At 41.3% G+C, this 110,971-nt stretch overlaps 1 protein-coding gene and 1 long non-coding RNA gene across 4 annotated transcripts; one reads left to right on the forward strand and one right to left on the reverse strand.

The window, feature by feature from the left end:
• Positions 1–12,467: 12,467 nt before the first annotated feature.
• On the reverse strand, positions 12,468–85,155 carry LOC140739900 (hippocampus abundant transcript 1 protein-like). 3 transcript variants are annotated; one of them, XM_073068558.1, is made up of 12 exons: positions 84,868–85,155; positions 44,188–44,283; positions 40,314–40,376; positions 39,140–39,267; positions 36,897–37,011; positions 33,875–34,093; positions 32,166–32,279; positions 29,758–29,829; positions 29,441–29,553; positions 22,509–22,606; positions 21,249–21,415; positions 12,468–20,174 (listed from the first exon to the last, which is right to left on the reverse strand). In XM_073068558.1, the coding sequence occupies exons 1-12, from the start codon at positions 84,946–84,948 to the stop codon at positions 19,962–19,964; spliced, it is 1,479 nt and encodes a 492-aa protein (XP_072924659.1). In that variant the 5' UTR covers positions 84,949–85,155; the 3' UTR covers positions 12,468–19,961. The 3 variants fall into 3 exon arrangements, with proteins under 3 accessions (XP_072924659.1, XP_072924661.1, XP_072924660.1); XM_073068560.1 differs by lacking the exon at positions 84,868–85,155 and adding an exon at positions 84,392–84,532; XM_073068559.1 differs by lacking the exon at positions 84,868–85,155 and adding an exon at positions 45,222–45,666.
• Positions 85,156–85,397: 242 nt separating this feature from the next.
• On the forward strand, positions 85,398–89,184 carry LOC140739902 (uncharacterized). The gene is made up of 2 exons (XR_012101767.1): positions 85,398–85,507; positions 86,312–89,184. It is a non-coding gene; the product is annotated as an uncharacterized lncRNA (long non-coding RNA).
• The last annotated feature ends 21,787 nt before the right edge of the window (positions 89,185–110,971 follow it).

Consider the following 110,971-nt stretch of genomic DNA (forward strand, 5'->3'; position numbering starts at 1 on the left):
TAACTTCTTCCCTTTCCATCAAAGCTGCCTGGCCTTTGAGTATTCCCAACAGTTCTGATTTGACCTCCTGATTTCCAGTATCTTTGATTTTAATTCGGAGAATCGTCCATGGAGCAGTTCCTCCCCCTGCTGTCAGAAACAGGAACTGCTCAGGAGGTGAACAACAGAGCTGTGCTGGGTTTGCAGAGGCTGATGGAGGCCGTTTCAGTGGCAGGACCGTTGAGAACAAGAAGTTAGTAGGATGCGGCTGGGTGAATATACAAAAGACCCTCAGAGTCAAGGCGGTTTTTTTCACTTCTCGTACAATGTAATGTAGATCTCAATGTGGGGAAACATTCAACAGCTTGCTTTAAGGAGAAAATGAGAAGACAGGGTGGGACAAGAGACCCTGGGCTATCAGATTATAACTCCCTTACACAGAGCCACCACAGACTCAATGGTCTCCTCTTCATTGGAGCTGTACAATAACCTGGATCCCATATATCATATTTTGTATTATTTTGTGTAATATGCTATTTTGCAGGATAGAGGACAGACACAAGACAATACAGGTTACAGCAAGAGCTTGCATACAACAGAAATGGACACATTCTATGTCAAGCTAGGTTTTCAGGTCCTCTCCCCCATTATAATCTCCTTTACACGCTTGTAAACCTCATGGTTAGTGCTTCCAGGGAATGATTTCTCAGTTCTGTCTTGCCCCTTGAGCTGGTAAGGTTCCATCCCTGTTATGTATCAGTGCATGCTTTCACCAGTTGATGGTTGGTCCAGAGTTGACATCCCCATGTTAGGTCATCCCACACATCTTTTGCCTTAATGGAAGTAATTCAGGGGATATTTAGAGACTAGCTTGTCCACTACCTTGTGTTCCAACTCCAAGCTAGTCCAAGTACTTCCTAACATACAATAGCTTCCATTCCAGAACTTCTAGATCTCATCCTTACCCTCAAGTCCTATTGCTGCCTCTTCCTCTCATTGATATTTCTTTCAGCCCCAAGACCCTGCTAGATTAATTACTCCCTCAGTCTGCATGCTTATTCCTCCTTCATTCTATGTCTCAGTCAATCTCAGTGAGTCTTCAGCTGCCTGGACCCCAAGGCACTAGCATTCTCTCCCAGCATCTGTGGTTGAGAATGTCCCACTATTCAGGATATTTACAGCAACAGGTGTGTAAAAAGGGCCCAAAGGATCACTGGGGACCTGAGTCACCCCAACTACAAACTGTTTCAGCTGTTACCATCCGGGAAACTGTACCACAGCATTAAAACCAGGACCAACAGGCTTTAGGACTGGTTTTTCCACCAGGGCAACAGACTAATTAATTCACGCTGACACAATTGCATTTCTAAGCTATATTAACTATTCTGTTTTATATCTTAGTGTACATACTGTTTATTAGAAATTACTATAATTTGCACATTCAGATGGAGATGCAATGATTTTTACTCATGTCTGTGAAGGATGTAAGAAATAAAGTCAATTCAATTCATGAGACAACATATCCTTATTTAGTTATTTAGTAAATAAGAACAGAATCTGCTGGAAGCACTCAGGAAATCGGGAAACATCAATGGGGAAAACAGGGATTAATGAGGTTAATTAAGGATGTATTTTAAAATGTGACAAAAGCAACATGGTAACTCGAAGAGAGAGGAGGATGACGAAAACAGAGTTCTCCTGTCTGTGATAGGACAGAAACCAAAACTGTCGAGTAAAAAATACTCTGAAATAGGCAATTAAATAAACAAAGCATGCTGAAACAACCACACCTGTGTAGGGTGGGGTGGAGAGGGGTCGTTACCTAAATGCATTAAATTAAATATTTCAGTCCTAAAGGCTGTAACATTCTCAGGTAGACAGTGTTTCACAGACTTACATTGGGTTGCAACGTAGCCCTGTTCATTCGAGAATGATTCCAGGAATGAAAGGATTACAGTGTGAGGAACGTCTGGCAGCTTTTGGGCTGTATTCACTGGAGTTCAGGAGAATGAGTGGGATCTCATAGAAACATTCCAAATGTTAAAAGGACTGAACAGATTAGATACGGCAAATTTATTTCCCAAGGTAGGGGATTCTAGGACAAGAGGGCAACACTTCAGGATTGAAGGATGCCCATTTAAAACAGAGATGCGGAGAAATTACTTTAGTCAGTGGGTGGTAAATCTGTGTAATTTGTCGCCACGAATTGCTGTGGAGGCCAAGTCATTGGGTGCATTTAAAGCAGACGTAGATAGGTTCTTGATTAGCCAGGGCATCAAAGGGTATGGGGAGAAAGCAGGAAAGTGGGGATGACTGGAAGAATTGGATCAGCTCATGATTGAATGATGGAGCAGACTTGATGGGCTGAATGGCCTACTCTTGCTCCTATATCTTATGGTCTTATTCTCAGAGCTCTATGCTCCATCACTACTTAAGTAACATTCTTCATTTTTCTTAAAAAAGTGAATTTTGCATTTTCCCTACAGTATATTCCATTTCCCAGATCCCTTTTTAGTCACATTGTGCCTGCTTCACAACTTGCTCCCCTCCCCCACCCCCCTCATTTAATTTTTATGGTCCATCAGGCTCTTCAATCAACTTCACTTGCCCTGTCATTGAAATGTTCCCACTGGGACTCTTCATGTCATGTTCTCGATATTTAATTTTATGACTTTCTTTTTGTATTTGCTCAGCTTTTTGCCTTTTGCACACTAGTTGAACGGCCAAGTTGGTGTGGTCTTTCATTGATTCTGTTGTGGTTATTATTCTATGGATTTATTGAGTATTACCTGCAAGAAAAATAACCAAGGTTCTATAGGGTGACGCATATGTACTTTGATAGTAAAGTTATTCTGAACTTTGAACTAAATTAACAAATTTAGCAATTGTACCATTGGCATCTTTATCAAAGCCATTTGTACATTGTTAAAAGTCAAAGCCCCAGCACAAATCCCTCCGAAATATTACACATTTGAACTTGCTATCCAGTATCCAAGCCTTTATGTGGAAAAAGTGGGGGTTTAGTCATTCACAGGAAGGAAAGAAGGTGAGCAGGCCCTTTGGTCCAACTTGTCAACCACTTCCTGTAGCAGCTTGTTCAATATACACACCACCATCTGACTGGAGAAAGTTGCCCCTGGTCCTTTCAGATCTTCCCCCTTCTCACTTTAAGCTGGAACCCCTACCTTGGGGAAAAGACTAGGCTTTCAACTTATCTCCTCACGTGTTCATACATCTCTAAAGTTACCCTCAACCTCCATTCCTCAGGGTGGGGAGGGTGTAAAGTCCTAGCCTTCCTTGTAACTCAGGCCCTCCAGTCCCAGTAATATTTTTGTTCTCTAGTTTAATAATTTTCTTCCTACAACAAGGGTGAGCAGAACTGTGCGTAGAATCCCAAATGTAGCCTTGCCAGCAAAGTGTTGCTAAAGCAGAGCAAAATCAGGGAACTTTTCTGTTTTTCTTTCCAAAATGATGAAAGGTTTTAACAAAATAGATAGCTTTCCGTGGTACAAGAGTCAATGACCGGAGGGATATAGGTAGAAGTCAAATGGCAAAAGAACCAGAGGGAATATTTCTCATGGAGCATGTTGAGATTAGAGGATAGGAAAGCAGGTTTAATAGGAACTTTGGAGATAGAAAAATGGATAAATAGTCACAGAAAAAATTGCAGGACAGTGGACGGGGAAAAAACAGGAGAAATATTATAGTGACGTGTAAAATTATGAGGGGCATAGATAGGGTAAAATCACAGTCTCATCCACCCTTCCCCATCCCTCACCTCCTTGCATGGGGAATCGCGAACAAGAGGGCATAGATTTAAAGTGAGAAGGAAAAGGTTTACTAGGCACTTGAAGGCAACTTTTTATTACAGAAGCATGGTATCATTATGCAATAAGCTGCCAGACAAAGTTGTTGTTGAGGAGGGTACAACAGCAAGTTTTAAAAGGCAGTTTGACAAGTACATGAATTGGGAAAATTCAGGAGGTTATGGAAAGCACTGACAAATAGGACTCGCTTTGATGGGCCATCTTGGTTGACCTGGACCAGTTGGACCATAGGACTTAATTATGCTTTGACTGATTTAACAACCTACCCAGCAAGCCATCTTAGAAAAAGAATGGACTGAATGGCTTCCTGCTGTACCACTTCCTTCAATGGATTGATGAACTCTGGAGGCGAGGAGAGCCCAATAAAACCAGCTATTATTAGTAAGGCTACTGCATTCACAAAGTAGAGCCGCTTCTTTCACATGAGAAATCAGACAACTTTCAGAAAGAACTTCCATCTACACAGCACCTTCAGGACAAATCAGCCCTTGAGTACTTTTGATGGCAAGTCACTATCACCTTGAAGGAAATACTGCCGTCCATTTGTGTATAGCAAGATTCCAAAACAGCGATAAAATAATGTCACATGTTTTGATGTCATATGTCTGGACTGGTCAAAGAACACTGAGGCTGTCTACAAGAAGGGTCAGAGCCATCTCTACTTCCTGAGGAGATTGAGGTCCCTTAACATCTGCCGGACAATGCTGAGGATTTTCTATGAGTCTGTGGTGGCCAGTGCTATCATATTTGCTGTTGTGTGCTGGGGCAGCAGGCTGAGGGTAGCAGACACCAGCAAAATCAACAAACTCATTCGTAAGGCCAGTGAGGTTGTTGGGGTGGAACTGGACTCTCTGACGGTGGTGTCTGAAAAGCGGATGCTGTCCAAGTTGCATGCCATCTTGGACAATGACTCCCATCCACTCCATAATATACTGGTTAGGCACAGGAGTACATTCAGCCAGAGACTCATTCCACCGAGATGCAACACTGAGCATCATAGGAAGTCATTCCTGCCTGTGGCCATCAAACTTTACAACTCCTCCCTCGGAGTGTCAGACACCCTGAGCCAATAGGCTGGTCCTGGACTTATTTCCACTTGGCATAATTTACTTCTTATTATTTAATTATTTATGGTTTTATATGGCTATATTTCTACACTATTCTTGGTTGGTGCGACTGTAATGAAACCCAATTTCCCTCGGGATCAATAAGGTATGTCTGGCTGTCTGTCTTGATGTTCAGTTTGCATAAGTTTTGATATTGGCCCAAACATGGCCATATGGTCTTATGTCTAAGGCTTTGACCCTATACTGCAGCATCAGCCTCTCTTTACTCAAGTCCTAACCTCACATCTCTTAGGTCCAAGAGTTGTCCACTAGCCTTGCTAATGTTGTTCACCGCTGTACATGATTCTGTCCGAGGTTGAATGGGTAGTCTCATTTTTAAGTAACATAATGCCATATTTTGAAGCACTGTGAGAAAGGCTTGTCTAGATAGCATGCTTTGCATCTTAAGTAAACTGTCTGCACCTTAAGTAGCATTGTCTTCTCTGCTCTATTCCCACAAGGGGAAGGGAGTAGGTATGAGGAAGAAATTCTTTAGGCAGATGGTAGTGAATCATTGCCACAGATGGCCGAGGAAGGCAAGTCGTTGGGTTGTTAGGTTCTGGATTAGTAAGGGCAAAGGTTACAGGGAGAAAGCAGAGAATGGAGTTAAGGGGGGTAATAAATCAGTCAAGATCGAATGGCAGAACAGACTTGATGGGTTAAATGGCCTAATTCTGCTCCAATGTCTTATGGGAAATTAGAGATGACTTAAAGCTTAGACAAAGATAGAGTTTCAGGAGTATCTTAAGCAAAGTAATTTTAGGAAGTAAATTCTAAAACAGACAAAGGCAATCCCTCAAGGGTGGAGTGATTAAAAACACAAGACCATAAGGAATAGGAGTAGAAGCAGGCCATTAGGCCCATCGAGTCTGCTCCACCATTCAATCATGGGCTGATCCAATTCTCTCAATCATCTCCACTCCCGTCTTCTCCCCGTACCCTTTGATGCCCTGGCAAATCAAGAACCTATCTACCTCTGCCTTAAATGCACTCAATGACTTGGTCTCCACAGCTGCTCGTGGCAACAAATTCCACAGATTTACCACCCTCTGGCTAAAGTAATTTCTCCGCATCTCTGTTCTAAATGGATGTCCTTCAATCCTGAAGTTGTGCCCTCTTGTCCTGGACTCCCCTACCATGGGAAATAACTTTGCCATATCTAATCTGTTCAGGCCTTTTAACATTTGGAATGTTTCTATGAGATCCCCCTCATTCTCCTGAACTCCAGTGAATACAGCCCAAGAGCTGCCAGACGTCCCTCATACGGTAACCCATATGGTAACCCTTTCATTTCTGACAACATGGATCATCAGGACAGCAGAAATTTTAGAGCGCAGAGTTGGAGGAAGGGGACAGGGTGCTGTGGTTTATAAGGCTGCAGGAGAACAGGTATAGAGAAAGAACCCAGAGAGGTTTGAAAGCAAGGTCCAGAACAGTTCAAACACCAAGATCAGCAAATTTCAGTAAACTGAAAATAATTAACTTCTTCACGTTCAACCTTTGCCCAAAAAATTCCAGAAGTATACAAATAAACCATGTTGAGCACAATATCCTCTTACGTGCTGAATCAGCGTGCAAACTTCATGCTAGATTTAAACTTTCTTTTAACTCATTTGCAGGTCAGTCGACTATTGTTTATAAACCCTAGTGTTTACTTAGTGTTGACAGAGCTAGGGATCATCTAAAAACTAAACATAATGGAGAATTATTTATAGTTCAAGAATTCAGAGTTCACAATAGTGGAGTTGCCCAACATCCTTTGTCTCTTTAACTCCAAGATTGTCAAAGGCTGCAGCAGATCACGTACAAGGAGTTGATGCATTAATCATGTGTGAGTGGCTCGAACACACATGGCTAACAATTGTGAGATTTATCACCAAAACAATGCTTTCAGAATTTAAGAAATTTACTCCCGTCGATTGTAATAACATGCTTTGATGCTCAGTTGTATCAGCTTCAGGCATTCTTAAACAGCAACAGCGTGGAATCAGGTCTGTGTTATGATCGGAGTTGAAATGGAAGCCCTAATGCAAACTTCCTGTCCTAACAATTAAAGTCACCTGCACTGCTTTGAAGAAATTGTTAGCACTTCTGCAAATTTTCTTTGTTCTCTATAATTCTACCGACACCAACTAATTTAAAATAAGCAGCTTAAAGGGAGACACATTTTTAAGAGATCAGAAGCTTCTTTTTAAATTTGAGGGTACTCCCCCCCCACTACCAAAATAAAGCAAAATGCTGCTGATAGAGGAGAAACTGTTGAAAACACTCACAAGTCATGAAAGATTGCCCACCTGAGACATTGACCCCATTTTTTTCCCTCCTAAGTGCCACCTTCCCTGTTAAGTAGTGAAGTGCAGTTCTTGTTTTAAGGAACAACTGCAGTGCCATGGGTCTACAAACACGTGCCTGCCCAGTTCATAAACTGCCACTATTTTTCAAGAATATGATGACAGCACCCATTACTAAAACTGGGCATTCTTTTCCCCCACCCCCAGTTATTTAGTTCATTTAATTTAAACTTGCTGATTGCTCTAATTGGATTGAAATTCCAATCAGCAGACTATTGGTCTAGACTGTTGAAGTTCTAGCCAAGGAATATAAACATGTTGTTATTATATCCTTATATCCATTTATGGAATTAATGTCAAAAAAGTCAGTGCTTCATTCAACACACTCAAGACTTAACAATATATTCAAGAAATACGGCTCATTTATGTTCACTGAAACTCGGCAGTACGTCCCACAACCCAGAAAATGCTGGAATTCACCCAGGTCGTGCAACTTCAGTTGGAAGGGAAACTTTGACCTTTCGGTTAGATGGCAGAGCATGTGAGTGCAACAGTCCTTCAAAGGTACTTTCTCCTTTGTAAAATTTGTTGGGTTTTTTTTACGATCAGAAGACAATTCTTCTCCAGGAACTTCGAGTACTGCAGGGCTACTCCATCAGTGAGCTGCTCGTTGATTGGAGTAGCTGGACATGTGTTGGCAGCGGAGCTGGCCTTAGTGTCGAAGGGGATGGCAGTGATATTGGAGAAGGAGCCAGCCGAGCTGTCAAAGGAGACGGTCGGGATATTGGAGGACTCCAGGCACAGAGCAGCTGACCCAGCTGCAGACTGTGTTGCTGCTTGCCACTCGGAAGCGTCGAAGTTGGTGCAGTTTAACTGTGGGAGATTGTCTTGGAGATTTCACGTGGTCGCAAGACTCTTTTGGACAATGATAATGCAAGTTGCTGCAGGCTTATTTCCCTTGTCTGGTGGAGGGACAGACAACATGGGAGCTGTGCAGCCTCAGTTGTAGCAAGGACTCGGCCTCAAGCCTCGGGCTTGCCTGCTGCTGCAGACCAGGTGAGCAGTGCCACAAGATGAAGTCTGCATTCAGCTAGGACCAGGCCTCTCCCTTCAGTTCTGCCCCCCCCCCCCCCGCCCCGTGTTCAATTGGTGGAATGACAGGCTGCATTGCGTACATCTGATAAACTGTATCATCAATTTCCAGACATTGTCGCTCAGGGTCTTGGACTACATATTTTTCTTTGCTTGTATTTTGAATGTTATGCACCTTAGCCCCAGAGAAACACTCTCTTGTTCAGCTGTATCTATGTATGATTTGAATGATAATTAAACTTGATTTGAAACTGATGATATTTTGGGTGAAGGTCTGACAAGGCTGGAAAAGGGAAAACAAGTAAGGTTTCAGAGAGAGAGAGTGCAGACTAAAGAGGGAATAGGGTAGAGAATCAAGGTGACTGACAGCTGGTAGCTCAGGGTTGCCTCTGCGCACTGAATGGGTGGTGTTCTGAAAAGCTGTCATCCAATCTATGTATGGTTTGTGGTGTGAGATCTCTAATCTCTTGCTTTGGCGGTGTGTGGTACCCACCTGCTGCAGCAGGTTTCTATTGTACAGGTGCCCAAGAAGAGCATGGGAACCTGCCTCAATGACTATCGCCCAGTAGCCCTTACATCCACAGTGATGAAGTGTTTTGAGAGGTTGGTGATGACACATATCAAACTCCTGCCTGAGATGCAACTTAGATCCATTCCAATTTGCCTATCAGAGCAATAGGTCCACAGCAGATGCCATCTCATTGGCTCTTCATCAACCCTGGAACATCAGGACAGCAAAGAAGCATATGTCAGGGTGCTCTTTGTTGACCATAGCTCAATACTCAATACTGTCATCCCCTCAAAATTATTCAATAAGCTCCAAGCCTTTGGCTTCAATACCTCCTTGCGCAATTGTATCCTCAATTTCCTCACATGCAGATCCCAGTCAGTTCGGATTGGCAACAACATCTCCTCCACAACCTCTATCAGTACGGGTGCACCACAAGGCTGTGTGCTTTGTCTCCTGCTCTACTCAGTTTACACTTGACTGTGTGGCTAAGCACACTCCAATGTCATATTCAAGTTTGCTAACAACCATTTTCATTGGCCTCATGGTGACGAATCAGCATAAAGGAGGGAGATTGAAAATCTGGCTGAGTGGTGTCATAACAACAACTTCTCACCCACTGTCAACAAGACCAATGAGTTGATTATAGACTTCAGGAGAAGGAAACCAGAGGTCCATGAACCAGTCATCAATGGAGGATCAGATGTGGAGAGAGTTAGCAACTTTAAATTCCTCAGTGTCATCATTTTGGAGGACCTGTCATGAGCCCAGCTTGCAAGTGCAATTATGAAGAAAGCATGGCAGCACTTCTACTTTCTTTGGAGTTTGCGAAGATTAGGCATGACATCTAAAATACTGACAAACTTCTATAGAAGTATCGTGGAGAGTACATTAACTGGCTGTACCACAGCTTGTTATGGAAACACCAATGCCCTTGAATGGAAAAATCCTACAAAAAGTAGTGGATATGGCCCAGTCCATCACGGATAAAACCCTCCCAACCACTGAGCACATCTAACATGAAACACCATCGCAGGATAGCAGCTTCCATCATCAGGGACTCCATGTCATCTCTCTTCTTGCTGCTGCCATCAGGAAGTTTCAAGAGCTCCAGAACTCACACCACCAGATTCAGTAACACTTATTACTCCTCAACCACCAGGCTCCTACTTCACTCAATATCACTTGTTCCATCCTTTAAATGTTTCCACAACCAATGGACTGACTTCCAAAGATTCTTCATCTCATGTTCGATATTTATTATTTCTTCTTTTTGTAATCTGCAGTTTATTTTCTTCTGCATTCTGGTTGAACATCCTAGTTGGGCAGTCTTTCATTCATTAATGTTTTCTGTTACGGGTTATTATTCTATAGATGTGAGTATGCCCACAAGAAAATGAATCTCAGGGTTGAATATGGTGACATACATGTACTTTGATAATAAATTTACTTTGCACCACAACTTCCCAAACTCACAACACTATCATCAACAGCAAAGGAAGAAGTTGCTGGGGAACACCACCACCTACTGATTCCTCTCCAAGTTGCACATCATCCAAATTTGGATGGTGCACTGCTGGACCTTTGAGCTCAATGCCTGGCTCATCACCACTTTCTGAATGGAAATTAGAGACAATTAATAAATGCTAGCCTTCCCAGCCACACCCAGATCCTAAAAGTGATTTAAAATCCCCGGCATCTGCAGACAGTCATTTGCCATTAGCAGGTATCCACAGACTGCTGATCTGGGTAACTGATTAATATGCTAATGAACTCCATCAAAGGGAATATTTTAGCAGATGTACTTGGGCTATGCTTTGCATTTACAGAGGCATTTATGATCCCTAGCATGTCTCAAATGTGCTTCTGAAAAAACTTCTGAAATTTCTAATCACAAGAGCTCCTTCAACCAAAATCACTAAACAGCAAATCATTAACCTTCCAGAAAATAACAGATATCAGTTTAACACCTCATCCGAAAGCAATTTAACATTCCCTTATTATAGTGTGGAACTGATAGGCAAAAAAAAGCAGAAAATGTCCAGGTTTGATTCCTTAACTGCTGGCCTGTGGTCTTTTTGAAAGGCTCTTGAATGCCATCCACTTATGTGCACTTTCTCCCCATCTAGTACTTATCAAGTTCTGTTCCCATTGAACCCCAAGTGGAAGTGCGTTCCTGAGCACAACTCACTGCATTAATAACTCTCAATGTTTGCTGCTGTGGCTTTCTTTTACTGGACATTTTGCCAGTGCAAACAGTTCATCCCAATTTACCCATCAAACTCTTGAATGTCTCTACAGAAGTTCTGAACTAAAAAGTTGATAAACATTCAAATCCTTCCAGATTCACTACTTTTTGTTTGCCACCCAATAACACTTGCTGTGAAAAGTATCCAAATCTACAACTCAAAAATATTAATTCTTCAGGATTTGCAAACCACCCTCCAATTTCCCCTGAAAATGGTTTGTTGACTAGTCAACTGTAGATAAGAATCACCTGTATCTGAAGCAAATAAATGCAAGATTAGGTAATAAGGGGCAGATTTTCTTTCCTGAAGAACAAAATAAGATTTTACAACAATCTGTTAGTTCTATAACCATCACATTTAGTATGTTTTTTTAAAAATAAAATGGAATAATAATTTAAATTCCACAGCTGCCATATTGAAATTTGAACTCTCGTTTCAAACTCCCATTATTAATTCACACTGGATCAGTTTTAGTATCCAACCACTGCATTACCATACTGAATCATGTTAGATGGTTATAAAATAACAGAATGGCATAAATTAGCCATCAGGCCCAAATGTTCAATGCTGGAGTTACCGTTCCATGCAATTTTCCTCCTCTTACTAGAGAGATGGGCATTCATATATAAACGCAAAACTTTTGTCCACGTCAACCTGTGGGAGTGAGGGCACATTTTAACTATTCAGTGAAAATACATTTATTCTGAAATCCCAGTGAGATTTATAGCAAATCTCTTACAATTTGCTAATGAAATTATTTAAAAATCCCAATGATTCCACACTGGCTCACAGGGTAGTGTTTTCCTACACACCCTGTAAACTTAACAAGTCCTTTAAAAAAAAATCCCATTTATTATATTATGTAACACCTTGAAATAAATAATTAGAATTGTTACCATCAACAATTCTTCTCCCAGAGAGTTGTGGGGGTCTTGAATGCACTGCCTCGGAAGGTAGTGGAGGCCAATTCACTGGATGCTTTCAAGAAGGAGCTAGATAGGTATCTTATGGATAGGGGAATCAAGGGATATGGGGACAAGGCAGGAACTGGGTATTGATAGTAGTTGATCAGCCATGATCTCAAAATGGCAGTGCAGGCTCGAAGGGCCGAATGGTCTACTTCTGCACCTATTGTCTATAACACTTAAGTATTAGCTAATTTAATTATTATTCAGACCAGCAGATTTTCTGGGCTGTAAGTCACAAGCATGCTGCATAAATGGAGATTTACTATATTCGCGACTTTTCCTTGTGTTTATGGCTCCTTGTCCTGCTCACACCCACCATCCCTCCCAAGTGAAGACAAACGTATTTATACTCCAAATAAGTTAACTTTCTACCTGTTTATTCTTTAACTTATTTTCTAGAGAAACATAGCCAAGGTATAATTAACGAAGAGGCAGAAGCAGTCAAGCTAGATTCATGTACATTTTAATAAATACTTTTTTTTGACAATTCCTATTTACAATTTGTACAGTTTTGGTAGGCACATTTGTAGGAGGTGACAAGCTTTTAACAAAACCTCCAGAGACAAATTAAAATGTTACACCATATAATCATTGCAGATGCAGTACTGAACCCAGTGTCTGAAAAGTTAGAGAGCTGACCTTTTAAGCTGCATTTTAGAACAGGGCTTTTCACTTGGCAAGATATGCTTCATAGAATTTCCGGTACAAAGCTGGAGATGTGCAGTTATGTTAAAATACCAATAACTATGGCTCGTTTGTTGTGTAAAGCTACTGTTGTAACTTCAGGTCACTTCAAAAGCACATTACAACCAATGAAACACTGGAAGTTTAGTCACTGCTGTGATGTCAGAAACATGGTGGCTAATTTGCAATGGCCACAGGATAGCAATGAGATAAATAACTAAATAATCACTCGTCAGCTGAGAGATAAATGCTGGCCTCAATATGGGAAGCAAACCTCACTCCCCTCCATACAATATTCTCCCTCTAGCCATGGAAACACTGAGATCCCTATTTAGTGTCCCAATGAACAGATGATAGCTCTGAACAACATAGCACTTCCTTGACACTGGCACTACATACATCATGCTCAGGATTCTGGGTGGGGTGACTTGAAGCCACCACCTCAGGTACACGGGAGCTTTACCCACTGAGGCATGGCTGACACAAACTGCTCAGCTAAAATGCATTTGGCTCATAGTGCAAAACTTCAGATGCAAATCCATGATGCATTTCCTAAAGCACTGTAAAGCCTGGATAATGTTACCTTTGCACATCTGAATAATGTCAGTGATTCCTGTTTAAAACTGTATTTCATTTGATTCAATGCATCGGCATGAAGACATACCTTTCATTCAATAACTGATAACAAATTTTAGGAGGAATGAGTGTAATAAAAATCACACATTAACAATGACTAATTTTAAACTCTCACCCGAGTAAATCAAGCCAATTCAAAACTAGCCAGGTAAATTGTTTTTACTTCAAATATCTTGATATCATCTTCCCCAATCATGCTCTTTTCAAATGCTTTATTTTTGCTGTACTTTACAGATACAGCCACTCTGTGGACATAAGAGGCCATTCATCCTCGAACGTGGAACATCAAACAATCTGCTGGAGAAACTTAGTGGGTCAAGGTGGGGGGGGGGGGGGGTGTGTGTGTGTGTGTGTGTGTGTGTGTATATCGACGCAGATATGATCAGAAAGGCTGATCATTCCTTAATCACTCCTGAACCCCACCACCACCACCATAGATGCTGCTCAGCCAGCTGAGTCCGTTCCAGTAGATTACTTAACCACTTTGTGCCCCCCGCCCCAGCATTTTAAAGTGGTCACTCTTCTAAATACAATACAGCTTACATACAGAGTTTTAGCTGAGCCAGACTTGTAGTCTCATCCAAACATCTTTCAAATTCCTTGGCCATGGAATATTCAATGTATATAGTGGATAGAATGCTGTATAAGAAAATCCAGACTTTCAATTCAAAGCAGATCTATATGACCTAATGTAAATCACGCTGAAGTCAGAACAATCTAAACACAAACCTTTCTTCTGAAACAAGTTTTTCAACTATCCTGGATTCAGAGGTTTGTAGGGAGTGATTACATGTATTGGGGCCAAGACGAGTACAAATGTAGACATTTTCACCTTTCAGAGCAGGAGTTCACCACCTTTTTTATGCCATGGACCACTACCATTAACCAAGGAGTCTGTGGATCCTAGATTGGGAACTCCTGTTTTAGAGCATAACAAAAATTTATTGGGCTACATCTGAAATTAGGATTCACAGGAAGGAGGCACCCATAAGATGTCCAACTAGTACAGAGTAGTGGCTGGAGGGGGTGCGGAAACAAACAAAACTGATGAGTGCACTTGTCAAACAGAATATGGAGTCAAAAGAGACCGCAGATGCTACAAGTGGAGCAACACACAAGATACTGGAAGAACTCAGCGGCTGAAACAGCATCTATGTAGGGGGAAGGGAGGGAAATGGACAGTAGCTGAGCCCTCCAACATCCCAAGTTAAAGATGAAGAATGTGAAACATTTGAGCAGCCAACACCATTTTCCAAATTCCTGGATGCAGAATCACACAGTGCTGAAGAATATGTAAAAACAGGAGGTGGTGCACAGAAAAAAGATGCGGCATCTTACTGTATTCAATAGATCAGTGAAATCTAACAAGTGCCAATACTACTATGACAAAATAGGCTGGTGCTTCTTCTTCAGTGTTAGTCTACCCAGAAAAATAACCTCTTCAGCACGATTCTCATTCAACATTTCTGTGTGATTGCAAGGTGATTTGCTGCCAGATAAGCAGCACTTTGTTAAGCTAGATCTTACAGAAGCAATGAAGTACGTGACAGGATTAGAGCTGTACTATGATTTTCTCCTTAAAGAAGTAAAAGGATTTTCATTTCTATAGTGCCCATGATAGCCCGGGGGCCTCCCGAAGAGAAGAAATCCTGAAGTGTATCCATAACTGCTCATTAGAAAAGCAGTCATAGTCTGCACAAGAAGTTGTAAAACTGAGCAAAGTGCTCCTGACCAGATAATGTATTTTTTTTTGTTGAGATAGGCACTAGCCCACAATATCAGGGTAATGTCCCAACTCTTCTGTGCAACAATGCCATAGGAACTTTTACATCCTCTCAAGAGGCAAACTGGGTCTTGGTTTAACATTTCACTAAGAAAAGCAGCACCTTTTACGATGCAGATTAATTCAGCCTGGTGCTGATCACTATTTTATTATGCCAAGCTGTGACAATAGCTGAAGATATGACCTCTACTGATGGGTTTGCCTAGGTTTGAAACTTGACAATCACAGTATCTGCATCAACAATTAAGCTTGCTTAAAAACTTCTAAATTAGCAAAGCTTTGAACAGGAAAATATATTTCTAAAATGCATGATTAAATTATTCCATTTAATAACACTGCTTGAACAGTTTCTCCACATGTGCAGATGGGACAGAACTAAACTCTGACAACAAGGATCAGTTAATCCAGTAGATACTCTTGAAAACAAAATTAACGTTTTGCAAAAAGCTTCAAGCAAACATAAACATAGCTTTTCATATACCAGTTATAAAAAGACAACCTCGGGAGAGGTAGATAGGATGGGTGAAAATGGAGATTTAGAAAATTACCTCAGCTGATCACTAAGCACCATTCGCAAATGTCATCCAAAGCCCATTTATGAACTTTGCTCTCCCAGCTGATAAGGGAGGGTAAAATTATTGTTGAGATCACTTAGTATTTTCTTTGAGCACCAGCTTGGGCAGACGCTTACCTGAACATAGCTAAGCAGCAATAATTACATAACTCACTATATCACCTAATTACCTTCCAACTCAATTCATTTTACCAGAGAAAGAATTTGTTACTGTGAAGAGAAGCTTTTGATCATGACAAGTTGTTTTTTCTAGTTTCTAGATCTTTGAAGTAGATTCTGTAGATTATCTACAGCTAGGTGATGTTTTGATAGAATAGACTATTGTACATTCTGAGCTGCTCCAAATCACTGGGTGTCAACATGTTGACAAACTTAGCCTAGTTTAGCTTACAGGTTACAGATAGTACAGGCAAGCACAGAAACAGACTTGGCTGTCATATCTGAAGTGGATCCCCTCACCCCACTTCCATATGAAGTACATTCTGAGAATTCAAATTCTTTATTAACCATTAGACCAGCTTTCACCATGAAATTAAACATTTCTATTGCTAATGCAAGTACAAATCGTAACTTCAGAAGCAATGGCATTTCAAAGCTAGTATTTAGTTGGACCGTACTTAATGTTTCCAAAATCCTGAATCTGAGAACCCAGTGGGAATTTTCACAGTCCCATACATCCACTGATACAGCAAATCATCACATAAAAGTTAGTGAGGGTCAACAAGCTGGATAGCCCAAACCAGAATGACATGTCCTCCATCAGCATCTTAGACAATGGAGTTCAACAGCAGTCATCATGTGGGGTTGAGCACAGGATGATTTTATAACCCTGTGCTCACACACTATTTTATGCATGAACAGATCAACTGCAGCCCTATGTTCTTCAATTCTAATCTCATTGTAGACCAAACACCGGAACCAAAATATGGTGGGCTCCACAGCCATCTTGCTTTGACCAATTAAAAGTTCTATGATGCTTGAAGTGCTTATTACCATCAAGTTCCCACATTTATCTACCAGCTTCCAATGAAGGCAAGTCCAAATACGCTCAGCCACTGCCCAAACTCTCACTGGGCAGCATACGAAGAACGGCTGAAACATTTTAAATATACATCTTTTGGTGCAAAGTACACCAACCCTGAAAAGGCTTCAAAAATAATGCCCGCCTTAGACCAGTTCTAAAATAGCACACATATTAAGGCCAATTTGACTGGCGCACAAGAAAAATCTAAAGATAAATTGTAATATTGTTTGGCATATGTAGATATCTAATATAATTCTATAATGTCACTATAAACTTTTACAGTAAATGTTACACAAACTTGTTGAACTTTAGTGTACTGTTACAAGTACAATTATCCTTTGAGGTCTATAATAACCTCCCAGTGCCCACATTGGAGCATCAAAGCTTATTATCCCATCAGATTTTAATCGTCATATGGGTAATTAAATACTAATCAAAAGTCATAATTTGTCAATTTAAAGTGTTTTTTTGTTGAACATGTCCATTTTCTACAACCTGGTGGCAAGCAAACTATTTGCTTTGGACCCTTGCTGGATATTGCATCATCGTGTTTCTATCTCCTTCAAGAAGCTTTCCCTCAGCACACCCTCCCCCCCCCAAAAAAAAAGTCATTTACAGCTTGTAATAGTCAACAGGGCACAATTTTAAGTTTTTCTTGGTATGTAACAGAGTTATGTAATTAAAAATAATTGAAACCTGTTTCAGTCATTAAAGGTCTGGTGTTTGTGATGAGACACTTAGCTACAGCACATCAGCTCTTTCAAAACCATTAGTAAAGTCTAGAGTACTTGGGGGTGAACAATTGTGTTGCACAAAATATATTATGATTGTTAAGTTTTCACAGGGATTCCCCACAAATATCAACAACTAAATTACTTCTATATACTTGCAATGAGAGAGGGGAGTAGAGGAAAAACACTGACTGACCTTATGGTAAAGATTCAATAGCTTTCGCACCATTTCTTAAGTAGGCCAATTAGCCTTTCATAGAGAAAATCACCATCACTAGCTTACACAAACGTAGCTTCAATGTCCTCTCTCCCACCTCCCCTCTAATTAACTTCAAAATATAAAAGTACAAAACAGAAAATGAATTTTACAATCGCTATAAAAATGGCAAATGAAAACAATGGCACTGTTAATAACAGAACCAGATGCTGGAGATAGCGGAGGCACATGCCAAGAGAGCTCTGTGGGTGAATTTCTTTCTTTCAGCAGCACTTCATATTGCAAATGACCTGCAGTCTGAATCAAAAGTGCACAAAGAAGAGCAGGGTAGTTACAATGTAGCTGTGCAGTGTATTGGAGGGGGAGAAATGGCTATTCTGAAAATGGTGATAGCACACTAGGACATTTCCAGCACAGGAAGCATTGATAATTATTGTATCAGCTCATCCTCGACAAAACATGCATCTTGTTTTCTTTACAATGATTACTCAAATGCACATTTACCCTTGATAATTCTGAACTGCCAGTATTCAGGTTGACCAGAGGGTCTTAATGGCTTACACTTTACAAGCCATGCACACTTTCTCATAGTTCACTCAAACGACAATGTCCATGGTGAGAGTTGAATAATTTGAACACAGGGGCGAGTGGTCATGAACGTAGAGGCAAACATGTTCCTCCCCACCAGCTGTTACATAGCAGAGTAACTAGGAAGAGAACTCAGCCTAAACTCTAATACCAGTGCAATTGAACCTCACAGTATAAAACATTACTTAAGACTTGTATGGTAGTCTACAAGAATCTGTCAAAGGGAGCTCGTAGAAAAATAGGTTGATGTTAGACTGAAACAGATTGGTATACCATGAAACTTTCATTCAACTCAGGGCTATGTATAACTTGGTATAAAAATCCAAATGGTTTTTGAATTCATTAGTTATCACAGTGGATTACAATTGCTCTTAAAGTTAGGGGAATTAACCAAGGTACACATCATCCTCCAAAGGCTGTCTACTGGAACAGCAGTTTCTACTCCTGAACCACTGACAAGCAAAATGACTCACAATTATTGCGAATCAGATCGCGCTAGACAGAGTGAGCAAGTGCAGGAGCTGGAGGCAGAGAGAACAAGCAAGGTGTGAGTTACTCATCCATCCTTTGTCAACTACTTTTAGACCAGAGAGTTTCTACAGTACAATATGGTGAATTGGTGTTTCTGACGTGATTGAGAAAAGTGATTACAGCCAACTCTAACGAATGGTGTTGATTGGCTTGGGAATCAGTTGTTTGTACGGCTTCCTTTTCCTGCCTCCCTCAAAAAAAATAACGAGACTGATCAGAAACTGGAGTTTCTGCACAGTACCAAATGGGGCACTTGACTTGTTCACCAGCTCCCTCTGCCTTCTTCCTCATACCTTCTGGATTTCCACAATGAATGACTGGAAACACTAATTCACCATAAGGGAAAGCTCACCAGGTTGGGAAAAGTTATCAGTGGATGAATCTCAGTACCAACAGGAAACCAAAATGAGTAAGTACCAAGTGTATACAAGTGGAAGACAGCAACAGAGCTGTTCATAGTGCCATCCAAATAAGTGGTACTGATTAGAGACTATGGTTCAAATACCAATGTGCTGCTTTAAAAAGCATTAGATATTTACGTATAGACCAAAAAGCCAGTATTAGCATACACATCTAATACACACCATTCCCACCCAAAACTTCTACGTTTGCCCCGCCACTCCGTTTGGTTACCTTTCACTAATACAGACCTACAGCAGATTGTCAGATATCTGAATTCAGAACTGTCCGAATTTGTACAGTGAGAAGAAATTTTAAATGGATCTTTTTGCTATTTTTGTAAATTTCAGTGGCATTATAACCAAGCTTGTGGCCACCTACAAGATGATATTTCTGGGAAGCCCCAATAATAGCACTATGTGGAAAAAAAAACATTTGTGTATAAGTAGCACAGCAACTTGCCAAGCTATTGTAACAGACTTCTGGTGTCTTGCACAAGGCATTAAAAAAATGAAATCCTGCATTTACGGGATTTGGAGATCATACCTAATGACAAACAACCCAAGATTTTCCAGACTCCAATAAGTTGAACAGGTGGAGGACCAGAAGGCATTATGAGAAAACCAGTTTTTAAACTTTAAATCAATAGATGTAACTCTGAACTGAATAACTCAGAGAAAGTATCAGTATTTCTGAACTGAAAACCTTGGGTCAACAGCCATGTCTGACCTCCACGTCCATCTCGAGCTGCACTAGATAGGCAGCTCTTCACCATTATACACAACTGTCTTGTAATAAGGGTTCCTTTCCATCCGGGCTTGTGCTCTGTGGACTGTGCGTATGACCCTGGGACCCATTATTGTGTTTTTTCCAGCTGCCAGAACGCAGAGGGAGACCGCTATGTTCAGGGATGAACAAGGCAACCAGCAGAGAAAGCAACACCGAGCATGCTCCAAAGAGAAAAGGAGGTCCTGGGATTATGGTGCTCTGAAAAGAACAAGGAGAAAAAAGGGGTCAGTAGAACTATATGTTACCAACTTAACAATATTCTTTATAAACATTTTGTTTCAATATCCTTGTTACGTGTGTTTACTAGGGGATGCACAATTAGAAAGTAAATAATGAACTTTTACATTTAAAACATATAATACTGAGATCCAGCTGTGAAGTACTTGAAACTGCAGTGACTTTAGCATGCAAATATGAACAAGTAGACTTCTGCAAGTTGCTGTCTCACATGGTTACAATACGAATTAGCTGATCTGACTTAAGTGGTGATGACTGAGCAAGATACAGAATGCAAAACACCTTGCGTTCAACTGTTTCATCACAAAGCTCTGCAATTTCAAGTAAATTAAATGGATGCCAAATGGAGTCAAGTATTGCGGCACCAAATTCCATCAGTTTTCTTGCAGTCAGGCCTGTTGGAAGTGACTCAAATCATTTAATAATGACGAAGCAGGAAGATATGCAAGTTTTTAGGGCATCTATACTTCTGTGAATACATTAGATTGAGTGTATTCAAACACTTCAACAATTACTCTCCCCAAAAATAAAATACTGCAGATGCTGGAAACATTGAATAGGTTAGGATGCATTTGCAGGGAAAGAGAAACATTTTCAAGTAGATGATCCTTCTAAACAATCATCAAACCGAAATGCTAACTTTGTTTCTCTTTCCATGGATGCGGCTCAACAGAGGATTTCTAATATTTCATTTTTTTTTCATTACCACCGCTCTTAAATACTTATTTAAAACCACAAGGCCCAGAATATTTAATCAGTTTTCCTTTTCCCTTTATTTTTGCTGCCATTCTGGTATATACCCTTGCATATATGCAATGGGTTGATACACTCTCTGAGGCAAAGCTCTCAAAGGACAGACAGAATATACAAGCTGAGGCCTAAGTAGTGTTCTATAAAGTGTAACTTGGTTTATATACCATACAACTACTTGTAAAGGTAAAAGTCCCATGCAGCCTTCTTTTTAAAGAAAACGTTACAGGCTGACTATAGTGGATATATCTGACAGACATGCATAGACAAGGAAATTTTCCTTACCTCATCAGTGGGATTCTGCATGTTCCCTTTTGGAACTTTACCAGGGTTATCAACATCTTCCATTTCATTTAGTTCCACGTGGAAAAGGTAGAATACAAATCCATACAGTGCTGGACCAAGACCATTACAAAGCCCACGAATTCCAGTAATCATTCCTTGTACAACTCCTGCAGAAACAGGGAAAGATCAACTCAAATATATAACAATTAAAAACTTCATATTAAAGCCATTGTTTTCTAATGAAGGAATGAAAATTTACTTTCTGAAATTGCACCCAGTAACCTTACAATTGTTCTAGCAATTGTCGAAATAATAAATATGTCCCACGTTCCTTTCAATAGATGTTGTCTGACCTGATGAGTTCCTCCAGCAGTTTGTGTGTTATGCTCATGCCCTTGATACATACTACCACAAGAACAATACAGGCTACTTAACTTCTCTAGCACATTTTCTTACGACCTCCAGAGACAAAGCATCAATTACTGGTTGTAGAACAAGTCTAAATTTCTCCTGCCCATTCACTTGTGCACATTTCCCCTAACTGTATAGTTAAAAAATTTAGATCATGCCTTCTCAATCCTGGTATCCCCACCCCACCAGTTCAAATCATTCAATGGTGAGAATAGTTTCCTTCCTTCATTTCCTACAGAAACACTGGAACTTCCCTGTGGATATTTTCCATAAATGGTAGTAACACTGCACTACCATATCCATTGACCATGTTTCTAAGTAAGGTGTTAACAGGTTGATTGGCTATAAAAGGCAACACAGCTAATATTGAACAGTGATTGGAGACAGAAGCTTTGTGTATTTTCATTGACTACTGCATTTCTTTGTTCTACAGTGAATGCCTACAAGAAAATGAATTTCAAGGTACTATATGGTGACATATACATGCACAGATAATACATTTTCTTTGAACTTTGAAGCCAGAGTGACTTCTTCCACCCTTGCTTGCCTACAACTTACTGTCAATGCAATCAGCGTCAATGTACTGCCATCCAACTACACAGCCCAAACATTCACCAGGTTCCTCAAATTTATGGATTCTTTACAGGGACTTACAATAAAAAAAAACAGCAAAAAAAAACTTCTCACATTCACCTGATCGGAATACAGGCAAGCAAGGCACAAAGAATGACATATTTGCTTGCTGGCAATGTTTAATTACATCAAGTTATTCTGATTGCAACTTCAGGAAGTTTTAAAAATAGTTTGGTCTAGACAGGGTGCAGTTTGGAGACAATGGAAAATTCCTACCTTGCTGATCTGGGTCAGCATTCCGAGAAACAAGGGCACTGACTGCCGGGAAGGTGATGCTGGACATCGCAGCCACAGCACCTGCTGCCCACATCATCCTGCAAGAACAACACAGAAGCATTTAGTGTATCAAATGGTAAACACTGGAACAACTAGCCAGTATAATTTAAGTGCCCCACTCCTCAGACAGCAAACATGACCCATAAGACATAGGAGCAGAATCAGGCAATTTGGCTCATCAAGTCTGCTCTACCATTCGATCAGAGCTGATCTATTTTGCCTCTCAACTCCCTTCCCCTGCCTCCTTTGACAGCTTTACTAAGAACCTATCAACCTCTGCTTTAAATATACCCAATGTCTTAGCCTCTACAGCCATCTAATGGCAATGAATTCCACAGATTCACCACTTTCTGGCTAAATAAATTCCTCATCTCTCTTCTAAAGGGATGAACTTGTATTCTGAGTTCGTGCCCTTTCGACCCAGACTCCCCAGAGACAGGAAACATCCTCTCCATATCCACTCTGTCTAGGCCTTTCAATATTTAATATGTTTCAATCAGATTCCTCCTCATACATTATTCCTTTAATTCACAGGTTCATTTTCATGAACCTCCTCTGGACCCTCTCCAATGCCAGCACATTCTTAGAGAAGGGGTCCGAAAATGCTTACAACACTCCAAGTGCAGTTTGACTAATGCCTTGTAAAGACCCAGCATTACTGTTAACATTGCATTTGCCTTCCTTTCCACCAACACAACCTGCAAGTTAACCTTTAGGGACTCCCAAGTCCCTCAGCATTGCCGATTTCTGAATTTGCTCCCCATTTAGAAAAAAGTCTGTGCCTTTACTTCTTCTCCCGAACTGCATGACCATACACTGTATTTCATCTGCCAATTTCTTTGCTCATTCTCTTAACCTTTCTAAGTCCTTCTGCAGACCCATGGAAACAGATACAGAAGCTAGTTCCAGGAGTACAAGAAGTGAATCAGCTTTAGGCACCTGTACTGCAGCATGGCAAGCAGCAACTCAGTGCCATTGCATGTGAAAAAGTCAAGTGGAAAAGCAGCTGCAGGATGACTACTACATTTCCTAATAACCTGTGAACCTGTGCATTTACATCAATATCCTATTGTAAGAAAAATAGGCCAAGTCACGAAACTTAGTTGTACTCAAACAACTGATTTTCACACAGACGATAAAACTACCATGCTTCATTAACCACTACTCGATGTAACATGTTTAAAAACCACTTGAGTGAACACAAGTATTATAAAAAGAACAACTTCATTTATTTAGAGGTTTGTAGGTTTTTAAGGAACATTCTCACTACTGTTATCATCACTCAATACTCTGCATGCAGCAGTGAAATGTACTTAGGCAAGCTAATTGTTCCATTTACACTGTTCAGCTGGCAGTACTTCATCACTTTAATTTTGTACAGCTGGTTTGTACCAGATTAAAGAGCTGTGATTTAAACCCAACAACTCCCAAGGCTTTTTGTTGTCATGGCAAATACTAGCAAGTAGTTTTGCTCTGTTCTTTGACCTCGGGGGAAGAGAGCTAGGAGCAGGTGGTTTTGGCTGCGTGAGAAAATCAGATGTGAAAGGAAAAGGATGGGGAGGCCTGGGATGGAGAAAGCAAATAGTACATTTATTGTACTGCAGGCAATCAGCACACTTACAAGGATACTAAAGCAAACATAAGTTTTATGTACAGATATATAGAAAACAGAAGTTGACTACTCTGCTCTATTCCACCATACAATAGCTGCTCATCTATTTCAATAACCAGTTTGTTCCTTCTTCCCATATCCTTTTATTCCCCTTCATTATTAAGAGATACATCTATTGCTTTCTTCTGATTTAAGATGGCACTACTGAAAGTGGGTGACAGCTTACTGGCAGTTTTCAAAGCAAGAAATATGACTAAGTAGTGTATTAATAATACATTTTATGTGGAAAATTGTGGTAAACGATCACTGTGAACTATGAAGAGGGGAGTGAGGCCGATCTGTGGGTCGAGGCGTGCAGGTTGAGACTGATTCACAGCGAGGATGATGCATGTTTGAGATGAAATTGGAGTCAAAGATGGTGTTGGAGACAGTGAAGCAAAGAAAAATTGGAGAGGGTTGAAATGAGGTTGGATCCATGTAAGTGCCAGGCCGATTTGAAAACATCAAGTACAGGCCAGCCCAGAGCGTCTCATAAGACCATCAGACATAGGAGCAGAATTAGGCCGTATGGCCCATCGAGTCTGCTCTGCCATTCAATCATGGCTGATCCTTTTTTTCCCCATCTTCTCCTCAACCCCAGCCCCCAATCAAGAACCTAACAATCGCTGCCTTAAATACACCCAATGACCTGGCCTCCACAGCTGCACGTGGCAACAAATTCACCACTCTTTGGCTAAAGAAATTTCTCCACATTTGTTTTGAAAAGGTGCCCCTCTGAGGCTATGCCCTCTTGTCCTAGACTCTGCCACCATGGGAACATCCTTTCCACATCTACTCTGTCTAGGCCTTTCAACATTTGAAAGGTTTCAATGAGAATCTCCCCTCATCCTTCTGAATTCCAATGAGTACAGACTCAGAGCCATCAAACATTTCTCGTATGATAATCCTTTCATTCCATTGCAATGGAGTCTGGTCCTAGTGCTAGAGTCGACCCGGCCCTTGGACAATTTAAACGCTGGAATAGATGGACTAAAAAGGCAGGGTGTGGGGACTGGAGGCAAGGATCAGAGCAGGTTCTGCTCCACGACATTTTACTCCACTCTCATCAGGGCTGAGGCTGTGTCGTGCTCCAGCTGCTCTATCTACAACCTCTGCAGTGATTTACCCCACTGTATGATGAAATGACACTGAGGCTATGGACCTACTTTGGGTTTATGGATTCAATTTTGTTCTGAATACTGATGCTTGCTGTACTGTTTGCATGATTTGCTTTTCTCTTTCTGCACATTGGTTGTTGTATTTTTAAATTGGGTTTTTTCGGGTTTCTTGTTTTGTGGCTGCCTTTGAGCAGACAAATCTCAAGGTCGTATAATTTATACATACTTTGATAACAACTGTACTTTGAACTTTGAATGTACTTAATGACTTGGCCTCCACTGTCTTCTGTAATAAAGAATTCTAGAGATTTACTTCCCTCTAAGGTTCCTTCTGATTTTGGTTCTCACTGGTAATAACCTAAGGCCAGGGAGTACTCAAAATCTCTAACCTTTGGAAACATCCTCCTTGTATTTATTGCCTAGTTCTGTTACAACTTTTTAGATTTCTCTATGATCCCCTCATTCTTCTAAATGCCAATAAATACAGGCCCAACTGATGCATTATCCCCATAGCAAGAACATTCTTCCACAATTCAGGTAGCTAAAAATACGGTACAGAACTCAGTAACTATCACAATACTCCAAATCTAGTCTCACTATGTATTGCTGCAGTAAGGCATCCCTACCCTGATACTTATATCTGGAATAAAAAGGACACCGAGTCACTCCACTATGTGCAGCTTGCACGGGTGAAATATGTTAATTCCAAAAGGGCAGAAAGGAAGAAATTAAAGGAATTGTACTAATGTAGAACTAGTGGCAAATATATTTAATGGTTTCTATTAACATATTTAATGGCAGCTTTAAGTACAATTTAGGTATTTGAGAAACTTTTTAACCTAGAGCAGAAAGAACATGAAAATGTTTCCCCACGGCAAACAGAGAAACATTTTAAATGCTAGATAAACTTCCAAAGGAGGCAGGGATTGAAATGGAGAGTGCAAGCATGTGGAAAATAGTGCTAACTTAGATGTTGCAACTTTGTGACATGCAGAGATCGTGATGTTGTGAGCCTTCATGGTTTAGCCCAACAACAGAAAACTGACCAAGTTATCAACTAGACAAAAAAAAGCACCTAGGAATATGGGAAACATTAGATGCCAGTTAGGACTTTGATATACTGACAGTACAGTAAAAGTCTACTCTAATGTATTGCGTAATGGTGATCCGAGTTTTGAAATCACCTCACCGAGTGGTGTGGATGTCAGTGCAGAGAGTGTAACCTGTATTAGATTTAGGAGAACTCATCCAAAAAAGACAGGTGTTTTCCATCCCTAGCAACATTCGACAATGTTTGGTAAGTACCTGTAAAAGTATTCAGCCCCCAAACTTTTTTTCACTTAAGTATTACAACCAGGAATTTAGATCAAATTAACTGAGAATTTTTTCATGAATTACATGCTCCTCCCACCCCACCCTCCACCCCAACAGCAGAGCCCAGAAAACAGGAAAATACACAGCATGAAAAACAAAAAATTCAAAAACTTAAATGTCAGCAGTTCAAAAATATCTATCCCCCTTTGCTTAGTTGAACCATCTCTCGCAGCTATTTCAGCCGGTAGTCTTTAGGATAAGTCTATCAGCTTTGCACAACATGGAGCAAGATTTGAATCAGAATCAGGTTTATTCACCAGCATGTGACATGAAATTTGTTAACTTAGCAGCTGCAGTTCAATGCAATACATAATCTAGCAGAGAGAAAAGAATAAAAAAAATAGAACATAATAATAATAAATAAACAAGTAAATCAATCACATATATTGAATAGATTTTTAAAAAAGGTGGAAAAAAATACTGTATATTAAATAAAAAGTGAGGTAGTGTCCAAAGCTTCAATGTCCACTCAAGCTTTGCCAGGTTAGTAGGGGAGTGGGCCGGAGACAGTAATCTTGCTTGAAATGCTCGATCAGGTTAAGGTCAGTACTCTGATTGGCCCACTCAAGATCATCAATTTTCTTCACTCAATGTCACTCCATGGTTACTCTGACATTGTGCTTTGGGTCATTGTCTTGCTGAAAGACAAACTTCCTCCCTAGTTTAAGCCTTCTGGTTGAGGTTAGTAGGTTTTTATCTAGGATCTCTGTATTTAGTAGCATTCATCTTCCCCTCAATCCTGACCAGATTCCCAGTCCTTGTGCATGATATTACCTCCACCATGTTTTACAGTAGGGATGGTGTTACCTGGCTGATGCGCAATGTTAACTTTACGCCACACATACCGCTTTATGTTGAGGTTCAAGAGTTCAATTTTAGTCTCATCCAACCACAAGAGCTTTTTCCACATCTTTACAGTATCTTCTAAGTGATACTTTGCAAAGTTTTTATGAGCAAGGATATGCTTTTTTTCTGTCAGGGCTTCTTCCTTGCCACTCCTCCATAAATACTCTTTTTGTGCAAGGCCTTAGAGATTGTGGAGCCATGAACTTCATCTCCAGTTGCAGCACACTCAGAGTGACTGTTGGCATCACAGTAGTCTCTTACAATTGCCATTCTCCTCCAGTGACTAGGTTTGGAAGGAAGGCCTGACCTAGGCAGTGTGGCGTGGTTTCATTTTTCTCTTTCATGATGGACTGTACTGAGCCATGAGATATGTTCAGTGCCTTTGAGTTGGTCCTATATCCTCCCCCACATTTGTGTATCTCCATTATCATTTCCCTGACTCTCTTGAATGCTCATTCCTCTTCATTCTGGTTAGGATAAGTTAGAGTAATTACAAAGGGGATGAATACTGTTTCAGCCTCACAATTAGTTTTAATTTTTAGTAAATTGTTACCAGGTTTTGGAATTTTTCTTTTGAATTGACATGAGGTAAAATGTTTTGTAGATAAAAAAAAAATCCTACCTGAATATATGTGAAATTTAGCAAGTGGGACGGTAAAATGTGAAAATGGTTCTGGGAGCCTGAATACTTTTTCAAGGCACTATACACAATACACTTTGAGAAGTTAGTATCACTTTTCCTTTCCTTATTCCTATTTTACCTGCTGGTCTCGTTGATAGCCAAGACCTTAATGAAAGAACACAGCTGAGCTTATTGAATGCTGTTAATGACTTGTAGCGCAAATTAAAAGTGGAAAAAACAAAATTGATTAGCAAGATACTACAAGTTTAGAAGTGTTATAAACCACTTTGTCTGGTAGCAGTTGCTTTAGCTTGTTTTTGCTTTTTTGGGGTTAGCATTGCTCTTCTTCAAGATGATCTTGCTATTTTATACAACAATCAACATATTCAGTGCTACTATTAAGAGCTTTTAAAACACTTATCATTCCATCATTTGATTTCTTAATTTCCCTATTCCACCCCTACCTTGACTCACAGGTTTCTGCACCTTACTTTTCACGTTCTGGAAACTCATGTTTCTGGGAATAACGCCATCTTAAATTGCACCAAATCTCTACCAATCATCACAATGTTTGCTGATCAACTCTGCACACAGAAGCAATGCTTCAGTGTAAATTTCTCATCCCTTACATATCCCCGTGACCTACTTTGAGCTCTGCAACATTCTTAAATCATGGCCAGCTCACTTCTTTAACCATGATCAAGTTTAATTGATCCACTGGAAGATGGACAATTCCTTCAGCCACTGGTGCCACAAGATCAGAAAACCCTTCCCTAAGCCTCTATCATTGAGATGGCAATTAAAACCTAGTTCTTTAGTCAACCTTTGTGGCCGAATATTGATTGAATGGACTCTGGAAACATTTAAGTACTTTAAATCTTTTTTTTTGTAAAACAAGGAAATTACAAATGAAAGAATCATACATTACTCTTCCATGAATAAACACCTGCATCTGATATTACTCCAGTAAATACAACACTTCAGGTTATTTAGTTCATCAGGACTATCAGCTATTGATGAGCCATCCCATTGCTGCTCTTTCCTGAGTTATCATCTCCTCTACAGCATCTCTTTTACTGGATCCAAGAATTTTATATTAAAATACAATATATTATATACAGTACATCTTACATGCCTATCTTCTATGAAGACTGCAGAAACAAAACTGATCGCTTTTTTTAAAAAAACAGCGCAGCTCACACAAACTACTTTGTAATAAAGAGTATATTGATCAATACTTCAGATGACACAGAAAACTTACCAGGGCTGGGACCCAAAGCCATACCATGCCAGCTGGAGAATTTGGAAGCCAAGGCCCAGGAGAATAGTGTTCTTATGCCCTATTGACCTCATAAGGACACCTAGCACCACAGTCTGCAAGTAAAAATACAAGAAAAATGAACATTTGAGCAATAAAAAAAAACATCAGAATGATGGGAAAACAAATCAACTTCAGCACAATTCCTCCATTTCCTTCAGCGTTATCTCATTCAATAATGGATTTAAACACTAAATTAAATGGATCACAGTAAACATAATGCATTTCAAATACAACTTTCACAAGCAGCAAATACGTACTTGAGCTAAAATGGAAAGGATCCCCACAACTGCAATAAAAGCAGCTACAGTTTCTGAGGAAAATCCAATTACCTAGAGAACAAAAAAGCACAATAAATAGAACAAGAAACATAGCTTCCATGTACTTACAGTGTAAAAAATGACCATCAGACTGATGTTTGTATTCTACACAAACCCCTTGCCACCATTCCAGATCCAGAAGAGAAAAGGGGCAAGATTATTTAAGTGTATATCTATATCTCCTTAAATGCCTACACACTGCCCAGATCACCCAGTCCACAGACTACAATTTCTACATTTTAACCAATCTCCTGCAAACAAGACTCCTTCAGTAAAAATTAAACAAAATGCTGAAGAGATAAACAAAGGCTGAAGCAGTGGATATTTTGAAGCCCAACAATGCACATGACACTTACCACTTACTACCTTGTTGTTAAATAGCTCCAACCTGGGGTCCATGGACCCCTTGGTTAATGGCAGGAATCCATGGCATAAAAAGGTTGGGAACTCCTGATATAGACATTGTTTTCTCCTCTGTTCCCAGTAGTCCTGTCTTATACTAAAAATCAGCCTTCCTCCAATTTAGAACCCTCTCTCAAGGGCAACCTTAACTTTTCCCATGGCTACCTTTAAGCTTACTATTGTTTCCAATGGGTTCTTGAACAGATAATTCTATCACTTGTACATGCATGTTCCCTAACATAAGGTCTACTACTGCCCAATGTCTACTTCTTTTAAAACACTATTGATGCATTTCTTAATACAAGATGGACTCTTGACTTCAGTCTACCTCATCATGGCCTTGAACAATGTCTGCACTTGTACTGTAACACTACAGTCTTCATTCTGTTATTGCACCTCCCTTGTGCTGCCTTGATGTATCAATGAGACAAAATAGTCTGTATTGATTGGTGCAAAACAAAGTTTTATCACATCAGTAAATGTGACAATAATAAACAAATTTTAAAATTCCACCCTTTCCAAGCCCTATGCGTTAAAGCCACCAAACTCACTACAGGGAAAGCTATCCTATTACTAAAACCTTTTTGCTTTTGCCCTTCTGAAATTTACTTGCATACCAGCTCTAATTCCATCTGACTACTGGGAAGCCTCAATGCGCTCACCCCTTCCTTATTCCCAAGTTTTACCAAATTGTGACATCATTAGTATTACTGTAATGCTTTATTTCTTTTTAAGTCACTAAAACCCTTCGTGTAAAAGGGAACTTCTGGAAGACCTTCAAAATTTCAGTAGATAACAAATCATTTCATAAAATACATTTACCAAAGACAGTTGCTAAAATGCCAGTCAACGAATGTCTAAAAACCTTGGTGGAATCTTTGATCAATCTGTTTTTGCTGAGGCTGGAAAGCCAGGTAGAATTAAGAAAGCAGGTTGCTATTCTCCATCAGGGACATTAGCGAAACAGATGCAGTCTCATCAAAAAGGTGCTAATCCATCATTCCATCAGTAATCAAAATTGAAAATTCAGCCTATATTTGAAGCTCAAAGTTGGATCTTTATCCTCAAAGCTTTCAACTCAGATGATGCTAATAGCCTCTGTACTAAGCCATGCAATTAAAAAGACCATCAGCAGCTACACTGACTGGAAACTGCTTGCACACCAGTGATAAAAGCAATATAATGTCCAACACAAATTGAAACTGATAGATAATTTTGCAAACAATTATCTAGTATTGATTACAGCCCATTTTGGAAACATTACTTCAAATTCATCACACCCAGTTCACTCATTTGTGTTCTGAAGATCAACCAATTGAAACATTAACTCTGCTTCTATGGTTAATGGTATTTTCTATTTTTATCTCTACATTCCTGTTAATGCATTTTGAAAAAGGTGGTTTTACCATTTCTAGCAATGACTCACAAGTTAACAAATTGGCACCAAATCATATCAAAAGTGTTGTAAAAACATTGATTTATTAAATACATGGCTATATAGTTAATTCCAACAGAGCTCTAACATTGACAGCATTCCAGTTGGTTACTCGAATAATATCAATATTCAATAAATTAAATTGTGAACAAAATCTATTTCAAGAGTCTGGATGAAACACTGTGCATTAAAACAAAAGGTTCATGTGTCATACTGTCCTACAAACCAAGGATGCAACCTTGTTACTCTGTTACTGAGTGGGTGTATCAATTTCAACCACATCATCTGTGAAAAAGACTGCGACTGCATATCAAGTCTACTGTATTACCTTCAGAGGGGAAAACAGATGGGCAACAGTAAGAACAGAAGCTGGTTTGTATAGCATTATCCTGACAAATGGGACATCTAGCTACAGAATTAGTGAGATGAAGCTGGAGTGCACAAATAAAATGTATAATTAGTGCACAAATCCACCGTTACAAAACTTAAGAGCTTTATTGGACTACTTTACCTGTCTGAGATAAAGAAAGAAGCTGGAATACTGGCCTGCTTCAGGCAGGTACGATAGAAATACTGTAATACAGATCAGCAGGACAGTTGAATCCTGACCCACTTTCTTCAGAGACTAGAACAAAATGAGAAGAAATACAACTCAGTGAAAATGACAAACTGAGCCAAAGGATCCTGTTCTACTCCACATGAATTTCAAAATTACTGGGGGTAGGGTTACAAATATCAACAGCACTCAGAAAAAATCAGCACCTTGTACACTTCTTTCCTGTTTCCAATCCCCACTCTCGAAGACACATACTTGTCAAAAATCACTTAAACAAGACTCAGCTGAGTTCAAGTGCTTGAATATCACCCACTTATGTACAACATAGCACTTTCCCTTCTTGGTGTCAAGAGGACAAACAAACACTCAATAGCAAATGAATTAATTGATCTTTTTTGGGTTGGTGATGAAGATGAGAACACCTGAAAGCATTTTAAAGAGGTAACAAATTGGACACGTTCTCATATTCAGTTGCTGAAGACGGCAGACAAAAAAGGGAAGGCAAGAACAAGAGAAAATCTGCAGATGCTGGAAATCTGAGCAACACACACAAAATGTTGGAGGAACTCAGCAGGCCAGGTAGCATCTATGGAAAAAAAAACTGTTAACGTTTTGGGCCGAGATCCTTTGGTAGGACTGGAGAAAAAAAGCTGAGGAGTAGATTTAAAAGGTGGGGGAGGGGTAGAGAAACATTAGGTGATAGGTGAAACCTGGAGGGCAGAGGGATGAAGTAAAGAGCTGGGAAGTTGATTGGTGCTAGAGATAGAAGGCCAGGGAAGAAAGAAGATGGGGGGACGGGGAGGAGAGCCAGAGGGAGGCAATGGATGGGCAAGGAGATAAAGGTGAGAGAGGGAAAAGGGATGGGAAATGGAGAGGGGGGTGGGTGGGAGGCATCACCGCAAATTTGAAAAATCGATGTTCATGCCATCAGGTTGAAGGCTACTCAAACAAAATACAAGCTGTTGCTCCTCCAACCCAAGTGTGAACTAATCACGACAGTGGAAGAGACCATGGACGAACATATTGGAATGGAAATGGGGAGTGGAATTAAAATGGGTGGCCACTGGGAGATCCCACTTGTTATGGTGGATGGAGCACAGATGCTTGGTGAAGTGGTCTCCCAATCTATGTTGAGTCTCAGCAATATACAGGAGGCCACATTGGGAGCACCAAACATAGTAAATGACCCCAACACACTCATAGGTGAAGTGTCGCCTCAGCTGGGAGGACTGTTTAGGGCCCCGTATGGTAGTGAGGGAAGAGGTGTAGAAGCAGGTGTAGCACTTGTTCCACTTGCAAGATCTTTGAAAAGATCAGGGGCATGTAAGGTGTCACAGATGTAGGTAGGAAGACAATAAACTAGCCGGGATAAAGTCGAGGTATGTCGATATGAATTCAATGGTGCAGGAACAAGCTGAAACAATGGGTCTACCTAGACAAGCAGGTTTGTGGATCTTGGGTAGGAGGTAGAAACAGAAGGTACTAGATGTGGGAATTATGAGGTTGATGGCAGTGGTTGGGAGATCTGCAGAGTCAATAGGTTAGTGATGGTGTGGGAGACAATGCAGAGTGTTCCTTAGAGGTGTCCTGTTTGAGGGGCAAGTAAGAGGAGGTGAAAGAATCAATGCAATTGAATGGGTTGGTGAATGAATTCAGATACTTACTGCAAAAGGATCTGCTTGCTCCCATGAAATCGGTGCACCCCAAGAAGCAGGTCTCATCTTCTCTGGTAAAGATTCTGGCACAGCCACAAGAATAAAACAGATGTCCAACAAGGCAATGGCAGTGGCAAGAACTACCACTAAGTTATCTCCATATGCCCTGGATAAATATGCTCCAATAGCTGGGCTGGTCACAAGACTAGCTGCAAATGTTGCAGATACCTTCAATAGAGAGAACAAAAAGTTTTAATCTACTTTAGATATAAAAAAAAAAGTCACAGGAGAAAGACATCCATTGTCACATCTCTGGTCTACTATTCAGTTATCACAACACTTTAAAAATGCTGATTATGCATGTCTTGAATTTTCCCCCCACAAAATGATCCTTCATTTCAGGGGAGAACTTTAATGCTAAAGGTGAAAACACCTTAATCTCTGACTTGACTAGCCAATCTAGGTTTTGAAGGCTTACTCCTGGCTCTAGACAACTCATTAAGGGAGACATCATCCTTGCATTTAGCTTATCAAGCCCCATTGGAATTTTCTTCACTGAACTTTATCTTTCATCCTTCCAATCTCTAGAGAGATACACCAAGTGTGATGGATATTCACTGTCTAGGGCCCAGATCCTTTTTACCAATCTCAACTCTCTAACTCAAAACTCTACCAGCGGTTGAGTTGTTTTTGAATAATTTAACTCCCAACCAATATTCCTTGGTCATCTTGTTGTAAACAAGAACCAGTCTTCAGTTGCTAATGTAAATCGAAAATTATTATTCATCTTAAGTTAAAGGACAGCTTTTCAAATAATCAGTACTGCCTAGAGCATGGACTGCTGGCCCAAGGCACAGGGCTGGCTGCTCAAGAGTTGAAACCCATGTTAAATGGGCATGCATCAAACCAAACAACACTAGTAAGATATTTAGTTCAATGAAGTATCAGACTGGTCTGCCAGCTATCACTTAGCACGTCAAATAGCTGATCTATCAATAGTTGGGAAATTTGTGTACTCAGAAAGTCAAGCCACACAGCATTAATTTTGTGGTCTCTATCACAGAAACTTTTAGATCATTGATGTAAATTTCCCAGCTAAGGTATTTGAAAAACAAATATCATATGTGAAGTCACCAAGCAGCAAAACCAGTATAAATGTTACAGAGCAGAGGGGCTTGTTGGGAATGACAAGAAGATTGATGGAGTGATTAGAATCCATTCCTTCACCTTCAATTCTCTGATGGATGACTCATTCATTTGCAACTCTTGGGTATATCTTTTTAAGCTTACAGGAATCGTGCCTGTGTTTTAGAAATAGTTTGTAATTTTGAAACCTTATACAAGATAGAAATCCCGAGTTTTAAGTGTGTTTTAAGAATTTTATCTGAATTTAAAAATAAATGAACTGTGTTCATAAATTAACTATTTTGTTAGCTGGGAGCATCTCCCCTGTAGTAGGGAGGGGTAGGTGGGGGGTTGACCCACTACTCAAACAGTGGGCATTGGCATCTAAACTCGCTGTGGAGGATAAACTAGGAAGAGATTTAGCTTTTGTAGATTAGTTAGCTATACTATAACCTCTCTTTAGTGAGGGTATGCATATCTCTCCATAATTGGATAGGGCTTAAGTACTTCATTTGTGTTCTGGACTTGGCAGACAACAAACCCATTACCATCACATCAGCTACTTAATATACTCTCCTATGACACCAGCCTCCACCCCAGAAGATCAATCCAATGAATCCCTGTTACACTCCTACAGAAGGTACATCTTGCTTTAGGTAGGAAGACCTATAAAGAATATTGCAGCAGGGTAAGAGCAGTAGGGCCTTACATGCTGGCGGTCTTTACTGTACTCAAATCTTCTTTCAATAAATAGGCCTTAATAATTGCTATATGCACAATAGCGTATTCAGACATTCAGGTCTTCTCAATTGCTCATTTAAAATACTCCACCTTCCTATTTCTTTTCTAAGCATGTCCTCATTTTTCTACCTTGTATTCTACCTGTCATGTCCTTGCCCATTGCAGAGTCTCACTGCACTTTTGTTAATCCTAACAGTTATACAATTTCATATGCAAATTTTACACTAGATGCTCTAGTCTCACTAAATAACATTTACTCCTCATCAATATCAAAACTGAAGACTTCAAATGCTAGAATAAAAGGGAAAATTTTGAAATCACTGACTAAAAAAGAGGAAAGCTGAATTAGATCACCCTATTGACAGATGACCATCTCTACAAATGTGCACAGTTCCAACAAAGGATAAACTTAACTACTCCAAAATAAATAACACTTCCAACTATATAATAGTGAATTAATTTGATGTTGTTTCCATCAGTCTGCAAAATTACTCCACAAAACAGCGAGAAGGCTTGCTGATTAATGGAAGATTGCCATCTAGGGCATTGGGAAGAATTTCCTACTCTCCAAGTAATGCCATGCCAGAGAATTAGGACGGGGATGGAACTAAGTTCTAATGTCTTGAGTATGGCACATACGAGAACCCTATGAAAACTTGGTCGACACAACATTCTATGCTGTGGGCAGTTAGCTAGTTTTGACAGTATCAATGGAGATATAAACTACATTGTAGAGGCCAGTAGCCAGATCATTTGTCTTATCATTGACGAAAGGTCAAGAGAAAGGCTAGGAGAAACCTTTTCACTTAGTTGTTAGGATCTGAAAAGTTGTGTTAACATCTCAAAATATTTTAACTGGATTATGTAAGCAAGTGAAATGGATTAAGAAATAAAATAACCCCTTCCCATAAAAACAAGACAAAGACATAAGGGCTGAATGAGCTACTGCGCTACAAGCTTCAGGATTCTATGAATATAAAACTTTCAAACTCAGAAGAGCAGCAGCAGAAGTGTACTTTTAAAATGTCATGTGTTATCCATTGCCAAAGTATTGTTCAATTTTCAATAATAATGCTTAGTTAAGGATTGTTCATGTTAAGAACCCAGAAAAGGCCATAGAGGGGAGTAAGAAATATTAATTTTAAACAATGGCTTTTTTACTTACAAGTCCATAAGCAGTGCTCCTCTCATGCTCCTGAGTTATATCTGCTACATAAGCAAATATCACTGAAAACGTGACTGCAAATACTCCAGACATAGAAATCACTGCAAAGTACCACCTGCAGAGAATAGTACAAATAAGAACACACAATTCATTGAATACTGGATTCCTAATGTAAATACATACCACTGGAATTGTACTAGTTTGTTCTATACCAAAAAGACAGATGTAGTTAAGGCGTTCAACTGTGACCCACTGACATAGGTAGAGATTGTGATCCCCTTTACCCAAGTTAATTTGACAACAGCAGTCAAAAGCTTCAATTAATTGCAAGAAAAAGTTTGTGAACCCTTTGCAATTACCTGATTTTTTGCATTTATTCCTCATAAAATATGGTCTGATCTTCATCTAAGTCCCAATAATAGAAAAACAAAATCTGCCCAAATTAATAACACCAAAATTGTACATCTTCTTGTCAATACTGGGTACACCATTTAAACAATCATTCTAGGTTCAAAAAAAGTATGTGAACCTCTGGAGTAATGCCTTCTACAAAAGCTACCTGGAGTCAGGTGCTCCAATCAAAGAGATGAGATTGAAGGTGTGGGTTGTAGAGGTACCCTGTCCTATATAAACAAAAAGACACAGTCAGGTTACTGACAGAGCCTGCTCTTCTCAAGAAAGATCTGTTTATGTGCATCATGCCTCCATCAAAACAACTTTCAGAGGACCTCAGAAAAACTTGAGATGCATGAAGCTGGAAGAGGCTACCAAAGCATTTCTAAAGACCTGAGTGTTCATCAGTCCACAGTAAGAGAAACTGTCTATAAGTGGGGAAATTCAGTATCGTTGCTACTCTCCCTAAGAGTGGGCATCCAGCAAAGAGCACACACCAAGAGCACAACATGCAATGCTGATGGAAATGAAAAAGAATCCAAGGGTAATTGCAAAAAGCCTGCAGAAATCTCTGTTCATGTATCCCCTGTAAGAAAAACACTGAACAAGAATGGCGTTCAGGGAAGGATGCCATGGAGGAAACCACTTGTCTCCCAAAAAAAAACACTGATTCACATCTCAAGCTTGCAAAAGACCATCTGGATGTTCCATAACACTTCTGGGATGATGTTCTTGGACAGGTGAGACAAAAGTTGAACTTATTGGCAAATGCAAAAAGGTTTTTGGACGAGAAGGGCCACTGTACACCAACACCAAAATCTCATCCCACCCATGAAGCACAATGGAAGGCCTGGATAGCTTGCAATTGTTGAAGGAACAATGAATTCAAAATTGTATCACGGCATTTTACAGGAGAATGTTAGGGTAGCATTCTGAAGCTTAACAGAAGTCAGATGATGCAACAAGACACTGATGCAAAATACAGGACTAATTCAACATGGTTTAAAAAGAAAAATCTTGATTTGGAATGGCCAAGTCAGGTTTCTAGACCTGAACCCAATTGACCTGAACCCAATTGAGATGCTGTGTCATGACCTGAAGAGGGCTGTTCATTCAAGGTAATCCACAAATATTGATGAACTTAAACAGTTTTATAAGGAGGAATTGTCAAAAATTCCTCCTCGCCAATATGTTAGTTTAATCGGAAGCTATAGGAAACATTTGGTGGAGACTATTGCAGCTAAAGGAGGTTCTACCAGCTATTAAATACAAGGGTTAACATACTTTTTTCCAGCCTGGACTGTGAATGATTAAACAATGTGTTCAATTAAGACAGGAAAAGTACAATAGTTTGTGTGTTATTAGTTTAGGCAGACTGTATTTGTTTATTATTATGACTTAGTTGAAGATCAGACCATATTTTGTGTAATACAGAAAAACATGTAATTGCAAAGGGTTCACAAACCTTTTCTTGCAACTGTATGTTAACTTGAAAGTTCTCTCTTTCACAGAAAATGGATCTACAGACCAGTGCACTGAATTTAAACAAAAACATACCAGGGAAACATTGTGTGGTGAATGGTGAACCAGAAAAACACTGGCCTTGTGGGTTAAGGTGGGATTCAGAACTCAATCTGAAGAACTCTACCTCACCATTCTGTGATGTACCTGTCCAAGTGACGCATTTTACTGTACGCTTTGATGTACATGTGATAAATAAATGAATCTGAATCTTAAGTGCAGGACAAATCACCACATAACTTATTCACAGCTCAGAAATCTGATGAAATGCTTTTCACGGACACTCTACAACAAATAGTGATTTGATGCAGCAGCTTGCAGACACTCACCAGGGGCTTATTCGCATGAGGGGAATCGGGGCACAGGTGAAGAACACAGTTAAAAGAAGAAAGGATTTCCTGCCCCAAACATCCGACAAAGCTCCAATGAGAGGCGCACTGAGAAATGATAATATTCCCTGCAGATCAAAACAAGGCATTAGAAACCAAAACACATTTGTACAATCACGCAATCAGCTTGAAACAAACAAATAACCCTTGCACAGAACCTCACACAGTCAGTGGCTTTGTTAAACTAACCAAAATATTCCTGCTTAGAACAAATGTGAACAGTGGCTTTGTCTGATGAGACAAGACTTGCAGTGGTTTTGTGGAACTACCTAAAACACATACAAAAACTGTAAAAACAAAACACTTGCCCAGTCAAACAAAAACATTCAAATGCATTAAACAAATGCACACAAACCAAAACAGGCAGGCATGCAGCAACTTTGCCAAACCAACCAAAAGACTAGAGAGGTGCTATGTCAGAAATGAAAAAGGACTTGCCCATTGACAGAATAAATTGTCAGACATACAAAAACTTCATACTCATGCACACCTGCAACAGCTATCAGACAAAGGAACACACAAGAGCAAGCACAGTGACTTTATTAGGATGGACTGTTTTCCAGTTATCAAAACCCTCAGTATTAGAAATTTAAAATAAAAACAATTCTCAAAATACACAGATCAACTGGCTTTGGGGGGGGGGGGGGGGAATGATACATCGGAGATAACTAACCCACCAAATATTCATATTCAGCCTGCTGGTGATGAACAGAATTATTGACCCGGCTCCAAAGGAAATCTAAGTGGCTAAAATTACATTCATAGTAAGATAGCTAAAGGGCATGGTCAATCCACTTAGGAAAGGTTCATAAACCAACACAAATGGCTAAAATGGTTCTGTGTGCGACACACCATCTGAAATAAAAGGTCAAAATATTAAACTGACTTTCTTGCCCATACTTTCAAATCAGATTTCTAAACTTCCAATATTTCCCATTATCTGATTTCTCACATTGCTTTGCTTTATAGATGTGCTAATAAAAGCAGTCTTAGAATTTCAATGTACCAGCCAAAAATAATGTTGCTGGTTAAAGACTAGTGGAGCTTCTAACTTACACATACCAATCAGAAAAGAACAAATTTTGCTTGAAGCTATGTGATTGCATTTTCTTACCTTTACCCCATGAATAAGTCCATTCATTAGAAATGTATGCTGAGGAAACGTCTGGTGCAAAACCTAAAGAAAAACTAAATGTTACATGTTGAAATTGTTTTGCAGGATTTTAAAAAAAATTACAGTCAGCTGAGAATCCTGCTTCCCTGTTTTGATAAGGTCTAGTAGCAATCTAGCAAGGCCTCTTCCAGACTGCAGCAAAGCTAATTAATGCATGCCACATTGATGAAAACAATTTTCTTTGTTGCTGCCATAGTTTGTATGACTCCAACAGAAGATAATGTAGGTAATATAGATGCAAACATGAGGAAATCTGCAGGCCAGGCAGCATCTATAGGAGAAGCACTGTCGACGTTTTGGGACGAGACCCTTCGGCAGGACTAACTGAAAGGAGAGATACTAAGAGATTTGAAAGTAGTGGGGGAGGGGGAAATGCGAAATGATAGGAGAAGACCAGAGGGGGTGGGATGAAGCTAAGAGCTGGAAAGGTGATTGGCGAAAGTGATACAGAGCTGGAGAAGGGAAAGGATCATGGGATGGGAGGCCTCGGGAGAAAGAAAGGGGGGGGGGAAGGAGCACCAGAGGGAGATGGAGAACAGGCAGGGTGATGGGCAGAGAGAGAGAAAAAAAGCAAACTAAATATGTCAAGGATGGGGTAAGAAGGGGAGGAGGGGCATTAACGGAAGTTAGAGAAGTCAATGCTCATGCCATCAGGTTGGAAGCTACCCAACCTCCAATGGAATCCCACTACCAAGCACACCTTTCCCTCCCCACCTTTCTGCTTCCCGCAGGGATCGCTCCCTACGCGACTTCCTGTCTACTTGTCCCCCCCAATCCCTTCCCACCGATCTCCCTCCTGGCACTTATCCCTGTAAGCAGAACAAGTGCTACACCTGCCCTTACACTTCCTCCCTCACCACCATTCAGGGCCCCAGACAGTCCTTCCAGGTGAGGCGACGCTTAACCTGTGAGTCGGCTGGTGTGGTATACTGCATCCAGTGCTCCCGGTGTGGCCTTTTATATATTGGTGAGACCCGACACAGACTGGGAGACCATTTCACTGAACACCTACGCTCTGCCCGCCAGAGAAAAGCAGGATCTCCCAGTGGCCACACATTTTAATTCCACGTCCCATTCCCATTCTGATATGTTTATCCATGGCCTCCTCTACTGTCAAGATGAATCCACACTCAGGTTGGAGGAACAACACCTTATATACCGGCTGGGTAGCCTCCAACCTGATGGCATGAACATTGACTTCTCTAACTTCCGTTAATGCCCCTCCTCCCCTTCCTACCCCATCCCTGACATATAAGAACATAAGAGATAGGAGCAGGAGTAGGCCAATTGGCCCCCGAAGCCTGCTCTGCCATTCAACAAGATCATGGCTGATCCAATCTTAACTCTAGTTTTCAACGAATCCCACAAGGCAACAGTGCCAACCAACAGGGCACCATGCTGCCCATTTTATTTTATTATTCATCCCGCCCAAACCCATGTGATCACCCGGGGAAAAAAAACCGAGTTGCCAATTGAGGAGAAAAAATCTGGAAAATTCCTCTCCGACCCATCCAGGCTATCGAAAACTGGTCCAGGAGATCACATGGCTGATCTAAACCTAGCCTCATGTCCACTTACCTGCTCGCTCACCGTATCCCCTAATGCCATTTTTATCCAGGAAAATGTCTGTCTCCATTTTGAATTTATTGAGTGTAGTAGCTTCCACAGCTCTCTGGGGCAGTAAATTCCACAGCCCCACTACCCTCTGAGTGAAGAAATTTCTCCGCATCTCAGTCCTGGAACGGCATCCCCTTATTTTAAGATTATGCCCCCTAGTCCTAGTTTCACCCATCATTGGGAACATTCTCCCCCGCATCCACCCGATCAAGCCCCTTCACAATCTTATATGTTTCAATAAGATCGCCTCTCATTCTTCGGAACTCCAATGAGTAGAGTCCCAATCTACTCAACCTCTCATCATACATCAACCCACCCATCCCCGGAATTAACCTAGTGAACCTTCTCTGCACTGTCTTGAGAGCCAGTATGTCCTTTCTTAAATATGGACACCAGAACTGCACGCAGTACTCCAGGTGTGGTCTCACCAATACAATTTAGTTGTTTGTTTTTTTTCTCTCTCTCTGCCCATCACCCTGCCTGTTCTCCATCTCCCTCTGGTGCTCCCCCCCCCCCCCCCCCCCCCCCCCGCCTTTCTTTCTCCTGAGGCCTCCTGTCCCATGATCCTTTTCCCTTCTCTGGCTCTGTATCACCTTCACCAATCACCTTTCCAGCTCTTAGCTTCATCCCACCCCCTCCGGTCTTCTCCTATCATTTCGCATTTCCCCCTCCCCCACTACTTTCAAATCTCTTAGTATCTCTCCTTTCAGTTAGTCCTGCCGAAGGGTCTCGTCCCAAAACGTCGACAGTGCTTCTCCTATAGATGCTGCCTGGCCTGCTGTGTTCCACTAGCATTTTGTGTGTGTTGTTTTAATATAGATGCAATATTTCTTATCACAAAAACAAAGCTAGAACTTTAATTGAATTATGAATAAACAGATTCTACAAAGTCTAGAACAAGGTAGTGACAGCAATAAATGCCGACATGTCATACTTTGTTTTCAAGCTCAAATTTCCAATACCTACAATTTTTGCTTTCAAAGGCCATCAGCCAAAAGTAAAATACTGCAGATGTCGAAAGCCTGAAATAAAAACTTAATGCAAGAAATAGTCACCCAACATTTGTAGAAAGAGAAAATAATTAAGGCCAACCATTTGAAACATAATGAAAGTAATACAATTCAGTGGTCCAGTTTTTTTTATGATGTAGTGAGGAAGGCAGAAAATAGAAGGGAAGATCTGTGATTGGTGGGAAAAATTAAAAGAATCACAGTACATCCATTTTCCCAAAGTATTCTAATTTATTCTTCCTCACATCCACTGACAACTATTTCCCCATCTTGTCTTTAAGGAAGTACACCAAGTGTAAAGAAATCAGGCACACTCTTCTTTCTTTAAACAACTTGATCCCTGGAAATTACTGAAGCTGAATTATGTCTCTGAAGAGAGTACCCATTTCTACAACCTACTCGATTCCATCTACTCTCAGTGAAAAGATTCTTCATTGGATCCCCACTGAACCTCTTCCCAACCCCTGCCCAAAACATCACAAGACACCAATCTGCTCTTATTGCAGCATACAGACCCGTAATAAACATTTTCAGTGAGACTCTGGAAAAGTCTGTGGTGGGTGGATGAGGATGGGTGTGAGTGAAAATCCACAATATACAGCTATTCCTCTGGAACATCACTCACTTTAAGTAGAGCCCACGGCAGCACTATCATATGTGGGAAAATCTTAACTTACAAACTGTTTCATATGTGTATCACACTCAGCACTGAATAATTTGGACAATGCCATCATGCACAAATGCACTGAAGCACTTTGGCAACGCATAATAAGCAGCACATGTATAATCCTGGGGATTAAAGTTAGTTTACATCCCACAAAGTAATTCACATTTATTCATTCATTCTTTTAATTACATCTCCAATAATTTCACCCGCAATGAACTGATTTTTTTTTCTGCCCGGTTTTCACCTCAGGAGTTTAACAGTGTGAAGTTCTGCAGGAACCCACTGTCCATCAAAACCTAAATATACAGTCACCCTTCCTGTGAGAGCTTGGGTCAAGATTGCTAGTTGGCTTGTTGTGAATTTATCAAGTATCAAAGCACATTTAACCAATGGTTCAGTGAATGCATAACTGAGAAACTAATAACAAAGCTGAGATCTATGTACACTACTTTATTTACATAGTGGTGAATTTACCCATTGAATCTGTGGATGAAGTGCAAATGGAATAGATTATACTCACAGTTAACATAGGAGTTGTCAATAATCCCCACGCAAAGAACTCCAAAAAGATTACAATCACTGCATGGTAGACACTAGGCTCACCTATCCCTTGCGGCTGAAAACACAAAAGAAATGAACCAAAATTAATCCAGTTATTACAAATGCTTCCAAGTTGTAACATCAGTCTGATCATAACTGCTTGGGTACAAAACGTAACATTGCAGAAGACTTTAACCCCACTACAGACAGTGTTGCACTGGAGGCCACCTGGTAGCTCTGTAACTTGGGAAATGTTAATATTCTACAAAATTATTTAGACACAGGCAATACTCTGGAATGACCTTCAATGGTTTCAAGGAATCAAGCTTGTTTAAAGAAAGCAGAGTGTCCACCTGGTCTATTTTCAATGACTGAAGGAGGACCTATGTAACATGGAAGTTTAGAATTGGTTGATGGAGCAAAACACAATTAGATTTGCCCAGATTGGGGAGAAATCACTAAACACCAAATTCATTTTTGGTCTGTTTAGATGGCAAACTGTTAGGATGACTGGCCTCTCATTCATTACTTTAAACATTTATTACCTTCAACGCCAACTAACCTTGGTTGCAGCATGTACCATCCACAACTTGTAAACATTCTCCAGCAACCACCTTTTAACCACCTAAAACAAGGGCAGTTGGCACATCCAAGCTCCTCTCTAAATCATACACACTTCACCTTGACATGGAAATGCAGTTTATCATCCTTCCTTCATTGCTACTGCATCAAAATCCCGGTAACTAGTGCTTTGCAACAAGCACCAGTTACGAAGAAAAATTTCAATGTAAATTTGCACAGGCAATGGAAAATCAGTATGACACAGAAACCAAGGAAATGTGGGGGCAGTAGGATTAGCTTTGCATTAGCTGGTTAAGGCTGACTAGACAGCTATAAACTTCACGGTTCTTAACATTACATACCCTTTAGTATTCAATATTATGCTTCATATTCAATAATGATTGTGAAAAATCTTGCATCATGCATCTAATGACAGCCATGTCTTCACCTCACCTTATGAATCCATCTTTCTGACCCATGAAACATCTATCACACAAAAAAAATTACTCAGGTTCAAGACAGATTTCTGGACTATTTTCAGATGCATTTGCACACAATTGCTCCGTATGACGTTAAAGAGAATTAGTGTCCAAACCAGACAGGTAAAAAGTTCAGTGCCAAGGAAACTGGGAGTTAACTGAAGAATTTCCTTGCAGATTATTGCACAGTAACAAACACTGATAATTCATGCATTTTGAGCATGGGCTCTCTTGCCATGCAAAGTATGAGATATACCACTGCCATGCTTATTCAAGATTCAAGGTTGTTTGTCATTTTCAGTACACTAGTGTAAAGGGGAACCAGGTAATTGTTACTCTGGATCTGATGCAGCACATAAGAAATACATACAATACAAATACAAAAGATAGCTTATATACATAAACTGATTGTATGCCCAGGAGTGACTGACATGAATTGAAGTGGTGGTGGTGGTGGTGTTGATCAGCCTTATTTCTTGGGGAAAGTAATCATTTTTTGGAACTTGTGGTTCTGGTGTGGATGCTGTGTAGCCTTCTCCCTGATGGGAGGAACAGTCCATGAGCAGGCTGGGTGGGTGGATCCTTCATAATGTTACTGGCACTTTTCTGTATTTATGACCTTGATGGTGGGTAGGTTGGTGACAGTGATGCACTGGACAGTTTTGACTATCCATTGTAGAGACTTCTTGTCCACAGGAGTGCAGTTTCTGTGCCATGCAGCGATGCACCATGTCACAATGCTCTCTACTGAGTATTTGTAGAATGATGTGAACATGGATGTACATAGTCCAGCTCCCTTCAGCCTCCTCAGAAACTAGGGGTGTTGGTGAGCTTTCTTGATTATGTAGGATGTATTGTGGGACCATGAGAAGTTTCCGAGATGTGCACTCCCAGATGTTGCAGTTTCCACTGCTGTGCCACCGACGTACAGAGGGGTTGAGTGGTGCGAGTTCTCATGAAGTCAATATCTATCTCCTTTCTCTTGTTGACATTGAGGAAGAGTTTATTTGCCTGGTACCATGCCTCGAACTCTTTCATCTTTTCTTTGAGGGCAGTATCATCGTTGTTAGTAATGAACCTCTGTTGTGTCATAAGCTAACTTGACAATGTGATTATACGGGCTTCTGGCTGTGCAATCATGTGGGAGCAGAGTCTACAGCAGTGGGTTCAGCACACAGTCTTGGGGAGCACCCAGGTTGATGGAGGGAGGAGTGTTTGTGCATCCTGACTGAAGTCTGTTGGTTAGTTAGTTAGTCCAACACCTAGTTGCACAGTGGTATACTTAGACCAAGTAGGAGTTTCATCACCAAGGTCTGCAGATCCATAGCGTTTCTGTCCCCAGTGACAATATACACCCTCTGGGTAATGACAGGACAAGCTTGATTCCTTCACTCATAGTTCCCTTGAGAAAATATAAACTTCAATTAGTGGGCACACTGACACAAGTAGGTACATATTCTTAGATACAAAAACACTTGCACAGACTGCCCCACTCCCCTGCACACCTTGTAGGTTCATGTCCTTCTTGCTCATCACCCTCAATTATACTCCAGTCATCAGAATCCCAATCCTTCGACATAGCATCTCATTTTCAGCTGCACAAGCAGTCATATTTCCGATATCCGGATTAGGCTGTGGATCGAACATGATCCAGATCTGCTGTTTACCCAACTGCACCGTTCTCTGGCAATAGGTCTACAACAGAATTCTCAAGTGAAGATTGCATCAATGCCCCAATATTTTTTCTAATAATTTATGCTATAAAGCTGTATCACTTCTTCAACAAACTTCCCTGAAGATGGAGCCAATGTACAGAAATAATGCAAGGTTATTTTTACATTGTAGAAAAATAAGCCAAACTTCATCACCTCAGCTGCATCCTCATATGCTCAGAGGCCAGGCAGTCTAATGCCATCATTGATGCTATAAACTAAAACATAGCAGAGAACAAGCTTTACAAGCAACACACGGAGAGAGTAATTCAAGCACAGAAACAGGGCCTTAAGGACACCATTATATTGACCAGCAATCACAAATCCCATTAACACAAATCCCTTTTACCAGCATTTGGTATGAAACCTTTATGCCTTGGCAATTCAAACACTTGTCTTGATGATTCTTTAATGTTATGAGAGTATCCATTTCTACAACTCAAGCAGTGTTCCAGATTCCATCCATCCGTCAGTGAAAAGATTCGTCATTGGATCCCCACTGAACCTCTTCCCACCCCCTGCCCAAAACATCACATCAACCTACTCTTATTACATCATACAGTCCATTATTAAAAATTCTCAGAGAGATCCTGGAAAACATTGATCAATTTGCACAACTTCAGAGGTATCATTTTAAGCTGCACAAGAAGGTAGTAGTGAATTTCATCAAAACATCTGCCCTTAGGCAATTAAAAAAAGCAAATTTGGCCAAATGAGATCATTTGAAGAACAAGACCTCAGGGCTGGCACAATTGTATACCAGTTAGAAGTGTTCTGTGCCCTCTTATGTTCCTGAGAGCAGAAGTGCCTGCTGGGGGCAATAGAAAGATACCACCAATGCTATTTCCACAAAATTCTCCAAATGCACTGGGAGGAAGAACAAACCAATGACAGCATCTTCTCCTGGGACAACAATGAAAACATTACTCAGTTAGCTCCATTGCAGATCACATTGCCCACATGCCCGATACCACATTCAAAAGAGATTACTCTGAGTCTGCCATGGGAATAGAAGAACAAGCAAACAAAGATGTGCCTAAAATTTCCTTGAAGGTACACAACATTCATACCAACTCCTGGGGTTGTCTGGACTGTAACAACTCAAAAGTGAAGGAGTAGCATCCTAGATAGTATTAAGGACAAGTTCATAGACCAAGAGCACACAGAGGCCCAGCTGAAGTGGCAAAACGATAAACTACTTCAAACTATACATTAGCTTTTCCATTTGGCCATTTGTGCTATCTGCAGAACTCTGCAGTTCCCAAAGTAGCCTCATAAACTATCTGAGAACTCAGATCTGGAAAGAAGTTAGTCAATCCTGAAGGACCATAATAAAGATAAATTTCAGTGCTGAACTTAACTGACACTGAAGATTCATTGTCACAAGTACATTGGATTCCGGTTAATCGGGCAGCCACTTATTTGTGACAACTCTTAAAGAACAAAAACTAAATTGAATAAAATAACCAGGATTCCCTTTGTTTATTTGGAATACCATGCTGCTTAACTGGGGCAGGAGACTGTTGCTGAACAGTTTCTAATTAGCATCAGTCATGAGCACTTGTGTGGCCATTAAACAATACACCACGCTCAGAGCAAACAGCTTTTTAAAACAGAATCAGATGCTTGTGTTTGTGTTAAAAAGCAGCAATTTTTGTCACTGATAGCTGACAAGACATAAGCAGTAAGACAATTCAGAACTGTTGTAGTCACTGTAGTTTCAAGCAATCAGGCTTGGAGATGACAGAAATAGCCAAGATGGAATAATTTCACGACTTCAGGTTAGAAATTAACAAGAATTTGAATGCATCAACAATCATCTTGAATGTTACACTGAAAGTGAAGACTTGGAGGATGCAATCATCAACAGCTTTGTATGAAGGCAGTCCATTATCTTCAGTAGATGTATGAGTTGATTTTATTCATTTGCGATCAAAAGAACGTGACATGGATGAATTTGTCAGTTATTATTACGAACAAATACGTTTTATAGTACTGTAGCACTATTGGTATTGTTCTAATTTGTTCTACATTTCATTTAAATACATAATCTGTTACTCAGTTAAATGGTAGTTTAATTTAGTATTTAATTTATAATTTAGTATTATGCCATAACTACTTCAATGAAACCAGTTAATTGGGACGGCTGCTTAAATGAGTCAAAATGTATTGGTCCCAATGTGTCCCAATTAACTGGAATCAAATGTATTAATAGTGCTAGCCATTGTTACTGCAAAAATTAACTGCAGATGAATTAAGAATCCTTCTCCAAAAGGAGCCATCATTTTACTATCTACCAAGCATGGACAACAATTCTAAATCTATGCATAAAAGTGCAGCATTGTACACAACCTACCTTATTGTTTGACCAAACAATGCTTCAAGGACATTCAGTACAGGTGACCCCCCACATTACGGCTGATCAAGTTATGGAAATTCACCCTTACGTGATTCACAAATCACTCGCCAAAAATTTGAGATACACAACAAAATTCACTTGTACAATCTCAAAAAAATAGTTTTATTTTAAACTTATGTTTCTTATGCACGAGTAGATGACATGACCGTGTTCTGGAAAACTAATCTGTGTAGTTTCCTAGAAATGCAATCAACACCACCTCCCCTGCCCCACAACCAAAGTACAATACAATCTAGTCCATAGGTATTCCTGTTTTCAGTGGCAAAGTCTATCAGTTACATACTGCAACAGTTAAGTTTCAAAGCAATATATACACAAGACCAACAAAGTCAACATTTGCTTTTGGCAGGCTGCATAAAACTTAATCAGCACAGACCAAGTCAAATCATGGTGGGGGGGAAACAAACTGGCTCAGTTATTTTTTGTTTCAACTCGTTTTTATTTACTTTTTAAAAAGTTTGTTCAAATGTTGCAACATGCATTTGTTTCTTTGAAGTATGTGAACACAAGAGATAGCATACTGAATTAAACACTCACAATTCTTCACCTAGTTGATAAAGGAAGATTTGAGCCTTCTCAATTCAAGCAATCTTGCCTTTCATCAGTTATGCTACAGTGCTGGAATACACTGGTAAATGAAGACAAAGTTACAGAAAATACGGTAGTGGTGGGAGTTACACATCCCTCTCCTTTCAACATATTCAGTGGTACATTAGTGTGGTAACCACTAGACAAGACAAAGCTTAGTGCCTACACCAAACTGCTTTCTATGAATGCTAATCTATCAGTGCTCAACTACAATAGCTTTGAGATTATGAACAAACATCCTCTAGAAACTGGACTACAACCTGTAGATTTCCAAATTATTTGGTTCTTCACACGCTTCATTCCCTTTCCAGTTAAGTTAATACAGTTTAATGGTCCTTGCTTGAAAATTTTTAACTCAACAGCCTAATGTTCTTAAATTAGATCTACAACCACTTACAGTTCTACGATTTTTGCACTTCAATATTCTTTTAGAAACAGCACTGGAAACCAAGGAAACTGAATACACTGAGGGGGACAGTAAGCAACTAGCCAGTGTAGTTCATGTGGAACCAATGATTAAAAGGTTATATGCACTGACTTAGTGTTTCATGAATGTCTAGACATTGCTGAGTTCATAAAGAAATGAACATGTGTGAGAGAGGAAAGGGAGATGCAGTCTTTAAAAATGTGCAGCAGCATTATTTGCCCTACCAAATGCCTGAGGCTGATAAATTTGGTTAAAAAAACATGTATGGGGGCACAACTTCAAAGGATTAAAATAATAAAATGTAAATTTATTAGAAAGTGAAAGTTGGCCAGAAAGCTAGTGCAAATTAGATTAGAAAAATAAGAAATGGAGAGAAGAGGGGGGGGAAAAAAATCACCAGAGCAAAAAAAAAGATTTTCCATTAAGGCAACAAAAAGATAAAGTAAATTCGGTAAGGGAAAGGAAACTAAAAAAGCTTAGAAAACAATTAATGTTTTAAGATTAACAATGAAATATATACTTCAGAACTCTGAATATCAAATGCTCTTGCTAGCCTACTTACCATTCAATGGGATTACTGATCTCAATTTCAAATTCAATCCCATATTCATAAATTACCCCAATGGCTAAAATATTTAGCTTTTGTTATTTTCAGTATCAGATCATCTATGGCTCTCTAAGACAAAACTTTTTCATGAAAAGTAGACGAATCCCAAGATTGTATATGGTATACATACTTTGAGAATAAGTTTACTTTGAACTTTGAGACCCAAATGGGCAATAATCTTCAAAAAAATCTCTTACGTGCCATGGTAAATTTGAGCAGATCATCACTGATCAGTAATAATTATGACCAAGGAAAGCAAATGAGTCCTATTTTATATTTAGGTGAATTCAGCATTTTATTAAGTATAACAGAGATGCATTGCAATAAATGAGCACTTTAGAAAACCTGTTCAAAAACATTAACATTTTTAAAGACAAATGAAAAGTAACATCTCTAAATAGTACTGTTATTGTACCATCTAAGAAATGTGAATATGAAATTATAAGCTTTGGTGCAAATTCATACAGGATCATGGAAAGAAAAATAAACACTCTACTCTCAGTGAGACTTCTGTTGCTACACTAACGGTGACAAATATTTTATATCCAGCTCGTATATGGTTGTTTTCAGAGCTATGCATAATGCATTAGTTTTATCAATAAAACTATATTTAGACTTGACATGGTTCATCACTGAAAACAATGACATATGAATATGATGTAAGTGTTAATATTGTCATTACAAGATTTTTTAGACAGTTAAAAGTTTCAGAAATTGAATGCCAGAGTTTTAGAACCTCATTGTCTGATATCTACACTATGATCCAGTCATTAAACTAACTCTTTCAATATTTTCCAATTCAGCTCTTGTCGACAAATTTTTGCATCCAAATTGAAGTGCTCTGTAAACCAATCGTGTTGCAATATTATCCAAATGAATCCACTGCAACATTCCCAAATTCAGTTTGTCCTATCCAAATAGTAATCTGTCTACCAGGGTTGTTGAGGGTTTCAAAAAGTACCATCCAATATCATGTGTACTTGTAACCGTCTAGCTGGTTCCAAGACTTTTACACAGTACTCCCAGGACTTTTATACAATACTGCTGCCACAAAAAAAAAAAAATTTCATGATGTATGTAAGTAACAATAAACCCGATTCTGATATGGTGATTTATCGTGGACTGAGAGTGGCCCAATTGTTTGAGATCAAATGATCTTGCCTGGTGTCTCAGGGTTGGGTCTGTCTATACCCGTCATCTCTCCTCCCCCCGCCCCCAACCTTTGGACTCCTCCTCTGCTACCTGTCCCGCACCCTCACTGTTCCCAACATCCTTTGCTCCTGCCAGAACTATCTATTTAAGACTTCTGCACAGTACTGTATCTTTTTTATTGTTGGGTTTATAGAATCAGGAGGTAGCACTGCATGCTGCATGTCAACAAACGTTTTGAATGTGCCATCTTGGTTATGCATGCTATAGGGTTCCCCTCTCTGAGGCATCAAAGGCTAAGTAAAGAAATCTCATCCCACTGATAAATGACTGTTGTCTTATTCAAAATTGGTGAGGGGAAATTGGGAGAGGGGAGGGATATTGTAGCAAGGGGAAAGAACTTCTGACCAAAGCACATGTCACTAAATATCACAATTCCTTAGATACCCTTACAAGAAATCCTCAGGGCAGTGTCCTAGATCCAACCATCTTCACCTACTTCATGAATGATCTTTCTTCTAAACAAGTAGGATGTGAATGATTCCAGTTTTCAATTCCATTTGCAGTTCCCCCACCTGCATACACTAAGGCCTAAAACATTCAAACTTAGGTTAGTAACTGGCACAAGCAGCAAAATGGCCAGATAAAGATCAAATGACTAGCTATACCCCTGGCACTCAATGGCATTATCACAAAGTTCCCCTATAGATAACATCTGAAGATCAGCAAACCACCACATAACCACTGCTGTATTAACAAGCCAGAAGCTGCACATTTTGCAGCAATGTTTCATTTCCTGATACAAAATCTTTTCATCAGCTACAATAAATCAAAATCATTCTGAACAAAGAAACCCATTTGAGTGGCACCACACTCATCTTCCTTACTGCCCATTATGCCACTGGCGTTTCGGACAGCTATGAAAGTCCTCCATTTCTGGAGGTGTTCAGGGCTTCCTCTTAGTTTTCATCACTGTCAGTTATGTAAATCCCAACTGCAGACTCATAAACACTGTCACACTCAGATGTAGAAGGATTCTTTGTTGCTGTTTCTGGAACAATTTTGTTTTACCATTCATGGTTGTTAGCTCTGAGCTGAAGCCCAAAACCTGAAAGACTGCTGGGCCACTCTTAGTCTGGACTCTACCATTTGACCTATTTAGCATGGGTTCAAAAACCAAAGCATAAAGCCCTGACTCCAAATGGCATGGCTCTCTAGGTCATCAAGGCACGCAAGCCTCCAAACCACAACAAGGCTGTGGTCCTCTTGGGGAACCACATTCACTGGCAGAAACATTAATTCTCCCTACCACTACTGCACCATAATTTCAGTGTATATCACCACAGTGCACTGTAGTTAGTTGCTGCAGCTACTCAGACTAACACCTATCCATGTAAAAGAACAAGGAAAGTCACACAGATTCTAATTTGTAAATATGTTGCTGTTCCTTGATTGTTGCAGGATCTATGTCTCAAAATCCCCTATTCAATAGCATTTTTCATCAGGAGTACTGCAGTAAAGAAGCTGTACCACCACTTACTCCAGGGAAGTTGAGACTGGGTATCAGGTGCTATTCTTACTATGACATCACACATCTCAAAGTAAATAATGTTAAAAAACAAATAGCTGTTGTGTTCTGATGCTGCCCACAAAATTAACAGCCAGCCATGTTGTACAATGAATAATGCCAAGTGAAAATAACTCAAAATCACCTAAATGTCAGGATTGAAAGACTAAGTCATTAGAACTTGGGCCAAAGAGCCTGAGACAGCATGGTTTATTATTAATTTCTGTATTCTGTTGCCAGAAATTCTCAAGAAGTCACTCATGCTGACATTCCAAAATATAAACAATTTAAAATGTCAGCAGCAGTTGACACAAAAACAAAGAGCTACAAAATCCATGAAATCAAAATTGGATTACAGAACTCCCATATATCAAAGGAACACTGCACTGTAGAACGTGACTTGCACCATGTGTATCAAACTATTTTTTAGGAATATTCAGTATCAAAAATTAACACTGATATATGCTGTGGAATCTGTTTTGCAGCAGTACAAAAGAAGGATAATAGGTAATGTTAATGGACTGATCAAAAATTTGATAGTGGGAGGGAAGAAAGCTCCTAAAAATGTTGAGTGTGCATCTTAAGCTTCAGTACCTCCTGCCAATTGAAGTACTGAAAAATGGGCATATCTGGATGGTGAGGGTCGCTAATGATAGGTGGCAGTTTCTTGTAGCATCATCCTGATGATGGGGAGTGTTGTGTACGTGATTGTGCAAACTGGAGACTACTTACCAGAATGTGATGTAATCAGTCAGTATACTTGCTACCATAAATCTATTGAAATTTGAAATAGTCTTTGGTAACACACCAATCTCCTCAAAATGAAGTAGAGATGCTGGTGTGTCTTCTTCATGACTGCATCAATGCGTTGACACCCAGGGACATGCAGCTGCTCACCCGTTCCACCCCTCAATGAGGACTACTATATGTTCTTTTGATTTCCCTTCCTGGATCCACAATCAGTCCCTTGATCTTGCTGACACTGATGGCAAAGTTATTGTGATACCACTCAACCAGCCAATCTACCTTGCTCCTGTACACTACATCACCATCTGAGATTCTGCCTAAAGTAGTAATGTCACCAGCAAATTTATAAATGGAATTTGAGCTGTACCTAGCCACACAGTCCCGAGTGCAGAGAATAGAGCAGTTGGCTAGCAAGCATACTTGATTTTACCCTTGTTGATTGTTAACAAACAGGAGATGTTATTATTGATCAGCATGGATTGAGATCACTATAAGACATGAAACAGAATTAGGCAATTCAGCCCATTGAGTTTGCTTTGCCATTCAATCACGGTCAATTTATTTTCCCTCTCAACCCCACTTTTGTATATTCTCCCAGAAACTTTTGATGCCCTTACTAATCAATGACCTATTAACCTCTGCTTTAAATATAACCAAAGACTTGGCCTCCACAGCCATCTGTGTCAATCAATTCCACAGATCAACCACCCTCTGGCTAAAGAAGTTCCTTCTCATCTCTGTTATAAATGGGCATTATTCTATGTTGGGGCTGCATGCCCTTGTCCTAAATTCTCCCATGTTTGGAAACATCATGTCCACTATATTTCAGCCTTTCAAAATCAGTAGGCTTCAATGAGATCCACCCTTAATTCTTCTAAACTCCAGTGACTACACACACACACAATGGCATCAAATTAACCCTTTCATTTCCAAGATCATTCTCATAACCTCTTTGGACTTCTCCAAAGCCAGCACATCGGTTCTTAAATACACAACCCAAAAACAGCTCACAATACTTCAAATGTGGTCTGACCAATGCCTTAAAGCTTCAGCTTTAAGTCTACTAGTAAGCAAGTCAATGATCCAGTTACAAAGGGAGATATAGAGGACCACATTTTGAAACTTGTTGATTAGAATCGAGGGAATGATGGTGTTAAACACCAAAATATATTCCGACAATAAGTTCCAAGCTTAAAAATTTATTTTTAAATTACTATTTCAGAGGAATAAAATTTCAAAGAAAGTCACAGTCTAAGGAGTATATTTACATTGGTTGTTTTTAAAATTATTCTGATGCCATAAAGGAACCAGTGCAAACATATTTTACTATAAAATAAAGAGTGTAATGAAATTTACAACAAGTGAGGACATAATTAATGCACCTTGGAGAAGTACCAGATCGGCTCATCGCTCTTACAAACACACAGCAAGGCTTCCAATTTATTTTCAGAAGTGCATCATGCAATTTGAAAACAGACCAACTTCACTGAAAGCTTATTCAATCCTACTACTAATACAAAATTATCTCATCAGCAGATACAAGGAGGAACACAGGAACAGGACTGACTACTTATTATTGAAGCATGTTCTGCCATTCAATCGAACGGAGGTTAATACAAAACCAGAACATGCTGTAAACACTTAACAGGTCAGGCAGCCTCTGTGAAAGGGGAAACAGAGACAAGGCTTTTGGTCAAAGAGACCCTAGTTAACATTGTGAAAGAGCAAAATAAGATAGCTTAAATTGCAGAGAAGTTGGGGGTACAGCACAGATAGACCAAATTGAAGGGACAAGGCCATATCAAATTAGTAAACAAGGGCAATTAGATGATTGCTTCTTTGTCTGTGTTGCTAACAGTAGGGGTCTTGGTTATAACCAGGCCAGGCTGTACCAATAGAGAAAAACAGGCAAAATTCAATGATGAATGACTTAACAATAGAAATAGACTGTTCTTACTGGAAAACTCAGAAGTCTGTAAGGCTACAACAAGCTTTAAAGATGAGGTAATGTACCTCAAACTTGTACTGGGCCTTGTTACAGTAGTGTAGCCGATAATGACAGAATGGGACTGCAACAGAGAAGCAAGGTGGTAAATAACAATCAGCTCAGCAACCCAATCCAGCATGTCAGGTCTGTGCAACCTGACATGCTGACATTCCACTGAACTAATATTAGTATCACATTGCACAGGCAAAGTGCAAACCTATTTAAATACCCCCCTTTACCCATTTGCTCCAAACACGCCAACACACATTCCCTTTACTCTTGTCCATCTCTCCTCCCTCAACCACCACAACTTAAAACCAATGTGTTTTCCCCTCTTTCACATTTTCAGTGGAAGACCTTTGACTCATAATGTCAACTTGGTTTCTGTTTCCCTAAATGCTGCCTGATTCAAGAATTTCTAATATTGCTTTTTTTTTTGTATTTCCAGCACCTAGACAATTATGATTTACACATGCAACGTCCATGCATGGATCTCAGTAAACATAAACTAATCACTTCAAATGCATTGAATTAAAGATTTAATAAGAAAACTGATGATGCAAAGTGTTATTAGAAAAGGAAGTTCAGGAGTCAAAACCTAATCCAAAAACATCACAAACAGTGAACAAAGATATGGAACTGCTTTTTTTTAAAAAAAATCCCCCGATGTTTCTTGATGCTTTTTTCTGTGTTTGTTCCTTCATTGGCATCAACTAAGCACATAAGCACAACCAATACATTTAGCTTAATTCTCTTTAATTTTCACCATTTGGCTAAATGGTGAAACACAATGGTATTGTAATATTTACAACTTAGTTAATAAGGGATCTCATCACAAATGTTACTAAATGCGGAGCAGTGATTTTGGGAAAGCGTTAGAAATTACAGCTTGAATTAAACAAAATGCAAGTGGGCAGACCAACAACACAAGAAACAAATGGCAAGGCAGGCACATATGAATGGGAAAATAAAAAAGAGGAACATATACACTTAGTACATGCAGTATAGTCAGAGAATTAAGACAGATGTAAGGAAGAAACAGAGCTTATGGTCCAGTAGCTAAATGCACAGCCATCAATAGTGTGATGATTAATATCAGGGATCCCCGGGCAGCCAGATTTAAAGAAGTGGAGAAGCTAAAAGCAAAGAGGAATTCACCAGAAGATTTTAAAATAAGGATGAGGTTTTTAAAACTTAAGCATTGCCATATATAGAGAACAATGCAAGCTGGTAATACAGCAGTAGTGGACAAAAAGGATTTAGTTCAAGTTGGGACAAGAAAGGAATATTTTGGGATGAGTTAATGTTTATACAAGCAGAAAGTGCTAGAGTTATCTGTCCCAGAAAGATCAGAGATAAGCACATTTTACCATACTGGGGAAGGGTCAAGTGGAGGAGAAAATATAGTTAGAATAGGAGGGTTTCCACTCAATTAGGCAGCTGCCCCATAAGGCCAAAGTTTTATGGAAATAGTTTAAAAGGCATAAAAATTTGAAACGACTGCTTAACTGAATTACAAATTATATAGTTAAATTAAATAGAGAACAAATTAGCATACTCCCAATACAATACTATAAAACTGTAACAGTTCCCAATAGTTAGAGGAATTCATGCAGTATACTCTACTGTGTTGTTTTGTAAATGAACAAAAGCAGTGCAGATACCTTCATACAACACATTCAATCTATGTCCTCCAAATCTTCATTTTCAAAGTACATTTATTGTCTAAGTACCTATGCAGTATACAAGCCAGAGATTAGTGTTTCACAGATAGCCATGAAACAAAGAACCCATTCAAAGAAAACAACAAACACCCAAAGTGCAAAAAAAAGTTGTGCAAACGGCAAAATTGAGTGAAAAACACAGAATGCAAAACATCAAACTACCGGTAGTCATTGAAACAGTTTACCAACGTTCAGCTTAGTTCAGTTCAATTTAGAGCTGTGCTGTTTGGTGACTGCAAGGCAGAGCGGGAGAGAGAGACCAGTCAAACATCCTTGGTATGTGCTTTCAGGTTTTTTTAAATCTTTTGCATGGTTAGGAGGGGATAAAGAGAGAATATTTGGGGTGGGTGGGGTCTTTTGTTATGTTGACTGCCTTACTTGGGTAGCAAGAAGTGTGGACAACTTATGGAGCAGAGGCTGGTTTGCATGATGTCCACAATTCTCTGCAGTTTCTAGCTCAACAGTTGCCATATCAAGCCAAGTTGCATCTGGAAAGGATGCTTTCTATGGTACATCAATAAAAATTGGTGAGTGTCAAAGGTGACATGCCAAATTTCTTCAGTGTCCCAAGGAGCACTTTTACAATAAAATCATATTTTTATTAAAGTTTTTCTTTTGGGAAAGCATACACTTGCAAAAGATTTACTCCATATCGGGGGGAAAGTGGATCACACTCTTGCTAAATTTGAACCTTCAGTGAAACATTTCAATACTATTCAGAAGCTTTCAAGCATCACAAACTCTTAACCAGCTACAGATCCTCAATTTACTTGAAGTAGTTTGGTTAAAACAAAAACATGAGATCTCTTCTAACAGAATCTCTAGTTAAATAACAATATATTCAGCCTGGCATCTCAATTCACTGCCAACACTCTGCCAGATGTACAGTGAGACTTATAGGCACGAAAAGTCCAAGTTCTATCACTGATTTATCCAGAACTAGTTTACTTGACCTGGTTTAGAGAATCAGATACATTCACTCTCACACAGAAACACACAAACACACGCACACACCTGGGACCTGCACCTACAGTCGTACAAAGCTTTAGAGTGTGCAATTTTGTTAATTTGTTTATAAATTATAAGGGAATGTAGTGCATTACAAACGTGCTAGAATACCTGGACTCCTAAGATTTAGTTACAAGGTGAAATTTCATAAATCAAGGCTGCATTCCTTCAAACTTACAAGATTATTCCTTAAGCTATATGAGAAACAGATAGAGGGTGGAATTATGAGAAACCATATCCAATGGTTGTAGAATCTAAGACTACCAAGGATAGCATACTCATTTGTTGTCCTTTCAAAAGTCAAGTTAAGAAACATGTCTAAAGGCAAGTAAAGCCTTGAAAATTGCTGTAAATAATTGCTACAAGGTTAATAATTAATTTTAAATCTAAAGCAGATCAGCTCTTATTAACTAAAGTATTGAGATATGAGGAAAATTGTTCTTATGAAGTAACACAAAAGAATAAACAGTCAATGTTTCCCAGCTTTTTATTTTGCCATTTTCCCCCTTCCTTTCCAGTCCTGATGAAGGGGCTTGGCCTGAAAAGCTGACTGTTTATCTATCTCCATAGACACTGCCTGACATGCTGAGTTCCTCCAGTATTTCGTGTATGTTGCTCTGGATTTCCAGTGTTTACAGAATCTCTATGTTTAAGGGATAACATGTCAACTACAGGACTTAAAACAAATATAATTCTTCATTTAAGTGTCTCAGCTTTCCTCACTCATTCTCTGCTGCCCAACAGCACCGCTAGAAAACAAGGGGTGGGGGGGGGGGATCTGCAGTAACCTCTCAGCGTTACTTTTAATACTTTGTCAGCAAATACACAATGTTTTCGAGGGTGGGGGTTGAGGGGACAAGATTCAAATCCATTTCTTGAATCCCCAGTTATCATCATTCCATAAAGCTTCAATTATGTAACTAATTCTGTGCAGATTAAACATCGACCTGCACAAACTCATGTTGATTTTTGTTTTATCAGTCAGAGCCAATAATAATATTATGGCCCATTAATACCCCTGTCTAAGCAGTGACTTCTGGAAAGAAACCTAACTGAGGCATGATAAACAAATTTTATGTAATTGCTTGGAGTAACTGCCTACTGACACATTAACAGTACAATTTACAGTATTTATATGAACAGTAGAACAAATTCAGATTTGATATACAGCTTGAACATGCAAGACAAAAGGCCATAAATATTGCATATTAAAGTTATTCAAGTCTATTCAAATACACTTCAAATAACTCAGCTTTAACTAAAAAAACATGCAAGTCAGCCCTTGCCCTGGAGAGGTGCTTGATACAAGATGAAGGTGAAAGATAAAGAAAAAAATTTTGCAACACCAGGTCAATTGGGCAAGAAACCAGGACCCATCATAGATAATGTTACCTTGCATCAGCTTCAGCCAACTCAAAGGCTCTGGGATCTTAACTATACTCTCATTATGAAGGTTCCAAAATGAATTAGAGCTGGATGACTAAACATTAAATGAGCACTTAAAAAGCATTCAGTCCCAAGAGGGAGTGAAAACCAGTCTGAAACCTCAAGGATGAATTATGTTCATGGGTGATTAACAAAAGTATTTTATAAAGTTCCATGGAATCCTTAAAACACTGCAAGTCCCAAAACATGAAGTAATTTCATTTTATACGATTATCTCCCCCAAAAGTGCAACACCTTTACAAAATGAATGGAATAGTTGAACAGCAACTTCCAAATGGCAATTATGGACCGGCAAAAAAAGCTGGCAACGATGCCCAAATCTCCAAAAAGAGAATAAAAGAGATATTGGTTACAGACAATTATATATTGTGTAGTTGATAACACCAGAAACCAGATTGATTACGTGCTTGTAAGTAGAAGGTATAGAAATGCTCTGAAATCATGCAAAACATACCCGGGTGCAGACTGCTATAGTGATCACGTACCAATAATCAGCGTGATGAACCCGAGACACAGAAAGCTTAAAAGACCAAGAGTAGAGCCAAAGCTGAATTTAGGACTTTTGAGAAAAAAACATATCAAAAATGTATTCCAAATAACAGTGAAGAACAAATTCGAGGCTCTATAAAACATCACTATTAAAGAACAGCAAAGGGAAAACCTCAGTGACAGCATAACACAAGCAGCTCAAGAGGTGATTCCCAAACAACAGAAAAAAGCTAAAAAGAAATGGATGACAGAAGGAATTCTGAATCTTATGGAACAAAGAAGAAAATGTAAGGAAAACGAGAAAGCCAACGTATCCTTGCATGCACAGAAAACAACCAAGTGCAAGGAAGCAAAAGTGGCTTAAGAACAAATGTGAGTTAATAGAACAATTGCAGATGACCAACAACAGGATGTATAAAAGCAAAAGATGGCTCTACAATTATGGAAAAAGGAAAAATAATGCAAAGATGGTCAAAAAACGTCAAAGACCTATACGACGACAAAGACCGAGAGGACAACTTTGATATTGGCAATAACAACAAGGGCCCAGCAATACTGAAAGAAGTGGAACATGCTATGAAGAAAATGCGAAAGGGAAAATCATCAGGACCAGATAACATTCCGGTTGAACTGTATGAAGCGCTAGAAGATTTTGGTGTAGAGAAATTAACAATCTTATTGAATAGAATATACAACTGTGGCAATGTACCAGAAGATCTTTTAAAGACAGTATTCACTGCACTGCCAAAGAAGCCAGGTGCAACAGAGTACGGACAACACAGAACAATTAGTTTAATGAGCTACCTCACAAAAATTCTACTTTGAATCATCATGCTCACAATAAGAAACAAAATTAAACCAGAGATTAGTGAAGAAGAGTGCAGCTTTGTCGAAGTCAAGGGAACATCAAACACCACTTATATTCTCAGGAATATTATCAAAAGGTCAACAGAAGTACAAGACCTATACTTCTGTTTCATTGACTACGCAAAAGCCTTTGACACAGTGAAACACCAAGTCATCATGAAAATGCTTAAAGATATTAATATTGATGGAAAAGATCTAAGAATAATCAGGAATCTCTACTGGCAACAAAGTGCAGCCATATGGATAGACAACGAGATTGGTGAATATCAGCCAATAAAGCGAGGAGTCAGACAGGGTTGTGTTCTATCATCAGACCTGTTCTCCATGTACAGTGAAAAGATCATGAGAACCATACAAGACCTACCTGGAATAAGTATAGGAGGATACAACATCAACAACCTCCGCTATGCGGACTGTACAGTACTGACAGCAAATAGTGAAGTAAATTTACAGAAACTAGAATCTACCATCAACACAGAGAGCGAAAGACTTGGCCTAACCTTAAACCAAAAAGAAAACTGAAGTAATAGTAATATCAAAGAAACCTGATATCCCAAACTGTAGGATTGCATTGGGAAATGAAACCCTGAAACAAGTTCACAACTTCAAGTTCCTTGGATCATGGGTAACATCTGATGGCAAATGTGAAACAGACATAAAAGCAAGAATAGCGATGGCAAGAATAGCATTTACAGAAATGAGAAACATCCTAACGAACAAGAAAATAGCAATAGACATCGCCTTAGAACTCTCAGATGCTACATTCTTCCTATATTGATGTATGGCTGCAAGTCATGGACCATCACAAATGCAATGGAAAAAAGAATCAATGCAGCAGAGATGTGGTACCTCAGAAGAATGCTATGCATATTATATATGGACAGGATAACCAATGAAGAAGTTCTACAGAGAACAAAAACAAAATGTACATTACTTTAAAAAAATCAGAAAATAGCAATCAAAATTCTTTGGACACATCATGCAAAGAGAAACATTAGAACATTTAGTTACAACTGGAAAGCTGGAAGTTAAAAAGCAGAGGCCAACAGAGAATGAAAATGATAGATGGATTAACATCACGATTAGAAACGGGGAGGCAACAACTACAATTCAGAGGGTCACGGACCATGATGGATGGAGAGACATGATCGCCTGCACCGAAAGGCAAGGAACCTGAACATATACGTATATAGTTGAGAAAAATGTTTCTCCATTTTAAAGATCTTTCTTTAAAAGACCAATCCTCAAATAAATGTTTAGGTTTTAAGAATATACATGGGATTCTCGTTAGCTGAGCCATCAGTTAATCGGGGAAGCTGTGAATTTGGAACAACTCTTAACGAACAAAAATTAAAACGAGAAAATAGCTGGGATCCCCTTTGTTTATTTGGGACACTGTGCTGCTTAATTGAGACAGGAGACTATTGCCAAATAGTTTCTAACTGTGTGCAGTTGTGTGGCCATCTGAAACTACACTATACTTAGAGCAAACAGCTTTTAAATAGTGTCAGTTGTGAGTGTTTGTGTTCAAAAAGTAGTGATTTTTGTCACTGTTAGAAATAAGCAGCAAGACACTCAATGTGGTTTTGCTTACTGCAATTTCAAGCATTCAGGCTTGAAAATCTCAGGAATGGCCAGAAGCGAAAGTGAAATGATTTCACTACTTCAATAAGTTAGGAAATATGAAAAATTTGAAGGTATCAACAATTATCTTAAATGTTACAATAAAATGAAAACTTGGAGGATCCAATCATCAAATCCAATGCATGCAAGCACTCCATTATCTGCACTAGGTTGCTGTGCTTATTTCATTCATTTACAATCAATCAAAACACTGGATGAATTCCTCCATCGATAAATATTAGGAACTGATAGACAGTTTTATAGCACTGTAACAGTGTTAGAATTCATTTTTCATTTAAATACACAATTTGTTCTTCAGTTAAACAGTAGTGCGAATTTTTTTAATATCTTTTCAACTATTTCCATTTCAACTATTCAGTAGATTGAAGCAGCCACTCAATTGGGCCAAAATGTACAAGTCCTGGTGTGTCCCAATTAACTGGAATCCAATGTAGTTATGAAATATCTTGGGTTTTTAAAGCTTAAAATTCAGTTTTGGCCTTTCAAAAGTTGTTAGTCTACAAGCAAAGTGGTCATTGGGATGAGAGTAATGTTTGGTACATTTTTGCCTCTATTCTCCGGGGACATGTACACACATGCATCTTGAACCATCGGTGTCAATCTGGAAGACTTTGCAGATGACTACTGAAGCAGAGGAGCAAGGAACTAGTCACACCAGTGCCAAGTAGAGTGCTCTATTACGCCTGATGACCAAGATCTTCCCAGTTACTGACAAGACAGTGCCACTTCTCCAAACCCAAATATTGATTGGCCTTTCCAATTTACTCCAGCAGTTCTTCAGCCCCTTCAAGGCAGATCCTAGAACCTACAGGTAGTCAGACCTAATGGTGAAAGGGATGTTGGAATGATATGGCCACTTGATGAGCAAGGTGTTGCTATTCCTATGGTTGGCCTCTACAGGAGGTAGGGTGGGTATTGCTGACCATTCTGAGAACTTAGCATAGATCTGAGCAAATGTTTGCAGCATTATCAACATACAGGGATGTTATAACTTGTGCCTCTAATGACTGGCAATGTCACCCCTCTTTTGTTTTCATTCCTCCTGGTGGATTCAAAGTGTTCCAAACACACAAAGACAGGAAAGAGCAGACAACACTGCCCGACTCCAGACAATGTTAAAACTATTTCCCACCCAATAATTTGGACTGCACTGCAGATATCTGTGTAGGGTGGTGGATCAAATTTCTGATTCCCTCTACAAACAAAAAAAAAAAATTAAGAGAACAAGTCCATCATGTATGCGTGTGATAAGCTGTTGAAGGCCTGCTTCTGGTCCAACCTAAGGACGTCAGAAGTTTTTCCTCCCAGGTGCAGTGCAGGCTTGCTCTGGGTGGATCATCAGTCTCACAGCAGACATGACCTGGTTGATGATGGCCTTGGACAGGATCTTTTCATCTACATTCAACAGTGAAATGGACCAACAATTCTTATGTCCTCCCTCTTCCACTTCTGCTTGTTGATGAGGGTTTTTATACCCTTTCTCACGAACTGACATGCTGCCAGCCACAAGCATACGTTTCCAGCAGCTCCAGGCCCATCCTGTCCCACAGAACTGAATATAGCTCTGTCAATAAGCTGTTGATTTAGGTGCAAAGGAAATGGATAGAACCAGTCAGGTCCTCCTGCAATTATAGCTGGTCCAAATGCTTCATTCACTGTCATCTCACACAAGGGAAATTCTGAGGGGATATGCTGTCCGTGGCCTTACTGCTACACAGATGGGGATAAAAGAATCTGCAATCCTCAGTATACCTGTCTATGAGAATGCTACTGAGCCAGACTCTTCCTTACAGAGCTCCACCTTAAACCTTTTGGAAGTGTGACTACGTCACACCTTGTTTGACAAAGTGAACTCTGGATCTGAAGATAACCTTGCAGAATTCCATAGCGAAGAACACAATTTGTTGGAGTTTCTCTGTCACATCCACCCTCCCTCCCCCAAATGACTGCAGATATTATTGCAAGTCTGGAGTTGGCACAATTCCCTCCAACTTTCCTTTAAGGACACCTTTTGAGGATGAAGAATCTCCTGATCGCTTGGTTGGCTCCTACCAGTGAATCAGAGAGTCAAGGAGGGACTTTCAGAATCCCAATTTAGCTCCAGGAAGTTCTCTAGGATCAGCACTTTAACATTCAATATCCACGTCTCAGCTTGCACTTTGATCCTCCTGTAGGTGACAGAATGCATGAAGGCTGCAATGGTCAGAGGAACATTTGCATGACAGCAGTGAATCTGACTAGGATTATCCTTGACACAAAATCTATCTGGGACCTCACTGAGCTACCCATCCCAGTTCAAATATGCCACCGCTGAGCTCTAAATGCAAGAGTGCTGAAGGCATTGCACAGCTTTGCAACTTTAACAATTTCCATTAGGAGCCTAGAGCTGCTGCCCAGTCTGCTGTAGGAATGCTGGATCAGCCAACTATGTCAATGATGCTGCTTGGTCAATACACATTAATTAGCCAAAGTGGATTGTTACAGTACATTTCATCAGCCACAAGGAGACACCATCCATCACATTTTTGACTTTAGTGATAGAGAAGCTACCTCTCCTCAGCAGAATTCCCAGACAAGATGCAAGTCCATCATTCCTACCCCACTCCCCAACCATATAGACGATCACTGGGACAACCATCACAACTATCTCTGATAGTTACGGATGCGTGCTAGTCTACTCATTGCCCTTTATTCCCCATTGTGTGTACTCTTAGAAGTCTGTTGTCTCTTGGGTAGTGGATTCAGGGACTTTTTTTCTTTTTACCACTTGCCATTCCACTTGTTCCTCTGCCATTCCCTCTGCTAATGACTGCTCCTCCTCTCAGTGAGGGGCCTGGGAGCTTACAACTAGCATTGGAAGCTTGTGGTGCATGGTCGTGCTGTTTTTGCCTTCATACTAGTAGATGTGTAATCATCACTTCTCTTGGGAGAGGGGTGCTGTTGCCAGGTATAGACATATTTTGGGCAGGACTTGTAGAGATGGCCTGCCACCTGGCACTTGCTGGTCCCAATCCTGAATAGGTCTTTGATATCCACACAGCTCCCTCAAAGCAATAAGCCAGGAACAAGCCACCCTCTACAATAGGCACATGTGCATTGAACATGATATCACACATCTGTTCTAGGAGAAGAGGGTGGAGAGTGGCAGCACTTCTAGTAGTGACAGCAGAACCTCATTTCCCATCTTCCAGAAGTGCTGCAGTACCTTCTGCCATCCCACCAGGTTCTTGAAGGTAATGTCAAAATACATGTTAGCTGGGAAGACCTGGAGGCAGTAGATGTCCTTCACCTCAAACTTATGGCAATCCGTTAGAACCTCTTACATGAAGAGATCCTTTGTGTAGAGGCTCCCCTTCATGAGGTCATTCATCACCATCCTGATAATGATCCCAATACCCTTTCCTCCTCGCTATAGTTATCCTGATGGAGCCGGTTGGTTGCTAGAAAGAGATGCTCAATTGGTTTCCCAAACAGCGTTAAGATCCATCCTTACACCAGTAGCCACTTGATCACAAAGAATCACAGTTGTCTTCCTTTCTTCAAATTGAGTTCATCCACACATCTACTTCGAAGATCAGCCTCTGTGATAACTGCCCTGTGAAACAGCATTTCTAATCACGGATTCTGATTTGCACCAAAACCTACATACTGACATGTTAATAATTTACCAGTATATTAATACAACAGAAAGTTACATCAATATACAGGTAGCAGGTGAACAAAAATCTGGTCAAAGAGCACATGAAAGGAGAATCACCAATAGTGATGCAAATTAGAAAATTACAGGAGAACAGAGATTCCTACATTTATGTCAGGAGGATGGTCTGAAGATAACGAGGCACTGTCAAAGTATTTGGAAAGAGATGAAATTTTAAAACTGAGCCTGTTACATGTAAACAACACCATAAACAATATAACTATATAACAATTACAGCACAGAAACAGGCCATCTCAACCCTTCTAGTCCGTGCCGAACGCTTACTCCCACCTACCTGCACTCAGCCCATAACCCTCCATTCCTTTCCCGTCCATATACCTATCCAAATTTTTTTTTTAATGACAAAATCGAATGAGACATGTTTCAAGTCTGGGGATAAGCAGATTTTTGGATGAATTATGAATTGTGGGAGAGAGGAGGTCAATAAGGAGCACTAAAGTGGTAAACATAATAAAAGCACAGCTAGAGTTTCAGAATAACTAAAGGCGGAGTTACTCATGGAACAATTATGTTTAGAGACTCATTTGGGGGGGTCAAATGGGATGTCAGGAACTGGCTTGTGGTCTAGATAGATAGATAGATACTTTATTCATCCCCATGGGGAAATTCAACTTTTTTCCAATGTCCCATACACTTGTTGTAGCAAAACTAATTACATACAATACTTAACTCAGTAAAAAATATGATATGCATCTAAATCACTATCTCAAAAAGCATTAATAATAGCTTTTAAAAAGTCCTTAAGTCCTGGCGGTAGAATTGTAAAGCCTAATGGCATTGGGGAGTATTGACCTCTTCATCCTGTCTGAGGAGCATTGCATCGATAGTAACCTGTCGCTGAAACTGCTTCTCTGTCTCTGGATGGTGCTATGTAGAGGATGTTCAGAGTTTTCCATAATTGACCGTAGCCTACTCAGCGCCCTTCGCTCAGCTACCGATGTTAAACTCTCCAGTACTTTGCCCACGACAGAGCCCGCCTTCCTTACCAGCTTATTAAGACGTGAGGCGTCCCTCTTCTTAATGCTTCCTCCCCAACACGCCACCACAAAGAAGAGGGCGCTCTCCACAACTGACCTATAGAACATCTTCAGCATCTCACTACAGACATTGAATGAAGCCAACCTTCTAAGGAAGTACAGTCGACTCTGTGCCTTCCTGCACAAGGCATCTGTGTTGGCAGTCCAGTCTAGCTTCTCGTCTAACTGTACTCCCAGATACTTGTAGGTCTTAACCTGCTCCACATATTCTCCATTAATGATCACCGGCTTCATATGAGGCCTAGATCTCCTAAAGCCACAAATAACAGAGAAAGTGGCCAATCAGAGGGCCTGAAAGAAATGGCTTCCATTTGTTTAGCTGGAGAAAATTTAGACCTGATAGATAGAATGATAGGATAGTGGCTGCACCAAAGAACATGACATATTTCTGAACCTTGTTCACAGCTTTGTAATACACTGCAGGTGATGGGAGCACATCACAAAGACTAACCACAGAAAGCTGGTCAGTATAAAACTTTCTATAGGCTATTTAATTACAAATTACTTCTTGATAGCAACTTCAACAATCTACAATGGCATGAGAATACTGCACCTGTTAAATTCCCCTGCAGGTCAAGTGTCAGGCTAATTTGGACACATCCCCACTGCTGGGTCAAAATTATGAAACTTCCCTCATAAAAGCACAGAGACTATACACATTGAAAGTGGAAGGAAATCAGCACCACTTCAAGGGGCAACAGAAGAGCACAATGAACTGACAAGCATGCTAAATTAATCCCAGAATGTTTCTTTTACCTCCAAAATGAATGGATCTACTTGAAATTGAGAATCCCGCCAAAAACATTAGACAATGTTACCATCTATGACCTCCTATATGATGCATTACAGTGAGGCAATGCACTTACTATACCACCCCACCCCATCAACCCAAAAGTACCTCACATACCCAATCTAATAAAAGACAAACACATGAAACAAAAACTGATAGAGCTGGAAATAATCAGGTAGTTGACCTGAAACATCATTCTTCACTCCACAGATGCTACAGGACTCAGCCCCTCAATGTTAAAGTCTCACAGAGGCTCTCTCCATTAAGGGAATCCACTCCAACATCCTGCATTAAATACTGTGCTGTTCAGCAAAGGGGGCAGGATTGTGAGGTCTGTAAGCCCCTAGCCAAGAGCTGGCACACTGGGCAATGGGTGCTTGATTCAGTCACTGAGCTCGTGAGTGAGGCAGAAAGAGCCCTTCAGCACCTGCACCCATGGCAGATCAGACTGCTCACACCACTTGGGGGTCTTGAAAAGATGCTCTAAAAATAGCCACCTCCTGGCTGGATGGCTGTGTCCAGAGGGATCACCATGTGGTCAGAAACAAAGAAGCATGACTTTTTTGAGCCTGGAATGTGCATAAACTGATAGTGCAACCAATGATGAGCCAGAGAGGAAAACAGATCAGAGAACTGAGGAAGTGCCAGATTCACCTAGCTGCTCTTTCTAAAACCCATCTGGCAGATGAAGGCAACTGAGGGAGAAAGTAGTTACATCTTCTGGAAAGAGAATGCAGCTGACAAGCCTGGGATCCATGGTGTTGGTTTGCAATAAAGCACCAGCTTGTCAGTCAACTCTGACTTTCCCCTGAACATCTCAGGTCAATCCATTTGGTACTTACCAACAACTAAATGGCAACTGTCATGAGCACTTTTGCACCAACTCTAAACTCCCGTGATCATGAAAAGGAGGCCTTCTATGTTTACATAGACATGATATCATCAAGCATTCCCAAGAGGATAACTCTCTTAGGGGACTTCAATGCCAGAATCTGTTGAGACTTCAACTTTGGAAGAGTACCAACAGGGGAAAAAAGGTATTGGCAGCATCAACTGAAACAGCGCACACGTCACCATATGTGATGAGCACAACCTAATGACAAATACTCTTCTGCTACAAAAACAAATTCAAAGCACCTTGTCAGCACCACTAATCCAAATAGGGGCATCTCATTGACTATGTCATCTTCCAAGCTAGGGACTGCTGTGAAGTGAACATCACAAGGGTCATGACTGGCACAGATGACTGTTGAACTGATCACCTATCCACTCCACCATGTCCGGCTCACATATCTAAACCTTATAAATAATTGTGTGGCCAATTCATTTTAAATGCCCTAAAATAATACAATGTTTTTTTAAAATCACCCCATGTTCCATAACTTTTACAACAGAATTTTGACAGCCACAAATGACCTCATTCATGCTCATTTTAATAAACTCTTAAACTGATGTCACTTTGCCCATTCCAAACGATTACATTCAAATTAACCTCACTAAATTTGCAAATATTCAGTCTGTAAGAGGAGACAACCTTTTGTGGGAGGGTACACATTTTCAATGAATAATTTTCCCAGTTCACTGTCAGAATAAGGTGCAACTACATAACTTTATTCAAACTGAGATGGAGATTGAGACAGTCAATCCTGATGTAAGGTCTCCATCCAAAACGTCAATCATCCCTACACCTTCATAACCATGCCTGATCCACTGAATTTCTCCAGCAGTGTTTATTGCTTCAGGTTACAGCAACTGCAGTCTCTTGTACCTCCAGACTGAGAAAGTAGTGAGCCATGCTTGTTAGAATTCCTCTATCATGCACGGATGATGCTCAATTTACACACCACAGACTGAGACTAATCTATCAATTACTGGCTAATTACCCATCTTCACTTTTTTTTAAGCCAGTGTGCTCTTCAGACACATTTACAATCTGAATGGTGTCAAGTTAGGAAAAGGGGAAGTACAATGAGATTTAGGCGTTCTTGTACATCAGTCACAAAGTAAGCATGCAGGTACAGCAGGCAGTGAAGAAAGCTAATGGCATGTTGGCCTTCATAACAAGGGGAGTTGAGTATAGGAGCAAAGAGGTCCTTCTGCAGTTGTACAGGGCCCTGGTGAGACCACACCTGGAGTATTGTGTTCAGTTTTGGTCTCCAAATTTGAGGAAAGACGTTCTTGCTATTGAGGGAGTGCAGCATAGGTTCACGAGGTTAATTCGCAGGATGGCAGAACTGTCATATGTTAAAAGATTGGAGCAACTGGGCTTGTATACACTGGAATTTAGAAGGATGAGAGGGGATCTGATTGAAACGTAAGATTATTAAGGGATTGGACACGCTAGAGGCAGGAAACATGTTCCCGATGTTGGGGGAGTCCAGAACCAGAGGCCACAGCTTAAGAATAAGGGCTAGGCCATTTAGAACGGAGTTCAGGAAAAGCTTTTTCACCCAGAGAGTTGTGGATCTATGGAATGCTCTGCCTCAGAAGGCAGTGGAGGCCAATTCTCTGGATGCTTTAAGAAAGAGTTAGATAGTGCTCTTAAAGATAGCGAAGTCAAGGGATATGGAGAGAAGGCAGGAACAGTGTACTGATTGTGGATGATCAGCCATAATCACATTGAATGGCGGTGCTGGCTCGAAGGGCCAAAATGACCTACTCCTGCACCTATTGTCTATTGTCATTCTTCCAATGGGATGTGAACTTTCCAGATTAGTGATAGTGCTTTCTTGATCATAGATGACCAGCTCTACCCTTAAATGGCCTTGACAACTAAATGGCCTTCCCCCCAAGCCACTGGTGTAAATAACCACAAAATTAAAGTGTCACAATCCTAGAAACAGTCAATTGAATGTTTGAGAAAGTCCAGCCTGCTGAGTATCTCCAGCATTTTGAGTGTGTTACAACAATCTGGCTGGAGGAGAAAAAGATAGGACAGGATTGGATTCTAAATACTGTGCCTATAAAAAAAAGTATTCAACCCCCCTCCCCTTGGAAGTTAGCACGTTTTGTTATTTTACAACATTGAATCAGTGTATTTGTTTTTTTTTGACACTATCCAACAGAAAAATACTCACGTGTTAAAGTGAAAACAGGTCTCCACAAAGTGATCTAAATTACAAATACAAAACAAAATAATTGATTGCATAATATGCCACACCAAGTCACTACTGGTGCAGCCAATTGGTTTTAGAAGTCATTCAAAGGTAGAGCTGGTCATCTATGATCAACAAAGCTATACAGGAATGGCTTAAAAACAAAGTTAATGTCCAGAAGTGGCCAAGTCAGAGTCCAGACCTCAATCCAATTGAGAATTTGTGGCTGGACTTGAAAAGGGCTGTTTACGTACGATCCCCATGCTATATGACAGAGACCTATCCACACAGACTCAAGGCTGTAACTTCTGTCAAAGGTGCAACTACTAAATACCGACTTGAAGGGGGTGGGTAATTATGGAATCAATTATTTTGTGTTTAATAATTGTAATAAATTTTGACCAATTTGTAGAAAATTGTATTCACTTTGACACTTGATCAATGTCAAAAAATCCAAATTAAATCCATTGTGATTCAATGTTGTAAAGCAATAATACATGAAAACCTCTGGGGGGGTGAATACTTTTTATAGGCACTGTATATCAAAGTCAGACAAAACAGGAAGTAGAATGGTGAGGGAGGAGGGGTTGTAAGGTAATGAGTGCAAGCGTTAAGGAAAGCATTGCAGTACCAGAGGAATGTGACAGCACAACAGAATGTTTAGAATTAAAAATTTGATTACACTTTTAGCAGTAATCTGTACAGCACTACAGGACTGATCCTGCAGCAGAAATTTTATAGGTAAATTGTAGAGATGTGCAGAAAGAATAAAATCTTCAAAAATCCAAATGTTCTGGATCAGCAAAAACAAGTACCGTAGATTCCGGACTACAGAGCACACCTGATTAAAAGCCGCTGGCTCTAATTTTAGAAATAAAATCAATTTTTTACTTGTAAAGGCCGCACCGGATTTTCGGCCGCAGGTGTCCCATGTTGTAATATGAGATATTTACACAGAAAGATATTACACGTGAGGATTTTTTAACTTTTAATTAAATCCATATGGTAACAAAAACAAATACATATTGCAAATGCTTTTTTTCGAACCGTGCCCATAACGCGGCTACTTTTAAATATACGTTGCGTATACTTCTTTACTGAACAACATTCCAATATCTCCTAATGACTGGTAAAAAATATATATACTGCAGCCTACCAGGAAAAGTTATTGATCGCCTTTAACTTAAAAGCAGCGTTTTCGCTCCGCCGTCCCGTTTATCGCAAACGGCATTTAAAAGCAGCGTTCGCTCAGATCCAAAGCCGCTCGCGTAATGCGCTCCCCCCCTCCTTTCCGTTTATCGCAAACGGCATTTAAAAGCAGCGTTCGCTCAGATCCAAAGCCGCTCGCGTAATGCGCTCCCCCCCTCCTTTCCGTTTATCGCAAACTGGCATTTTTCCCACAAGACGCGGCGAAACCGGGTGTGACGTCATAGCATCCCGCGATGTAGTACAGAAAACAAATATAGTTAAAACTCTTCTAACTTTAACTAGAAAATGAATTACTAAGCGAAAATATTATAAACTAAATAACTGCCATAAAGGCAGCACAATGCTTTTCTTCGAGTGTTTTCCATGTTGATGAGGGTGAGTACAAATGACTGATTTACAATAATTTTGTGAAAGTGCGCTTGATTTATCGTACAATTTCATTGGACCTCTGTGAACTACTCATCAATTTTATTGGTCTACTGTTATGAGGCAAAATGTTTACGAGGCGGCATGAAAAAAATCATGTATTAGCCGCTCCGTTTTAAAGGCCGCAAAGTTCAAAGCTGTTCAAAATGTGGGAAAAAAGTAGCGGCTTAAAATCCGGAATCTACGGTAATACAAAGAGGATGGAGTTTTTGAAGTGCGTTTATAAGAATTTCTTTAGTCTAGGTTGATCGCATTGCTGGGCTTAGTTCTGGAACTGACCAAGGCCAAGTGGGCCAATCACTGTGGCAATATCTAGAAGACAGACCATATGAGTAGAATACTCCTGAAAGGATACAGGTAACACAAAGGTATAAATAGTCAAGAACAGAATGAGAATAGACTTGACCCAGGAAAACTGGAATCAAAGCTTGGCAGACAGAATTGTAATTGAATAATGAGAGTTCTTTAAAAGATATAGTTTTGCTAAATTCTAGGTACATTCCCACAAAGCGCAAAGATGGAGTAAGGCAAAGTGAAAAAAAAACATACAACTGATGTCAGGTTATTAACAGACAAGTGAGAATCAAACAGAGTTGGAAATGGAATTGCTTTATTATTGTCACATGTACCTAGGCACAATAAAAAGCTGGAGCACCACACTATACACACAGATCAGGTCATTACACAGTACACCAAGATAACACAAGTAAAACAATAACAGAATGTAGAACTTAATGTAACAGCTAGAGAGAAAGTACAGCGTACACAGTCAATAATGTACAAGGTCATAACAAGGTAGATTTTGAGGTCAAGCATCTATCTTATCATTCCAAGGAACTATTCAATAGTATAACAGCAGGGTAAAAGCTGTCCTTGAGCCTGTCCAAGTGCAGAGATATGTCAGAATGCAAGTATGGGAAGCAAAAAGCATGAACAAAAACTGGCAGCATACAAGAAGAAAATCAAAAAAAAAAATTCCATGGATATATTATTGAAAAAGCAAAACGGGGTGGAATTAATCAAGGAAGAAAAAGGAAATTTACTTGGAGGCAGAGGGTGAGGCTGAGGTAATAAATCAGTTTCATCAGAAATAAGGTCCAGCAAAATCTCAAAAGGATGATTGAGATTCTGAATGGGTTAAAAATTGATCAAGTGCAAGCATGACAAAGACTCCACTTGAACATGCTGGATGACCACTTCACAGAATACTTCTTTTTAGTTTCCAATGAAGACCTCGGATTTCCAATTCCCTTATGTTTTGACTCTCATCTCCCCTCCCCCCCCCCCCCCCCCCCCCCCACCTGTTTCTGGCCTCTAACAATGTTCCAAACAAAGCCAATGCAAGTTTGGGCCCAAAAGCAAGTACTTCATTTTCTCACCAAACATTTTACAACCCTTGACACTCAACACTAAATTAGACTTTTGAAGTTAGTTCATCATGCAACATCAAAAGATAGCTTGCCATTACAAATGCCATCTGTCATGCTAGGTAGTTTCAGCACTTAGTTTGGATTTCCAGGAATCCATCTCATAGTCAAGTTTTGTTTTGTTTCTTCACGCTCCCCTGTCCATATTCAACTTCAATGTACATGTTCTCAGGCAAGCTGGGGAAAAAAGCCTTCACCATCCTCTACAGCTGAATACACCACCTCTAGTATCATTCACCCCATCACACACATTCCTGATGTTCTCTCTGTTTCTCAGCAACTCAAAACAGGCTTGATTTCTGACTTTATGGTTCTGATGAAAGCATCAGCATGCAACATCAAGTCTGCTCCTCTCCACACAAACGGCAAGTACTTTCAACATTTTTGTTTTTAAAATGCTGGAAGGCTAGCTGCACCTAGCAAATAAATAATCTGGTCCAAATGGGTGTTCACACAAAAGGAGAAAAATTCTACAAGATCATAATCTTCTAAGTGCTAAATGGCACTATTTAGCCATAGTGCCACAGGACTAAAAAAAATTGCAAATATTACATTTTTCTTCTGACCAATCAGTTTAACCTCAGTGGTGGGGTAAGTTCAAAAAACAAGCAGGGATAGAATCAGTAACATTTGACAAGTGTGAATTGATTATAGAGCCGGATACAATTTTTTAAAGGCAAATAATAACTAATTAACCAATCTGGTGATAACAGACATTCAAAGGAAATGTGATTAACATGATGTACAGCATAGACTCCCAGAGGGTATTTGATAAAGTGTCACAATGATGTTACAGTTTAGGAATGATGTGAAGGCTTTGAGAGGGTCCAGTCAGATTTAGCAAAATGATTCCTGGATGAGGAACTTTCATCACAGAGATAGACTGAGGAAGCTGGGGTTATTTCCTTTGAAGATGGATTGAATTTAAAACAACAATCATAGGCAGTTAGTAGATGGTCAAGATCTAAAATATATAGGAAAAAACAGTGGCTACATTAGAAAAAAGATACGATAATTCTTTTTCATAAGTGGCTAACATGTTCTACTAAAGGCTACAACAAAATCTGATGTACATGCTGCCTTCAAAACAGAGCTGAAAGAAAGATTTTGCAGGACAATGGGAAAAGTGGTGAAATCAAACTACCGTAGATGTCGGATTATAAGCCGCTACTTTTTTCCCACATTTTGAACAGCTTTGAACTCTGCGGCCTTTAATACGGTGCGGCTAATGCATGGTTTTTTTCATGCCGCCAAAAACATTTTGCCTCGTAACAGTAGACCAATAAAATTGATGAGTAGTTCACAGAGGTCCAATGAAATTGTACGATAAATCAAGCGCACTTTCACAATTAAATTATTGTAAATCAGTCATTTGTACTCACCCTCATCAACATGGAAAACACTCGAAGAAAAGCACTGTGCTACCTTTATGGCAGTTATTTAGTTTATAATATTTTCGCTTAGTAATTCATTTTCTAGTTAAAGTTAGAAGTGTTTTAACTATATTTGTTTTCTGTACTACATCGCGGGATGCTATTGTTTTCTGTACTACATCGCGGGATGCTATGACGTCACACCCGGTTTCGCCGCGTCTTGTGGGATACCGGTTTGCGATAAACGGGAAGGCGGGGGCGAGCGGCGGAGCGGCATTAGATCTGAGCGAACACTGCTTTTAAGTTAAAGGCGATCAATAACTTTTCCTGGTAGGCTGCAGTATATATATTTTTTACCAGTCGTTAGGAGATATTGGAATGTTGTTCAGTAAAAAAGTATACGCAACGTATATTTAAAAGTAGCCGCGTAACAGGCACGGTTCGAAAAAAAGCATTTGCAATATGTATTTGTTTATGTTACCATATGGATTTAATTAAAAGTTAAAAAATCCTCACGTGTAATATCTTTCTGTGTAAATATCTCATATTACAACGTGGGACACCTGCGGCCGAAAATCCGGTGCGGCCTGTACAAGTAAAAAATTGATTTTCTTTCTAAAATTAGAGCCAGCGGCTTTTAATCAGGTGCGCTCTGTAGTACAGAATCTACGGTAGCTAGAGAGCTCTGGTATAATCTTTGTCTGGTCGTAACTGAATGGCCTTCAGCCATACTCATTGTGATTAAAAGAACCATGGCTGATTTCTGATAGAAATCATTGATTTCAAGACTACCTCATGCAATGGCAGAAGCAGATGCAAACATATACAGAATGTTAACCAAATAGCCAGACAGTCATTTCTGGGAATTGTAAAAATTGATATCCTAAATGCCTACATGGAGCAGAAAAATCATAGGTGAACCTACAGTTCAAAGATAGAGGGGCATGGTCCAGGTAATCAACCATTTTGTTTTCTGTAGAAATTGGAATAGGGTTATTTTCTATAGACCAGCAAAATGAATAGCAGATACTACTATTTTAGGCTTTGCTCAGAAATAACATTTCAGAACACACTGTACTTTACTAATCTCCCATTCTCTTGGTGTATTGGGTGCAGGTGATTTTTTTAAACAATGCCAACCAAGGTTAGCACTGGAACACTGAGCACTATGTAACTCATTAATAGCTTACATTTCCAGCTTATGCACAGGCTAGCTAGTGTTACTCTTTTGAGTAAAAGGCAATAAGTGCCATCATTTATAGGCGTAGCTGCCACTAGATATTTGGAAACTTCATCCAGATTACTAAATTGAGGAACACACACAACATGCTGGAGGAAATCAGCAGGTCAGGCAGCATCTATGGAGGGAAATATGCTTCAGCTAACATCCTTCCTCAGGGCTGAACAAGAAGGGGGAAGAAGCCAGACTAAGGTGGGGGAGGGGAAGGAGTACAAAATGCCAGGTGATAGGTGAGGGGGAAGGTGAGGTAAATTAAGGGTTTTGGCTGATAAATCTTCTGAATCCATATTAAATAGGGACAGGGAAGGAAGCAGAGTTAGGGGTAAGAGGATGTGGCAGATCCAAAATGCAAGCATCTTCAAAAAGTTGGGAGTTTTCACCTTCGTCGGCTTTTACAAATATTGAGGTAAAGTGAATGGTGAATATTTTACTCTGAAATTTTAAATCAACCACTTTTGGGAATTATATACAGAGCCTGAAACCTGGGATACAAATAAAAGGAATACCTACAATAATGTCTCTGAATAAATATTTTCCTATTACATGTAATAAATACATGCAAGCTAGTACTTTTCTCTTTGACCCTTATTCAGAATCCTTCCATTCCTCATTTTTGTCCTTTTTAGTTTTCCACTCTCGTTCAGATTTCTTGTCAATTGACTGTACATATATACCGCCAAATGAAACAACATTCCTGTGCACTCACAAGACACAAATCACACAGCACAAAACGTTACCAAAAATTGATAAAATATAGTTCAAAATGCATGTAGTGAGCAGCACAGGTAGATGGTAAACGGCCGTCCTGGTAACAAGACCTTGGTGATGACAGGGTATTCATTAGTCTCACAGCCTGAGGGAAGAAGCTGTTGCCCAGTCTGACAGTCCTAGTCCTGATGCTCCTCCATTTCTTTCCTGATGGTAGTGGGTCAAAGAGATTGTGGGATGAGTGGTAGGGATCCTCAGCAATGCCTCGTGTCCTTCTTATACAATGCTCCTGGTAAACATCTCAAATAGAGGGAAGGGAGACCCTGGCAATCCTCTCGGCAGTTTTTACTATCCTCTGTAGGGTCTTGGGTCCGAAGCCTTGCTGCTTCCAATTGTTCAGTCCAAAGCAAAGGAATTCCACTTCATAAAATTTGCAGTGCAATGATTTCAGCCTGACTAGTCCATGCCATTTAACCCGAGACTCCTCTTACCTCCTCCTCACAACTTATTTTTTTAACTGAACAGACTAAGCTGAATTGGCAGAATCGACCTCAATATCAACATATTTGGAAATCTTTATAAACTCTCATGTTCAATATTGAGAAATGCGAAGACTTGCCCAATATTGCACTTTGAATTGTATTACAAGCAGAATGAGGCCCCTTGCCCAATAGCCTAGCAATAGCTCTATTTAATCTTCCTGATTAATCCCTCTCCCCTTCTTCTCTATGAGCATGCAGCATTCCACCTCAAGTCTTTCATTTATGTCTTTAGTAGATTTTTTGTTTTCAGGCATTACATTTCAGATCACAGAACTTTAAAGATCAGGAATCAACTCCTAACTTCCAGAAGCTACTGTACTTGCGCAGAACACACCTTTTAGTGTATATTTGCAAATGCCTCATTTATATTCAGTGGTCCAGAGTCAAGGAATTCATAAACTACAAAATTAGCAAGCTAAAACCATATTGCCTAACAAGTGATGCAAGGAAGCAAGCTGAAGATGATTTAAAACAGCATTATTCCAAAGCACTCTTGAAACAGTGGTACGTGGGCAAATAATTGGTCAGCTTCTTTTCATTACAACACAAATGGATTAACAAAAAAATCTCTATTTTGATGATACCTTTAGCATTGGTTAAACTATATGAGCCTGAGCCATGTAAAGGAGATATTAGAGGACAAGAAGCTAAGACAAACTCATCTGTTTCAAAGCAAGAAGGCAAAGTTTAGGAAGAAAGTTTGACTGCTAAAGGATTTTAGCAAGTAAATGTGGACACAATCAAGATGTAGATAGATATGGACAATTGGGTGAAGCAGACACAAAGAGAGGGATGTCATGGAGGAATCTGTAAACAATTAGCACCAAAGGGGCTTCCCTTCCTCCACCATTAACATTGCCCTCAACAGCACCTCTTCCATTTCACGTACATCTGCCCTTACCCCATTCTCCGCCACCCAAGAATAAGGTTCCTCTTGTCCTTACCTACCACCCCACCAGCCTTTGCGTCCAGCACACAATTCTCTATAACTTCTGCCATCTCCAACAAGTTCCCACCACCAAACACATCTTTCCCTCCCCCCTCCCAAACTTACTGCTTTCCACAGGAATTGCTCCCTATGTGACACCTTTGTCCATTCGTCCCTCCGCACTGATCTCTCTCTTGGGACTCATCCTTGCAAGCTCATCAAGTGCTTCACCTGCCCCTATACCTCCTCCCTCACTACCATTCAGGGCCCCAAAAGTCCTTCCAGGTGAAGTGGGACATCCCAGTGGACACCCATTTTAATTCCACTTTCCATTCCCACAGGTCAATCTCCCACCTTATCTCCTTGCCCACCCATCACCACCTTCTGGTGCTCCTCCCTCCCCACCTTTTCTTTCTTCAATGGCCTTCTGTCCTCCATCAGATTCCCCTTTGTCCAGTTCTGCATCTCTTTCACCAATCTAATTCTCAGCTCTTTACTTCATCTCCCCCTCCCAATTTTACCTATCACCTTATGTTTCTCTCCTCTCCCCCCCCCCACCTTTTAAATCTACTCATCTTTTTTTCTCCAATCCTGCCGAAGGGTTTTGGCCTGAAGCGTTGACAGTACTTTCCCCCCCCCCTCCCACCCACCCACAGATGCTGCCTGGCCTACTGAGTTCCTCCAGCGTTTTGTGTGTTGTTTAGCCACTATTTACTTGGCTTAAATGACAGGACACCACTAAAGAAAAAAGTTTGTGAACCCTTTGCAATTACCTGCTTTTCTTCATTAAATATTCATATAATCTTCGTCCAAGTCACAATAATAGACAAACACAATCTACCTAAATTAATAACACATAAACAATTGTACTTCTCGTCAATACTGGGTACACCATTTAAACAATCACAGTCTAGGTTCAAAAAAAGTACGTGAACCTCTAGGGTAATGCCTTCTACAAAAGCTATTTGGATTCAGGTGCTCCAATCAATGAGATGAGATTGGAGGTGTGGGTTGTAGAGGTGCCCTGTCCTATAAAAAAGACACACAAAGTCAGGTTACTTCTTAACTTTCAGATGACCTTAGAAGAACTGTAGAGATGCATAAAGCTGGAAGAGGCTACAAGAGCATTTCCAAAGACCTGAGTGTTCATCAGCCCACAATAAGAGAAATTTTCTATAAATAGGAGGAAATTCAGTACTGTTGCTACTCTCCGGCAAAGATCATACCAAGAGCACAATGCTGAAGGAAATGAAGAACCCAAGGGTATTAGCAAATGACCTGCAGAAATCTCTCGGTTCATGTATCTACTACCGGTATATAAAAAAAAACACTGAACAAGAATGATGTTCATGGAAGAACACCATGGAGGAAACCACTAGTCTCCCAAAAAAAACATTGCTGCATGTTTCAAGTTTGCAACAGACCACCTGAAAGTTCTACAATGCTTCTGGGACAATGTTCTGTGGCCAGAGGAGACAAAAGGTGAACTTACTGGCAGAAATGTACCACTATGTCTTCTGGTATATATACACCAGAATCACAAAGAGCAATGCACACCAACATAAAAGCTCATCCCAACTGTGAAGCATGGTGGAAGGATCATCATGGTTTGGGGCTGCTTTGCTACCTCACGGCTTGGACAGCTTTCAATCGTTGAGGGAATAAAATTTTACAGGAGAATGTCAGAGTAGCAGGCCATCACCTAAAGCTTAACAGAACTTGGACAACGCAACCAAAACAATGATCTGAAACACAAGAGTGAATCAACAGCAGAATGGTTTAAAAAGAAGAAAATTTGTGTTTTGGAATGGCCATCAGAGTCCAGAATTTAACCAAATTGAGATACTGTGGTGTGACTTGGAGGGCTGTTCATGCAAGTATCCCACAAATATTGATTAAATGAAACAGTTTTGTATAAAGGAATGGTCTAAAATTCCTTCTCACCATTGTGCAAGTCTGATTAGTAGCTACAGAAAACATTTGGTGGAGGTTATTGCTGCTAAAGGAGGTTCTACCAGTTATTAAATACAAGGGTTCACATAGGTTTTCCAGTCTGGACTCTGAAATATTGAACAATCTGTTCAATAAAGACATGAAAAGTACAATAGTTTGTGTTACTAGTTTAGACAAATTATTGTGACATAGATGAAGATTTAGACTACATTGAGTAATTAATGCAGAAAAGCAGTTAAGGGTTCATAAACTTTTTCTCAATTATAGTTGTTTCCAATCTACTAGTCTTTCTGCATTAGTCTTCACTCAGCCAATCTGGCACAGCACCTAAATTTACATGAATTATCGCAACATTCTACCTGATCATTTTATCTGTTGTTACTATTTCCCTCCCACACCACACGATCAGAATCAAATTTAATACTTTGCCGACATAACTTAATTCATCTTGCCATTGCAGATCTTTCATTCCTTGAAAGAAGATCACAGCATATCAAAAGGCCAGGCAAGTGGACAGAGGGAGTGAAGCACTTTGTTTCTTAAAAAAATTCAGTCAAATGCTTACAAAGAAATGAGAAATTTAAAAGATGTAGTATTGTGAGCAAAATTAAGAAACTACAAAGGTAAAAAGACCCTGATGACCTCCAAAAAGTTGACAGGATGTGAGGTACAAACTATGAGAGATGGAAAAAGCATGAAGTGTCAGGTACTTGGAGGCACATAGGCCAAAGTCAGTATGGTTTCCTTAAGGGGAGATCTTGCCAGACAGATCTACTAGAATTCTTTGAGGAAGTAACATGCAGGATAGACCAAGGGGAGTCCGCGAATATTGTTTAATTGGATTTTCAGAAGGCGTTTGACAAGGCACCACACAAGGCTGCAGACCAAGATAAGAACTCATGGTATTATAGGAAAAATACTACCATGGAAAGAGATTGCCCGACTGGCAAGAGGCAAAGAGTAGGAATAAAGGTGGCCTTTCTGGTTGGCCAGTAACTAGTAGCATTCCATGGGGATTGATGATGGGCGCACTGCTTTTCACGTTATATGTTAGTAATCTGGGAAACAGAATTGATGGCACAGTGGCCAAGTTTGCAGATAATACAATGATAGGTGGAGGGGCAGATTGTGTTAATAAAGCAGCAATTCTGTATAAGGGGATGGACAGATTAGGAGAACGGGCAAAGATGTGGCCGATGGAATATAGCATAGATAAATGTATGACCATGCACTTTGGTAGAACTAATAAAGTGTAGACCATTTTTTAAAGGGGGAGGAATTCAAAAATCAGATGAGCAAAGTTACCTGGGAGTCCTCGTGCTGGATTTCTTAAAGGTTAGCTTGAAGTTTGAATCAGTGGCAAGGAAGGCAAATGCAAAGTTAGCATTAATTTCCATACAACTAGAATATAAAAGCATGGATGTAATGCTGGGACTCTACAAGGCATTAATCAGACCCCACTTGGAGTACTGAGAGCAGATTTGGGCTCCTTATCCAAGAAAGGATGTGCCAACATTGGGTGCAGGGAGATTTATGAAAATTATCCCAGGAATGAAAAGGTTAATTTATGAGGAGCATTTGATGGCTCTGGGACATATACTCTGTAGTTTAGAAGACACCAGGCTTGGGGTGGGGGGGGGGGGGGGAGAAAGAATCTCATTGAAACTTACTGAATATTGAAAGACCTAGATAGAGTGGACATGCAGAAGATGGTTCCAACAGTGGTAGAGTATAGGACCAGAGGGCACAGCCTCTGAACAGAGATGAGGAGGAATTTCTTTTACAGGCAGGTGGTAAATCTGTGGAATTCATTGCCACAGGTGGCTGTAGAGGCCAAGACATTTGGTATACAGTATTTAACAATGTTTAATAGATTCTTGATTAGTAAGGACATCAAATGGTGCAGAATGAAGGACGGAGAATTAGGTTGAGAAAGAAAATAAAAATAGCCATGATTGAATTGCAAAACAGAGTCAAATGGCTTAATCCTGCTTTTATGACTTAAGGCCTTATGAATGTCATACAGCCAAATCTTTGAGTCTTAATCCAATATACCCATAGTTCTGATAATCTGACCATTTATTTTTAACAAATTCATAGTTTTGGACAAGCTCATCCAACACACCTTAAATCATGGCACTCATAGAGAACATAATGATCCAGCCTTGACATATTCCACCCATTCCTTTCTAGTTCTTGTATAAACAAATCACATCTGCTTCACCAACGCGAAAATATCTAATTTACCCAAAAACATTTACCACGAAGATATTCCAGAGAAGTTACATATTACACAAATCGGATTGTTTACACACACCTCACATCCTCCATAAGAAATCGGATATATTCAGCAGCGCATCCTTTCATGAAGGTTCATCCATTCAACAAAATCACGTCTCATCCGAGAACTGACTCCACTTTAATGCGTTACCTCAAAATATCTCCCATCCTTTCTCCGCAACCAACCATTCAAACCTTAATATCGCAGCCCCTCCCCAAAGGCGGCTCCTCCACACTTCAACATACCAGATAACCTTTGAAGACACGATCACCCCTCCTTTCAATCTACTCGCCCCCCCCCACTGAAATTTCATCCCTTTAATTAATCCCACTCCTCCAAAACCCCCAACACACACCTCCCCGAAATACAATAACTCCACTCTTCACTCCTCGTCCCCCGTCGGAAAAACATAACCCACGCCTCAAAACCAGACCCCGCCTTGGTCCATTAACCCTTCCTCCTGGGCCCATAGATCGAAGTCCTGTCCCTCCCGGGAGCTGTCGCTGCCTTACCGTGCCGCCGTCCTTGATGATGATTTTCTTGGCCAGCAGGACGCTGCGATTCAGCCGCTTCTTTTTCTTTCCTTGAGTCATTTTGCTCACGCGGCCCGAGCCGGCTCGACCTGCCTCATCGCCATAGAAACGGCCGGAACCGACAGCCGTCCCGACCCCCGTCCGCCATTTCCCGCAGACGCCGCCGCCGACTCAACCGAACTTCGCCCGCTGCCCAATTGCCGACCGCCTGCCCGGCCTTGCGTGCGTGACGTAGCCAAACCTGCTAGTACAATCCCGTAACCCCACCTGCATCGTGCGGAAGCCACGCCCACAGATGGCCAGAAACACGCCCACTAGATGTTAAACTCAACGCGCACGCCGCCAGAAAGCGCGCCCATTGTGCGTTTGTGACCGCGCCCATTTCCCTGAACCACGCCTGTCCTCCGTTCTCATTGGTCGCGGCTGATCACGCAGTTTGACGCAATAAGCCCGTGCCTGAGAGGCCTGTGGCAAAGTCAATCACCGAGCTCGTCTCTCTTCGCCATGTCATTGGTTCCGGTTGGAGCATGTGATATAGAGGTGACGTCATGGAATTGCAGAGAATTCTTCTTCGGGGGTGTAGTGCGAGAGTTTGTTGTTTTGGCCGTTATTTGTGAAGGTAAACTTTAAAAATGTAACTTCACAATCAATTTGAGGCATTAGCACAGACTGAGAAAAGATGTTTGAAAGCAACATCTCGATTTTGATGTAAAAGTCATTGACTGCAGTGATTCAAGCCGGTCTGTATGCTTCTGAGGCCTGATGTACTTAGAAGAAACTCATCAGGAGAATGGTGTGGTACCAGCAATGTTGCCTGTAAATACGGCCTGCTCTCCTACTACCCTTTCCTGTCCTGTCAGCGTAGCTCTTTTGCTTCCTTGATTAAAACATTTCTCTGATACCAGCCTAAGCTCTCCAGCAGAGATGCTCTAGTTATATACTCTGTTAGCGCCACTGAGCAAGTCACGTTGTTGCATACTGAAGAAGTAGCTCTCGAAATAGATAATCTTCTGTCACGGTATAAAATTCACATACACAGAGGAAAAGCTTACAGGGAGTGCTGAAACCCTCCACGGATAAATGCGGTACAGCAGTCCCACTAACTCCAGTCGGGTTTGCACCATTTCCAATGAGATGTTAAATCCTAGCCACCTCTCGGATGAATATCATAGGTCCTGTGTTCGCTGTTTTCAAGAAAGAATGAAAACCACAATACCCTTACGAACTATCATCTCGAACAACATACCTAAGGCGACTGCAGATGCTAGAATCTGGAGCAACAAAGAAAATATTAGAGTAACTCAGCAGGTCAGGCAGTACCTATGGAAGAAAATGAACAAATCATGTTTTGGGACAGGATCCTTCAGCTGTTGCAGATGCAGAGTCTGGACCTGAAACATTAACTGTCCCATTTCCTCCACAGATGCTGCCTGACCCTCTGACTCACTGGATATCCATTCAGATTTGGAATACCTATACAACAGCAAAACATACATCAATCTGCTGTTTATTGATTACAGCTCAACACCATCACCCCCGGGTCAAAATCAACAAGCGTCAGGCACCTCCTTCTGCTACTGGATCCTCAATTTCTTATTGGGAGACTGCAATCGGTGCTGATCAGTAATAACCGCTCCTCTTTGCTGACAATCAATGCGGGCGCACCTCAAGGATGCATGCTTCGCCCACTGCCCCTTTCGCAACACTCATGACTGGCGAAGCACAGCTCAAATGCCATCTATAAATGCGGCGATGGTGTTGGCAATCTCAGATGGTGAAGAGGAGGCGTACAGGAGATAGGTTGGATTGATAATATTAATAAATTCTTTATTGATCCCAAGTGGGAAAGTGTTTCGTTACAGCAGCAACATTTAAAAACACACTTAGCAGTGTGCAGACTTTAATAATAAAGTACAGGATAATAATATACATAATAATAATTTACCAATGTGCAATAAATAATAAAACAGACTACTGTCTGTTCTCCTGTTGCACAGAGATGAATTGTTGTATATGTGTAGTATTGCAACAACAACCTTGCACTCAGCAGCAGCAAGACCAACCAACTGGTCATGGACTTGGAGGGCAAGTCAGGAGAACACATACCAATCTTCATTGAGTGGTCAGCAGCTCAAGGGGAGGGCAGATTCATGTTCCTGGCAGTCAAAATCTCAGGGGGAAGTGTTCTGGGCCCAACACATTGCTGTAATTGACGTAATGCAGTACATTAGGACGGATAAGTCCCCGGGGCCTGATGGAATATTCCCCAGGCTGCTCCACGAGGCAAGAGAAGAGATTGCTGAGCCTCTGGCTAGGATCTTTTATGTCCTCGTTGTCCACGGGAACGGTACTTGAGGATTGGAAGGAGGTGATTGTTGTCTCCATGTTCAAAAAAGTAATAGGGATAGCTGGGTAATTATAGACCAGTGAGCCTTACGTCTGTGGTGGGAAAGCTGTTGGAAAAGATTCTTAGGGATAGGATCTATGGGCATTTAGAGAATCATGGTCTGATCAGGGACAGTCAGCATGGCTTTGTGAAGGGCAGATTGTGTCTAACAAGCCTGATAAAGTTCTTTGAGGAGGTGACCAGGCATATAGATGAGGGTAGTGCAGTGAATGTGATCTACATGGATTTTAGTAAGGCATTTGTCAAGGTTCCACATGGTAGGCTTATTCAGAAAGTCAGAAGGCATGGGATCCAGGAAAGTTTAGCCAGGTGGATTCAGAACTGGCTTGCCTGCAGAAGGCAGGGGGTCGTGGTGGAGGGAGTACATTTGGTTTGGAGGGTTGTGACTAGTGGTGTCCCACAAGGGTCAGTTCTGGGACCTCTACTTTTTGTGATTTTTATTAATGACCTGAATGTGGGGGTAGAAGGATGGGTTGGCAAGTTTGCAGACGACACAAAAGTTGGTGGTGTTGTGGATAGTGTAGAGGATTGTCACAGATTGCAGAGAGACATTGATAAGATGCAGAAGTGGGCCGAGAAGTGGCAGATGGAGTTCAACCTGGAGAAGTGTGAGGTGGTACACTTTGGAAGGACAAACTCCAAGGCAGAGTACAAAGTAAATGGCAAGATACTTAAAAGTGTGGAGGAGCAGAGGGATCTGGGGGTACATGTCCACAGATCCCTGAAAGTTGCCTCACAGGTAGTTAGGGTAGTTAAGAAAGCTTATGGAGTGTTGGCTTTCATAAGTCAAGGGATAGAGTTTAAGAGTCGCTAAATGATGCAGCTCTATAAAACTCTAGTTAGGCCACACTTGGAGTACTGTGTCCAGTTCCGGTCGCCTCACTATAGGAAGGATGTGGAAGCATTGGAAAGGGTACAGAGGAGATTTACCAGGATGCTGCCTGGTTTAGAGAGTATGCATTATGATCAGAGATTAAGGGAGCTAGGGTTTTACTCTTTGGAGAGAAGGAGGATGAGAGGAGACATGATAGAGGTATACAAGATATTAAGAGGAATAGATAGAGTGGACAGCCAGCATCTCTTCCCCAGGACACCACTGCTCAGTACAAGAGGACATGGCTTTAAGGTAAGGGGAGGGAAGTTCAAGGGGGATATTAGAGGAAGGTTTTTTACTCAGAGAGTGGTTGGTGCGTGGAATGCACTGCCCGAGTCAGTGGTGGAGGCAGATACACTAGTGAAATTTAAGAGACCACTAGACAGGTATATCGAGGAATTTAAGGTTGGGGGGTTATATGGGAGGTAGGGTTTAAGGGTTCGGCACAACATTGTGGGTCGAGGGGCCTGTACTGTGCTGTACTATTCTATGTTCTAATCATGAAGAAGGCATACCAGCAGCTCTACCTAATCAGAAGTTTGAGAAGATTGGGTCTGCCGCCAAAGACTCTTGCAAATTTTTGCAGATGTGTGGTGGAGTGCATTCTGACTGCTACTGTCACCACTTGGTATGGAGCCTCCAATGAGCAGGGTTGTAAAAGGCTGCAGAGGGTTGTAGGTTCAGCCAGCTGATCAGAAGCATTGTCCTTCCCACCACTGAGGACATGAAGACGTCATTATCATTAAGGACCCTCACCATCCAGGATGTGCCCTCTTCTCCTTATTACCATCAGTACAGAAGCCTGAAGACCCACGCTCAATGTTTTAGGGAACAGCTCCTTCCCCTCCACCATCAGATTTCCGAACAGTTTATCAACTTATGAACACTGCCTCGTTATTTGCCTTTTTCACTATTATTTATATAAAATAGTGATTTTGTGACTCACTGTACCATTGCCCAAAAACAACACAAATTTCATGATGTATGTCAGTGATAATAAATCTGATTCTGAGTTTGGCTTGTTTTCTGTTTATCGTTACTAAAACCGAGTACAAAGCCATTGCCGCTTTACACTGTCAACCTCACTATGCACAAATTGACTGATGTGTTCGCTTCTTTCTACATCTCGTCCCTTCTGTCAAGAATGACTTTTTCTGTTCCAGTTCTGTGGGTTTGAAGTGTGAATGTGTCATCCACAAATGAAACCCAAAGTGCTTGAGGGCCGGGTGGGTGGATAGTTTAGAGAGATGTCCTCCTTTTCATCATTTTCACAGGTGTACCTTGAGCTCGCCGTGAAAGAATTTGAGACGTTCATCGCTGTCTCAGTTGCTACTCACTTTTGGGGCCAGGGAAATTGGTGATGATGTTATTCTTTTTAAATAAGGCTTTGAGGATATCATTAAATCATTTCCTTTCTCTTCCTGATTATCTCTGCCTCTGGAGCAGCTCAAAGGAGAATGCCCAATCTCAGGCATGCAAACTTTGAAACTGTTTGTGTGTGATTAGAATCTCGATGCTGGCCTAGGTAGGAAACTGATCTTGGTTTGTTAACTGGCCAGTGTATTTGAAGAACTTTGCGGAGGAAGCACCAATCATCAAAGTTTTGAGGTGCCTGCTGCAACTAGTCCAGTCTCAGAACCCTGCTGAAAGGTAAGGATGACTGCCAACTGGGCTGGACTTCAAAAGTATTTCATTGGCTGTAAAACACTTCAGGGTATTTTGATGGAAACATTAAAGACGTAAGTATTTTTTGCTCTATTCACTTTCTGAAATCCACACGACCTATACTGAGGTTTTCAGTATTGCCTTCCTGTAAGATGATTCTACAAAGGTGACAGAGCATGAAAGACCCAAACTTGCCTCTGCTGCCCTCTACTGAACCTTTTGCAACACCTCTACGGCCAAAATCTAAGGACAAGCCATAAGCTGAAAGAACACACACAAAATGCTGGAGGAACTCAGCAGGTATAGAAACATAGAAAATAGGTGCAGGAGTAGGCCATTCGGCCCTTTGAGCCTGCACCGCCATTCAGTATGATCATGGCTGATCATCCAACTCAGAATCCTGTACCTGCTTTCTCTCCATACCCCCTGATCCCTTTAGCCACGAGGGCCATATCTAACTTCCTCTTAAATATAGCCAATGAACCGGCCTCAACTGTTTCCTGTGGCAGAGAATTCCACAGATTCACCACTCTCTGTGTGAAGAAGTTTTTCCTCATCTCGGTCCTAAAAGGCTTCCCCTTTATCCTTAAACTGTGACCCCCTCGTTCTGGACTTCCCCAACATCGGAAACAATCTTCTTGCATCTACCCTGTCCAATCCCTTTAGAATTTTATACGTTTCAATAAGATCCCCCCTCAATCTTCTAAATTCCAGTGAGTATAAGCCTAGTCGATCCAGTCTTTCTTCATATGAAAGTCCTGCCATCCCAGGAATCAATCTGGTGAACCTTCTCTGTACACCCTCTATGGCAAGAATGTCTTTCCTCAGATTAGGGGACCAAAACTGCACACAATATTCTAGGTGCGGTCTCACCAAGGCCTTGTACAACTGCAGTAGAACCTCCCTGCTCCTGTACTCAAATCCTTTTGCTATGAATGCCAACATACCATTTGCCTTTTTCACCGCCTGCTGTACCTGCATGCCCACCTTCAACGACTGGCGTACAATGACACCCAGGTCTCGTTGCATCTCCCCTTTTCCTAATCGGCCACCGTTCAGATAATAATCTGTTTTCCTGTTCTTGCAACCAAAATGGATAACCTCACATTTATCCACATTAAATTGCATCTGCCATGAATTTGCCCACTCACCTAACCTATCCAAGTCACCCTGCATCCTCTTAGCATCCTCCTCACAGCTAACACTGCCACCCAGCTTCGTGTCATCTGCAAACTTGAAGATGCTGCATTTAATTCCCTCATCTAAATCATTAATATATATTGTAAACAACTGGGTTCCCAGCACTGAGCCTTGCGGTACCCCACTAGTCACTGCCTGCCATTCTGAAAAGGTCCCGTTTACTCCCACTCTTTGCTTCCTGTCTGCCAACCAATTCTCTATCCACATCAATACCATACCCCCAATACCGTGTGCTTTAAGTTTGCACACTAATCTCCTGTGTGGGACCTTGTCAAAAGCCTTTTGAAAATCTAAATATATCACATCCACTGGCTCTCCCCTATCTAATCTACTAGTTACATCTTCAAAAAATTCTATAAGATTCGTCAGACATGATTTTCCTTTCACAAATCCATGCTGACTTTGTCCAATGATTTCACCTCTTTCCAAATGTGCTGTTATCACATCTTTGATAACCGACTCTAGCATTTTCCCCACCACCGATGTCAGACTAACTGGTCTATAATTGCCCGGTTTCTCTCTCCCTCCTTTTTTAAAAAGTGGGGTTACATTAGCCACCCTCCAATCCTCAGGAACTAATTCGGAATCTAAGGAGTTTTGAAAAATTATCACTAATGCATCCACTATTTCTTGGGCTACTTCCTTAAGCACTCTGGGATGCAGACCATCTGGCCCTGGGGATTTATCTGCCTTTAATCCCTTCAATTTACCTAGCACCACTTCCCTACTAACATGTATTTCCCTCAGTTCCTCTATCTCACTAGACCCTCGGTCCCTTACTATTTCCGGAAGATTATTTATGTCCTCCTTAGTGAAGACAGAACCAAAGTAGTTATTCAATTGGTCTGCCATGTCTTTGCTCCCTATGATCAATTCACCTGTTTCTGACTGTAAAGGACCTACTTTTGTCTTGACCAATCTTTTTCTTTTCACGTATCTATAAAAGCTTTTACAGTCAGTTTTTATGTTCCCTGCCAGCTTTCTCTCATAATCTTTTTTCCCTTTCCTAATTAAGCCCTTTGTCCTCCTCTGCTGGTCTCTGAATTTCTCCCAGTCCTCAGGTGTGCCACTTTCTTTTGCTAATTTATATGTTTCTTCTTTGGACTTGATACTATCCCTAATTTCCCTTGTCAGCCACGGGCACACTACCTTCCCTGGTTTATTCTTTTGTCAAACTGGGATGAACAGTATCATCCTGGAGGGGCATAAACAGTCAATGTTTTGGGCCGAAACCCCCACTATCCAGGCCATGCTCTCTTCTCACTGCTGCCACCAGGAAAGTACTGGAGCCTCAGGTCCCACACCAACAGGTTCAGCAACAGTTATTACCCCTCAACTATCAGGCCCTTGAACCTGAGGCTTAACTTCACTCACCCCAACACTGAACTGTTTCCACAGCCTATGAACTCACTTTTATGGGTTCTACAACTCTTGTTCTTAATATTATTGCTTAGTTATTTATTATTTTGTTCTATATGCACTGTTTGTTGACTTTTGCACTTTGGCTTTTGTCCATCTCTGTTGTATGCAGGTTTTCATTAACTGCATTGTGTTTTTTTGCATTTACTCTGAATGCCCATAAGAAAATGAATCTCAGGATTGTATATGGTGGCATACTGTACATGTACTTAGATAATAAATTTATTTTGAACTTTGAACGTTATCAGGATTGATGAATATCAAAAGACACCATGGTCACCTGGTGAATGCCAAAGTACACCTCGCACGACAGAGATGGGGTGGAATATTCCTCCGCTGGAGGGAGTGCTTTCCAGGATTTCTTCTCTGGAAGGCAGAAAATAGTTGAGGAGAGAAGTCAATATTCTTTAAAATTTCAAAGAATATGTGATCTTATTACAATTTTCGATGTTTCTTGGACGGTCCAAAGGAGTAGATGCTGAGACAGTTTGGTGCGATTCCAAAATTTCAAAGCAACACTAGAGCCGGTAGATGACACAGCAACCATGCCTTGTCCAATCAAAGGTGCCATCGTTCATCTTGTAAGTCTTTTTTACGATTGCAACTCACTGCTAGATACTAAGAACATGAAGTACTGCAGGACTATCCCATCAGCGAGTTGCTCGATAGCGATGGAGCTGGACTTACTGTTGTTGTGTTGTCGCTTGGATTTCTTGCATCCCATTATAAGAGATGGTGCGCCATCCAGCAAACGGAGTGAGTGATCTTGGATGCTTCCCTTGTGATCACAAGTCCGTGCTGGATATTGGTAACGTAGAATACTGTAACTCCAGTTCACTAATCCTTTTGGCGAGGCTGAGGGCAGGGGAGCTGTGTTGCCTCAGTTGTGACGAGGACAGGGCCCAGGCTGTGGGGTCACCTCCGATGCAACAGTCTATAGCAGTCACCTATGAGAGGAGACCTGACGTGGTGTGAGAGAGAGAGCAAGGGCCTCTCATGTCATGCCACGCAGAAACTTGGGGTGTATTATTCTTTTTTCTTCGTGACTGCATGTTTTTTCTGTAATAAGTGCTGTGTGCTTTTGTCCCTTGGCCCCAGAGGAGCGCTGTTTCATTTGGCTATATTCATATATGGTTGAATGATAATCAAACTTGAATTTGATAACAATTTACCGCAGCAGCGATTGGAATTCAACTCCCGCTTCTGTCTGTAAGGAGTTTGTATGTAATCACCACGACCACGTGGGTTTCCTCCGTGTGTTCTGGTTTCCTCCTGAATTCCAAAGACATATTGTTAAAGTTAGGGTTAGTGAGTTGTGGGCATGCAATGTTGGCACTGGAAGCGTGGCGATATTTACCAGCTGTGCCAGCACATATTCGGACTGTTTTTTCATTGATGGCAACGGCTCTTTTCACTGTATGCAAATATACTGTACGTGTAGTAAATAAAGCTCATCTTTAATCCTTAAAATTAAAGGTAAAAGAGAGCCATTTTTTTCAATCCGAGGGTTATGAATCTTTGAAATTCAGTAACTAGCAGGCTGCAAATGCTCATTCCTTGAGTGTATCCAAGACCATGGTCAAAACAGCATTGTATACTTGGGAGAAAAAAAGAGAATGAGACCTGGCAGGAAAATTGATTTGAGATAAAGCCATAGAAAGGGTGCAGAGGAGATTTACAAGGATGTTGCCTGGTTTGGGGAGAATGCCTTATGAGAATAGGTTGAGTGAACTCAGTATTTTCTCCCTGGAGCGATGGAGGATGACAAGTGACCTGATAGAGGTGTATAAGATGATGAGAGGCATTGATCGTGTGGATAGTCAGAGCCTTTTTCCCAGGGCTGAAATGGTTGCCACAAGAGGACACAGGTTTAAGGTGCTGGGGCGTAGGTACAGAAGGTCAGGGGTAAGTTTTTCACTCAGAGAGTGGTGAGTGCGTAGAATGGGCTGCCGGCAATGGTGATGGAGGCGGATACGATAGGGCCTTTTAAGAGACTTTTGGATAGGTATATGGAGCTTAGAAAAATAGAGGGCTATAGGTAAGCCTAGTAATTTCTAAGGTAGGGACATGTTCGGCACAACTTTGTGGGCCGAAGAGCCTGTATTGTGCTGTAGGTTTTCTATGTTTCTATAAAGGATGAGCCATGATCTTATTGAATGATGGTACAGACTTGAGGGGACAAGGACAATAACTCTGCTCCTTTCTATTATATTCAAATGACCAAGATTGAAACCGCCTTCCCATATGAAAACAGTATGATTTCTTCAGCAAAATGAAGTTAGCTAGTGGAACGTTAACACAAGATAAATGAAGTGCTTGAAATCAACTCCAGTCTCTCTCAGCAGGGGGAGAGAATTACTCAACCATCTCCATTCTTTCTGGGAATAGTGGAGTGGCTACCTGCAGCTCATAAATACACAGTGCTGTGACAAAGCCCAATACCATCTGCTAATTTAGTCCAGCGTGCGTTGTGCTGGCACCAGGAACCTACTTTATGCTGGTTCCTTTGTTTCAGGCAGTGGGATGTTTAACCAATTATTCTTTCCCCGGTGGGTAGAGAAAGTGTGCAGGCTGGCTGCCGGCATTCACAAGTGGCCTGTTGGGACTTTGGTGGCACGAGTTCTTTGTATTGTGATCTGTGAGGCTGTAGCCTCTGAGTCAGCCATGCACCCAGGGACCTCAGAGCTGTTTCCTGACGATTTCAAAATTGCTTAGAAAACTCAACATTAAGAATAAATCTCCCTCAATGTTGCAAAAACAAAGGAGCTGGTTGTGGACTACAGGAAGAATGGAGACAGGCTAACCCCTATTGATATCAATGGATCTGGTGCTGTGAGGGTGAACAGCTTTAAGTTCCTTGGCATACACATCACCGAGGATCTCATGTGGTCTAATCATACTGGCTATGTGGTGAAAAAGGTACAACAGCACCTCTTTCACCTCAGACGGTTGAAGAAGTTTGGTATGGGCCCCCAAATCTTAAGGACTTTCTACAGGGATACAATTGAGAGCATCCTGACTGGCTGTATCACTGCCTGGTAGGCAAACTGTACTTCCCTCAATTGCAGGACTCTGCAGAGAGTGGTGCAGACAGCCCAGAGCATCAGTAGATGTGAACTCCTCAGTATTCAGGATATTTACAAAGACAGGTGTGTAAAAAAGGCCCCAAGGATCATTGGAGACCTGAGTCACCCCAACCACAAACTGTCCCAGCTGCTACCATCCGGGAAATGGTACCGCAGCATAAAAGCCAGGACCAACAGGCTCTGGGACAGCTTCTTCCACCAGGCCATCAGACTGATTAATTCATGCTGACTCAACTGTATTTCTATGTTATAGAACATAGAAAACCTACAGCACAATACAGGCCCTTCGGCCCACAAAGCTGTGCAGAACATGTCCTTACCTTAAAAATTACCCATAGCCCTCTATTTCCCTAAGCTCCCATGTACCTATCCAAAAAGTCTCTTAAAAGACCCAACTGGATCCGCCTCCACCACCGTCACCGGCAGCCCAGTTATATTGACTGCCCTGTTGTGCATACTTTACTATGTATTATAAATTACTATAAATTGCACATTGCACATTTAGACAGAGGTGTAACATAAAGATTTTAACTCCTCGTGTATAAGTAAGTAATAAAGTCAATTCAATTCAATTAGCTCAAATGGCCCTGGCTGGTGTTTATCTTCTGTCCTAGTCTCTTCTCACTTCACTCCATTCCAGAAGGGCTGTTTTTCTCTCCATATGTGCCTCTTCCCTTTATATTGATAAACTCATCTCAACTACTTCATGTGGTGGTGTTTACCATGCAGCACCATGCACCAAGTAATATTGTTAGGTGAGGGAGAGGGCAGACTACGGCAGATGGTATTCCGTGTTGGGAAGTATGAGGTCATCTACACGGACGTGAAAATTCAATTAGAGTGTTCACTGAATGGTGAGAAACAAGGAACAATGCAGACGCAGAAATAATTATTAGAAGTTGGTAATCAGGCACAAAAATATTAATGAAGACCATTGGATGAGGAAAATGGAATTTGAAGAAGAAGTAGTTTAGTTTCGGTTGTGTAGAGCTTGTTTCAGACTGCATCGAGAGACCTGTAATAAGAAGGATGGAGTGGTCATTCAGGGGGTACATTACACATTCACAAAATCTGCAGATGCTGGAAATCCAAAGCAATGCACACACAATGCTGAAAGATCTCAGCAGGCTGGGCAGCATCTATGGAAAAAAGTAAACAGTGGACGTCTTGGACCGAGACTCGTCTTCAGGACTGAGAGGGAAAGGGTGTGATGCCTGAATTAAAAGGTGGGGGAACGGGAAGGAGGCTAGCTGGAAGGTGATAGGTGAAGCAGGTGGGTGGGAAAGGTCAAGGGCTAGGGAGGAAAGAATCTGATTGGAGAGGAGAGTGGACAATTGGAGAAAGGAAAGGACGAGGAGACCTGGGGGAAGAAACAGCAGGTGAGAAGAAGTAAAAGGTCAAAGTGGGGAGGGAATTTTTGTTCACCAAAAGAAGAAATCAACATTATGCCGTCAGGTTGGAGAGTACCCAGGCGGAGTATAAGGTGTGGTTCCTCCACCAGTGATACTGGGATCAAAAGAGTTAAATTGAGAGGGCAATGTGTATACCTTAGGTTTATAATCTCTTGATTAATGAAGATAAAACTGTAGGATAGTTGAATATGAAAAATGATGAAAATGGACTAGATTGAGAGGAACTACTTAATTTTGTGTGAGAGTCCAGAACAAGGGAACATAAGAAAATTAGTGCTGAGTCATTCCAGGAAATGTCTCAAACTGACTCATCCTTCAAAGGGCAGTGAGAATCTGAGACTCGCAGTCCCAGGAAAGCTGCCATGGAGGCGTCTGTATAAAACAGTGATGATTAGATTTTTATATCAGGTTGGGTTTTTTATGCATTAGGAAAAGCATTAGATTTTTTTTGAGGTTTGTAGGAATGGTTTTGGGGATAGCAGGGAAGTAAGAGGTCAGTTTAGGGTTCAGGCACAGGGATGAGGGGGATCAGAGGCTAGGCTGGAGCCCAAGTCAGAGAGCTCTGCAGTAGAAGGCAAGTGACCCTGTGGACAGATGCTGAGTTGGCAAATGCTGTGGATGAAGACCATGGTCAATGATCGAGGCCAGAGGGTCCTGCAGACAGAGCCTCACCTAAGTATAAAGCAAGTAGAGCAGGGGGCTAAGCACACATCCTTGAGATGCACCTGCGTTGATGGAAATTGTAGAGGAGATGTTGTTGCCAATCCGAACTAACGGGTCTGCAAGAAATCGAAGATCCAGATGCAAAAGGAGGTATTGAGGCCAACACAAATGGCACATTTCACTGTATGTTTTGATGTACATGTGATAAATAAATGAATCTGAGATCTGAGTTACAGGTATAAATTAATCATGGTGTAAATGAAGAGCAAGACATTCTCAAGAGGCAGAAAGGCTTCCTCCCATTTCCATGTCTGGTTCCAAACCTGCCTTTTCTACTTGCATTCCCAGATAGTGCACCATCTTGCATTAACTAGTGCACTGTAGAAATAAGGGTGAAAGTCTTAGAAATTCTAGCTCAACACAATTATTAAAACTATACAGGCACTATATGACAATCCTACTGCTAGGATTATAATCAATGGATATTTATCAAATAGCTTTACCCTAGAAAGGGGCACAAGACAGGATTGTGCATGGTCACCGCTACTTTTCGCATTATATCTGGAACCAGTAGCTCAATGCAAAGGACAAAATGAAGATATCAGGGGAATTACTATTATTAGGACAGAGCATAAATTGGCCTGTTATGCGGATGACATTTTGATCTATTTAGGGCAACCAACATACTCTTTACCTAAATTGATGCAATCCTTTGAACAATATGGTCAAATATCAGGATACAAGATCAACATAGATAAAACCCAATTACTTTCATATAACTACAGTCCACCAAGAGTAGATATCCCCGGGCATGGCAAACAGAGTCTTTCAAATATTTGGGTATCATTATGCCATAAGATTTGGCAAATCTATCAAAATGCAATTATCAGCCTATATATAAAAAATTAAGGAAGATATAACAAGATGGAACCTAATTCCCTTCTTTAGTCTCAGTTCAAGGATTGAATCCATTAAAATGAATATATTATCCAGACTATTATATCTCTTTCAGACCCTACCAATAGAGGTTAACCAAAATCAATTCAATGAATGGAACAAGATGTTATCAAGATATGTATGGCAAGGTAAAAGGCCTAGAGTTTGTCTCAAAACTTTGTAATTAGCCAAGGAAAAGGAGAGATGGGGCCTACCTTCTCTTAGAGATTATTATTTTGCAGCACAGTTGAGAGCTGTGATATGTTGGTGCAACCCATCATATGACGCTCAATGGAAAAACATTGAGGAGCGGGTACTTCCCACCCCCATACAGGCAATTTTGGCTGATAACAACCTACAGAGTTACATAAATACTATTGATAACCCATGGGTGAAATGGACTCTTAAAATATGTGTACAATGTCCTGTGTATGTTACTAAAAAGGGATTCTTTGGTTTGTTACGAGTAGGAATGCTTCTTTGTCTGTTAAAAGTTTCTCTTGCCGTTGTTTCGCTTTAGAATGGCTGATATGGTAATTGTATTCATTTGTTAATCAATGGGGAATGTTATTGTGTTTTGTGAGGCTGGGAACTTGGGGGAGGGGTTGCGCGGGCTTGGGGTGTGAGGAGAGTCCGGAGGGAGACGCCGAGGAAGGAGGACGTGCGCTCGGACGACCACCGGGGAGTCCGAAGTGGGAGTTTCGGGAGGACAACCACCGAGGAATCGAAAGGTTCACTGGATGAGCTCCACCGATGTGCACTAAACTGACTGAACTTTGATAAGTTGGCGCCTTTTGTTTTTTTCTTGTATATATATATATATTGTATTGCCTAATACTCTTTTAATTTTAGTAAACTCTTTAAAGTGTATTTCATAACGGTATTTGTTGTGGGTTTGATACTGTTGGCGGGCGCGAGGCATAAACGCGATTCTCACAGCACCTGCGTGTACGGGAGGTGGGTTGGTGTGTGGCTGGATCTCTTTTTCCCCTAGACATATACCAGCCTGTTGGGTAAGTGTTACATTTGTGGGGTGCTGGTCCGGGATTGGATTGTCAGGGGGCTGTGGAATTGCGCAGGTCGTGAGCGGAAATGGAGAGAGATAAAATTGTTCGCTGGTGCAGATTTGAAGGTGTACCGGTACAGTACGCATGCGTAGTGAGCGGAATGGATTTTCGAGTTTCGGGAGACGCGGTAGTGCGGGGGTTAAGTTTGGTGAAGGGTATGGGGTAGGTAGAATTGGTAGCTAGATGGTGTGGTAAAGAGATGGAATCTAGCTGGGTGTTGGTTAGTACGAGTGCTGACTTCAGGACGTTGGAACTGCCGGCGACGGTCAGTGTACCGGGGGAGGAGGGGCTGTGGGGGCTCCACACTCTCTCCGAGGATGAGGCTGAGGAGACATCAGAGGAGGAGCTAGAGCTAGAGGAAAACCCCAGAGAGGTGGCAGGCACTAGCAAAGGGAGGAGGGAGGAGGGAGTCGTGACTAGGCCCCGCTCCCCAGGTAGGGTGGAAGCCTCCGAGCTGGCAGCCGCACTTAACTCCCTGGTGGGAGTGGCCGAGAGGCCAGGGCTGAAGCTGGGGGTGTTCTCCGGAGCCAAGCCTACTCCGGACGGGGAGGTGGACTATGAGACCTGGATCGAGCATACGTCCTTGATGTTAGAGGAGTGGCCAGGCTCGGAGGGGGAGAAGCGGCAGCGATTGGTGGGAAGTTTGAGGGGTTTAGCAGCCAAAACAGTTCGGGAGTGGAAAGCTGAAAAGTCTGGGGCCTCAGTGGAGGAATGTATAGAAGTTTTGGAGGGAGTGTTTGGGTTGTCAGGGGAACCCTGGCTGCTTTTAGCAGAGTTCCAACGCCTGGAACAATGGAGAGGGGAAAAGCTCTCCGAGTACATATTTAGGATGGAGGGGATGCTCTCGGGGCTGCGGCGCCGGGGGGTAGTGAAGGCGCCTGATGTGGCTAGCGTGAGAATGAGTCAGTTATTCAGTGGCTCTCTGGAGGGGAGGGACAGGGGAGGTACCCACTCTCAGGGGCGACCAGTGCCGTGGGTTGGGAGTGGGAGTCATCCTGGGAAGAAGAGGGGCATTTCAGGCGGGACTGTGGGCGTCCAAGGGTGTGCTATAGCTGTGGAGAGGAGGGACACTTTAGGTGGGATTGTGAGAGACAAGGAGTTCCGCGGAGGACAAGCCCCCCTGCGACTAAGAAGGGGGAGGTGTCGGGAAACTTAGGAGAGGCTCAGTGAGGGAACGGACTGGATCCTCTGGAGGAACACGTTCCCAGAGATCAGCCAGGGGACCACCGGGTGCCCACCCCTCTATTCCAGATGGGCTGGTAGGACCCCGTGCCAGTGTGGGTCTACGGATAGAGGGAGTTTACGCAAGAGCCGTTCTGGATACGGGATCGCAGGTGACCTTATTGTACCGGTCTTTCTACCACCAATATCTAAAGCATTTGCCCGTAACCCCATTTGACGCCCTGCAGATTTGGGGTGTGAGCGAGGGTGACTACCCGTACGATGGGTACCTATCGGTGAGATTGGAGTTCTCGGAGGGCGATGTGGGAGTGTCCAAAGCTATTGAGACGTTGGTGTTGGTGTGTCCTGACCCGGTGGAAACTGGTGGTGCTGCCCTCCTGGTGGGGACTAATTCCCCCGTTGTGCAACGGCTCCTGGGAGCTTGTAAGGAGAAAGCGGGGGAAGACTTTCTGGAGACCCTCTCGGTGCATCCAGTGTTTTGAGCAGTGTTCGAAGAAGGGGTTGCCTCACTAGGACTGGACCCGGAGTGTAAACGCGGGACGGTGTGGTGTACGCAGGCGAGGCCCAAGGTGATCCGACCCGGGGAGGTAGCACTAGTGATGGGGACTCCCAGGAGTGCCGACGGGCAAAGCCCTGTTAGTAGACGCCCCGGACGATCTTGAAGGGGAGACACGATTTCCGGCGGGGGCGCTGGTGAGGCCCGAAGTGCAGAGACCAGGGGTGGTACATGCGAGGCGTATAGCTATAAGTGTCAGGAACACCACGGCAAGAGAAATCACCTTTAAGAGGGGAATGCCGCTGGCACATCTGTTCCCGGTGACGGTAATGTCTAGCGCACCAGTGAGGACCCCTAACGGGGAGGGATCGGAGCATCAAAGGGAGCTGACCGCTGAAGTCTTTAACTTCGGGGATTCCCCTGTGTCGCCGGAGTGGAAACACAGGCTAGTGGAGAAGATGCTGAAGATGGAAGCTGTTTTTTCTCGGGGCGAGTTTGATGTTGGCTGCTCCAAGAGCACTCGCCACACCATCCGGGTGACGGAGGACACCCCGTTCCGAGAGAGATCCCGGCGGCTGGCTCCGGCAGATGTTGAGGACGTGCGGCAGCACCTGCGCAAGTTGAAGGAGGCCGGAATCATAGCTGAGTCCCGAAGTCCTTATGCGTCCCCAATAGTGGTGGCACGGAAGAAGAATGGGCGAGTGCGCATGTGTGTTGACTACAGGACGTTGAATCAGCGAACTGTCCCTGATCAATATACTGTCCCAAGAGTCGAGGATGCGCTGGCCTGCCTGAGCGGTGCGAAGTGGTTCAGTGTGCTGGATTTAAGAAGTGGGTATTACCAGATCCCAATGAGTGTGGGCGATAAAGAGAAGACCGCTTTTATCTGCCCGCTGGGGTTCTTTCAGTTCGAACGAATGCCCCAAGGCATATCGGGAGCCCCAGCCACCTTCCAGAGGCTCATGGAGAGAACTGTGGGGGATATGAATCTGTTAGAGGTGCTGGTGTACCTGGACGATTTGATAGTGTTTGGATCGACTTTGGAGGAACATGAGGAGAGGCTGTTGAAGGTGTTGGGCCGGCTTAATGAAGAAGGGTTGAAGCTTTCCCTGGACAAATGCCAGTTCTGCAAGTCGTCGGTTAGCTACGTTGGTCATATCATTTCGCGAGAGGGAGTGGCTACTGATCCAACCAAGATAGAGGCCGTGACCACCTGGCCAAGACCCCAGAAAGTGGGCGCTCTGCCCTCATTTTTGGGGTTCTGTGGGTATTACCAGCGATTTGTGAAAGGATACGCCAAAGTGTGTCACCCGTTGACTCAGCTGTTGTGTGGCTATCCCCCGGTGGGAAAGAAAAGGTCGGGGGACCAGAGGCAGGACGCTGGAGGATACTGGAACCCGACGGAACCTTTTGGCTCGAGATGGGATGATCAATGTGAAGAGGCGTTCCGATCTTTGAAAAGGGCACTGACCCAGGCCCCGGTGTTGGCTTTTGCCGATCCCCAGAAGCCCTATGTGCTGCACACGGATGCCAGTCGAGAGGGTCTCGGGGCTGTTCTGTACCAGGAGCATGGCAAAGCATTGAGGCCGGTAGCCTTTGTCAGCCGAAGCTTGTCGCCATCGGAGAGAAACTGTCCCACTCACAAGTTGGAGTTCCTGGCGCTGAAGTGGGCGGTGGTGGACAAGTTGGGCGATTACCTGTACGGAGCCAAGTTTGAGGTGCGAACGGATAACAATCCGTTCACTTATATTTTGACTTCGGCAAATCTGGATGCCACAGGACATTGGTGGCTGGCGGCCTTGTCGGTATATGACTTCAGCCTGAGGTACCGGCCAAGAAGCAAGAATGTCGATGCGGATGCTTTGTCTCGTTGGGAGCCGGGGGAACAGGAGAGGGACGAGGAGTGGGAGAGTGTCCCTGCCCCTGGAGTGAAGGCGATGTGTCAGTTTGCTATCACCGTGAAGGCCGAGGGAAGAGGGAGGCTGGAACGAGCCGTGGACCATTTGGGGGGTTTTGACGACGCCATGCCCCTAGCTTACTGTGACCTGACCGCACTGCGGACTAAACAGTTGCCGGAACTGAGTCCAGGGGAAGTGGCAGCTGCTCAGCAAAATGACCCGGGCATTGGCACAGTGTGGAGAGCGGTCGAGAGGGGGGATGGGGCGTTGGCTGAGAAGGCGAAACACCCATTCATGCCCCTGTTGTTGAAGGAGTGGTCTCGGTTGAAGTTAAAGAACAAAATCTTGTACCGGGTAACGGCGCCTCTGGACCAACCCCACTGTTGGCAACTGGTCCTGCCGGAGGAGTATCGGCAGGCTGTACTCCAGGCCCTACATGATGATTCTGGACACTTGGGGGTGGAAAAGACCTATGAATTACTCAAAGACCGGTTCTACTGGCCCCGGATGAGGGGGGAAGTCGAAGAATACTGTAGGGGCTGCAGTCGTTGCATCCGGGTGGCTCCACTGTCGCACTTGCAGAGTGCGGGACCTCTGGACCTGGTATGTATGGATTTTCTGTCGATTGAGCCTGAAACCAGCAACACCGCGAATGTCTTAGTCATCACCGATCATTACACTCGCTATGCTCAGGCATTTCCCACTAAGGATCAGAAGGCGATGACAGTGGCGAAGGTGTTATAGGAGAAGTATTTTGTTCATTACGGCCTTCCCAGGTGAATCCATAGCGATCAGGGGCGGGACTTTGAGAGCCACCTTATCCATGAATTACTGACTATGCTTGGGGTTGAGAAATCCAGGACTACCCCGTATCTCCCACAGGGAGATCCACAGCCAGAGAGGTTCAGCCAGACCCTGTTGGATATGCTCGGGACGCTGGAGATTGGGCAGAAAAGCAGGTGGAGTCGTCATATTGGACAATTGGTTCACTGTTACAATTGTACTCGCAATGATGCTACAGGATATTCGCCCAATTATCTGATGTTCGAGCGGGAAGCAAGGTTGCCCATTGACTTGTGTTTTGGGGGTGAAGTGGGTGAATTACCCGGGAAGTCCCATCTAAAGTATGTGTCCGACATGAAGAGGGAGTTACAGCGGGCGTACGAGTTGGCCGAGGCGGCGGCTACCAAACAAAATCAGAGGAATAAGATGCAGTATGATCGAAAGGTGAAGTTTGTTCAATTATTGCCGGGCGACCGGGTCCTTTTACGGAATTTGGGACTCCCTGGTAAGCACAAGTTGGCAGACCGATGGGCGGCCAGCCCCTATGTAATAGAGAGCCAGATGCCGAACCTGCCAGTTTACCGGGTGAAACCTGAGGATGGGAAAGGGCCTATCAAGGTACTCCATCGGAATCACCTGCTGCCCCTGGGTCAAGCGGTGCAGGTGGATACGGAGCCAGAGTGGGAGGTTACGCCCAGTACAAGGACTCTGCGAGGGCGCAGAGAAAGGGAAGAGCCCGCTGCTGAAGAGCAGGGACTGGTCCCTCGCCCGGAAATGGCTACTGATTCGGAAGAGGACGACTCAGATGAGTGGCCCCGTTCCCATTCGCTGGTGCTCCAGTACCCGGAGAGGAGGCTCCTGGCCCTTCCCATACTGAATTGGGTGAGAGGAGGGAAGGTCTTGAGGGCCAGATGGAGAGGCAGCCAACAGTGGTGGGAGAGAGGGTGGAGCCTGAGCGTGAGCTGGAGAAATCTCAGGTGAGGGAGGACCCCCGTGAGGAAGGGGGTGAGGGTCTGTCAGGAAGACCTGGGGTGTCCGAGACAGTGGGTTCGCAGGTGGAGAGGGAGCCCAGGGGGGCAGAAGGGGTATGGAGATCCCAGAGGATTAGGCGCCCCCCAGAGCGGTTGACATATGTGGTACCAGGAGAACCGAGTGTGATTTCTACTGCTCTGGGTAGTTATGTCACTGCTTTCTGCACCTGGTTTGGGTTTTGGGTGTTGCAAGAAGCTTTGGGGAACTCTAGTAATGCCATGAGGGCATGACATTTGCTGGTGGGGAGAGAATGTACAATGTCCTGTGTATGTTACTAAAAAGGGCTTCTTTGGTTTGTTACGAGTAAGAATGCTTCTTTGTCTGTTAAAAGTTTCTCTTGCCGTTGTTTCGCTTTAGAATGGCTGATATGGTAATTGTATTCATTTGTTAATCAATGGGGAATGTTATTGTGTTTTGTGAGGCTGGGAACTTGGGGGAGGGGTTGCGCGGGCTTGGGGTATGAGGAGAGTCTGGAGGGAGACGCCGAGGAAGGAGGACGTGCGCTCGGGAGACCACCGGGGAGTCCGAAGTGGGAGTTTCGGGAGGACGACCACCGAGGAGTCGAATGGTTCGCTGGATGAGCTCCACCGATGTGCACTAAACTGACTGAACTTTGATAAGTTGGCGCCTTTTGTTTTTTTCTTGTATATATATATATATTGTATTGCCTAATACTCTTTTAATTTTAGTAAACTCTTTAAAGTGTATTTTATAACGGTATTTGTTGTGGGTTTGATATTGTGGGCGGGCGCGAGGCATAAACGCGATTCTCACAGCACCTGTGTGTACGGGAGGTGGGTTGGTGTGTGGCTGGATCTCTTTTTCCCCTAGACATATACCAGCCTGTTGGGTAAGTGTTACATATGGAAAACTATTATAAAAGAATCTAAACTAGAGGGAGATATTGGAATTCTTAAATGGTGTGCATATGACTCGGATTTTACACCGAATAAACTGGATGCTAGATTTAAGGACTGGACAACTAAAGGAATAACAGTTCTTCGCAATATAATGAAAGAAGGAACACTGTTCAGTTTTGAAATGCTTAAAGAGAAACACTTATTAGAAAAACAAGACTTTTATCGGTATTTGCAGATGCAACAGTATGTTAATAGGATGGTTAAAAATGTAACCAAGGCAAGTACATGCTTGATAGAGCTATTTAGAAAAGCATATAATTCAGATAATAGTAGTAGAATCATTTCAAGTGTGCATAAGAGTCTGTCAAATCTTAAAACATATTCGACTTCATACATTAAAACAAAATGGGAGAAGGAAGGAGGGATAATTATATCTGAGAAAGAATGGACAATAATATGGAGGTATGAATGGAAGTGTACCAGTTCACAGAAATGGAGGGAGTTTGGATGGAAAAACTTGATAAGATATTTTATTACACCCTCTCAGAAATCCCATTATGATAGTAACCTCCCTGTTTGCTGGAGAAAATTGTGGAAATCAAAATGCAAACCATTACCATATTTTCTGGGATTGCCCCATTATCAAAGACTATTGGAGTGGGATACACAATGCCCTACAAGACATTTTAAAATGTGAAATACCCTTAGAGAGTAAGACCATATATTTTGGGTATATACCTCAAGAATGGTTGAAAAGAGATAAATATTTAATGAATATACTGCCGGTGGCTGGTACAAAGACTCTTACCAGGAAATGGTTATCACAGGAGAGTCCAACCTTAAACGCATGAATGGAAATTACAATGGACATTTACAAAATGGAGAAGATAACAGCATCTGTTAATCATAAGTTGGAACAATTTGAATCATACTGGGAAAATGGTTTAACTACATAACACCTCATAGGCCTGATTTTATCCTCACAAATCAATGAATATGTTGTAAAAAAAGATCACTCCCTACTTGTACATAGTTTTCTCCTTTTGCTTGTTCTTTCTTTCCTCTCTTTTCTGTAAGTGTATACCGCAGACAGATATTATGTGGAGATTTGTGGCAAATATGACATATATGTACAGTATCTGAAATACATCTTATGGAAATGTTTGTTTGATGATGAACTTCAATAAAAAATAAATTACAAAAAAAAAGAAATTCTAGCTCCACCAATTTGGTCATAGCAGTGGTTCGCTCACGTCAATATTGGATATGGCACTGCTAGAAAAACTTCAGTCCTCATTTTCATTGCCTAAGAAGGGGCTGAGGTTGGGTGAGAAGAGCAGGCAAATGCACACCATGGAGTGTGTAGTCCAGTGAGAGTTGTGTCTGATGGATTCTCGCCCAATGGAATTGTACGCCCTTGACAGTCAGTCCCTGTGGCTCCCTTAATCAACTGAGCACCGATGCCTATATCCCTGAGAGGCTAAGTGGGATAGCGATTTGTTAAAAATTTGATTAGCATAAGCATGGAGCAGTTTTGTGCATATTTCTGGGGATGCACAAAATTCATATTCTGGGTTCTCCCATTTTTTTGGCTTAAATTCCCTTAAGTTATATTATAATCAGCAAGACAGAAAATCTGTCTGCATTGTGATTTTTCAACTTCACTATTTTAAGAAATGAAAATTCTTGTACGTCCATAATGTTTGTTAATCCACTTTCCTCTGAAACAGTGTACTTGAACAGCTCAGCACTCAAGCTGATGGGCACCCTCCTACAAGGTTAAATACAACCTTGTTTGTATCTTGATTGTTTTACTTTCCCCACAGGGGTCACTTTCAACGTCACCTTCAGTTTGGTAATTTCACTATCATACCAGACTCCCTCTGCTCATTCCTGCTCAATTCCACTGCCTTTCTATCCACTGCTGCATTAGGGAAGTCACACAGGCTCAATACTTGGAACACAGGACAGGATCAATGTTGTGCTGAACCATAAGGCGAACTAAACGAATCCCTTCAGCCTACACAATGTCCATATCCTTACATTCAATGCCACAAAGGTCCCTAATGCATCTGCCTCTATCACCACCCCAGACAGCGCATTCCAGGCAACCACCACTCACTGCGTAAAAACCTTGCCCCTCACATCTCCTTTGGATTTACCCCTCTCACCGTAAATGATGCCCTTTGTTATTAGATATTTCAACCCCAGGAAAAAGATACTGTCTGTCTACTCTATCTACGCCTCTCAGAATCTTATCAACCTCCATCAGATCTCTCCTCAGCCTCCACCACTCCAGAGAAAACAATCCAAGTTTGTCCAACCTCTCATTATAGCATATGCCCTCTAATCCAGGCAACGGGCTGGTAAACCTCTTCTGCACCCTCTCAAAAGCCTCACTATCCTTCCTTTACTGGGGTAATCAGAACTGAATGCAATACTCCAGATGCAGCCTAACTAGAGTTTTATAAAGCTTCAATGTAACTTCCTGACTTTTGAACTCAATGCCTCGACTAATCAAGGCAAGCATGCCATATGCCTATTAACCATCTTATTGAGCTGTGTAGCCACTTTTAGGGAGGTATAAACTTGGATCCCATGATCCCCCTGCTCATCATTCACTATGTGGTGCTCCATAAGTAACATTGACAGATTAGATAGGAGGCATACATTGGCAGATGGCAGATAGTATTGGGAAGTACGAGATCATCTCTCTGTTAAGGGTCTTGACCTTAACAGTAAAATGTCTTTTTACATTTGACCTACCAAGGTGCACCACTTCACATTTGGCCTGGTTAAACTCCATCTGCCACTTCTCTGCCCAAGTCAGCAACTGATCTATATTCTGCCGCATTCTTTGCCAGTCTTCAGCACTATCCATGTATTAGGAGCCATGCAGGGGGAAGGAGAGGATGAAGGTAGATACGGGCTTGCTGGATGCGATTCCTCAGGAAAGAGCAACCAAGAATTCTTCAAGTTGGAGAATAAAGTAGAATCTCAGCAATAGAATCTGCAAAGCTAAAAAGCACCATTTTGACGATGAAAGATTAGGGAATTTACAAAATGGATTCACTGTTAATAATATTTAAAGAAGGCATACATGAATATCAATAATTATTCACTTATGTCTGGCAGAAAAAGAGCTCAAAAATGGCTTAGTAAGGAAATTAGGGATTAAAGAAGAAAACATTTAGTCTACAGCACACAGGAGCAGGCAGAGCAACTATGAGCAGTTGTCTCTTTGCAGACGTACCCTGCACTCGTGTCTTTTACAGAAATCTCCCAAATAACTTATTGCAAGGATCTCCATGGCCCCTTGCACAAAGAAAGTGACTTCTCCAAGCAATGTTCTTCACGAGCCTGTGTCCAGTTTCGCTTACTCTCGAAAGCACTGTCTAAGTCACTTCTCAGCATCCACTAATTCAGTAGCAGAACTGGTATAACTGGAAGAGAGCTGCTTGTATTTGGTCATATTCCTTTAAAAGCTGAGCAGCATGTTGGCTTGTGCTAATCTGCAAGAACATACGACTGAATTGCTGAGAGCAACAATGTCAATGTAAGCATGGGGTTACACCAGACATTATGTGAGCTTTACAACTGAAGTTTTACTTTTTAATGCCACCTTTGCAAACCGCATTATCGTTATCCACAACATTACCTTAACGTAAGGAAAACCATGTCTGCAGAACCTGTATCACAGCGAGAACAATTATCTATGAATACCTCGAGCTAAGAAAAGTTATGATACCCAAGAGTTAGTGTGTATTTGTGTACAGAACACATTTCCTGGAGAGAATTGGTGTTTGTAGTACCTGAACCCCAGCAAGATTTGGTACGTGGGAAATGTTGGTATGTGGGAGAAGATGGAGCCAGTGAACAACATGGCCAATGGCAACATTCTTCAGTTCACAAAATTACTTGTTTTACTTCCTTTACAACTTCTTCTTTCAAATATGATTCAACTACTATTGGAGGCTGTACTCTACTTTTTGATGGTGTGTTTATGGGCCAATTGAGCAATCTGGCACTTTGCTGTCTCCAAGGAAGTTCAGTGAGGTTTCAAACAAAGTGTACAAGCCCATGATCAACACCATTAAAATGTTGAGGAAGATTGCGATCAACGAGATTGAGAGTGAAAGGTGAGTGTTTGTTCAGCACCATCTGCCTGTGAGCGACCAGTCTCTTTCACTCTGACTCACTATTCCTGGAAGAAAGTGGCTGCGTTCAATCAGTCTCTTTCTCTTTCTCTTGTGCTCGTTGCTGACAGGGAATGGTGCCAGATTCTTGCGATTTGGGCAAGGTTTAATCAACATATTTTGAGGATTGGAGCCTGTAGTTCATGTCATGATATGGCTCTAGTTTCTGGACACTCCTATTTTTGTTGCTATTTTGATCAGCGTGGACTGGTTCTGTGGCCTGCAGTCAATGAACAACACAGTGCTGGACTGAACTGAGCTGAAGCTGAACATTCCTGGACTGTTTCATTGACTTTGTGGTTAAATGTTTCACATTCTGTGTCTTTCACTTGTTACTTTTGCTGTTTGCATGATTTGTTCTTTGTTTGTGCATTCTTTGACCACGTTCCATGGTTTTTCTTAGTTTTGTGGCTGTTTGTGGAAAGACGAGTGTCAGCGTTGTATACTGCATACGCACTTTGTTAATAACTGTACTTTGAACCCTGAATCTTTAAATGTTATCCTTACTGGAGTTAACACCTTTAGACCTGAAGAGTGGATGAGGGGGCTCAGGAGGAAGTACTGAAGGGAAAAGTTACTTAAAAAGTTTGTGTTAATTTGATATTTCATTGCAGTAATTAGTTTTCCGTGTCAATCCAATTTATTATACAGGTTGATTAACAGTTATAATCACCTGCTACAATGAACTATGGCTGGCAAAAGGAAGCATTAATATTCCTGGCACTGGATTCATCTGTGTAATTGAGATTAAAAAGAAAGCACTGAATTATGAAGGAATTAATTACCTTAGTTTAAGGAAATCTCTGAAACTGGCTGTTGGTCCCAAACATTGCATTTCACCATGAGTCCTTGGACTTGTCCATTCCTCAGTGAAGTATTTAGCATAAAGCCTAATTCCAAAAGGATT

This window comes from Hemitrygon akajei, chromosome 16, assembly GCF_048418815.1.
Source record: "Hemitrygon akajei chromosome 16, sHemAka1.3, whole genome shotgun sequence".
NCBI classification, from domain to species: domain Eukaryota; kingdom Metazoa; phylum Chordata; class Chondrichthyes; order Myliobatiformes; family Dasyatidae; genus Hemitrygon; species Hemitrygon akajei.

Excerpts from the sequence above, each read along its gene's own strand:
- LOC140739900 (XM_073068558.1), bottom strand. The coding sequence starts at position 84,948 with ATGACTCAAGGAAAGAAAAAGAAGCGGCTGAATCGCAGCGTCCTGCTG. Across the intron at positions 37,012-39,139 it reads CTCATGCGAATAAGCCCCTG|GTGGTACTTTGCAGTGATTT; the intron begins GTGAGTGTCTGC and ends TATTCTCTGCAG. Across the intron at positions 29,554-29,757 it reads TCCTTTCCATTTTAGCTCAA|ACTGTGGTGCTAGGTGTCCT; the intron begins GTACGTATTTGC and ends TTTTACTTGCAG.